Source organism: Calonectris borealis, chromosome 2 (genome assembly GCF_964195595.1).
Source record: "Calonectris borealis chromosome 2, bCalBor7.hap1.2, whole genome shotgun sequence".
NCBI classification, from domain to species: domain Eukaryota; kingdom Metazoa; phylum Chordata; class Aves; order Procellariiformes; family Procellariidae; genus Calonectris; species Calonectris borealis.
Genome location: NC_134313.1, coordinates 107025273 through 107147168, shown reverse-complemented (window position 1 = coordinate 107147168; position 121896 = coordinate 107025273). Strand labels below are relative to the sequence as shown.

Below are 121896 nucleotides of genomic sequence, written 5' to 3'. Positions count from 1 at the left end.
CTGTGGCCAACTTCCTTCATAATGGAGAGGTCATAGAGGATTTCTGGAGCTGCTGCTGGGTATTTCATATCCACAAAGCAGTGTGATTACACCACTGTGGTCTTGTTCAGCCTGCCTAAAAAGTACCTAAAAACTTGCATTGACTATGTTGGCAATGACTAATTTCATCAGGTTTTCATAGGCTTCCATTTCCATGTGCTCTGAATGCAAGATAGACACATAGTCTGACACTTCGCTTCAGGTGAGTCTTAATGATCACCACAGATATGAAAAGCTACCGCAGTATCTCTGCAGAAATGCCTTAGGCATGAGCACTTGGGCAATGGAAACTCTCTGGCTCTCACAAAGTTAGAGTCCATTGCGATGTGCTAACCTGAACTGTGTTCCAGATGACAGTGATAATAGACTGTAAGGAATCAGGTGATGGCAGGTTGTGATGCCCCTCTCCTCTCGTTGTGGAGAGATAAGTAGTCAATAAACTAAGTCTTAGAACAGTACCACTTGGTGTGGTGCACAGGACTCTGGGAAACACTTTTTTGTACACAGGAAATAAAAAGTACAGTGTAGCTGGCTTGCATTTTGGTCCAGTAAGAGACAGAAATATTTGAAGAGTCAGGAAGGTCTGGTAAAGGTCACTGAGAAGGTGTCACACTCAACTTGGGTTACACTGTATCCTTTTTGGAGTTACCACTTCCCAAGATAAATGTTCACTTCCTGCAGTCCTGATCCTCAGGTATATTTATGGCTGTATTATGATGACTCTGATTGATTATAATGAATCTGTTCGATTCAGATTACAAACATTTCCCCCCATTACTTATTATTGCAACCACTGTCACCCACAGACGTTACTAGAAAATCTAAATGGCTGATGGAAAAAGTGTCAGAGCAAATCCTAATCTTCCTTGCTCCGTGTCTTACGTTTCGTTACCTTTCTGCCTCTGTTATCACCTTGAGATCTGTCAAGAAGTGGTTTTGAAATATATGGAAGGTATATGGAGTTAATTCCATAGAAATTTCCAACCAAATTTCAGCTGGTACCAAATCAAATGCCTTGGCTATTTTCATGTGGGCTGTAACACTATAACAACTTTAACTGTTCAGACATGTTATCTTGTCCCCCAAAATTTATATATCACGATCATCTTTCCTCAAAACAAAATTACCATTGAGCCAGTTAGCTCAACTTTCCTGAGTCACTCTTCTTCCTTTTTTTAGGTGTTGATGACTCAATATTGATATGGACAATCATTCACTCTTTTGGAATTTTCCCAATTTTTCAAGATTTCTAAAAATTTAACATTCCTGAGTTCAAGAAGTCACTGGATAGCTTATTTTCAGTTTCATGCACATAAACTGCATTAGTCCCGATAACTTGAAAATGTGTAATTTTATTAAGATTTTTATTGTCAGTCACATAGAAGACAATGATCTGGATGTATAAAGCATTTTTCTTTCCTTCTTTGCTATTTCTGCTTTTACTTTTTTTTCCTGTGACAATAACTGTATATTTTTTTTATTTCTAGTGATTTATTTCTAATATCTAAATAACATCAAAGACAATACAAGTTTTGAAGGTATTGGTGTCTTAGTGACATCCTTAATTTCCTTAGGCACATGACTTGTTTTAAATCATAACATATTCATCATTAGCATTAATTTAATCCGTTTTCTATTCTCAGTATGTAAACTAGCTTCATTATACTTTCACATCTCTTCATGTGTTCTGGGGTTTTTTTGGAGGGGGGAGGTGGTTGAGCACTCAGTAGAATATTCACCCCACAAGTCCAGTTTTGTTAACAAGAGGAATGCCTTCTAAAGGTCTATCTGGATATATCAGTTTGAATTGGTGGTGTACCTGCTGCATTCCTATCTTGCCAAACAGAAGGATGGTGATGGTCCAGAGCTCTGTGTTTTCAGTAAACATCACAAACTGAAAGCTTTTGCTTTTTTTTTTTTTTTTTAGCAAAACACTCATGTAATGTTATGATTCCAGCATTGTGCTTTTTAGACACAGATCTACGTAATGTCTTAATCTTATTCTCCTTTTGCTCTTTTTTTATTGCTTATTCCTAGAAGGGTACCATCAGAGTAGCCTGTTGTTAACCGTGACATGTATCACAGCACTACTTATCTGATGCTATTTGAAGGGAAATGACAATAAATCAACGTAAGAAGTGTGTTACTTTTCCCAGTCCCAGGTCCTCATTGTGCAAAAAATTTTAAGAGGCTCACAAATCACAGCTCTTAGATTACAGGATGTCCCTGTAATGGGGGACAACCCACAACCCTGTATGAACTTACCATCCTTGCTCCACAGAACTGCACCTATTTTTTGTCAGATGGCTCTCCATGGTTATGACAGAGGAAGCAGAAGAGAGTTGGAAGAAGAAGTGCTGCCTTTATTCATTCAGAAGTTTTTTGGTCCAAAGCTTCTCTTTCTTTGGCTCTTAGCTATTTTAGACGGAAAATTTGTAACAGGTTGAAGTAAAATTGAAGGCTGCAGTCCTAATTTCTCCCCATTCAATCTTTTGTGCATGCAGTATGATACTGTATGATACAGTTTTCATCTTTATAGTACCTGAGTTTCTTTCCATAGACTCCTCAAGGCACCAGATGGATTGTACTTAAAAAATGATCAGTTATTTAAAATTTTCTTCTCAATGCTCATATGTGATCCCATGCCTTACTATACATTGCATGCTCTTCAGTCCTTCTTTTGAGGAGGGAATTGTTATTTCTTATATATGTCTTAAAATTACATTTACTATTCTAATTCATCATTGTATCTAGTTCCTTAGTACCATTAATTTTGATAACAGTCTGTACCATGACAAAATGAGCTTTAACATTAAAAGTGCCCCAAAATATCCTTGCTTCTGCAGGTAACATCATTAACATACTGGAAATCTGCTATCACTAGCAGAGACACCATTCCAGTCGCTTTCTTGAGCTTGGAAAAAGACAAGCGGAGGATGAAGAGACACATCCCCTACACAGAAACTCCTTTTTCATGCAGCCACAATTCTCGTTACTGTAGTTACACCATGGTTTGAATGGGATGGAACTGGAAGCCCATCCCAGATATCAAAATGTTATCATGCCTCTCTCCCTCTCCTTTTCCTGCTGCCCTACCGTCTCCACATCTGCCACTTTACTGCCACCTCTGATCGCCAGAATCATTTTCCCCACCCTCTTCTTTGAAGGCCTCTATGCTGTGGGACAGACTATAGTGTTAGGTAGACAACTTCCATCCCACTGAGGCATGGGACCCACAAACCCACCAGCGTCCCCTTCCAAAAGGCATAAATACCGACGGACATGAATATAGAGTCTTTCTGCTCTATTCTAGCACTTTGCTGGGAAGGCAGAATAGCAGGAGACAAGAAAAAGGCCTGTGGCTTCCAAGTCTGTTTTCTCTACTTTTGGAGTGGAGATGCTACAACCTCCTCTGGGAAGGAAGTTTAAAGTAACCAAGAGCTACGGCTCATCACCAGTGCTATATCATTAATATTTAATTTGATACACCGCCCATTCACTGATTCATTGATTCTGCTTCACTTCAGGTCAGAGCTTACACGCTGACTCCAACCTGAATCACAGGGCCTTCAGCTGTCCCCTGCAACCCATGGCTGCTGTGCAGGAGAGCAGATTTCTGGGAACCACCTTAATCTCCTGATAGTCCCAAGGTACACAGTGGACTTTCTCCTCCACTTGTCCAAAAGGTGACCCACAAAGCTCCTGCTTGGGTCTTCTGGATGCTGCCATCCTTTTAGAGACCTGGAGAATCAGGGCCCTACAGTCTGGCTCTGGTTTCCTTTGGAAGACAGTTTCTGTCTGTTGGGATCTGAGGACTAGCAGCCTGGTGGTCCTAGTGCTGCAAGGATATCTGAGAAAGAGAGGAAGCATTTTTTGTGCCTAACAGCCATAGCTGAAACCCAATAAAACCGGGGCGGCTCTCACACATTCAGACACACGTGCACACCCTTCTTGGGCTGTTTCCCCAGTGGCACTAGCTCGACTCACGGCAGCGGCTCCTCCCCGCCAACGCCCCGGCGCTCCTCTCACCCTCCGCGGAAGAGCAAAACCTCCCACCGACCTGCCTCGGTTCCGATCTGGGAAGTTGCGTGTATGTAAATCAGAGCTAGTCATAGCACCCCCTTCCTCCTCCTTCTCGCCCCCGGGGAGGCCGCGGCCCGGGCCCCTGCCTCTCACTTCAGCGCTGCGGCCGCAGCGCCGTCAGTCAGGTGGTGAGGGGGCGGGGGCGGGAGGGGGCGGTGGGCGGCACCGAGCCACCGCCCCCTGCTGCGTGAGGAAATGGCTCTCACGTGAGGGAGGCGGCAGCGCCGCGCTTACCCTGCCCGCTGCCCTGGGAGGAGGCGCCAGTGGGTCCCGGGGCCATCTGCGCCATGCCGACCAGCTTCACGGTGGTGCCGGTGGAGGCGCAGGGTGAGGAGCGGGGGCCGGCGGAGCGGGATGGGCAGCGGCAGGAGGAGGAGGAGGAAGAAGAAGACGACGAGAGGGACCGGGGCTCCGGTGAGAGAGGGGGGAGCGGGGAGGTGCCGGGGGGGCAGCGCCTGAGGACAGCACCGGCGCTTTGTGTGCGGGGGAGCGCGGCTGCCGCGTGGGGCGGGCCAGCTCGCCGCCGGAGGGCCCCTGTAGCCTGTGGAGAGGCCGCATCGCCTCTCCGCAGCGGGCGGTGCTGGGGCTACCTGTCCAGGTGGAGAAGTGCGCCTCGGGAGAGGGCGAAAGTCCGGCGCCTGGGGTGGCTGAGAACTTGTTTCTCTTTGTTTCCTTAAGCCGTCGCCGCCGGCCGAAAGGAGGAAATGCGCACGGGCGGCTCCGGCTGGGGGAGCGCAGCAGCCCGGGGGTGGGCGCAGTGCCCGCCCGGGGCGGCGTGGGGCGGTCAGTCTGCCTCCCGCTTGCAAGGGGGAGCGGGAGTAACCAGTGCCGCAGGCAGTTCAACAGGCAGGCGTAAAAGCTCTGTTTAAAAGCCAAGTCCTGCTGGAGCTCACTGGAGAGAGAGGTAGGAGGGGAGACAGACTTTGGAGAAGAGCACAGTCTTAACCTGGCTTGCTCCAGGTGTTTGTCCAGCCATGGGCTTTTGCACCAGCGACCGTGTCATGGGTTAAGTAGATGTTCGCTAGCTGATGGTGTGGTGGTAGGAGCCTTGCCTCCTGCTAGGCCTTGCCCCTGAAGCCGCCTGGGGGAGCAGAATCAAGCCTGAGGTGAAGCTCGGGCATCGCCAGTGAGGGTCTGGTCAGGGCAGCCTCTTCTGCAGCGGGATGAGTATTTGTCTACAAGTGGTGGTGGGGAAATAAGTGCTTTTCTCACTCGGATGATAAAGTACTGCTAGGGAAGCAGTAAGTCTTTATTCCTTTGGCTCAGAAACCCTTAACGCTTCCTCTTTCTGAAGCGTGTTGCAGCGGCAATACCAAGTATGGTGCTTGAATCACTGCTAGCACTATGAGAGCTAGTTGGATCTTGCACATTATTTTGGACACGGTGTTTTCTTAAGGTTTGGTGGTTTTTTTTTTTTTTTCAATGTTAGATGATCACAGGTGAAAAGATGGGTTTTTGTAAAAGGCAATTCCTCGTAATGGCAGCTCCTTTTTGTGGTATAGATCAGATAAATAAGGCTAATATCATGTGATGTGGGATGTGAATGTAAAGAGATGAAAACAGGTATTTGAAAAACTTAATATATTTACATTATATATACTACATGTAGTTGCATTTCCTTTGGTATATTCAAGTGATGAGCAAGTGTTCTAATAACTGCCACTTTTTTTTATTCCAAACTAAATGGAATAGAAAAACTAAAGTAGTATAAACTGTGGCAACGGTTTGTTTCCTGTACTGGATGGATGACAGCAGTACAGCATTAATCTGTCTGGGCAATTTTCCTTATGGTAGAAGAGCTAGTCAGAAAGGCATGGAGTGTGGTGTTTGGTCAGATGGCTTCTCATAATACTCAATACAGGCATAGTTAGACAGGAGTTGTTAGACCATGCATATATATGAAGCATCTGGAAGGCTTGGAACATTTGGAAATCTTGGGAGGGCAAGGAGAAGAGTGGAACTAGCACAACCTTTAGGGTTGTGATTAAAACAAAAAAAAGAATAATTCTTCATGCAATTAAGTAGAATTTGTGTGGAGTAGCAATTACATTTGCAAACTATGTTTAAATTATCTACTGTTCTGGATCTATATCGCCTGAGCAGATGAATTTGTGTATGACTGTCCTGTTAATGTGCCTGTAAAATAGGGAGTAGAGAAGAAAACACTGAAAAGAGAAGGCATTGACTTGTAAACACGGTATAGTCGGAGAGCTCTGACTTCATTAAGAGATCAAATGCTATACTTGGATACAGAGATTTGGGAAGTGAATGATATACTTAATGTTGCCTTAGGTATTACATGGATGTTTGTGGTCCTTAAACCAGTAATAAATAAAATTGTTAAATTAATGCTGTGTAATCAAATAATTCTCCTTGACTTATTCTTCTGAAAACTAAAGAATTCTAAAATACTAGTACAGCTAAAAGCTGTTGTAATTAAGCCTATCTAAAAGTCTGCTGCTCAGAGGAGTGCTTGCCTTTCTGCATGCTCCAGCCTTGAGGAAAAGGCTAGGGAGTAAAACATTTCCTTCCCTGCCCTCTTCCACATCCCTGGGTTCCCTTCCTTTTTCCTGCATTTGACCTTGGTGCTCATCAGACACTTCACTGGCCTGGTTCAACATGCTAAACTGGCAGAAAACTAAACTCCTGCAGAGGGGAAAAACACGCTTCCCCTGTTTTGGAATTGAGGTGAGTGAGTGCTGCAAAAAGTCTGAGAATGGCTAAAGTTGCGTTAAGGTGGGAGAGGGGTAAAGCTGAGAGTGGAGATGGAAGTAAAAAAAGAGGGAGCATGGGAACTTCCCTTTTGGCTCACCCTTAGCCTGTATAGCTCAGCATATAATTTTGTTCCAATTGTTCAGGAATCTAGAATTTTATCGGTTTTGATTGAATTGTCTGGCTTAAAAACCAAGTAGTTATTCTGGAATTTCCTTGACTGTACTAGTACCTTGTTTAAAAAAACAAAAAACCCAAACAAACAAAAAACCCCAAAACAACCAAAAAAACCCAACCAAACAAAAAAAAACCAACAAAAAAATCTCCACCAAACCCATGATGCTGTTTTTTGGAGGGAAGCAGGCTGTATGCTGCTTAGTCATTAGATCACCAGTAAAGTAGTTCTGGTATCTTATTTGCAAGACACTTATCAATTATTCTGTGCCTTTATCCCCTTTCACACATTCTTCTCTGATACTCATCTTTGTAATAATGGAGTAAGCTGGGATGTTATTATTCTATGCTCTTCACTCCTTCATAATTGAGCTATTTGGCTCACTATTGTAGCACTGACCAAAGTAGTACTTGGGAAAAGTAGGGAGGCAGAGTGGAAATTAATGATTGGATTGAACAATATAGTTGAGGATCGGAGCCTGCTGACTCAAATATGCACAAAGTAGCAGAAAGCATATGTACCTGTGTCTTTTAATGTGTTTATAATACACTACATGGAAAGGGTAGTCAGGAAGTAGTAACTGGTTGAAGAATGGAAGGAAACAGGAGCCTGTTGTAGGCAGTAATGGATGAAGTTTTATGAGAAATTCTGGGTTTGAGTGTTGCGCTTTTTGTTTGTTTTCTTCACACATATCAGTAGTGACTGTCTGTTAGATAGACCTGTCAAAACTTTGTAAAGTTAACCAAATCTCTATTTCATTAGCAGCTCTGCATGTCAGGTGTTTCAAAGCATAACTAGTATTTTTAGCATCCTATAGTATAATTTACCTAGCCACAGCAGTGTCTTATTTAGAAACCAATATGAGAACTAACTCCTACAAAATCTTTTTAAATTGAAGACCCTCAAATACAAGGAATATCAATGGCAAACCTGGTCATCTGCCAAGAAGTCATCATATAACTAATGAAACACGAATGCTGTGAATTTCTGTAAAATGCTAATTCCTGGAAAACTAGGAAGTAGTTGAGGCAGGTGTATGCATATATATATATATATATATGCATGCAATGGAGGGCAGACAGGCTAATATCACTGAGATGTCTAGTATATTTTCAGTCAGCTTCTGCTTAAACACAGAACCAGTCTGTATTTCAGAACTTACTATACAGAAAAATACATTATTACATGTTCCCCTTCATCCCATGGGAGTTTGTGCAGTTTTCTGTACCCTGAAAAAATGCGAACTGATGTCTTCACTATTTTTTTTCATCTCAACAGGTTAGTTACCACTCTCTGCCCTGTTCATGTTCTTAGCCAGTAGTGCACACAGTGTTTCCAGTAGTGGCTAAAGGCTCAGGTCTAGGCATATGCATGGGAGCATGGGCTGGCAAATATGGTACTGTTTTCCACATGCTCTTCCAGGCTCCAACAGCTTGTGGGCCAGAAAAAGGTGAGCCTTCTATGAAACTGGATTAGCTTCTCTTTTTTTGGTGAGTTTAGTTTTTTAGGTTAAGTTCTAAATTTGTTTGTATTCTAAATACACTCAGCAAATTCCTCTTCCGTTCTCTTACGCAGCCAGGAATTAATGTATGTTTTTGGCACCTCAGAAACTGTGGCAGTAAGATCTCCTGCTCAAAGGCAAATTACCTCTTGTTTGTTTCTCTTCTGATCCAGTCATCAGATTAAAGGCATCAAATCACGCCTAATACTTGTCAGGTCCCTTTCCAGATCACTCAATTTTATAAACCTTGTCCCTGTCAGCTTTTTTCCAAACTGAAGACTCTTACTTAGTCATTCTTTACATGGAAACTATTCCATACTTACTGTTCTACTTTCTGTCTTTCTCTGAACTTTTTCCACTTCTGTTCATTTTGAAATGGGGGAAGTTCCAGAATTGCACATGATAATCGAGTTGCGAACAAACAGTGATTTTTTTTTTTTTAATACCTTTGTCTAACATCGCCTTTTTTCCCTTTTCATTTCCTTTTTGAAAAGCGATTATTGAACTGGTATTTTTATGAAACAATCATAACCAAAATATCTCATTCATGAGAGGTAATGATCAGTTGGAGTCCAGCTGGTTTAGGATTGTTTTCCTTTGTGTATGTGTATATCTACTCTTAAATTTCTACATTGAATTTTGCTTGTTGGTTTAATGTTCATTTAATCTCGGAGATCTGCAGCTCTCCACAGTTGGCCTGTGCCTTGACTATCCTAAATAACTTGAAACAGTTTCAAACTGTCACATCTCTGGTCACCTCATGTTTTTTGTTTTTGCTGCTGTTTTTTATTAGCGTGTGGAACAGCATGTGTCCCAGCAGAACTTCAATGACCATCTCCATCTCTGAAAGTAGACTCTATTTGTCTTCTATTTTCTTACTCAGTTATTTACCTATGGCTTATCTAATACTTTCTCTTTTATTCTATGGCTGCTTTATTTCCTTAAGTATGTTCAGAGGAGGATTTCATCAAAAGTCTGTTGGAAATCTTGGCAGACTGTATAAATTAGGTTTCCATTATCCATGTGCTTGTTGATTCTTTCTCTTTTAGGCATGTGAGACAGAATCTCCCTTTACAGAAGCCGTCTTGGTTGTCCTCCTCCGCCACCCCAATATGTCATATTGTATTATACAATGTTGGAATGGAATATATTATTCCTGTTGCAGATAAACATATATCTGACATTTGATATCAGGTGTGGGAGTTACACACAGAGTTTTTCTTTGCTCTGAGGGGCATTCGCTGTCCAGGTCAACTCCTGATGTATGTCCAGCTCTGCCAAGGTGCTCTAATTGATCCTTTCATGGTTTAATATAGGTACATGTATCATTGTGAATATAAATGTTTCTGTTAGCTATTGATAGCTCCAAGGGAAATGGGGGCAAATAAAGGAGGCAGAGTTAAGGATAATAAACGTAAATAACTTCACTGTGGGGCAAGTGGTCACTTAGCATTTTGTAACTGTTTAAACATTTCTTTTATACCGTTGCAGTTTTGACCTTTTTTGTGAAGAGGGGATCTTAATGCTTGAAATGGACAGCAAATTATTATTTTTACTCTATTGTGTTAATTTCATGTGAATGAAATTCTAATGTTCTCTTACTGTACTTATTGCCTAAGAGCTAAATGTAAATAATTCTAGTCATAAAACATCTTAAAGTAGAATATTCCAGGACAAAGTAACATCAAATATGGTGATATCGATGCTCATAATTTTAACTTCTCTGATCCTGAAATGAAAATATTATTACTGAGATTTTTTGATCTTATTGCTGATTTTTCTTTTGGTGATAATACTTTTGCCACTATCAGAATATGGTGAGTAAAGGTCTTCTGGTGTAACTGGTTTTTACAATTTTTCATAACGGAACTTTGCTTGTAATGTTTTGTTGTCTTATAATTTAACATAATAACAGTCATCTTAAAAAGCTCACAGGTAAGCATTGTAAAGGCTGCCTTTGCTAAGGGATATGGTTTGTTACTGCATCGCAGATCTTATTAGCTGCTGCTGGCAAAAAAAAAGTGTTTCTGTTCTCTCCAGTGCTACTGCTTGTGAACTGATTTAGGGAGCCAAATCGGCAGGAAACTAGCTATGACAGGAAAAGAGTTTGGTTTTTTTTTTTAAAAAAAGTTGTTTTAAGAGGCTTTATTTCCTTGAATCAGCTCATTGCAGATCAACAGTGGTGTTCCACCCCCCACACCAACACAGAAAACCACCCCTTTTGGCAGCACTAACTTGATTAATCTTTCCTGCATCTTTGAACTATGTTGTTGCTTTACATAAAAATAGTTACTAAAGCCTGGGGAATGAAACAATTAGCGCTATATTTATTTGCTCTCTAGACTAACGAACTATAGAATGTTATCACAGGGGACTTATTTCCTGAATCTGAGTAGAAATATTACTGAGTAGAAATTAAAGCTTGAGGGTTCCCCCTTTTAACAAAATGTATTGCTTGGTTTAAATTAATTCTCCTACCAGTTTTTTTTTTTCTACACAATCCTTTTGTGGCTTATGTGGTATTTTTTGCATAATCCAATAGTATTTCTTTTCCTACTTGATTCGACGTACCAGTTGAAAAAGGAGCATTTCTGATATACACTATAGTTTGTATGACTGCAATTATTTGTATGCCATGGCTTTGTGAACTGACCAGACAGTAGCTAGCGAAATTTTAATTCTGCTAATAGTGTAGCTTATCCTGCCAGGTTTCAATTTACCTTCCGCTACCCCAAGCTAATAAGAGTACTTCAGGTTTGGAATACGTTTTCCTTGGCTTTTTGCACCTTTGACACAGTGGTGACAGCAAAGACATATTTGGTGGAGGTGTCATTGCTCTCGGCAGTGGTTGTGAACATTTTTTCCTTCCCTGCTAAAAGAAAAATACATGGTGAAGTGCATTGGGTTTACGTGGCAAGGTTTTGGTAGCGAAGGGTCTGCAGGGGTGGCTTCTTGAGAGGATGCCAGAAGCTGCCCCCGTGTCAGACATAGCTGATTCCAGCCAGCTCCAAGATGAGCCAGCTCCAAGACGGACCCGCCACTGGCCAAAGCTGAGCCTATCAGTGATATTGGTAAGAAAGGGTAAAAAGAAAAAGCTGCACAAGAGCAGCTAAGAGAGAGGAATGAGAATATGTGAGAGAAACAACTATGCAGACACCAAGGTCAGTGAAGAAGGAGGGGGAGGAGGTGCTGCAGGTGCTGGAGCAGAGATTCCACTGCAGCTTGTGATGAAGACCATGGGATGCAAGTTGTCCCCCTGCAGCCCATGGAGCAGATATCCACACTGCAGCTTGTGGAGGACCCCACACCAAAGCAGGTGGATGTGCCCTGAAGGGAGCTGTAACCCATGGAGAGCCCACACTGGAGCAGGCTCTGGGCAGGAACTGTTGCATGTGGAGAGGAGTCCATATTGGAGCAGGTTTTCTGGCAGGACCTGTGACCCCATGAGGAGACCCATGCTGGCGCAGTCTGTTCCTGAAAGCCTGGTGACCCAATGGAAAGGACCCATGCTGGAGCAGTTCTTGAAGGATTGCATGCCATAGGAAGGACCCTATATTGGAGAAGGTCATGAAGGACTGTCTCCCGAGGATGGGACCCCATGCTGGAGCAGAAGAGTGTGAGGAGGAAGGAGCAGCAGAGACAGCACGTAATGAACCAAATGCAACCCCTGTTCCCCGACTCCCTGTGCTGCTCAGGCGGAGGAGGTAGAGAAGTTGGGAGTGAAGTTGAGCCTGGGAAGAAGGGAGGGGTGGGGGGAAGGTGTTTCTAGATTTGTTCTCATTATCCTACTCTCCTATTAATTGACAGTAAATTAAATTAATTTCCCCAAGTCAAGTCTGTTTTGCCCATGATGGTAATTGCTGAGTGATCTCCCTGTCCTTTTCTCTACCCATAAGCTTTTTAATCTTATTTTCTCCCACTGTTGTGTTGAGGAAGGGGAGTGATAGAGCAGCTTGGTGGGCACCTGGTGGCTAGCCAATGTCAACCTGCCACATGAAGTCTATGAAAACTGCAGTCTTTCTGATTTTATATGCAAATTTTCAAGTAGTTGCAAAATTGGACAAAGTTTTGATGCACTAGGTTGTGCAACCTTAGGTTCTTGCTATGCTGCCCTGACCCTGCTTTACAAGATGTATAACTTTTTCTTTGGCAGGTTTGCAATCCTCAAAATTGCAATTCCTGAGTTTTAGGGCATCAAAAGTGTTATCTACCTGTTTTTAAAGGTCTGACAGTAATCTTCAGAAGCAGATTCGTATTAGCAGTGTACAAACTTAAAGATGGTCCCTGAATAACTTTGCTCTTGAATCACAGCTATAGGAAAGAATGGCTTAATAATGTCTGTGTCAGTTAGACAGTATTTATTATCTGCTTGCTGATTTCAACAGTTATCATTCTTAATTAGGTACCATAATTAGCTGTATCCTTTAGCTAATTCATAGCAACAAAAAATAAGCATTCAACCTGTTTAAGCAATCATTTTGGGAACCTTTGGGAGGTGAGACGTTGAGTGGTAACTGCTTTGCAAAAATGGATTTTTTTTTAAACTCATGCCTGTCTTCTGAAAAAAAAAATTCTATCTTTCTGGGAGAAAAAAATGAAAAACTTGTTCTGTTTCTTGCCTTCTGACAAGGGGCACGCAAATTTGAAACTTTTTAAAATTAAAAGCATTTTCCTACAAGCTTATTTTTTGAAGAGAATAAAACCTTTTAGCAGATTTATTCCAATCTTGAAGAATGGGAAGCTTGCATATTTTTCTTCTAGCTTCAGAAAGGAAAGTTTAGAACATCCTTGAAAATATGTCAGAACTTTGCTTTGTTACCTGTAGAACTGTCCTGATAGAAACTTACTGGGACATAAACAACCTAATAGCTTGCTGCCATTGATTAGTGACCAATCCTATCTCTATCACTCTACTGGCCTTTTTTGCTTTGTGGAACATCTGCTGAGGACTTGCACAAGCTGCTTTATTTTGCTAGTGAGGAACAAGAAGCAGTCCCTGGGGGAAAAAAAAATCAACATGGGGAGGTACAGGACGCAGGCTTTTTGCAGCACTAGTGAGTTAAAGCAACTCTTTTAGGGGCCTAGTAAGCACCAGAGCTGGTTCTAGGAAAGAGGAATTTTGGGAAATTGGCTTGGAAGGAGTCTTCAACCCTTTTGCCTTTCCACAGCTGACCATGCTTGTGGCATAGGTGTTAGGATCACAGAGGAAAAGTAGATTTCGGATGTGATTCAAAGATTTGACCACAGCAATAACATCCATTTAATAGAATTGAAACAGTTTGTATGAAGTTGTTTAAGGCTAGTATAGAATGTGTGAAATAGATTAATGCATAAACTAGAAAACAGTGATGTATCTAATTTGAAAGAGAATTAACAAATTATGCAGCCAGTCTAAAAGAGGACTCCTTTATAACTTCAAAATACTTTTTTTTAAAAAAGAGTGCTTGCAAAGTTACTGGAATTACATTTTAAAGTGTTTTTTATCTGCTACATCTTAAGTACCATTAATGCAAGCTCTTTCTACATAAAATCAATGTTTAGCAGCTATACTTATGGTTAACTTGCTTAAGATCTGCTAATATGTACTTGATGCATAAAATTATCTTTTTTAATATAGATAGATCTTTGGAATAGGTTAATACTACCTGTTGCTAACGTATACTGATCTGCTTAGTGGAAGTATCTTAAAGTGGATTTATTTGATCAAAAGGAAACTTTATATTTATTTATTAGGTAAAGATGTGGGATGTTTTAGTAACTTGATCCTGCCCATTTCACTAAGCATGGTGTTTATGGCTGACAGAAATCCTCCAGCTTAATTCTCTTTAGAGAGTTCTGTGACTGTCCTGTAGTTTGGCTGTGTCATGTGCATGCTTCACACTGCATGAAGCCTTAATGACTTGTTTCAGGATTAATCCAATACTAGTGAGAAATAGGATTTGAGGTCTTACACAAAGCTGGGAGGAAGTAATTGTCAGTTTCCTGTTTCAATTCTTGATATGTGAAGAATCAGCAGAAGGGAATGACTTGATTTTCCTTAATGATGAGTGAACAAGATTATGAAGAAAGTGGACCAAATCCAAGTGAGTCTCTTTAAAAGACTGGTTCTAATGACTCTTTTACTGAAACGGCAGGTTCTGTACTTCCAGCTATATTATAAAGAATTTGTAAACAGCTTTTGCAGTGTGTTTTCATTAGAAGTAGGCTGTGCTTGATTATAATAGTAGCCTAAGTAAAGAAAAACTAAAATTTAGTGATGTTGATAAAGTGATGGATGTAGTATTAGAATCCTCCATTATGTAAAGGGGTTTACAAGGAGCTTAAGTACACCTTGTTCTGCTTTTCAAGATAACTTACATAAATTGTGCTAGTCATTGAGAAAAATGTAAGAAATCGGTGATATAGTAAATATATTTAGACATTTCTTTACTAAAAAAAGCAATAACCTGCAACTTTGAAGTAGCTTGCACTGAATTCTTAAACTCATCTGATGCAAAAATTCAGAGGTAAGATATGTTCAAACAAGGTTATTGATGCCTTTTCGTAATTTGAATTAAAGCAAGGTAGTGGCTTTTGAAAACTTGAGTTTGTTAGAGCTCTAAAGAATACTTTATACATTTTTTGATTAGGAGTGGTAAGAATTGAAACTTTAAGATAGTCTGAGTTCTCTTTAGTTGCCTGCCAATCAAAAATTTCGACATACAGAAAGTAACTATGCATGATAGAGAAGATAGAATTACAGTTTTTGCCACAGGCAGCTTTCTTGGACACTATATATCAGTTTTAGTGACTTTTAAACTTTATATATTTTTACCTTAAAGTTTATCTACATTAACAGTAAATGTTTGTTTACCCTTGTGCAAACAGGATCTTATCTTCATATTCTGAGTTTGTAGTGCTTTGTTCTTTATGTGACCAAATACTAACTTAATGAAAATGTTACCATAGTTTTTATTAAAAACTGTTATTTTTCACCTGGAACCTAATTCAAGGTATGTGGACTGGATGTGCACTTTGGATACTGTGAAAGGTTAGGACTTTTCTGTGAAGTATTATTCTTCAACTACATTCTGCTTTAGGCAGCAACATATAAAGTTAGAAATTTCTGGTGGGAAGCAAAACTTCTTAGTTTTACACATATACTTGTTTAAAGAACAGGTATACCTTATCATAACCAAGCTATCTTATTTGAGGCCATGTGGTTCAAAAGTTTTAGATCATTCTCACTTTGACCACCACCTGTATTCTTTTGCCATATAAAAAGAATCTACTTTTATTTTTCAGATAGATATTAAACTCTTACAGCATGCCAGGAGACATAGATGCTTGCTTTTTTGGACAAAATGTGTTTGAATACAAAGGCAAATGTGAACATTTCTTGAATGTGAATAATAATGACACACATAGTGTGGCATAGTGAGGAAGCAGTGAATCTGGAAAGGATTTAGGGGTCAGACTGGAATAGAATAGCATGAGATTGGTTTAATGCTGTGGTAAAGAGGGCTAGCCTGATCCTTGGAGTAGGGAGGTGATGATTATACTTCCGTAAATAGCATGATTGAGACTGGTGTTAGAAGGCTGTATTTGATTTTTAAAGTTTGAATTTTTTTTTGTATAACTTAAAAACTGGAGAGAATGTTGCCACAAAAATTATTAAAGGTTAAGAGTATGTTTTATGAACTTAACTATTTCAGTTTTTCAAAAGGAAGCTTGAGATGATTTGATAAGTATAGTTACCTTCACAGATAGAAAATAATAAATGCGAGTGGTTAAATTTGGAAGGTGTACTAGGATGTTGCAGCTAGAAGTTTGAAAAGAGACAAATTTAAATAGAAAAAAGGAACATTTTTTTGAGATTTTTCCGGTAATTAAAAAAACCTTAATCTTTATAAAGATAAATTGATAAGCTTTTTTCTTATTTCAGCTCTGAAAACATGAAGAGATACACTGGTCAAATCTCAGTATGTTTTTTCAAAGTTAGAGAGCCTAATGCAGAAATGAAATTCTGCAACCTGTGGAAAGACAGGAAATAAGATTAGATGGTCTAATATTTTTGTCCTTAATCTCTTGAACAGGCATCCTAGTGCAAATTTAGGATCACTTAAATGATCATTTCCTCCTCCTACTCCAAGTCCTGCTCTGCCACTTTCCCTAAGGCAAGACACCTGTAACACCTTTTTTTATAATCTACCTCTTTTGATTCAGGTGGGGAAGGGGGAAAACCAACTACTGTAGTTCTATGATTTAGTAATATTGGCATCAAAGCTAAGGAAGTGGTTTTGCTTACGCTGATTGCTTATTCCTACACTGATGGTGTCTCCAGTGACATTACAAGCATTTGTGTAGTGAACACAAACTCATCTGAATTAAAAGTAGCAGCAAGAATAAAAACAAAAGCAAAACAACTCTTTCCCAATTCAGCATTAAGCACATACCACTGTTGCATTTATAATAAATAGTTCTGTTTGTGTGAGGAACAGTGTGATATAATAGTAGTAGTAAGTGTGAGAGGGGAATGAGAGGGTCACCTCTTTGGTGGCAAAGGTGGCTTCTGCCTGTTTAAGCTATACTGTTGGGTTATGTCTTACACTGTGTAAAATGGACCAGTTTGGATCAGCTTAGAAATTTTTAACTGGTAACATACCTTAAAGTATTCTGCCTGTCAATGTTTGAGGAGCACTGCTCTGAAACTTCTGAGAAATATGAATTTGAACAAAGTGCCTCTTTGACGAACACTTTGAATTGTGATATGCAGACATATTTCTAACATAAGTTCTATTTGGTGAGTGGAAATATTAATGAGAAATCATCTGATGGCATTGGCAGTTCTAAAATTGAGGCTAGCACAACTCTGGGATGGTTTGTGATAACTTGTGTGGGTTACACTGCATCAGCAATTGGGGGGCTGGGATGTATGGCAGTGCACATTGTGATCATCTTCATGAACACTCTGAATAAATATTACCTCCCAAACTTGAGACATGTCTCCTACCTTCTCTGCTTGCAGCTGTATATCTCAGGTAGAAAAGAAAATGTAATTTGTTGCAGCTAATTTCTATGTAAATATAGCTAAACCCATCACAGTGCTTGACTATCTGTAGAAATCAAGAGATGGAATTTTTACATGTCCCGTCAACACAGAAAATGCCAGACAGGCTTCTAGGAAAGGTACGTTAGTTATGGCTTTGGTTTGTCTACTGGTCCATCAGTAAGCACAGAGTTGTGCTATGGTATGTGAACATTCCATAGCAGATTAAAAACAGTAATAATAAAATTTTAAAAGTATATATTTGAGGGGGGGAAACAGATTTATTTCTAGAGCTTAGACTTTGATAACCTTATGTTCGGTGGAATGGGGTGTCACATAAACAGGTGGGTTTTTGTGTGTCATAAGACAGAGGAAACATTATACCATAATCAAGCCCATAGAATATTTCTTTTGTTGTTGTTTTATTTTACCTTTCTTATGGATCTTTTAATACCTGTGGTGGTCCAAGATGAAATACTGGCTCAGATGGACTACTAATCTAGTCCAGATTTAAGATTTTTGCCTGTAAATCCTCATAACTTGAATTACTTTCAGAAATCAAGCAACAGTAAGTATAGATTTTTGGAGTGCTTTAATTGCAGAAGCTTTAATTGGATTCCAGAAGATGTGCAGCTTAGAGGAATGTCTAAAACTACATTGGAAGTTACCATTTTTATTGTATGTTTAACTCGCCTCCACACCTGAGAAGAGATTGAGTTGATGTAATTTCAGAGAAGACTGAGGGAAGGTGGTTTGCTTGTCAAGCATTGGAACAGGCTGCCCAGGGAAGTGGTTGAGTGACCATCTGTGGAGGTATTTAAAAGATGTGTAGATGTGGTGCTTAGGGACATGGTTTAGTGGTGAACTTGGTAGTGTTAGGTTAACAAAAATAATGTGGACATTTCAAGGAATGGAGCTAAAAGAAAAACAATGATCCAAAAATCTTGGGAAGAAAGTGCAATGTCTTAACTAAGAAGTTCTAGTACTTGTATGCTTTAGCAAGATGATGAGAGGAATCAGCAAGTATTTGCTTGGGGACAGAGTTGCTTTTTGTTGTCTATGGAAAAGCTAACTGAACATTTATCTAAGTGCGACGGAGCTGATTAAAGAATAAATGCCAATTTCTCAGACAGTCTTGTGCCAAACCAGCGTGTTCCATGCACTGTGAAACATCTCAAGGTGCTGGTCCATGAGGGAGATACTTTTGTGTTCACGATACTCCTTCTGTTGTGCTTGCATTAAGCATTGTTGGAGGAGGGGGACCTAGCCAGGCTGTAGGACTTGAAGCAATGGGGGACCAATTATAAACTGTAAAGAAACAGAAAAATGAAAGCTGGAGGATATGGATAGAAGGAGATACATTAGATAAGAACAGTAGTTGTGGATGAATTTATCAACAGTTCTTCTCTGGGTCATGGAATTAATTCTAGAGCCCTAATGGACAATAGATATCTTCTAAGTCTCTTATGATAGTATGCGGCTTCTGTGTCATAATACCAATAAGTATAGTGATGCTATGGAGAGTCTACTGGACCAGGGAGCTATGGAGAGTGGTAGGAAGTCCATCAGGGATGTAGTTAGTCATCTGTTTGAGGGACTGATTTCTATTTCTGTCTTTATTTACAACCGAGATAATACTTTGTGCTGAGACTGGTGTCCATGTTTGCAAGAGCTTTGTTCTGGGACTTCATGTGGGGAGAAGTGTCCTGGAGGGGGCAGAGTGGAGGACACAGGGAAAAGAGTATAACTTGTTCTCCAGTGGTTCCTTAATTCTGTAGTGAAGAGACTGTATAGGTGCTATTGCTGTAACTTGTGAATATAAGGGCAAAAGCGCAGACAGGCAAAGTGGCATAGACAAGGACTTGAGACTCTTTGGAAATGCTGTGACAGTATCTGCATGTAATAGCTTTTGTATTGTGTGGGCTGGAAGGCAGTGACAGTGATGCTATATTTTTTGAGGGGTGTGCCAGAGGAGGTCAGGGCTGCTACAGCTTAATGAGATTGATATTTCATTAAGGAATAGAATAAATATAGCATGTCATGAAAGAGTCCCCCCAACCTTTACAAAATAATTCCTTTTACATTGTTTTTTTCATAAATTCCTGCCTCAACTACTGGAGGTTTTTTGAGGGAATCAGTAAAGTGATGACAAGGTAGGTTGGGTTTTTTTGTTGTTGCTCAGAGGGTTTATGTGAAGTTCTATTATCAAGTGTTTTAAGTAAACTGCAAAGATGGGGCAAGGGAGAAGGGACTGTTCTTTAGTATCTGTACTAAAGAATAATAAGTAATAGTTAAGAGGCAAAACACTATGCAAAGATAGACTATTAAAGTAAGCTTAATTTCCTTAAATGTGGACATTGAGTCCACATGTCTGGGATGAAGACGCAGTGTTTGGTAGCCACCTCCAGTGGTTCTTAGACCAGCATCTTCTGACTATTCCTTTTACAGTATACCTTGTCTTTTCTTTTTTCCTTTTGTTTCTAATTGTTGTACTTTTCCACCAGGGGATGGGATTGCCAGGGAAAGTAGTCCATTTATTAACAGTGCAGAGATGGACAGAGGAAACATGTATGAAGGAAAGAATATGGCTCTCTTTGAGGTAAGTTAAATACCCCAAAAACGTATTTCATCTTCGATTGAGGCTCTGGTAGTAAGATGAAAACAAGCAAACCTCTGTTTTCTTTCTCTCTTGAAATTTAGTGGGGGGGGAAATCAATTTTGATAACTTTTCACTAGCTTGGTTCCTGCTAACATTCCATTTCAGTGGATTTGAATGATGTAATAAAAAAAAGTGCTAAGATTTTTTTTTTTCTCCTTCTATATTTTACTTTATCTGTATAGGCAAGAACAGTAAATTTTGGTACACATTGATGTGAAGATATGAAATAAGCCTTCTTGCATTTAAAATTTTTGGGCTAGGATCTAGAAAATGTTGTTAGAGAAAGACGCTGAAAGTTAAATCTAGTGGTTTTAACAAAACAGTATCCAGTTTTAAAAGGATTAGCAAATATATCATGTTGAATACGGGAACTTCTTTAAGACTTCTCTTAAAGCAGCAAAATTATAAAACAAACTGTGATAGGCCATAACCTAGTTATATTGTCCAGTTACAGTGTAAAGCATACCATAGCTATTTCTACTTTCTAATATAAACATCTACTTTATAATGCAAGTTTAATACCCGTTTAATTCACTGAACGATTGCAATCATTTACAGAAAAAAAAGGATATTGATATGGTACATTTAAGTGCCACTTCTGCAATGAAATAGTACTTTTAGTAAAGTTTAACCTAAGTTCTGCTCTAGCAGTATCAACTGGTCTTGCTTTGATGGTTGCTGTTAACAATAAACAAGGTCCTTTCAACATTGTTTGCTTAGCCATCTTGCTGTTGCATTCTATCTACTATTTTCTTGTCGTCTTCTTATGCTCCTCTCTTCTCCCTTTCAAATATCTTTGCACAGAGGAATGATCTTTCGGTTTTCTCTTTCTGCATGACCAAATAATGTATTTTTACTATTTTTCACTGAGTCTTAGAGAAGATTGTGCTGAGGATCAAAGTAATGTTGGTCATTAATTTTGTCTCTGTCATGTATGGAATTTCTTACTATTTTTTTGACAGAAACCATGGTAGTGGAGTTTTGTCACTGAATTTCTCTCCTTCAAGCTCTATTCCATAAAGCAATGTCCAAAACTTCCTGTTGTTCAAATTAGCTGTTGTATACCTCAGTGTTGATAAATTGGCCATAGCTGCTTTTTGTCCCTACTCTCCTTTGAATATATGCTTGCATCAGTTATTTTGAATAGTGACTGGCATTAAATCCTCAGCTGATGGTGTAATGATGACTATCTTTTACATATCTCAGATTATAGACCATGCTGTTACAGTGTTGCCTTGAAAGCCTTCTGGTGACTTCATCACCAGGCTGTTATAGCGGCGAATCTCTTTTGGTAGTATATATGTTTCATAGTATGTTTCTTACAATCTTATTATTCTCATGTTTTCAGCTGACTTGTGTTTTGAATTTTTATATAAACTGTTACAAAGAAATTTGACCATGATTATCATGACCTAATGCCTCAGGCAGAGATGCTTTAGTTCTTGTCTTTCTGTTTGCAATCCTGATCTCTTGTCTTCCTTCCAATATTTGATCTTGCTTACTTGATCGAATTCTCTGGTTCTGCTTTTCTTGCAATCCTTTTGTTGTATATGCTTCTGTATTTTATTATTTGTTTTAGCATGGTTTTGTTTTGTAGCAGATATTTGGCTAAAGAAAGATGGGCTGACTTCTGTGTCAAGTAATATTACATATGATATGCATATGTGCCTGTATTTTCAACAAATGAATACTTTGGAAGTAGCATGTATGGTTTAAGATAAAATATGTAAGCCTGCAACAGTAGGCTTGAGAATGATCCTTAAGTATCTTGGTGCTTGAGGGAATCATTTGAGGCTACTCTCTAGACACAAGCAAGATCCTGGAAAAACACCCTAATGACTCAACCCTGCCAGTACAATCCCCTAAAAACTGTATTGTGATAGGAATAGATTTTTATAATTAAAAATGGCCCTTCTCTAAATTTCCCTTATATTCCATCTGTACAAGCTACATATTATAAGATAGTGTAAAAAAGTTAAAGAAATATTGCAAGATAGCCACATAGTGTTAAACTTCTAGAAAGATTTAGAATTCTTGTTGGTTGAAAGCTGACTGGTATCTTGTCATGCTAATTTTTGGATTTGGGTGAATTGGGGCTGACCTGTTGAGTATGTGCTTGAAGTAGTACCATAAAATCATTACTTTAAAAAAAACTATTTAATGAATGCAGTATTCTTAAAATCCCAACAGGAGGAAATGGATAGTAATCCCATGGTGTCATCTCTTCTTAATAAACTAGCAAACTACACTAATCTGACTCAAGGTGTGGTGGAACATGAAGCCGATGAAGACAGCAAGCGAAAGGAAGTCAAGGTATTTAAACTTCTAATAACTTATTGAGACAAAGCTAGCCACAAAGAGGAACTTTTTTCAACCTAAAAGAAAATATTTGGATGCCTAAAAACAGGAGTGAGATTTGTAATACTGTATTTAAAATTGAAGCGTTTGCAGTAGGACTTGTATTAATTCAGTGTTCTTGTTAGCATGTTTTACAAGACCTTGCTGTAAAAGCCCTAGATAAAATGCGTGCAAAGCTGGGACCTGAAACATGCACCCAGTTTCCTCTTCCTTTCTTCTTCCTTCTGTCCTTTTATGAGCATCAGTACCTTTTGTCTACCTTTAGTGAGGATACAGTATGATGGGGGTTTTTTTGGCTAGTTTATTAACACATTTTAATTGGCTGGGTTTTTACCTAAAGTTGAAATTTAAGGAAAACTTCAGATGAAACAGGTCACTCTTTCAAATCCATAAGCATATTTGCTGCTGTTAACACGGTAGCAGTTTTTCTGAGTAGCTCTCTTGTTTCTGTGAGTTGCAGTAAGTATTTTTAAAACTTAATGGACACATCCCAAGGAAACATTTTGTTGCATACCTCAAAAAGCAACTGAATTCTTCAGGGGTTATCTACTGGATACCCAAGGCCTCTGTAGAAACGGAACATATGCAACAGTCAGAGTTTGCAGTGAGACCTCGGATTGATCCCTCTGTGAGCAGGGAGCTGTTTCAGAAGGAGAAAGCTTGGATCAAAAACATGTGACCAGACAAAGTACAAAAACGCCCAGGCAAGGAGGGATGATGAGCTGGAACTGGTTAAGCATGGTGACTGAAACTAAGAAATTTAGGGTAGGTACTGGGAAAAGGAGAGTACTGGTAGTCACTTGTCTTTGTGTAGGAGAAGGGGTGCTGCTACTGAGTTTGCTGAGCTATGGAGAAAGGAGGAGAAGCACATAAGAATGAATAAAAGGAAATGAGCATATAGCAGAAGAGACAGATATGAAAAGGTGCTTGAAAGTAAGGTTAGAACTGGAGCTCATTTGACTGGAAGAGAGATTTATGGTATGGTACCTGAATATTTGCAATGTTTGCATTAGGACTTGACTAGTGTGGGAAGTTGGTACCAGGACAATCGGCAAGGCCAAGCAATAAAGTCCAGCTGTTTGTTTTAGCTTTTTGCTTATCCTGCATTTGTTTGTGTGGGGGGTTTCTTTTTGTTTTTCTTGTTGTGCTTGTTCTGTGTTTTGTTTCTTCTCATCTGAAGATACAGCTTGAGATATGAGAAAACACTGATCAAATCACACTTTCCTTAGTGTGATCCCTGTCCTCCGTTCAGCTGCTGTGCAGAGGTTTTTGTTAATGCAGCGTGGTGTTAGTCTCTCTGGAACTGACTAGCCAAATGAACACCGTGTCCTCACTTGCACTTAATCTCGTTTGAGCACCATCTGGTGGCCTGAAAACATGCTTTCTGTGCATGTGTCTTCTTTCACTTCCATGACTGAAATTAAGTGATGGTTAAGTAGTAGCCTGGCAGAGTAGCATTTTTAATGGCATAATTGAGACAGTAGTGCTGATGTTGCACATGGATATTGCCCAAGATGCTAAAAAAAAAGATTATAGTCTAAATGGCATTCCATGATTTCTTATAAGTACTTGGAAACTTAGTGTTTTCTTAATAATTTTGTTAACTTATAAAGCACCAATGCTTACTTATTTATTTAAATAGATTGCCTTTTTTCACAGCCTGAGTTGTGATTTAAGAAGAGTTTCTCTATCTGGAAACCTACTATGTATAACTATTGCTTCTAAGTTGAGTATTTCAAGGTCTGATTTCTTCGTTAAGTGTAGAAGGCTGGAACTTTAATGATGAAGCCTGAATGTTTTAACCCATCATGAACACACCAGTAAATAAAAAGTACAAACAAATATACTATGTTGTGGCAGGTTTTTTAACTTCTGCAAAAACAAGCTGTAGTCAGCTCTGCATTTTTTCTGGCCTTGTCATAATACCTTGTCTTGTCTTTTTTTAAAAATGGAAAACACTTACTGTTGAATATCATTTTGTGGGCCAGCTGCAGGGCAATTGGTTATCAACTTTTTGCAGAATATATTTGGTATTTTGATTATGGAAGTAACTTCAATGGTAGTCTGTAACTAGTATTTCAGAAGAAAGTGTAAAGCTTTGTAATCAACAGATAAAGGGGCATCTTACCCCATCAAGGTTTCATCCTAATGCCTATGGAACAATAGGGTTTGCTATCACAAATAGTTTTCTGTCTTTTCAGGAATCTTTCTGCATAAGTAGCTTATGAATACTTGTGAAGCTGGACACTCTGAAGCTACCATTCAATTTCACTTGGCGTTCGTTCATGGAGCATTTGTAATAAGTGTTTGTAGAAGAGAGTCCTTATGGACTTACATTGTTTAGTACAAAGGAATTAAAGTTCTGACTTCATTTCCAGGTTCCACGTATGGGCACTTTTATTGGTGTGTACCTGCCCTGCTTGCAAAACATCTTGGGAGTCATCCTTTTCCTACGTTTAACATGGATTGTGGGAACAGCTGGAGTTCTCGAGTCTTTCATCATCGTGTTCATGTGTTGTGCTTGTGTAAGTTAACCTTTTTCTTTGTTATTGGCCAAATCTTCTGTTATAAGAGTACTGCTGCCTTCTAATATATGAGTAGCCAAGAAAGATTTCTCCATAATAGTTAAGTATCAGTGCAATTGAGAGACATGGGATATATATGCACTGACGGTTATATGTCATTCTAGCTTGTATGGAGTTTCTTTGGAGTTGATCACAGTAAGCTTTTGTTTGAAATCCCTTATATGGATTTTATTATATCAGCTTTTAGCAAATATTTTATGATTTACATTGAGATCTGAACTGTTCTGCTTTTCACAACTTCAGAATAAACTGAAGCATAAACTAAAAATCAATCCTCAGCATTATGTCCATGAATTAATATTTTGGAATGTGAGACCACTAGTAGATGATGTTGTCATAACAGTGACACTTGATCCCTTTGTCACTAGTATTTAATTGGAATAACAAACATCTGGTGGTTACAGTGGTCTGTGTTCTTCCAGTTCTTTTTAAAGACTGTCTCAAACATCTAAATTAACTGAATCTTCTACTGAAAAATTTAGTACTTAATTTACATGGATATCCCTAACCAAAGGTATTATTTTTGGTTACTGTAACATCTTACTAAAAAAAAAAAAATCCTAGTTTCATTTGATCACTTTGTCTTGCCCCATTTTTCAAAAAACTTTCAGTATTTTAAATTTCCTCTATTTCATTTTCCACAGACTATGCTAACTGCCATTTCAATGAGTGCAATAGCAACAAATGGTGTAGTTCCAGGTAATGAAGAATTTTATCTTAAATGTGAATGGTCAAATGATGGAAGTTTAAAGCTGGGATAAGAAATTACTGTAGTCTGAGATATCAGAAGTAATGCTTTTGTGTCAAGTGCATATTTTTTAAACTGATTTATAAATGAGTTTTTAAGGTGAGATACAGTCTTTTAACTGGACCTTCTGGGAATTATGAACTGTAGCATATTGTCATCAATCATTTGATTCTGTTTGAGGATAAGATGTTATGATTTGAAGTAATGGAGACTTGTCTTCATGCAAAGATTTCTTTACAAATTTACAAATAAGGCTGCTTTTTTTTTTGCCTGAATTTGCCTAGACTCCATTTCTAAACACTGGAGCCTAGTTATGTTGTTTTCTGTAAGAATAACAGCCAGTCTGCTGGCAGAAATCTTTTTCTATATAAGCACTCTAGGTTATGCTTATCTTAAATTTTCAGGATGAATAGATGAACTTGTTCCTCTTCAATTATGAAACCGATTTTTTTTTTAAGATGCAAAATCAGTTAGCCTTTGAAGCTTTTACCCTTTTCATTTTCTCAACACATTAATTGGTAATACCGGTGTTCAGACATTGTTATGAACTCTGAACAGTTTACATAATGAAGTTAAAATAATTCCTCACTTGCAGAGCTTCTCCAGCTTAGTAAGGGGTTCCAGAACTGATGTGTAAGTTGTTGGGCAAAAGTAAACACTGCAACTTGTGCAGGGTGTAGAATAATATCATTTCATGGATACAGTACCATGTATGAAATATAAATAGAATAGAAAATTTTGTTTCAAATACTTATATTTTATAATGAAATGTAGTTATTCTAACCAGTGTTCAGATAACTAAAATGTTCTGCTCTTTTCTCCCTCATATTTTTGAAGTTCATTGTAAAGGTTTTGCTTAACATCTGAGTGTCACAGAAATCTTTGAAGTTGGCAGTTCTTACACTAGACAGGTCTTCATTTTCACTTTTTTTTGTTGGTGCCAGTTTCTTAGAGAAGTGCTGCTTCTGCTGGAATATATGGAGGAGGCAGAAAGCACAGATAGGAACCTAGGATTGAAAGAGACCCTCTGAGCAGCAGAATCTTGTCTCTTGCCATTACATACAACAGCATTGTATTTAGTAAAAGGATTGGTGATGCATCATAAACTTTCTTGTTAGTTTCTCATTTGTTCATTTTGAAAAGCAGTTTCAGACTCTGTGCTTTGATTATAAGTATATTTCTTATTTGCGGACTAATTTTATACAAGACTGGTGTATGTTTATTTAAAATAAAGCACTTTCTTCCTCTGTCTCCTCTTTCTTCCTCAGTTGTCATGAGTGGGACAAACATCATGAATTTAAGAGAAGATGGAGAGGGAACCAGAAAGGAGCATGCCTTGAGGGGGTTGGGGGGAAGTCGAGATAAAGAGCTTGAAACTTAGAGCCTTACTGAAAGGGAAATAGTATAGTGCAAATGGTGGGGGAGTAAGCTTATGACTTAAAGAAAGATGATGCATGTATATGGGAAATATGAGTGAGAAGAATTGAGAAATTCAGGGACGAAGTGATTACTATATGAGTAGACAAGAAAAAGCAATCCCTACCTAACACTTTTAAATGGTACTGAAAAAAATACCTGTAGTGGTTTCATGTACAGAAAAGAAAAAGAATGCATATTAGTGAGACAAATTCTATTTTGTCCTTATGTCATAAAGAAATTATTCTGGAAGTTTATTGTTTGATAGTGAACAGCTTGAGGTTAAAAACTAAAGATTGATTCACATCTATTTATACTTGTATATCCTTTTCTTAGTTTACTTTTAGATTGTTTAGCTTGTGGATTTTTTCCGTTTTTTCCTTGGTGTTTATTTTCTGTTCCCCAGAAAATGCGCATGGGGATATTCACTTTGAAATGTACATTCGTACTGCCTAGTTTATACCAACTGAATACAGTTTTGGTATAAACATTTCAATGGAGATGCATGTAGTAGTTATCTTGATTATGCTGATTGAACAATTCATATTTTTGTTCTCTACTGCTGTCCTTAATCGGAAGGGCTGGAGTCTTTTTCTTTTTTTTTTTGTTAAATTCACAGCTGGAGGCTCTTACTACATGATTTCAAGATCTTTAGGGCCAGAGTTTGGTGGAGCAGTGGGACTTTGTTTCTACTTGGGTACAACCTTTGCAGGAGCAATGTACATTCTTGGTACCATTGAAATTTTATTGGTAAGTACTAATTTCTCTTAAGACTAAATATATTTGGGCTGTTTTGGGAGATTGCTGAGGAATGCACTTGGCCTAAAATGCATTCTAGTTTGGTGATTTTTTAATCTTTTGATACTGTATTTCCAGTATGTCAATATTTATTCTTACTCGTGATTATTTGAAAAATATAAAAGAATTCTGATCAGCAATACAAAAATAAATTAAAGGCTGTTTGATGTAAGTTTGTTCTACTTAAAGTAGGAACTAAACAGAATTCGGTAACTGACACTTCCTAATTTGTACCAGATGCAATATGTCTGTTGTCACCTTTTCATAACATGTTCCAAATACCAGATGTCCCATAAATTATGCCTGTGCTACTGTACACCTACAGAGTTGCAAGGAAAACTATATTAATTTTAGTAAGACATACCTAAAATTCCAAAACTAAAGGTATAGGACCAAACTGGAGATATAAACTGGACATGAAAAATAGATAGGAAATATTTCAGTAGATTTTGCAGAAAAGAACATCAGATCAACAGGTAGACTTTGGAGACATATTAAGATTTAATTCAGTGATTTTTGTACCAATTTAAAACTACAACTTTTGTATCAAAAATGACCAAAAAATGCCACAAGAAACAGTGCAGTCCTTAGTGAAATGTCACATTAGATTGCAGATTAAATCATAGTTGACAATGCCTATTTTTAGGGGCTCTGAAATGTCATTTGGATTTAGTGATGCTAAGTCAGTTATTTTAGTTTTAAAAAATAGTTTATTTACAGATGTGAAGGAATTAATTTCTTCTTTAAATGTTTGTCTGCATATGTTCATGGTGCACCACAGCAAACTTGCAAAAAGTTTGATCCATATATTACACTGCTTTTGTGTGTATGTCCTCCTCTCCTTTTCCAAACAAAAACGCGCAGAGGCACATAGCACTTCCTTTAGGTCATCTTAGACTTGGAACTGAAAAGCTAAAGATTCCATCCGGAGAGTCAGTTTATCTTTTTTGCTTTGGAGTCTCCCTTTTCAACTCTGAATGAAGTCTTACTCATCTAACACAAGAAGGTTTTGGTTGCTTTACTTGTGACTCTCTCGAGTTTTAACAAGGATGTGGATTTCATGGTATTACTCATCCTTTGTCTTTTCAACATCTTTTTTTTTTTGTCTTCTTGCTGTAACTTCTCAATATATATCTTGTTTCATTTTTCCCAGGCTGTATGCCTTTGAGCCCTGAATCCTTTAGTGAGCTCTTCAGGGGAGCTTCCACTTACTTTGTATCTACTGGAATTAATTTTCCATTTTACTGTTCTAGTTTGAGATCATGACTATAAGATTTTAAATCTGGCAACTACTTTATAGTAAGCAGTCAACACACCTAGGGGCTCTACATTTCTGTTGGAAGAGCTGCTTATTCTAGGTAAGTATGGCATAAGTCTTTTTAAGCCATGTTTTCTTAAGGTCTAGGAGGACTCCTCTCCTTCTTGCTAATGAAAGTCTGTGGGCTTCGCATCAGACGAGCATTCCCAGGATAATTCACAGAAACTTTTCGGCTTCTACAATGCTTGGCACTGCCACGTGCACTGGGGAAAGCTGCTGCCCAATGAAGGGTTACAGAGGACGTGAAGGGCGTATCTCCTGTGAGGCAGGAATTAAGAATCTATCCCACTTCCTCCTTTTCAGACTACTGGCTTTGAAATTTCTTATTCCTGTAAAGATGCTGTGGAAGACTGTCTGTGTGGCAGTGGCCCAACTATTGTGGCTTTGCTTCATCCAGGAGGGGCTAGACAGTTACTGGTCATCATATCAGAGACTGTGCAGATATGCACAGGAGGTACTTCAGAATTCCTCTTTCTTGTTACTTACTATGACCCATGTCACAAATTCAAAAAAGCCTGGATTTGAAATCGGAGATAGTCCTCACTCATTACTGCTAGCTTGTGCGATCTGATTTATGTTAACAACACTACCACCATGTCACATTTGGTGCACTGTTCTCCCTGCTTAAGAGTCATGCTGGTTTCATGTATTGCTAATAAACATGTATGGGGTTCAGCTGTGGAATTCAAAGTAAAAAGCCTCCCAGGATGTCATATCTGGCAGAAGACCTCAGAACAGACCCCCGTCATAGCCACAAGGCACAAGTATTGATTTCCTCCCCCCCCCCTCCCCCCCTCCACTGGGACATGGATTATTTGGAGGGGCAGAAATCAGTCGTCTGCCTGTGGCTTTTCCCAGCAAAGACTGTGAACAGCAGGGCAACAAAGCACACAAGAAGACTTTTTGGAGTACTTCCATACAAAGCCTGATACTTCTGCAACATCACAACGTAGGATTTTCTAATAACGATATGTAAATACTGTAATCAGTTTTTCATTTTGCTTTTTTGTTTTTTCATACTGATATGACAATTTTCATCTCTTCTAGCATTCTAGTAAATATTAATTTACTAGATTTAAATTTAATATAAAATTAATTTAATTAAAATTAAAGAAAATACTAGTAAAAAATTGCCTATGTCTGTTTTTGGATTTTGGTTCTGAACACATCAGGATAGTCTCCTGCTCAAAGTTTATTCCTGCCTTTACTAGTTAATTATTTAAGGATAGTCAGTTTAGCAGTTGTTTTGAAGGAGTGGAGTTGCCTCAAGCCCCAATACTCCCCTAATAGCTGAGCAGAGATTTTTTTGTAAAGGTGTTAGAAGAAGGAATAAAGATATCTTTATCATGTAGTGTAGTACACAAATGTCTCATAACTGCAGATCAGAGTTTGTCTTTTCATTTGCATTTATCAGTATAAGTCCTATAAGCTGTGCTTCCAACTTCTTTTCAGGTAGAACCCAAAACAAAATTATATGAAATTGAGATCTGTAAGAGAATCCTGTTTGAAATTACAGTAGTTTAATTGTCTGTTTTAGCACAGGACTAAGCTTTGTCACACTAATCTTAAATTGTGCTGTTGCAACTTCAGATTAAAAATTAAGGTAAACTCACAATAAGACATTTTTCAAGGTATGATGTTTTAGGTATCTTTGTTCAAATTTTATGAAAAGCAGTGCAGAGGCTATAGTACTGAAAACATTTTTAGTTTTTTATTATGCTTTTGTTTGACTCTTCATATTTTGTTTCAATCAATAGAATTATTAATCAGCAAATGCTTCAAATGAATCTGAGGATATAAGTGATTTGAGTTGAGTGTTTGAGCTAGTTTTTGGTTTTGTTTTTTTCTTTTAATTTTTGTCAATAGTGCACGCGCGCACACACACAGGCCCAGGTCCTTAGTGGTTTTTCCTGTCTGGCAGAGACATGAGTTTGAGAAGCGGAAACTCTTTAAGAGGAGCGAAGAAGCTGGATCAAAAGCAGTACCTCATTCTCAAAACTCGTTTTTCGTCATCCCTGCCTCCCCCTTCCTTTTACCTCTACACTTTCTAAATGCCCATGTCATCTGGTTGAACTGGTTTATGAAAGGATAAAACTGATATTGTAATAGAAGTTTAGATTTTGAAATTTAAGTAAATGATTTCATAATAAAACGTTTGTTATTACATGTGTGATAGTTTGCCATATCTCTTGCAGACCTACATTTCTCCAAGCGCTGCTATATTTAAAGCGGAAGAGGTTGGTGAAGAAACAGAAGCTATGCTGAACAACATGAGAGTTTATGGAACATGTATTATCATTCTGATGGCCATAGTAGTTTTTGTGGGAGTAAAGTATGTCAACAAACTTGCACTGGTCTTCCTTGCCTGTGTGATTCTTTCCATCATTGCCATATATGCTGGAGTTATTAAGACTGCTTTTGACCCACCTGACTTTCCGTAAGTGCAATATCTTTAGGTAGTGTGGGTTTTTTTTTTTAAAAAAAAAGTCAGAGGAGGGAATAGCTACATTTCATGTTTTAAGCTAAACTTCAAAATACAAGCACATTGGCTTCAATCGTAGGTTTTATGTGTTTTAGGCAGTTATGTGCTCGTTTGTTATTCTGAGTTACCTATCTGAATCTTTCTCTCATCGTTCATAAGACATGATAATCTGGAAAATATTCTTTGGTACTTAAAGTTATTGGCTGTTTTTCCATCAACACCTAAAGAACAGGAAGGTGTTTTTTTGCTGACAGTAATCATAGCTGCTTTATCTGAAGAATTCAACTAAAAACCTATAGAATAAAGTAAAAAATTCAAGAAAGCATTGTAGCTATGTACCATAGTTATGAAAGAAACATACTTTCACACTTTCTTTGTCATGAGGAAATTTTTGAAACTTCCACTACTCCCTACTTAAAATGGAGACATTGCAGTGTTAAATTCACTTGTGTTTGTGGAGGCTTTCTACCTTCTTGTTAATAAAATCAAATGTTGTTGTCACACATGGCATATTGCTTCTGAACACCTTTAACTTGTACCTCTCTTAGCTCACTAAGAATTATTTCTTTTGTCCAGTTACTAGTATGTGAGTTGCTTTTTTGTGCATCTTTTTCTGTGTGGAGAGACAGCCAAATGATACTGCTTAACACATTAGCAGAATAGCCTGGTAACTTTTGTTATGAAGTGCCATCTGTTATGCAGGACTGAAGTTATCCTTTGCTGTATGATAGTTACAGATTCCATAATATTTTGAAATGTTGATGGTTGCAAATTGAGCATTAAATTGCCAGTATTTGTGGACTGTATTGTAAAATGATATCAAGTCTTCTATTGAAAAAATAAGTGTGTTCAAAATTGACATTTTTCGAAGAAAACTTGAATTTCTAAAAACTGTAGCTTCCAGTAGGGAAATACTTAAATCTTTTAGTCACCTATATAGGTAAAAGAGGGTTTATCTGGATATGTAGCATAGGTAAGACTTATTACCGAGTTCCTGGAAACCTTAACTGTGGCTGCTACTGTGATATATTATTGTTGGGGGGAGAGGGGGAGAATAAAGAAGGATTATCTTCCAATAAATATAATTGTTCATATTTTGGCCAGCTTGCCTCAAAATGAAAAACTCAAGTGTGGTTTTATATTATAGTAAATCTAATGTGGTGGTGAGCTGATCTCCAGAAAGACCAGCTTCCACTTAGCTGGTTAGATTGGCATCACTAACCTCTGTTAGGTTTGGCCATTGTATAGATAGTAAAAATAGTTTACCTCATGATCTCCCAGTTGAATCAAACTGGAAGAAGTTTCCATGGGTTGAATCAACTCACCCTTCTGCTATAGGGTCACCAGATCAATAGTAATTAAAAAGAAAAATGAGCAAGGCAAGTGGCAAGATGATCTCTTTAGCAGTAGCTTTCTGTTAAATCTGCTCAACTTCCATGTGATGCCATTTCCTGAAGCTTTACTGGTGTCCTGTACTCTTCTCGAGGCATCTACACTTAATTGCTATCAGAAACAAGATATTGCACTAGGTCAATATTCTGCTTGGCTTAGTATACTTGTTCTAATGCTAAGTGGTATGTTTTTACTGTTTGTTATCAGCTTCTTAACTGAGCTCCTTCAGAAGTATTAGATGTGTACTATGTGTCCTTTGACTTACCTGCTGAACATGAATGTTTTATTTGATGTTCCTTCTTTCATCTTCATAGATATTATATATGACTTCATTATTAAGCAAGCCTGGAATACATATCTCCTAAACATCTTTCGTGTAGCTTAACAAAGAAATGTTCCTAGATCCTTAACATTGTTTGCTGTTAGGAATTTGCTTTTTGCAAACTGTTCTGAGTTTTCTAATTTTCTTTCATTTCTGAGTGTTTTAATTGCTCTCCGCTATGTGATTCTTTAATTTGTACTCCTATCAATGTTTTTAAATTTTGCTGTTTCCTACCTTTTGGATTTTAATATTTTTGAGGGCTGTCTGAAATATTTATTTGCTAGAAAAGGGCATGACATACTTGCTTAATCTTAGGTTTGTATTTTCCTGGTCAGGCTCATTGTTATTTTAAGTATCACTTAATTTCACTTCTTTCTTGTAGGACAGAATGAGTCATGATCTCTGTTATTTAGTGGCCAAGCTGCTTGAGTTGATTGTATTTTCCAAAGAATAAATCAGAAGGCAAAGTAGCTATTAATACCTTAAAGTAGAAATGTTTGATTGGCGTTTTAAAGATTATTGATGATAGTTTTATATGCAGAGACCATATACTGTTTTAGTGGCTGTAGTATAGGCCATAAGATAGGTACTATAAATAACAGGTTTCTGAAGAAGTGTAATGGACAAAAAATGGTTTAATGCACAACACTATATTGAAGGATCACTGCTTTTATTTTTTTATTTATAGTATCTGTCTCCTTGGAAACCGTACATTGTCAAAACGCAGCTTTGATGTCTGTGCCAAATTTACTGAAAGCAATAATGAAACAAAGACTACAACTTTGTGGCGCCTATTCTGTGATAGTTCTTTGCTTAATGCTACATGTGATGACTACTTTAGTCTTAATAACGTAACAGAAATTCAAGGGATTCCTGGAATAATGAGTGGAGTTCTAACTGGTAAGTTGGAAAGCACTGTGATTTAACAATTTTTGGACATTATTAATTTGGCCTGTAGCTGTTCAGTAATGTAGTGGTCTAGCCTGTCCCTACTTCTTTAGCTCTAATCTGTTTGTATGAAAGATTGCTACCTGGAGCATGCTTCTTCCTGTGAGGTTTCCATCTGGTTTTAGAAGCTTAGTATAAAATGCTTTAATTTAGGGGTCATTGGAGTTTTATAGGCACTCTTTCAAAAGCCATTGTTCTATCAAAAAAATGAAGTAGGAAAGTGTTTATCACAGCTAATTTTTTTTAAAGTGTTTAGCTCTTTTGTATGCCAAATACACTTATTTCAATAAGATTTTCATTAATACATTCTCAAACTCTCCTGAGGGAGAACTTGTTTCCAATTTACAGGTGGTGCACTGAGGAATGAAGTCCTGTGGCTTGTCCAATGTGATACAGCAAGTTAGTGATGGGTTTGGAGAAAAGCAGTCTTTCTAGCTTCTAGTCTAGCATTTGGACAGGAGATGTTCTACAAAGTGTATAGACTTTCTTGTGTTTACATTCCTGTACAGTTCTGGCAGCTTGGGATTCCAGTTGCACTGGGTCATAAGATTCATTCACATGTAATGGATTGTATTGTATACAAACAAAGAATGTTTCTGGGGATGAAATGGGTGTTCTGATACCTCTCCCCTGCTTCCCCTTAAAATAAGGTTTGATTTGTATAAGTATGCAACTCTACATAGGGACACTAGGCAATCATACTGCCAGGGTAATTCAGTTTAAAATATCAAATATAAAGTGTACAAATGCATAAAAAGATACTAAATGAAGCATAGGCTTCTCTGAATCTAAATTTGTATGTTGAAAAAAATCACTCAATTTCCTCAATGAAAAATGAAATTCTTTTCAATTGAAATGTTTGTTACAAGAAATGTGACTTAGGGTTTGTTCTATGCATCTTATAATTTACCACACTCATATCTACAGTTTTTACTGAATATTTTTTAAATTTCCTGCGTCAGCTCAGAAGACAACTGTATGTTCTAATTTTTTTGCTACAGTGTAAGCTTTAAACTGCTGTTTTGCTTTTGGAGGTTTCAAGCTGAGTACTAATTTTTCTGCTCTTGGAAAAATGTGCTTTGGTTCTGTTCACTGATTTAACATTTCTTTGAACTAGCACTACTGTATAAAAGTGCATTTCACTATTCTACTGTCACATAAATCTAAGATCTCCAACAACCATTGAGAGTCTGCTGAAAGATCAACATGAGGGATACACCTTCCAATCTTCATTTTTTGATGCTTACCTATAGTGAATTTCATCAACTGCATTCTGTTCAGTCACTGAGTCTGATATGGTTTTTCTGTAGTATTTCATAGTTGGTTTTGCTTCTACACCTTTGAATAACAGTATTACCAGAGAGCTTTTTCATCTTGTTACTAGCTCCTTTTTTCAGGCTGTTTGAGTGTTCTGGAAAGCACTGGTTACATCCTGCTACTGATCCTTGTGGAAGCTTACTGGTGTCTTTCCTGCATTACAAAACTGTATTTACACTTGCTCTTACCTGTTGTTTTCTGTCTTTGAACCATTTTTTATCCATGTGAGGAGTTTTTCTCTTATCTCATGGCTACTATAGATTCCTTGGGTAAGGAATCTTTCAAAAATGTGGGAAATCCAGGTGGACTGAATTAAGTGGATCGCCTTCATTTATGTTTCCCCCATGGAACTTTAATATTTCTGACAACTTTCTTTTACAAAAGCTATGCTAAGACTTCCCCAATTCCTCAAAACTCAAGAAAAAACTGTGAATAGATGCTGGTTTTGTCAGAACTCAAAGATGACACCCATGTGTTTACTGCTCTATCTGTTGCTATTGTTGCTATCAACTGTTCATGTGCAGATGCTACTTGTGAGCCTTTAGTTTTCAGATCTCTCTGAAACTCTCTTAAAAAGTTGGCATTATGTTTGTCATTTTTCAGTCCTGGGGTAGCAAGATTTCAGGTAAACTCATAGTTAGCACCTCAGGTCTTTCAGTATTCTTGGAGGTTTCAGGCTGAGTACTAATTTTTCTGCTTTTGAAAAAATGTGCTCTGGTTCTGTTCACTGATCAACATTTCTTTGAACTAGCACTACTGCATAAAAGTGCATTTCACTATCCTAGTGTCTCGTAATGCTAAGACTAAATTAAATGGATCACCTGTCCTGATTACTGAGTGTGAGCACACATTCTGATACCTAATGTAAGCTTGAACTTGACTGGCAAAGATTTCTCAAGGAGGGTTTTCCTCCACTGGTGGCATGTGTTCTGCTCTGTGTGAAGACTTTGCAGCTGCGGACTCTGCACATTTAAGTTTCTTGAGTTGTGAATACTCAGATATCATGCCTGGGTGTCTCACACCATTTACTGTGCACTTGTATACAGTAAGTATGCATCTCTTGTACACCTTCCATGAATGTTGTCCTAACAATAATAAATCATTCTACAAATAGCTGACAAAACATGCCCATGATTGTGGCCCTAACAATAATGAAATAAGTCTGGAAATAGCTTTCATCAACATCATCCTGCTTCATGGTAGCATGTTTTTGGGTTAAATACATGGTACCAGGTCTTGTTTATGTGTCCCTAAATGTTGCTAGAGGAGCCTCAGCAACCCATGAATGGTCCTAGAAGGGAAACCTATCTCCGCACAAATGTCTGGACTCTTCTGAAAAGTGACCCTTTTTCCTCACCCTAACTTTCAAGTCCACTTGGATTATCACTTTTGGGAAAATGAGCATAGGAAATCAGTGTAACAAAGTGCTGTGTGACGTCTTATGAAAGAGGAAAGTGATTTCTGTTTTACAAAATCTCCAAGCTGATTTTACCCACTCGTGCTGGCATGCACACTTCCACAATTAAATGCATTGGAGTGCTCAGGCCATTGTCAATTCTGTGTCATACTGAATAAAGGACACAGGCTGTTGAGTTCTCATTAAGTATTTAGTGCTTTTGATTGGCAATGACAACCTGATTTTTGGACTTTCTTTTTATGCTCCATAGGGGGTGGATGCTAATTTGGAGATCTTGTCTTGTTTTATGTCACTCAAATCTTTGCTAAAATTCCTGAAGTTTACAATTCTCTTGTTTCCTTAACTCTTCTTTTTATGGCTTCGGTCTTATCTCTAGATCAGCTTGTTATTCTTCATTTGAATGAACTAACACAGGTAGCATCTTTCCTTTTAATCTTTGTTCTGCTGTCTCTTACATTTCTCATGCATGCTTCCATATATGCTTACCAATTGTAAGATTTCTGTTACAAATCTGGATATGAGTACCCTATCTTTGGCCACTTACGGAGATTCAGAGTCAATTTCCTATTGTGCTCAAGTTAACCTTTTGCTATTATGAAGGCTTAGAATACTTAATACTTAAGAATTCTCATAATTTGTACTGGACAGCTGAAAATTCGCTATCGGATCCATCATCCTGGCAGTCCATGGGAATTGTTCACTTCTGTGGTGTAGAATCCTTTGACTCTTTGACAGGGAGGGAGAGTATCTACTTTGTTTCCTCACATGTGATAGGACAACTTGTCTCATTTTAAAATAAGTAAAATAAGAATCGGTGTTGGATGTTCTCACCATCTTGTTAAGGGGCACAACCAGTGTTTCCACAAATGTAAGCTCTCAAAAGCTACTGGTTCTTTGACCTGTCAATCTTCATCAAAGAAGTATCCTTAGTTTGTTGGGGAATTTGAGCCATGTTTTGCTGACTTTTGCTTGCTTTGGGTTTTTTTTGCTTATCAGTTGTCTTCTGAAGTCTGGTTACTCTGCTTTTGTCACTGTGTGGAATACCTTCATCATGAACAGCTGAATCCTGAACTGTTGTTCTAGGGTTATTCTGTACAGCAGGTCTCAAAGAACTCACATTACTGCTAACTAGCATTTCTTTTTTGACCTACTCCTCAAAATATAAGAACAAGAAATACAAATATGTGCTAAGATTGCTTGAACCTGGAGATAATAGTTTCCTTATGTTTTCACAATTCCTGATAATACATCCATACCTCCATGCAATGTAAGTGGACATTCTACAAATATATTGGAATTTAATTCTATCACTAGATCTTTCTTTAACGGAAGAGAAAATCTTGTGTGACGCATCCCATACACTACTGCGTTTCTACTGGCATAGAGGGGGAATGTCCAACAGTTACAATTGGTATTGATTGTATTGCTGCTGCATTCTTGGCTTTATAAGGAAATGTTGGGAGACGTCATAATTTTTGTGTAAGAAAAAGTGATCTGATTCATAAGATTATTGCATTCTTATTGCTTAATGTCCTGAAACAGAGAGATGATACTGGCTCTTGGTTTTTTTTCCCCCTCGTAGATAATCTGTGGAGTACCTATTCAGAAAAAGGATCAATAGTTGAGAAAAAAGATCAACCATCAGTTGCTGGATCAGAAGAGACAAAAATGGGTGGAGTCCCTTATGTATTTACAGACATCATGACCTACTTCACAATGCTTGTAGGGATTTATTTCCCGTCTGTGACAGGTAGATACAACTATTTTTCTTGAGTGAGCATGTGTACTTACATCTGAAAAAAGATTATTTTGTGTGTGTGAATGTTTATTGATGACACATAATATTGCTAGTCTGTGTGTCCAAGTTTTATGTACCTAAAACTTTCTGGTGCTAGAGAGACATAGCTGGTGGCTCGTTATTTTAGGGGTTTATAGGACTTAAACAAGCAATCCGTTTAAGTGCCATTTTCTATGTCTGGAAAGAAAATAAAAGCTCTGTGTGTTACTAAATGCTTATTCAAAATACGATGCATACCTTTATAATATTTTAATCCTCAAATGAATGAGAGAACAGTTGAGTATTAAGATAATTGTTTCAGGTATTTAAGCCATAAACTGCCTGTGACTTGTTTAAATGTCCATTTTTTTTTTGCAACTGTAACTAGTAGAGACTTTTTTATCAAGCTTGATGGTTAGCTTAGTAGTATATCATTTTCCTCAGGTCACATTTGACTGAAATAACCTGAGATATTTTTCTTCAAAAGTCCCAGCTCAAGCAATTGTAGTATCAAGTAACAAAATAGAACTGTGATACGAAGTTGCAGCAGTGTTTGCTAGTAGAACACCAGGCGGAGGTGTCCCTTCGTATTCTTGTCCCACATTATTCCCATTTCTCGACTTCAGGCTCTTTTATCAACATCTCATCATGTCTGAGCCTGTGGGTAGGGTTTCGCTGCATGGAGTTTGACAATGCTTTTGCTCTGGAACATCTTGATATTAGCTTCCATGGTTTTGCTTCCAACACTGGTCAGGGTAATTCTAGGAAAGATCGCAGAATTAGTCAGTTATTGTATGATTTTTCCCTCCTGTCACAATATGTGCTAGAAAATTATTTTTGTTCCCTTGTTAGATTCGAACAGATATGTGTACATGTGATTTCCTAACCATTCTTCTTGTACTTCCTGCCTGCTCCTTTCTTTTTTGTTTCTATATTTTTATTGTTTAGTTTATTGATTTGCTTGCATATCTTATTTTGTATGGCCTGTTTAGTAGAAAGTTAGTGCATTTGGTCACACTGGCTAAAATTGCTAAATCCCCGTTAGTTTATAACATCCATCCCCAACATTTTGCTACTTCTTTATATTTCCCCATTTTAAAAACAATTCTGAAGTTATATTTGAAAAATAATTTTTTCATATGTCTCTTTCCTGAGCTGTCTGGAATTTGTTCAGTCAACAATGGGTGGTAACACAAATCTCTGAACAAAATGAAGGTATAAATTGAGAATTTGTGCAGGATTATGATACATTCTGCTCTATTGGTAATGATGTGTTGAATCAGGCTTAAAGTTAAATGTTCCTATTCTATTAGTTATTTACATGGAGTTAGTATTAATTGTTTTTATGACATACAAATTTGGTCTCTTTTTAAGGTATTATGGCAGGTTCAAACAGATCTGGAGATCTTAAGGATGCTCAGAAATCTATTCCTACTGGAACAATTTTGGCTATTTCAACTACGTCTTTTATTTGTATCCTTTATGCTTTGACTTTTTTTCTAGTGTGCATTCTGTAGGTATAACAGTATAGTTTTTTCATTGAAAATTCATTAGTTGTCTGAGTATAAAATGAATGAAATCTAAACTGAAAAGAAATACTTTATATTTGTCTAAAACATAAATATTATTTATAAATATATCAAATTTTATTTGTATATGTAAATATTTATATATATATTCTACTAGTGCTTCAAATTCCACGTTATAATTGATGATTTTAGTTACGTTTTTAGTGTCACGCTTCAGTTGGCAGATTGCTTTGTTGTTATACCTGGTATAACCAGTGAAAATCTTAAAGCAAACTACCAGCAATAGAAATTGTTAGTCCTTCAATACCTAGAAGACACAAACGCTTATTTGTATGAGAAAATACCTGTTCTGTTGCATGATGCATGAACTGGCTGCTTCTAATACTTCACAAATCAACTGTGCATCAAATGCAGTCGTAGAGAACATAAACTATAAAGTTGTAGCAGGGAAGAATTAAAAAACAAAATAAAACAAAAAACCACAAAACAAAAAAAAACCCCCACACAAAACAACCAGAACAAAAAACAACTGGAACAAACAAAAAAACAAAAAATCCTCACTTCATTATCATGGACACTTTCATTTCATCCCTAGGTGAAAAATGGTGTTTTTTCTCTCTCTATGTATATGATTATTTATAGTGTAATCTTCCTTCAGTCTCAGTAATAGATCTCTCCTGTATAGTTTTGTTTGGTGCCTGTATAGAAGGTGTGATATTAAGAGATAAGTAAGTTGAATACAACTTCTAATTTTACAGGGAGTATGTATGATCATGGGTTATGTTGCAAGCTGCAAGTCCAGGTGATCTGTCACTAGAGCAGGATGCATTGTAACAAGAGCATTGAATCCATATTCTTTCATTTACATTGCTGTCAGTTCTTGTTTGGCTGAAATCCGGTGTAACAGTAAAATGTATGGATTTTGGTCTGGTTTAAAGGCTAGGTTTGCGTTTTTTTTTCATTATGGATTGTTATATCTGCCATGGGGAAAAGCAGGTTGTACATCTTTCAATGTTTGTCTGTCTTTTCAAGTTGTTCCTACCCCTTGTTTAATTAAAACACAGGCTCTAGAATTTGAATCAAGAATGAATATGCAGCTGTATAAATGTCATCATAGAAGCATAATGGCTTTTCTCCTATATTTTTAAAGAGTGTAGTTTCCCCTTTTTCCATCTGCTGAAAATAGTACGTAGCCATGCATCCATGCTTGGGCATATGCAAGAATTTGAACACTGGCTTATTATATTAACCTGATTGCTATGTTTCCTGACCCTGTTTTAAGAGCAGGTCTGAAAAGAGATAAAGCATTTAATTTTTCTTAGTCTGTAGCCTTTTCTTTTCTCTGGTGTTTGTTTTGAAAAACCTGAAAACATTGAAAACAGAAATTATGCTATCACAGTGTAGTTAGTCTTAAAATTGATTTTGACTGCTTCCTAACAAAACTAAGATGAACTACAAGAAGTTTACTTGATTTTAAAACAAAAACATCAGTTTGGGGGGTTGGGGCGGTGGGAAAGAATCTTTTCATAGTTTACCCAAGATGTCCATAAATTACTATAAAGTTAATTATCTAAAAAAAACCCCAAACAAACAAAAGAAACAACCCAACCCCACCTCCACCTCCCCCCAAAAAACCCCAAACAAACAAAAAAAACCCACAAAACCAAAAAACCCCACAAAACCAAAACAACAGCGGCATTGGATGGGACACTCAAGACTGTAATGAAAGCACCTCTTCCTGACTTCCACCCACTGGTTTGCCATAAAAATTGCATCGGGTAGCATGACAGTCAGAAGGCATGTGGATAACTTGAGATAGTTGTGTCTGGTAGTTGCTCTGTTTACTTGTCCATATCTCAGTGTCACACTATTAAAAGGAAAGGCTAATACTTTGTTTTGTGAATCTTCTGGTTATGCCCCAGGGTATATCTGTATTATTTGTAGAACAGACTTCCGCAATCTAGTTCCTAGAAGTCACAAGGATTTAAAAGATGCATATGTAAATACTTCTGCTGTTGCTGTTAATTCTGTAAAGTTTACCAAGATACCTGATAATTGCTGCATGTTTGCTTACAGGCAACACTTACAATGAATCAATTATAGTATGTTTTCTCAATCAATTTATAGTATGTTTATTGTTGAAAAGTAATGTTGTCCAAAAAGATTGAAATGTGGGTGTTGAATCTATAGTAAAAGTTATTTTAATGCGTACTGATTTCCCCCCCCCCCCCGCCCCATGCCTCTTCCCTAAGGTTTGGAGAAGCAGTAAATGGAAATCTAGTGGTTGGTACACTGGCATGGCCTTCTCCATGGGTTATTGTGATTGGTTCATTCTTTTCAACATGTGGCGCTGGTCTCCAGAGTCTCACTGGTGCACCCCGACTGTTGCAGGCCATTGCAAGAGATGGCATTGTACCGTTTATTCAAGTGAGATTTTTTTTTTTCTTTACAATACTTCAAATATGGCTTATATTTTGACAAAAAAAAAGAGGCATTATTTCTGCTATTCATGTAGACCTGTGAGGAAAAGATTTGGAGCACAGTTCTAATTGTGTACAATAGTAGATCAAGCTATTGTAGGACAGAGTTTGATCTTGGATATTTCTGTGCAAAGCAATTTAATTATTTTTGTTGTTACACATAAAACTTAGTGGTTCAAAATTGGGAACATAAGTCTTCTATAAATGGAAATAAATGAACTAAGAAGCAATTAACAACTGAACTTCATGACTCCAGGCTGTGTTTACAACTTGTATTTGTGAATTGATCTAATCTCGCTATGGAACTGCATGATACTTCTCGTATCATAGAGATACAATTCTAGTTTTTATTCATTTGTGTAAACTAAATGAAGTCAACAAAGATGTAACAATAGAATCTATCCCATGACTCCAAACATTAATATTGTCCTGACATCCCCATGCATGTTTTAAAAATAAATAAATCAAATTTTTCTCAAAGGAAGTGAGTAAGAGAGCTGGCAAACAGAAGAACATAACAGAACTCTTGCTGGAAGATATTTAACACAATTGCTGGGCTGCATCTGCAAAAACTAAACAACTAGAATTGAGTTAAAAATAAATAAATAAAATGTGCTAGAGAGCAAAGCTGTGATTTCTGTAGTGAAGTTTGGAGTTTGAAAGCTTACTTCCAAATTGCCAAGAACAGCCAATAGTTGCACAGCAGAATGATAACCTACCAAGAACAAGTTGAAGTATAAAAAAACAGGAGTATGCCTGAGTAACTATGAATACTTTGGGAACAGAGTTAGGGGACAGTTGTCAAATTTAGCACAGAGAAAGAAATTGCAGATAGCACAGGCACTGAAGGTAGCTAGGGCTGAATTTAGGAGAATAGGCTGTTCTGTATGGAGAGAGTCCTGAGGATGACTTGGAGCACTTGTTTGTTTTTATAGATCTCTTTGGGAGGTTTATATGATTTTGATACCTAAGTTATGTGACCAAAGTTATGTTTGAGTATTCCCTACTTCACCCACATTTACTCTAGGTCACTGTCTCACATCTGCGGTCGGTGTAGTATGTTATGTTAAAAATGGGCTATTACTCTTGGTGAATAACTTAAGACTCTAATCAGAGATATCTATCATCTGTCTTCAGTGAGAGCTAGGTATAGAATAGCAGCAGCTTGTTTTGATTCCTGAGTTTGGGGAAAGCCTACAATGAGTCAACACATTGATGTGTGACTTGAGGAAGAAAATTCCTCAGGTAGGATGTGCCTAGGACTATTATGAATGGTGGGTTAGCTGGAGAATTTGAGTGGGGTTGGGGGGGGACATCTGAGGAGGAGGGAGACATGCAGATATGTGGGAATGGGAAAATAAGAGAGGAAAGGACTGTGAAGAGAGGGAAGGAGTGCACAGGGAATGGGTTAGAGGAGACGGTTGGAAAAGCTGAGAAGCAAAGCAAAAATGGAAGAGGTAATGCTAGTAGCTTTGAGGGGGGGTGGGTTTTCTTTTGTGTGTTGTGGGTGGGTTTTGATTTTGTTTGGTTTGGTTTTGTTGTTTTGTTTTAAAGGCAGATCATACTGCTGTTGCCAACTTTTTCTCAGTCTTTAATCACTTGGTTCCATTCTGCTGCTGCTACTTCCCTGGTCTGTCTGGCTAGTCTCAGTAGGGCTATATTCTTGATATTTTCTCTTGGGTGCTTCTCTTCTCTTGGGCTGGAGAGTAGAATGGTTACTGGAAATGTAGACTAGTATTGCTGCTGAGAGCAGGAGCCAGAAGGGTTAATGAATCAAGAAGTAAACAAGTTAAAAAGACAGCAGCTGCTGCTTCTGCAACCCCTCTGCTGCCTGAAATGTTCTGCTAGCAGCACTTGCAGTAGTGCTGCTGCTAGCAGGAAATGCAACTGCTGTGCCTCTGATTCTGCTGGCTTGAGCTGCTCTGCACCTACAGTATTGGCAACTTGTTCGTTGAGAAAGTTACATCACCGTTCCCTTGGTTTAGGAGCATCTTTTCTACCAAGGGTGGAGAAAGATGATGAGGATGTGCAAGAATGTCAAACATGCTGCTGCTTTATTTCACAGTTGAGAGCAGTGGTGTGTTCCCTGACTTGCAAGATCTGTATCTGTAACTGGAAGTAAATATACTAAGTATGCTGGGGTGGGGTACAGAATCGTCATGGAGTTTGACTTGTGAGCGGGAAGCGGTTGTGATGCAATAAATTGTAAATGTTGTGTTGCATTGAGAGAGACAAACAAAAAATTTCACTTTTGTCTGAAGTAAAAATTTGGTACTTGGTGGGAGGGTGACAGTATGATTCTGTCTTATCAGGGTTAGATTTGAAAGGAGTGAAGAATCGGAAGGAAAAAATTTACATGGTTTGGGAAGTGAGGGAAAGGGAATCCAGGAGAAGCAGGATGTTTGAAGAGGGATTTGAGACTTGAAAAGTGCTTGCAGTTTTGGAGTGATATAGCTGCTGCATGGACAATCAAGGAAATTAATGCAAGGATTCATTCAAGAATTAATATAGGGGCAAGAGTATGACATGAAAAAAAAAAAACAAAATACTTGAAACATGAGCAGAAAAAATGGCATTTTAATATAAGGTAAGGAAGATTGATGGATGACAGGAAGCTAAGGGAAGAAGGCAGTATGGAGAAGGAGTGAGAAGAACTTAAACATTTGGAAAGGAAGCCACTATGGAAAATGAGAGTGAGCGTTTAGTCTTTCTAATTGTATGGAGGAATATGGAGGAGAACAAATATGGCTGGAACTACAGCTGAGGCATTTTGCCATCTATCACCAGCACAGCTGGATAGAATACGCCCCAAAGGAAATTACCACATGCAAAATGGTTTTTGGTAAGGCTCTGTGCAGGATCATAGGCTTACCCAAGTCATCTTTAAAGATAAATATTTATGTTCATAAGTACTGAGTTGATGCCTATTTTGTATGTTACAAAAAATACTGCCCTCAACTACATTAGCTTTTCATAGACTAAGCATAAATCTCTGCATGTGGATTTTAAGTTACTTAAGATTATTTCAACAGCAACTGCAATAGTACTTTAATGTGATGTAGTCATCACTTACGTTAGTAAACATTTTTCATACTGGAAATGTGTGGTTTTGCAATTTTTTGTGGCTTTTTATAGTATAGATCGCTTCATTTTCTTTTGTAACTAATGAATATTTTTGGTTCCAGTTAAGAGTTAGTTCATGATCTGAACCATATTTCATAACTGTATAATGAAGAGCTTTCACTAATCTTATTGTTTACTTGAATTGAACTAGGTATTTGGTCATGGAAAAGCAAATGGAGAACCAACTTGGGCTCTGCTCCTCACTGCTGGTATTTGTGAAATAGGAATTTTGATAGCCTCATTGGACAGTGTAGCACCAATTCTTTCAATGTAAGTATGAATGTGGTGTTTTGTGTTCTTAAATTAAATAGTATTTTATTTTTAAATTAACTAGGTAATGGTTTTTCTTTTTGAAATCATACATGCTAGACTTTGTCCTCTAACAAGTTATATTCCTATTTGAGCCTGGAAATAATATGAAACAACAAAATGTTTTGGCAGGAATTAATTTCTAGGCACAAAAAACTTTTTCCATGACAGAGTTCTTGAAGGCTAGTAAAAATATGTTCAACTTCTAAAAACTTGGATTTTAAAATAAAAATTCCTCCTATTTTAGCTCAAGTGCATATAATAGAGACAGACAAAACAATTTAATGTTTCAGGGTATGAACTGAACAGTATTATACTGATTTTGTCTTGGAAGTTCATCCCATGTCTTTATGGGTTGACTCTGGCAGGCAGCTCAGCCCCACACATCTCCTCGCTCACACCCCCCAGTGTGATGGGGGACAGAATCAGAAGGGTAAAAGTGAGAAAACTCATGGATTGAGATAAAGACAGTTTAATAGGTAAGGCAGAAGCTTCATGCACAAGCAAAGCAAAATAAGTAATTCATTCACAATTGATAGGCAGATGTTTAGCCATTTCCAGGAAAGCAGAGCTTCACCATGTGTAACTGTTACTTGGGAAAACAAACACCATTAAGTCCAAATGTCCCCCCTTCTTCCTCCTTTCCCTGAGCTCTTACTGCTGAGCATGATGTCGTACAGTATTGAATATCCTTTTGGTCAGTTGTAGTCAGCTGTACCAGCTGTGTTCCCTCCCCAAGTCTATTTGCTGGTGGGGCAGCAAGAAAAACAGAGAAGGCCTTGATGCTGTGTAAGCACTGCTCAGCAACAGCTAAAACATTCCTGTGTTATCAACACTGTTTTTGTTACAAATCCAGAACATAGCACCATATGAGCTAATATGAGGAAAACTAACTCTATCCCAGCCAAAACCAATACACCATTGTCAGTTGTTTGCTATGTTTTCTCTGAAATCTTTGAGGCTCTATATTAGGCCTCAAAACATGGTATTAGCATAATATTCTACAAATATTAATTTAATCTACGTTTTGTGTTCTATTGGCCACTGTGAACACAGCGTACAAGTTCCTACCCTTTTTTGGATTGTGTTCAGCCTTTTAATGCAAATCTGTCTAGTTAATTTCCTATTGGAAAATGCTTTTTCTTTTTTTTTCTTAACAGGTTTTTCCTTATGTGCTATATGTTTGTAAATCTAGCTTGTGCAGTTCAGACGCTTTTACGGACTCCCAACTGGAGACCTCGTTTCAAGTATTACCATTGGTAGGGAATATTCCTTCATTCAGAAGAGTTAAAACTAATTACGCAGCCCTAAATTGTTGATTTTCTTGTAATAATAAACCAAAATCTCCTTTCTGACTTAAATGAGTTATAAGATGATTCATGCACTGAATACTCTAACAGCAACATTTGTTTTCATGTGTTTGGAATAGGGCTAGTAATAGCTGTGATCATGACAACGTGGTTAATGCAGAGGGTTTGGGAAGGGGCTACAGGATGACATTTAATATTGCTTATAAGCCAAGAGATCTTCTGAATATGTGAAAATGAAGGTGAAAAAAAATATAATCTGTCTTTTATATATAGATAAGGAGAACTGGTAAAAATGTTCAGGAAAGATGATATGATTTTCATTTTTGTTATGCAAAAAAATATACAAAACAAACTTGTACAGAAAAAATCTCATTTAATATATATCAGTTGGCTCTTTAATGATATGATCAGATTTCAAAATATGCTTTGGACATTGCATTTGATAAATGAAGTAGACAAGTGGATGCTTGACAAAGTCAGTAAAGGTCAATTACACAAAAAGTGTGGGTGTGTTTTTTGTTTAGTTTTTTTTAATGGCTTAAGAGTTCAAATATTTCAAACTAAGATTGGGAAACTTTTTGACTTTTTTTACCGAATGTTAAAAATACATCTAATTGAATTAACAGTAATACTATTGAGAAATTTTAGTGCTGAAATGTCTTGAAGACTACAGCCTTTAGGAGATAAGCTGGCCTGATTCTAGGATGTAAGAGTTGCTTATTATTTTTCCTTTTAAAGAATTGAGTGAAAATGAAATGTTGCGGTTTTAGCCCTGAAAAATGTTTTTTGAATATGCTCAGTAGGCACGTAACTAGTTTGGCACCTAAGCCTCCAAATACATCAGTGCCTGTCTCCCAGTCTATCACCGGAAACACCTAGGAGTATTTGCAACATCAAGAAGGAAAATGGGAGATTGCTGTCTGTCTGGATTTTTTTGTTCCACCTCCTCTGAATAATCTGATTGTGGAAGAAGTATAGTAGGAAGTACAAAGTAGCTTAAAAGCTAAGGCAGGTGGAATAAGATGGAGAGTAGCAAGAGGTACAGGATGGACCATGGTGAGGAAGAAAAAGCAAAGGGTTGTGACAAAGCAGCAGCATAGTTTGTAACCATAGTTTTCCCAGAACAATCAGTGAGCCAACTGACTCACTGTGTGATAATGTAGTCACTTCTAGCCAAAGCAGGTGTTGGAATGCTTGGCCAGAATTGGGATGGGACTTTATTTTTTCAGTGCAAGTAGAGTCTTAGGTTTGGCTAAGTCAAGCATGAAAGAGCAGCTGTTGTTCTTTTAGACAAACTACATTTAGACTGATGTCCTCAGAACAGGGAGAAAGCATTTCTTCTGTTTAAAACTGGATGTGTTTGCACTCGATACTTGCATGGTACTAAAGAAGCAAACTAAGGTACCAAACAAAAGTTGGGTCTGCCGACGCTCTTTGTCAATACAGTGAAAGCTAGCTCTAAATTTGGAAATCGGGCGAAAAGAAATCTAGGGTGTCATATGTGACTAGAAGTATTCACAAAACTGCCCAGTTCTGAGCTGACTTACATCTGTCTTGAATAACAGTGTGGGCAAACCAGGCATATAAACTTGAATCTGGAAATGCTTCTGTAACTTTTTCAGCTCGCAGTCATTCTTTCGTTACAGCCTTTGAAAGATTGTTTTCTGTATTCTCTCCTACTGTCCTGTGTTCTTGCGTAAGAGACGGGTCACAACGGAAGTGGAGAATATAACTGATGAGTCAAAAACTTTAAATTTAAACTGATCAACTATTTTTGCTGGAAGTAACACGATGTTGTTTAGTATTGTTTGAGAATTTTTTTTAGCTTAAATTCAAATCAACAGTAAGTGATAGCAATGTGTTTTGAAACTGACCTTGTTTGGAGGTACTGATAGAGTTTCAGAACTGTCAAATGTAGTAAATCTGTTGTTATATCTAGTTCAGTTGTATTATTTATGTCACACAAAGGTTCAGAATGTAATTTTTCTTTATAAGCTAAAATTGGGACAAATGTATTTTCATTTGTATAGTAGCTATGAAATGGCCTTTGAAGAAGAAAGGCCTTTCTGGAAGTTAAATAAGAAATTGTCTTTGTAGAACATTTGCATGCCTATTTAAAAAAATGGAAAAAAATGGTTTCTTTTAGGACTCTGTCATTCCTGGGGATGAGTTTATGTCTTGCCTTGATGTTCATTTGCTCTTGGTACTATGCTTTGATTGCCATGCTAATCGCAGGATGTATATACAAATACATAGAATATAGAGGGTAAGACCATATATCTTATTTATTCTATATTTAATATCTTTAACGTTCAGCAAAAAGCACTTTTCTATAAAATAGATACAACTGAAGTAATAGAATTAAGAGTATTCCTTGAAACAAGGTAAGATCCCATCTCTGTTAAGGGTGTAAGTTTTCAGGTTCTAATTTCTCTGGAAGCTCTGTTCCAAACTTCTTGACAGCTAGAACTAATCAAAATAAGAACCAATAAGGCTGGGAAATTTTCATTTGAGCAGAGATTATGGTGTAAAGTTTTGGTACTTCAGGAACATCACCTTTTAGCACCAAGCAGCAACTATTACAAAACTGTTACCTTCTTATTAACTTGTGCTAAAGCCCAAAAAACTCTACTCTTTTGTGTGGACTTTAGCACTTTTTAGAATGGATTGTTCAGTACGGTTCAGAGCACCCACTGAAAATTATCTGTTTTCTGAAGGCTTAGATAATCTTTAAATTGCAACATATTTTGCATTGTATGCATTTGACAAGGGACACAGCCAGAGCCACACCTGTAAAAAATGCTATGCAAGTAGGAGACTTAAAAGGCATGCCGAGTTCGTTTAAAAAAAAAAAAAACACCACATACACAAAAAACCCAACCAACAGACAAAAAAAACAACCAACCAAACAAAAAAAAATCCCACAAACCAAAAAAACAACTAAAAAAAAAATCCAACTAAACAACACATCCAAACACTAGAGGCGATTATGATCGGTAATGTGTGTGCTTTCCCTTTCTAAGGAAAGATACCCAATGCTGAAAGATTCTAGTCAAGAAAAATAGTAAAATCTTGGAGCAGGAAATTGAAGTGAGGCCAGTTGTTTTGATGAGTGATTAAGCACAAGTCTTAAGTGAATCAGCTGGTATAAACTGCTCCACCTTGTGGGTTCTCCATCTTTTAATATCTCCATTTCCAGGTGAGATGTTTTCCTGGATTGTAACAGCTCCATTTACTGGGTTAATTATAAGGAAATTAATTTGCCTATTTTAGCCAGGAAGTCAGATCAGATGATAAGAGTTCTGCTCGTGTGTGCGTATGTAAGTATGCACATACATAAAAGTATACGTCCATCCAAATTCGTATACAGGGTCTACAAATGTTGCCACATAGCCAGCACATCTACCCTGCAGAAAGAGATTCTTTTTTGCAGAAACTTAACTTCTGTTCTCCCTGCCTTTACAAATGCAGAGGCTGATTTGGCGGCAGGGAGAAACTCACTCTGAAATGTTCTAAAAACTGCTATCTGAAGAAAACCTCCGTTTTTATTTTAATTTTTTGGCTAAGTAAAAGAAACTTACATGATTGTGCTGTCTGTCAGGGTACATTTTAATTGCCACGTTGTTCTTTAATAGCTTTTGAATTCAGTTTGGCTTATTTCATCTAATTTCAAAAGAAGGCTAGAGGTAACAAAGTTCAGTGAGAATTCATTAATAGAAATGAGAGGAAGGGAGGGCAAGGGAGATGGACCCCTTGCCATAGCAGAATCCCCACAAAGGAAAATAATGTGTTAGCCTAACAGTTCTTTCTTATTTGGTTGGCCACCTGGCGCATAAGATAGCTTTGTATTGGGAGAAAGAGGAGTGGAAAATGTAGGGAGATTGAAAGCAATCAGGAGGATGGATAAAGCTTTAGGCTCATCTGGGAGAGAAGCTGGGAAGGAAAGGAAGTGGAGAAAGCTGTAGTGGTGGTGTTGGGGGAAAGATAGAACACTCTAATCCATACAAAGTCAAGTTTCACTTACTCATTCTGCTGCTTTAAAACAATTCCTTTTAAGTAGCCCTCACTTATTCATTCTAGTGCTTAAAAGCAACTTAAGTAGCTCTCATGATTAAAAAAAGCTTTTGAAGTATCAATAAAATAGACCATAATAAATATTAATGAATACTTAACAAATAGTTCTCTTGAAGGGACCTGAGACTGCTTCATCTTGGTTAGTCTTCATTCTTGATTTAAATCTGCAAGATGAGTTTTCCATGCATTTGTGCAAAAAAGAGTGTTTGGGTTTTTTTATGCCCACTATCCGTCATATGAGAAAATGTACTTAATTTGTATAAAATAAATGGGACCCTGTTAATTGAATCTCTTCTGCATCCCGAAGAGCGGAAAAAGAATGGGGTGATGGAATCCGAGGACTGTCTCTGAATGCAGCTCGCTATGCTTTGCTTCGTGTTGAAGATGGTCCTCCTCACACCAAGAACTGGAGGTAAGTCCTGCGCCTTCCAAGGTCACATAATTCTTGAAATATGTAAATCTATTGGGAATACTGCTGGTAAAGCTAATGGCCAAAGTGAAATTCACCATTAAAATAATGTTTTAACTTGGGCATGGCAATGATGTAATTGCAATAGTATTATTTTACTGCAATAGAATGCGACTTATGGTCAGCACGTAATCAACCTTGCTGGTAATATGGGCAAACTAACTCGAACTTAAATCCATGTGATGTTGACATAGTTCCAATTCCATAAGTGGGGTTTTTTTTTGCTTCTATATATGTTTCCTCTGAAATACACTGTATAAATATACAGAGGATCCATTATTTGTTTAAATTTCATTTTTTGTGGCAATCTTTTTTATATAGCTTCGTTTAATAATAACACTTTCTAAACTGCTTTGATATCATTAAAACAAAATCTCAGGTTTGCTGTCCATTTGTATGTAGTGGGGTTAGATATCCACTACTGTTTTCGCAATATATTCGTTTTACTTCTTAAACTATCAATTTTCTCAAAGCCAACACAAAAAATTACTTAGCATTTAAAAAGAAAAGGACGTTTGCACATTGTCACTTCTGATGAATGTAATGCAAATCAGAAGAATTCTGACCAGTGAAACACACAAAAAAGAAATTGTCACTAAATGTGATACTTTAATTATAGTCACTGCTCTGTGATAGTATCCCTGGGTGCATGCACATGCAATGTTCTGTTGCCCTTCAAGTGTAATGGCATTATTTTACCATTTGTCATGGGACTGATGCACATAAGCAGTTACCACAGAATACATGAGCCGCTGTCTTTATCTGTGTCTGAATTTGGCATCTCAGAGGTACCAATGTAATGTAGTGTTGACTAAGAGCATTCCTGTTAAATGTCTGGCATTGCTTCAGTTCCAGATGAGTTATCCTTCTATTGTGTCGAAGTAATTGCTAGAACTGAACCTTCTTGTTACAATTTAAATTGTGCTGGTTTTGAGGAGGGAGGTACGCTCCAACTCTTCGTCGTTCTTTTGAATTCGTAGTAATGACAGGAAAATTATAAAATCTTGGTTTGGGAAAAGTAAGCAGGTTGGATATTGATTAAAGGAAACAGAATGCATCCTCATCAAGCATGCAGTTGAAACTGAACTTGGGGGTGCTATCAGTACGGTTAAGGGTATGACTGTCCTTTTGGAAGGACCTATGCAGGGAGAGGAATGGGTCGACAAGAACATCACGAATATCCAGAAGGGCAAGTGCAAAGTCCAGTACCTGGGACAGACTTGTCCAGTGCTATGGTACTCTGCTCTGGGGAAAAGGACCTGTGGTTCGGAGTAGTTAGTAAGCCAGCAGTGTGCCTTAGCAGTGACATGTGCTGCATCAACAGGACCATAGCTAGTATATTGAGAAGTAAATCTATTGGGAAATAATATTCCTCTTTGCTCAGCACTCACTAGAGTACATCTAGAATATTTCAAATGGTTTTAGGCACCCTAGCGTAGGAAAGACATCACTAAGCTGGAGTGAGTTCAGCAGAGGACCACTGAGATGATGGTTGGGGTACAGGAGCATATCTCCTGTGGGGAGAGGCTGAGGGAGCTATGCTTATTCAGCTTGGAGGAGGCTTGAGGGGAGCCTAAAAGCTGATATAACTAACTAGTAAACATCCAATACCTAAAAGAAGGTTACTGAGAAGATGGAGTCAAACTCCTTACAGCAGTATATGATAGGAGAATGAAAGAACATGATAAAATGGAGAAAGAAAAGAAATAAAAATTGAGATGACGATAATTAAGCACTGAAGAGGTGATAATATCTCTGTTTCTGGAGGTTTTCAAAATCTAGCTGGATGGAGCTGTGAACAATCTGGTGTGCATTCAATGTTTAACCACTTCAAGCAGCAGGTTGCACTAGATGACCTTGGAAGGGTGATAATTCTGATTCAATAATTTTCTTGGTAAAACTGTTCTTTAAGGTAGCTTTTCAGAATGATGGCTCATGTAGGTATTCTGTACCTGTTGTTGCTATTGCAAGTTATGACTGCCTTACTTGATAGTTGAATGTTTTCCATTGAATTAAGCACTTAATCTGCATTTTATTAATTGTTAGTTTTAATTTTCCAATTCTTTCTTTCTTTTATATATATATACATATATGTGTGTTTGTGTGTTTAACTTTTCTTTTTTTTTTTGGCAGACCTCAACTTTTGGTCTTGTTAAACTTGGATGGTGAGCAGTTGGTGAAACATCCTAGACTGCTTTCTTTCACCTCTCAGTTGAAGGCTGGTAAAGGACTGACTATCGTGGGCTCTGTGCTTCAGGGAATCTTCTTGGATAAATGTACAGAAACTCAGAAAGCTGAAGAGGTATTTGAAAGACAGCTTACGAACACTTGAAACTTCCGTTAGTATTTAAATGTTGAATATGGATAACTCATATCTTGAATTAGAACAGAACTGTTGTAAAGTATTGAAGAAACCATCAATTTTTTACTATCAGCACAATCAATGATTATATATAAAGAATAGGGGTTTGTGCGTAGCAAAATGTTTTATAAAACTTCCCAATAGGATAAGGCAATGCTGATACTTCTTAGATTTTTATTTTCTTGAATATTGAAAGCCCTGGGCTCACAATCAAATTACATTCTTGAAAAAGCCAAGTGATAGAATTTTTTTTTTTAACAAATTACCTTATACAGAAAACAGATTTATTTAACAAAAACTTAACATTTATCTAACAAATGCAGATGTGTTTGGCATAATTTCATCCTCTGGATGTATACATGATACTATTTTCTACATTGTCCTAGAAATAAATAGCAGAGCTAGGGTTAGGAGCAGTCTTTGCTGGAATTCTACTCTGTTGCTTAACTGTAAACAGCATCCTTCTTGAGATCCTTTACTTTCTCTTTTTTTTTTCTTTCCTATCTATCCCATATCTCCAGAGAAGGTAGGATGAGGTAGGAAAAAAATAGTAAGTTATCATGTAATTTAAGATGACCTCTAACTGTGCTTACAAATACAAGTGAATCTAATTTGGATGTTTGTCTTTTTTCCTGACAACTTGTCAGTATTTGACTGTGCTACCCAATTGGAAATACACAGACATTTTTGTGGGAAGCCCTTGAAAATACCCAGACTTAATTTTAAATTTTCCCCTGAAGGAAAAAGGGGAGTTAACTGAGCTTCTGAAGATCTATTGTTCATACAGCTTGGACTTTCAGTGCAAAGCACGTTTCTCTTTTTGTTTGGTCTTAAGCAACTCGTGTACTTCTTTGTTTAATCCAGTATTGGGGTAACTCGGTATAGATAATTATATTTGCTTACCTACACAAACTCTCCTACTCCTAACTTTATAGCGCAGGGAAACATTTTTAGAAAATACCATGTTTCATGTATTTGATTGAATACTATTGAAAAATCTATTGCTTTTAGAAAACTACTATAACATCTACTCCAAAAGTAGGCTTTGATTGCCATTATATCTTCAGTGTTGTTGAAAAGAGTATCTTGTGTACTATTTTGATCCAAGTCTTCACAGCTCTGTAAAAATGCCTGTGACTTATTCAGACCTGGTATCTCTAAAATAGATGAGCATTTATGATGTTGAAATGGACTTAACAAAGCTAACTGCCCTTTTTCTCCCAGCTTTCTTTTTTCTCCCTCTTGGTATTCAGACTTGTCCCTAGTGGTTTTTAAAATAACAAAGCGTGAAGCCAGATGGCCTACCTGATATCACATGAAAAGGCTCCAAGAGAGCAATTAGCTTGAAAACATGGTGGAAAAAGTCTAGCAATGATATATTGTGAAAGTAATTATTATTAAGCTGTTGTTGTTATTAACACGTAGGAGTAGAAAACAAGACCAAGAATACAATCAGGCCTCTGAAATAAAACAGAGAAAACCTTTAAACAGAAACTGTTTACCCATGAGGATTTGAAATGTTACCTGTAGTTGGCTTAACTTGAAGTCAGCTACATTTTTGAGAGAGAGAACAGGAATGAATTTAAGGGGGACCTAATCCCTGGGTTCTCTAGAAAGTCCGACCTGGTGTTAAGATCGAGGAAACTATTGCTTTTAAAATGGAAATGAAGATGAATTGTAAAAGTTTGAGTGCCTGGAGGCCTCACTGGTTTTGGAAAATTTCAACTAGAAAATGTTTCTAGAAGATTTGTAGGAAATGAAGATTTCTCCTGTCTGTCTTTTAAAAAGAAAAAAGCATCTATTTAAACTGATATGCCCTCGCAGATACTGTTTGCGCAGACAGACTTGTTAGCTTTGCTACCAAATTCTCTGAAGACTTTTTTTCTCTACTAACCAGAATTTCCGATGTGAAGCCACACTGAGCCAGTGCCAGGCATTCTATGATCAAATCTGTTCCTGATGGTTTCTAACAGGAATTTTGATGCTTCCAAAATTCCAAATTTTGATGTGCTGGTTCTTCCTTCTGAAACCATGCTGATCTCCCACACAAGGCATTGATGATGATGGGATTTTTAAAGTCGTGCCATGAAAAGATAGTAAATGCCAAAGCTGATGTTTCCTAGTCAACCTTGATACCATTTTGAATGCTACTTTTAAATTACTTGGTTATGTGTCTGTGTGTTTATCAGTGTTTAAATGAAGGGGAGACGTTGAAATCAAAGGGGTGTGGGAGACTTAATCTAGTCAGTTCATCTTGTCATTATTCAACCAGTGATTCCAATTGTCTCCTGCACATCTATTTTTTCCGTGTTGGGAGCTGATAAATAAAGAATCATCTCTTAATGTCAAAGTTGTTTAAGGAGCTTTGGCAGCCTCTTCTTCTAAAGTCCTTGGCATCACGTTTTCCCAAACCCTTCCAATTCCAAAAGAAAGGACTTGTCATTCCAAACATACGGTGCTTTGTCAGTCAGCAGTTTTGACTTTACCTGAAGCAGTGTTACTTCATTTATGTATGTGGTTTTATTTGTGTCTTGTTCATTCTTCTTTGGAAATAAAAGGCTGAATAATTAAAGTAATGAAAAACCTGTGTGTGGTGTCTTTTGGGGAGGTGGGTGTTTTGGGTTTTAGTTGTCATAGAATCATGTTCCCACTTTTGGAACTAGCGGTTTCTTAATGTTGATTGTACACTGTAGCTAATGTTTTGCTCTTATTTAGTGATGTTACTCCTTATGGTGTTTTTTACCAGTGTTGATGACTGCATTTCCCCATGTGTAATCTTCCTTTTGCAGAATGTTAAGGCCTTAATGGGAGTAGAAAAGACTAAAGGATTTTGCCAGATTGTCGTATCTCCCAATTTCAGAGATGGAATATCCTATTTGATTCAGTCAGCTGGTCTAGGAGGGATGAAGCACAACACAGTCCTGATGGCGTGGCCACAGTCGTGGAAGCAGGCAGAAAATCGTTTCTCATGGAAAAATTTTGTTGGTATGTGTTTATTGACTTTCTCCTATGTGTTTGTAATACAACTGTGTAACTAATGTATTTGCTGTGTGGAGAAAATGTGATGCTGAACATTCAGTGGACAATTGAGTATTTCCCCACATCTGATTTCACGTGGGTTTTCTCAGCCCTCAGCCTCTTCAACCATGGCTTCTCTTGTTCTTCTCCTAAGCAGGTGAGTCAGTAAACCCAGGATTTTGCCTCAGCAGAATCTGGGAAGATTTAAGCTTTTGAATTTAAAACAAAAACAAAAGCTGTGAATGAAAACTAGACATTCTTGATCAAATGTCTTGCTTTCCCTTGCAGACACCGTACGAGAAACAACAGCAGCTCAGCAAGCACTCTTGGTGGCTAAAAACATTGACTTATTTCCAACAAATCAAGAACGTTTTACTGAAGGCAACATAGATGTGTGGTGGATTGTTCATGATGGTGGTATGCTGATGTTACTGCCTTTTCTCCTTCGACAGCACAAGGCAAGGACACAGAAAATGGCTGGGATTTCATTTTCTAGCAATGAGTAGTTCTAAGGGTTCCTAATGAAATACTCTTTCACCTTGATAGAATAATGCGTGGTGATAGCAATCGCTGTGTTACGAATTGTTATAATGTATCTTTTTGATAGGTTTGGAGAAAATGTAAAATGCGTATCTTCACCGTCGCTCAAATGGATGATAATAGCATTCAAATGAAGAAGGATCTTCAGATGTTCTTATATCACCTTAGACTGAATGCTGAAGTGGAAGTTGTTGAAATGGTACGTTACTGCATTTTTTTTTTTAGGTGCAACTGAGACTAAACTTGGGATTTAGCATTTTTGACACTAAGATGTTAGCCCGAATATAAAAAGGGAAAGATCGCAGTCCCACCAAGAACAAGAAGGTTTTTTAAAGCAACAGTATCTTACCATGTCACAATGCTAGTGTATGTGATAGTGAGTTTAATGGTTTTGTCAAGTAGAGTTGAGCCATTTTGATGTGTTAAAGCCTACTTTATTTATGAGGACTAGTCCATAGAGATAGCTCGCTCAGGAAGGAAAAAGCTTGAATTTTTAGCAGGCAGTGAAATGGAAGGCTGAATGTGCTTAATCTAATAATCCATGGCATCCAGCATGAGAGAGGATGAACACATCTGTCTCTCCAACTGCTGTGTGAATATCTCTCTAGAAAAAGGAATCCCTGGGCCCCCGTGAGAGTATGTCGGTTGTTTTTGGCATTGCCAGCCTCTTTGGCACTGAACAGCAAGACAATATAGTAGAGATTCACAAGCCAAATGGTGGCAAAATGAATTTTGCAACTTTTTTCCCTTTTTAAATACTGGTCGTAAATGGCTAAAGAGAAAGGACTAAAGCTGTATTCTGTCTAGACCTGCTTTTTTTAGGCAACTAAAGAAAAACTTCATTTCAGCACTCAAAGGTGACGAGCATAATGTCCAAAGACCAAAAAAAAAACCACCAACACCCCCCCCCCCCAAAAAAAAAAAAACCCAAAAAACAAAAAACACCAACAACACCTTTTAAACTCATTCTGAAGTGAGGTGAAGGAGATGGGTCAACTGGTTCAAAACTTCTACCATGACCAGTTCCTGGAAAGAACAAAACCTATCAAAAAGATTTATCATGCTAATCGGCCATAAAGCAAATTCTAACAATCGTTTAAATTACTTATAAAAAAAAAAAAAAGGCTTATGAAAAAATTGGTTAGTATTTTGAACTAGGAAGTAAGAGAAATCCTTTTATTTTTTTTTCTAATTTATTTTTGTTTTGTTTAGAGTCCTGAATATAAAAGGCTAAAATGCTGTGGCATGTGCAGTTGAAAGAAGACAGAGTGCCATAAAAAAGGCTCAGCCTTGGCTGGATTTTGAGCAGAAGATAATATAGGAAACATAATTTATTCTTTTCTTATGTGGGTCATATTTAACCCTGATAATCTTCCAAAAGATAAGAGGCACATTACGAGTCAGTGACAACACAGATAATGCTATAGATTTTTACGTTGTATTTTAGCTTTGAGCTGATGTGAGAATATATGCCAAGTTTCTTCATAAATGCTTCCGTTTGTGCACATTTCTCACTGGTGAAAGGACAATGTGTTATTTTGTGGGTCTAGACAGTTTTTAAGCGCACACGTGCTCAGGAAGCAGCAATGCAGACCCAGTTTAAATAAGCGCTTTCAACCCTTTCTCTTTTCTGCAGCCTAGTTGGAACAGAACAATGGAAACTCTGTCCCAAGTACCTCAAATTTAGATAAAAATCACATTGATATTGGTATAATAGGATATTTCAATGTACGAGATTGCTGTTTGAAGATGAAGTTTTAAGAATGATGGATCAATTATATGCTTGGGATTACGCTGATGCCATAAATACATCCAGGACAGAATGAATGCAGGAATGAATGTGGTACACTGTCTAAACGTTGTTCTTTTGAGCAGTACTTTTTCTTCTGATGTTTCTAATGCCAATCTCTTTGCAGTTTGAAAACGATATTTCTGCGTTCACATATGAGAAGACACTTATGATGGAACAGCGATCTCAGATGCTAAAACAGATGCAGCTATCAAAGAACGAAAGGGAAAGAGAGGTAGGGGCTTCGGCTTGGCAAGATGCTCTGTGAAAAATCTGAAAGTAGTATTTCTTCTTAGAAGTGGCTTCTAATTAGTTTCTAACTAGTCAAAAGCTTTTATGACTGCATTCTATGTTAGTTTCTCTACAGCGGGTTTCACTTGCAAGGTTAAAATAATGGGGGGGGAAGGAAATCCTCTTTTATTTGAACAGTTGTTTAGAGTTTTCCTGTTCTTTTTAAGATTAGTGCAAGTATTTACTAGCAAAACATTTGAGCGTCAGTGTGGAATATATCCAGAGCATTTCCAAACTTGACATATATCAGTAGCTAAGGTTCATGATCATTCAGCTGGACTGATTAGCTTTGTTTGTAACTTGGTCTTGTTCAATTCACACAGACTATTTTTTAGTTTCTGCATTATTTTAAATGTTTTATGTATTAACTACTTGTTGTTTCTGGAGCCAAAATTAGGCTGACTAACCTATAATCCTATGATATCCAGATGGGAATGCTATGTTTACTGCTCCCCTACCCTTACTAGTCCCTGGTGGTATTTTGCACGTTGTGGAGACAAGCTTCATGCAGCTGCATTTTTGTGCATATTTGTACCTTTTAAATCTTTTTCTTTTTTTCTTTTGGCTTATCCTTCTACCCCCTCATTTATTCTGTTAACTATCCCATTATTATCAACACTTCCTAGTGATGTAAAAGGTATTAAATGCTTTGGCTTTGCTGTCACTTACAGTGATTTCTCTCCCATGCCAAATCAGAGATCTCTGCTGTGTCTAACTGCTCATTTGTAAAAAAACTAGAATTTTTTTTTCTTGTGGCTTTTTTGTCTACTGATAATTGTAACTCATTTTATACCTAAGCCTTTTTGGTGTTAATCCTACAAGTCCGTGCAGTTGTGGGTTTTGGTTTTTTTTTTAATCTCTCCTTATTTATTCTTTTTTTCCCATTTCACAGGATTTTTTTTAAGGTTCCTAAAGGTGCCTTGTATCGCTACGACAATGTGCTGCTGTAAATCCTCTTTTTTCTCATCTGCATCATGGTAGTTTTCTTTTGATCCGAGCCTGCCTAACATCTTTTCAGTAAAAAACAAGCTCTCCTGTACTCCTTACTCAGTGTTTTTAAATTTTTCTCATTTCTTTATTGAACACTAGTATTTTTCCAGTGGAGTTTGAGCGATTAATCAATCTACAGTGGACTTTTAAGGATCTAACTTCCTCATGAATGCTTTGCAAGTAGCCCAAGCACGTAAGGCTCTGTAGTCTATAGCATATGAATTGTAGTGGAGGCAAAAGAATTTCTCCTCAGCTCTGTGAGTTGGTTGGAATCTGCACTACTTCAGCGTGTTGTTTGCTTGGAAGTTTTAATTTCTTTCTTCTCCCTCCCCCCTCATGTTTGTTTGATGGTTTTTTTATTACTCACTTTCATCTGAATGTAGCCATCATCATTATAGCTTCAGTTTGTTCCTTCATATCAGGTAGGGTAAAATCTGAGATGTTCAAAATACCATAGAATTGATTTCATGGTCTGAAGTAAAATCCTTGATAATTCCAAGAACATCTAGTACTTATTTCCTGCCTTGTCCAAAAATAAAAGCCATATCCATCTGTTGTTTCTGATTAGCATACCTTAATCTACCTTGTTCTTTTGTATTTTCATCAGAAAATGTTGTTTAGTTATGCCTTCACTTCCTCTGGAGTTACAAGTTGAGTATATGCACTCAGTGTGCCAGGCCCTCCCTTAATCTGATTGTCTTGTCTTAAATGAGCTGAGCCATCCCCTCCAGTTTTATGATTACCTCCAAAACATTTCTCTCATTGGTATTGCTAGTTAAAATTAGTATTGCTTTTGTTTTCATTATCTGTCTCCAGACATTCAAATATAACCCTGATATTCCAACTTTGAATGATGCTTGTAGTATTGAATGGTGCTTGTAGTATTGTTCCCTGTTACCACCAAGATTAGTATTTTAATCTCATTTTTGTGCTTCAAATGAGGTTCAGACCTTCATGAGGAGGAGAATTTGTTTTTGTACAGCATTCTTTTGCTGTTTCCCTCACAGGCATGCTCTTATCCCGAAGGAATCACCCTCCCTGTGCCCTCTTCTGTTACTTTTTTAAATGGAACTTTATTTGATCTTGCCCCGGGTTTTCTTGTGGAACTGGGGCATGGGGACTCATGGGATTTTTGTTTCCTTTTTCGAGAAACTTGGTTGATTTGCTTCTATTCAAGTGTAAATATAATATATGCCAGCAAAGGGTAAGATTTGCAGACTTAAGTGCAACTGCAAAACATTTATTTATTTGACTTTGACAATAGTGCTGCAAAGATGAAAGAAAATGTAGAGCCTCGTTCACTTCCTTGCTGCGCTTCCTAGTGGTTGTTGACTTCCTTCTCTGGTTAGTCCCAACTAATGACTGTTGGACCAGGCAGTGATATTGTTGGAACTGTGAGGAGGCAGTCATCCATCCCACCACTACTTTGTGTTGGGTTGCGCAGTGCAAGTGCTGTTGTGCAGATTGCTGCTGCTAGGTAAGATTGGCAGAAATGTGGGTGCACGTAGGTGAGAAGCACAACAATAGCTTGTAAATCACTGGGAAATAAAGCAGTGTTTGGATTCAGAAAGCAGCTTTCTCAGCTGGTTAATTCTTATTTTTTCATACTTTTGACTGTAACTGAATAAAATCAATTCATCTGAATCATCACATATATGAAGGGATGTGACCCTTGCAAACAAGTGACTATTTGAGGTTCCCATATACACTAAAGGATTCAATCCACTTCATGTTTTCACAAATCTCTGTAAAGAGACTTCATAACTAACTGCTAAACACTTCAAAAAGAGCCCCATAGTATATATAAACAAATGGCATGTTTGTTAAAACAAACCAAGTTTATAACAAGCTACGATACCAAATCTCATCTATTTAAATGAAGACAATTTTTGTGTTGAATAATATGATCATCTGCTTTTTTCTATAGACTGTTTTTTTTGTCATTGGTAACCTTTTTGTCCCAGATTCAGAGCATCACTGATGAGTCTCGAGGCTCAATCAGAAGAAAAAGCTACTCCAGTCCACAGTCCATTGGCCAAGATGCGCAGGCACTGCTGACTAGTGATTATCGAGAGGAGGAGGTAGTTGGACATAGTACTGGCTAGATATATTTTTCCATTGCAACACTTGAAGTGCCACTATTGCAAACTGAACTACAAATGAACAACTTGATTATTCATTGATATAGAACAGTTCTTCATAAGTTTTAATTTTACTATTTTTCTAAATTCATTCTTATCCTATATTTTTTCTCTAGATGATGCTTCTGTGACATGAACTACATCCTATTTTTCTCACACTTATTTTCCATAAAAGAAACACTTATGATTCTGAGAGTGCCTGTTTTTCTTAAGAGCCAGAAGCAAAGATATTTCTGTTTTCTATCTCTTAAGAAGTCTTAATAGTGGGTGTTTCATTAATAAGCATATTTCATGCTTTAACAAAGCATTGCCTTCCTTTATAGTTCCTATATTGAAGTACTGAAGCTTCTCAGAGACCATATAGATATACTAGGGCTTTTAAGGATTTCTATACTGATTGACAAGCCATTATTAACCCATAAATGTCGTTACTACTTTCTGCATGGTGAGTTTAAAAGGAAATGAACTAATGTAATAAATGGTTTTAGTGTGCACTTGAAGTGTTGCTCATATCTAAAGATGTGTAGCCTAGTTTGTAGAAATGCTTATATACCTTTGTTTCCCTTTCTTCATGAAGTATGAGAAGAATGTGTTGCATTCCATGTCATTAATCTGGTATCAAAATAGCACTAACAAAAATGCTTTTGTTGTCTTTGCATTTTTATAAACACGTGCTGTAGGTCAGAATTTCTCTTGGCCTCACTGTCTTTCTAAAAATGGCAAAATTTCTTCCATTGAAGCATGGTTGTACTGAACTCATCCTACAGTCATTAGTTTGAAACTTTAGTTCGTTAGATACTGCTGTATGGCACGTATAGTATCTGGATGTATTTGTTAGCTTTTTCTATTCTCATGATAGAACTATATTCACAGTAACTTCTGATTCGTAGTCTTGACTTGTGATTTAATCTTCTGGGGAAATATGGAGACTGTCAAACAAATAGATATTTATGTGAACCTCAGAATTGAACTCTAGGATTTGGGAATCCTCAAGGATAGGAACTAAAGAAATAATTTAGGAAAAATACAGAAGCTCTTAGGCGTTTAAAAACAGCTGCAATTACAGTTTGTGAACAATTAGGGGAATCGCTGTTCAGAGATGGAAAGTAGTTTTCTCATCTGCTTTGATTTTATTCATGCTTTTGATTGCAACTTGAATTAAATTGATTCTTCTGAATCATCACATATGTGGAGGGATGTGACCATCGCTAACGTGAATAATTGAGGTTCCCAAATGGAGCAGGTACTTCAACTCATGATTTTAACAAGTGTCTGAACAGACTTTGTGACTGCTAAAGATCCTTAAAAAACAAACAAAACTAAAGCAAAATAAAGAAGCCCCCAGAACCTCCACACACCAAAAAAAAAAAACCCCACCATCCCAAAACAGAACACCCAAAACCACAAAAACAATCCTCCCCCCATACCAATTCACTTATGATTTTAAGAGTCTAAGGTACTGTATTTGTGTGTCTTTTGATGGAAATACAGAAGCTATGGACAAAGTATTATGAGGGTAAGTAATAAATAACGTGTTAAATATTTCTTCCTTCTTTCCTCAAGAGGAGCAAGGGGAATGGGAAACGGAGAACACAGAAGTGTGTACACATATGGGAACAACAATATTGTGTTCTTGAAGTTGTGATTTGAGTTTCTGCTATTATAAGGGAAGAGAAGGCTCTTTCATGGTTAGATTGATTGGCTTTTGTTATGTAATATGCACTTGCATGCATAAGTAATCTAATGGAACATAGCTAGCCTTCAATTCAGCCAGTCCAATGATGTGTTGCTGGGATCATGAGTCATGCTGGTAGTTCAGCTAAAGGCATGTGAAATGGACAGTGTTTGCGACAGTATCTGAGAAAATAACAATGTATCTGTCTGGTATTTGTTCACAAAGTAAGGTGCATTTTTCTGTATCTTCTTTTGTTCCACTGCTGTGAAATTTCTTTTCAGAATTTTAATAATGCGTAATCTAAAAATGCACTTTTTGGCTGAATCTTGGGATGATTGTTTTGTGGCCAGGCTCAGCTGATCCATGACAGAAACACTGCCTCGCACTCAGCTCCAGCGGTCAAAGCAAGTGTGGCTGCTGCTGTGCCGGAAAAGGTGCAAATGACCTGGACTAAAGAAAAGTTTGTAGCTGAAAAGCATAAAAACAAAGATTCGAATGTGTCTGGCTTTAAAGATATTTTCAACATGAAGCCGTAAGTATACATGTGGTGTTTGGAGTTTTGTATTTGATTGTGTGTATTTTAGCATGTGGTTTTTTGGTCGTGGTGGTTGGTGTGGGGTTTGTTTTTTAAGAGATTGTGGCTTATTTAAAGTTAAGCACAAACATGATCTTTCATGCACTTCACTTAAATGCCATCCTTATGAAAGTAGCATGGACCTGGGTGGAACAATAATGACTATAAAGAATCATTCACAAGAATGTTGTGAATGAAGCTTAAATATGACAGACTTCAAGCTGTCACTTCAACTTCTGTACCAGAAAGCATATATGTTTAAATGCTTAATGATAACTTTTGTTTTTCTCTCTTGCTGTGGGTAACAAATTACTGTATATCACTTCCCAATCTCATTGTGTTTCATTGGGGTGGAGGGAGTACCAAAGAAGCAGATAGATTCTTTCAAGACATTTAGCTTATGTTTTGGTTTTTGTGTGGAGTTCTTGTGGGTTTGGTTTTTTAAACAGATATTCATCCCTCATCCTGTAAATTAAAGCAATATAAAATTTGTGCTTCTATGTATGTCTTGTTATATTAAGTATTTCCTGTTGAAATATTCCTTAATATCTTTTTTTTAAATAGAAGTCACTTAATATATAAGAGCTACAGCCTGTGTCAAGCCTGGTGTAGTAGACACAAAACCAATGACAGAAAGATATCAGCTTATTTGCTTCCTCATGTTGCGATTCAAGGACACACGTGCATTTTTTAATTTCTGGAAGAATGCAGTTATAAACATGGCTAGACTATTTTCTGCACATGCCCAAAGCAAAACTGTGGATGTCAAGAGAAATTTTAATATCTGAAGAAAACATGTCTTAAATCTAGGACTTGTAGACAAGGTACATTTAGAATCAGCACCTTAAAATCCTAGGTTGTTTTGTGGATTTACTCTCAGCTCTTTAGAAACAATTTGCCTTCTGCAAATTCCAGACATCATCTTGCTCACCCTCTAAAGCACTGTTTTTGTTCTGGGCTGCATTGGACTCTAATTCTTAGGGTGTTTTTTTGTTAATATCTTGGAAATATTTCCTATTACTTCTTTATAATTGTGCAAGATGCAGACTTCCGATATTATTATTTTAAAACTACTGTATGTGGTTGGGGTGGAAATTACAGTTCAAACTTGGTGTGCCTGTACAATATATTAATAATGTTGAATTAGAAGTGTACCTGATAGCATAAATATTTTTTCTGTGCATTTGCTTCCCTTCCATGTAGAGAATGGGGAAATCTGTAAGTCTAAACTTCGTTTCACTTAAGCAATGTAGGCTGTGTTCCCTGGTTCTTGTGGTCTTGTACATTGTGTGTGTGTTTCCTAAATCATGATTTGCAATGTGTGTATTCTTTTGTACCTTGTTTTATATACTATGATTTAGCGTTTATCACTAAAAAATATTCTTTATCGTGATTTGTTAATGTTTTCTTCTAAATATTATCAACTTATCAAGGTAAGTCACAGAATGTGTATTTTGGTTTCTGTAAGAATGTAAAACTTGACAGTACTTCTCTGCACCAGCATAATATTTAGCTTTCTAATTAACTACATTAAACAGTGAATATATTTTTGTTCTGGAAAAATAGCCTCCATTGTGCTATAACTACTTGGACAATCGGGATGAATTTGTTCACAAAGGGAACTTAAACGTTTCATCAAATGCCAGTTCTTGCCTTCCTTCTACCAACCCATTCATGTGTAGAAATAACACAAGTTCAGATATACATTGGGTATGACAGCATACAAAAATGAGACACTAAATCTCTATTTGTTCTTGGGTAGAACTGAATTGTGACTGCTCTGCTTTTTTCAGAGCCCAGTGTCTTCTTCATCTTGGCTGTTTAACAAATTGAGCTTCTTATGAAAACTCAGAAAGCTTACTTTGTGTATTATGTACGATTTCAGTTCTACCAGTGCTTGAAGGCTAAATGAAGTTAGTCAGCCTCAGTTCACATTGTACACAATTCGCCTTTAGTCAATTTCAGCTGTTATTTCAGTGCTGAATTCTTGCCCAGTCCATCACAAATTTACATCCTCCATATTTCCTCTGCATTTTATCTTTAGTTTAACAATGTTTGTACTTCAGTATTTGTACACCTCTTCAGTTACACACTCTTGCCTCTCTCTTCTTCATAGTTGTTCTTTGGTCTTCTCAAGCTGCTGTTCTGCTTCTGAAAAACTGAGCTTCAAATATTCTTTTGTTCCATATATGGTTTTTGTACAGTTGGTTCTTAGGACAGATGGCTGCTGTGACAGAAGATCTCCCAGGAGGGACTGATAAACTCAGTTTTGGAAATGTCATTGTCTTGCGGGAAAATGTTGGGGGGGGGGACTCAAAATGAAATTGATGGGGCTGGTCTCCGCTGGCCACTAAACTTCAGGCCAAATGTCTTTTTCTTTCTAATTGCCCCTGCAAAATCAAGGATGAAAATACAACATGAGACATGCTACTTCTAATAGTATCCTGTTAACGGCTTTTCCCTTCATAGTAAAAAAAACGGGGCTTAGCAGAACACATGTATGCTCCCAGCATTCTTCATCTTTCTTGGTCCCCTGTGTTTGAATGAATCTGTATCTGGCTGCTGTTCTCAACTCTACACTTGTTTATATAATCTGAGGGTGGCCTCGTGTTGCTAGAAGATTCTAGGAGTAAGTGTTAGTGTAGTCCCCTGAAATGACCTCTGGTAGTAGAACAAAGTTGTGCGTTTCCTTTTATAAATTTTGGCCTTCTAAACGTTCTTCTTTTGGGAGAAGAGATATCATTAATTTCTGTTTACTTGAGCTGAAACAGTGCTGGGGTTTGTGCTGTAATTTTGATTATTGTTAGTGGAATTCAAAAGATGCCAGACTTGATCAGGCACTTCAGAGGATGTCTTATGTCCTGCTGCTACTAACCTGCCAGTCATCTCTCTGCAGTATGTGAGCCCAGCTGAGCAGGGTACAGTTGTGCTTTTTCTGTGAGACCACCAGTTACAGTGCTAAGAAAATTGCACAGGATGGAGTGATATAAGTGTCTTATATCAGCATACCAGTATCTCAGTTCTTGAGATGTGCTGTCACTCTGTGTTTCCAGGGTTCCCTTTGAAGTGACTCATTTCACTTGTAAAGAATCTACTTTTGGGCAGCGGATCTTTTGGATAAATGGGCTTAGGTAGAGTTGGGATATTTCTGTTGCACTGTAGTGTATGGTTCATTTCCAGTCTTGGCTAGTTTTACACAGATGGCAGTTTCTCAGGAACTATAAGAAAACTGTTCTTTTGTTTTGCAGCTAACAAGGGTAGATCCTAAAATATCTGAAGTCCTAGCAGTTTTGTCCGCTGGCCCACAAATTTACAACAATTATATTTGTGGACACAACAAGCAAAGCATTAGTTAATATTGTTAACGTAAGGGGAGAAGTTCCATTTCGGTTCATTGCTTACTGCCTTACTCTTATGACATGAGAAACTAATAATTTTTTCATGAAATCTATGCTGTTTCTGAATTCTCTTCACCAGGCTTATAGTAATCTTGTGATGTTTCCAAAGGAGCATGAGTGAAATCTTGTACTATACAACATAAATACTGTAATCTTTCCATTGCATTCCTGTAATTCCTTTTTTTGGAATTTCTTGTACAAATCTAGTTACTTTTTTATATAATTTTTATAATTCAATAAACTGGATTCTCGGTGGTTTTGACTAAACTTAATTTCTATTGAAATTAAGTTTTTGCTTTATCTTTGTAAAAGAACTGGTAGTTGGAAGACTTGTGCATTTTGGCAATCTGCTTAGAATTGCTAGAATTTCAGAGTTAAATGTTCTTTTCAAAGGAGAAAAACATGTTTTAAACCTAGGTATTGCATTTTTCTCAAATTTATCTTCAATGTGTACCAATACTGCTGTCCATGAAAATAGCTTATCCTACGTGCATAAGGATTAAATTTATAAATTCAAATACCTAACATATAAATCAAATACATAAGTATTGTGACAATACTTAAAAATGTTTGTTTGCATGCTAGGAATCAGTCAAACGTGAGAAGAATGCACACTGCTGTGAAGCTCAATGGAGTAGTGCTTAATAAATCACAGCATGCTCAGCTAGTTCTTCTGAATATGCCTGGACCTCCTAAAAACAGAAAAGGGGATGAAAACTGTATCCTCTACTATATTGCTTCCATATTTCTTGAAATCAGGAGTGTGGTTTTTGTGATTGTGTCATGGTCTATTTGTTGGGGTAACCATTAGTAACCATGGGTAAGCATAAGCTTGCCTTTAAGAAAACAACTTTTGATTCCACAGGGTTTTAAGAAGTGTTGATAGTGGTGGGGTTTTTTAATTGAATGGATGTAAAGCATTCCTCAATTTTGAACTTATTTTTAAAACCTCTGTTTTTATCTTTTCTGCAGGTGAGTAGGGCAGAACTAGAAATTTTCCCCAAATTAGGCCTCGCTTCCACTTGAGCAAGCAGGTGGATTACATAATGGGACAGTAAAGGGCAACACAGGAAAACTCCTTGATGAAATTGTTGAACTTGATTTTTGCATTATATGTCAGACTTTCTGAGAGATTAGTGGCTATTTTTTCTTTTCTGAATAAATTCCTTGACTTAATGATATTTCAGACATGGAGTTTTTGGAAGTTCTGACAGAAGGTCTGGATAGAGCTCTTCTGGTCCGAGGCAGTGGACGTGAAGTGATCACCATTTATTCTTAACCTGTTTGTACATTTTGTTCAAACCCCACCCCACCCCCACAAAAAAAAAGATGAAACAAAGTTATTTGCCATAATTTGAGCAGCTTCATTAAGAGTTCTAGTTGAAAATTACCTGCAATCTGATGATGTGTTCTGTTTTTTCTATTAAAAAGTTGTATCTAAATTATATTTTAAGAAGATAGATTTATGTAGAATATATTTCTGTAGTGATTAATAAATGGTGGATGGGTTAGGATATTTATATGTAGCATATTCTGACACATTAAACTGTGGTGAAACACAAGAGAAGAGATGGTAATGCAATGGTGTCTTTAAACATACAGAAATGTTAAGCAACTTTTGATGATTTTAATCTTCATTCTGCATCTAAATAAAAGGGAAAGGTTTTAGGAAAGGTTGGCTTCTTCCCTTACCAAAATGCTGCTATGTTGCTTCTGTTGGGATTAGTCCTGCTTCAGGAAACTTCATTCAGAAACGTGTACAACTACTCAAATTTGTATATTATGTGCATAAAGTGTTTCTCCGAAGTTCATGATTTGCCACACTTGTTTTAAATAACATTTCTCTATTTAAAATACTTAGCCAGGTAGCTGAAGCCTTCAGGTGACAGTAATAAATTGTCAAGTTGTGTGGGTTTTCTTATGAGCCACTACCAGTTATAGATTATTGCACAATTATACCAGTGAAATCTAAGAGCATCCAACTCATAGAAAGGCTATGATGCAGTAAGTCCACCTCATTGCAAATATAATTGTAACAATTGATAAACCACAGCAAGTTGGTTAATGAAGTGCAGTCTCTTGTTTTCAAATATGTATATTTTGAAAATGTTGTATGTATGTGCTGCTGTTTAAAATAAAATCTGCTTTTCTGAACTGAACGAGCTCTTAAGTGTTTTTCATTTGAACTTGTTGAACAATTTAGTTTAGGTGCTCAATGGAAACTTTTTGCCTCTGTCAGAATTCTGCCCCTTTTCAGACACTGTTTAGTTTTGTAAATGTTGTTTAAGACCTAAAGTGTGTGTTGGATATCAGAAGATTGTTCTACTCTAAAAAGAATGGTTTTATTTAAACATATATAAACTATTCTTTTATAGTACAATCAACATCTCTGTTGCTCAGATAGGGACAGCAGTGATGCAGGGCTCAAATACCTGACTAGGCTTAAGGTCAGTGCTTTTATCATACCTCTCAGGCAAAGCAAAACAAATTTATAAACAGCAAAAGCTGAAAGCAGCCATTACCAATTCCTGTAGACTGATGTGAAAGGTAATCAGATGACCCAGTGAACTTCAGATGGCTCACAAACACTGCTGGGGCTGTTGTGGTTTAACCCTAGCCAGCAACTAGCTGCTTGCTTACCCGGCCCAGTATGGTGGGATAGGGGAGAGAATTGGGAGGGCACATGTAGGAAAACTGGCGCGCTGAGATAAAAACAGTTTAATAATTGAAATAAACCAAAGCAGAAGAGTAATAATAATAATGGTGACAACAACAATAACAATATACAAAGGAGGCGATGCACAATGTAACTGCATACTACCCACAGACCCATGCCCCTGCATGTCCCAAGTGCCAGAGCCCCCCCTTCCTGGACCATGCCTCCTAATAATATACAGAGCATGATGTCACATGGTACGGAATACCCCATTGGCTAGCTGGGTCAGCTGCTATGCTTCCCCCCCAGCTTCCCATGCACCTGACAGAGCATGGGAAGCCAAAAAGTCCATGGTACAAGTGCTGCGTGGCAACAAACAAATGTTCCTCTCCTACAAAACCCAAAACACAGCACACCCCCAGCTACTGGGAAGAAAGTTAACTCTGTCCCAACCGCAACCAGGACAGCATCCACCCCTTACTCTGTACCATCTATGTCATGCCCAGGTCTCACATTTTCCAATACATTCCAATTAATCGTCGCCACATTTCCTGCCTTTTGATATATACACACAGATATCATTCCTTAGTCTATGGACTAAATATGTCCCTCTAGAATGTCTGTTGAGTTAATTTAGTCCATGACTTTGGGCTCCATATGTCGTGACAGTCTTTCAGGGCAAGAGAGATGGTGTGTGGTGATGGATTATTGCATCCTGAAGCCAGTTCTGGTTCCATTATCGCTGTGCTCCTCCAGTGCTATCATCGTTGCACTTTGCTCTGTTTCATCAAACGTTGGCTAAGTCAAGCATGCAAGAGCAGGGTTATTTATTTGTTGACCCTCCTAACCTCTACATATCCCTTAACCTCAATGGAGCCAAGCTCCGAAGCGGCCACACACTACATGCGGCTCAGGCACAGAGGGAGCCAGAATTCAAGGCTGATGCTGGCACTGCCTCTCGCTTGGCAGCTCCTGCTCTGCCCCAGCAATACCGGGGCTTTGTGCTCTCTCACCTAGCCTCAACCTATCCCTTATCCTCAATGGAGCCAAGCTCCGATGCGGCCCCTCACATCATGGGGCACAGGCACAGAAGTAGTCAGGACTGAAAGCTGATGCTGGCCCTCACCTTCCCTCCTCAGCCCCACCAGCACCAGGGCTCTGAGTTCTCTCACCTAACATCAACCTATCCTTTACACTCATCAGAGCCAAGCTCCGAAGCGGCCACTCACATCATGGGGCTCAGGCACAGAAGTAGCGAGGACTCAAGGCTGATGCTGGCCCTCACCTTCCCTTGCCAGCCCCTCTTCAGCCCCGCCAATGCCGGGGCTCTATGTTCACCCTCCTAACCTCTACCTATCCCTTACCCTCAATGGAGCCAAGCTCCGAAGCGGCCACCCCCTACATGCGGCTCAGGCACAGAGGGAACCAGAATTCAAGGCTGATGCTGGCACTGCCTCTCGCTTGCCACCTCCTGCTCTGCCCCAGCAATACCGGGGCTTTGTGCTCTCTCCTAGCCTCAGCCTGGCCCACATCATGGGGAAGAGGCACAGAAGTAGTCAGGACTGAAAGCTGATGCTGGCCCTCACCTTCCCTCCTCAGTCCCACCAGCACCAGGGCTCTGAGTTCTCTCACCAAACCTCAACCTATCTTAAACACTCATCAGAGCCAAGCTCTGAAGCGGCCACCCACTACATGCGGCTCAGGCACAGAGGGAACCAGAATTCAAGGCTGATGCTGGCATGGACGCTCGCTTGCCACCTCCTGCTCTGCCCCAGCAATACCGGGGCTCTGTGTCTGTTCTACCACCTAACCTAAGCTATACCGTCCCTTAACAGATCCAAGCTCTGAAGCGGCCGCCCGCTGCATAGAGCTCTGGCACAAGAAGTAGCCAGAAGTGACGACTGATGTTGGCCCTCACCTTCCCTTGGCAGCCCCTCCTCAGAAGCACCAACACCGGGGCTCAGTGTCTGTTCTCACACAAAACATTTCCATAGCCCTTATTGTCATCAGAGCCAGGCTCCAAAGCAGCCACCCACCACATGGAGCTCAGGCACAGAAGTAGCGAGGACTCAAGGCTGATGCTGGCCCTCACCTGCACTCCTCAGTCCCACCAGCACCAGGGCTCTAAGTTCTCTCACCTAACCTCAACCTCTCTTGAACACTCATCACAGCCATGCTCCGAAGGGGCCACTCACATCATGGGGCACAGCCACAGAAGTAGTCAGGACGGAAAGCCGATGCTGGCCCTTACCTACCCTCCTAAGCCCCACCACCACGAGGACTCCTTATTTGTTCACCCTCCTAAGCTCTACCTATCCCTTATACGCAAGGGAGCCAAGCTCCGAAGCGGCCACTCACATCATGAGGCACAGGCAAGAAATAGTCCGGATTGAAAGCTGATGCTGGCCCTCACCTTCCCTCCTCAGTCCCACCAGCACCAGGGCTCTGAGTTCTCTCACCTAACCTCAACCTATCCTTTACAATCATCAGAGCCAAGGTACGAAGCGTCTACTCACATCATGGGGCTCAGGCACAGAAGTAGTCAGGACTCAAGGCTGATGCTGGTCCTCACCTTCCCTTGCCAGCCCCTCTTCACCCCGCCAAGGCCAGGGCTCTGTGTTCACCCTCCTAACCTCTACCTATCCCTTACCCTCAATGGAGCCAAGCTCCGAAGCGGCCACCCACTACATGCGGCTCAGGCACACAGGGAGCCAGAATTTAATGCTGATGTGGCACTGACGCTCTCTTGCCACCTCCTGCTCTGCCCCAGCAATATCGGGGCTTTGTGCTCTCTCTCCTAGCCTCAACCTATCCCTACACCATCAATGGAGCCAAGCTCAGAAGCCTCCCCTCACATCAGGGGCACAGGCGCAGAAGTAGCGAGGACTCAAGGCTGATGCTGGCCCTCACCTGCACTCCTCAGCCCCACCACTACCAGGGTTATTTATTTGTTCATCCTCCTAACCTCTACCTATCCCTTAAAGTCAAGGGAGCCAAGCTCCGATGCGGCCCCTCACATCATGGGGCACAGGCACAGAAGTAGTCAGGACTGAAAGCTGATGCTGGCCCCCACCTTCCCTCCTCAATCCCACCAGAACCAGGGCTCTGAGTTCTCTCAACTAACATCAACTTCTCTTTAACACTCATCAGAGCCATGCTCCGAAGCGGTCACTCACATCATGGGGCACAGGCACAGAAGTAGTCAGGACTGAAAGCTGATGCTGGCCCTCACCTGCCCTCCTAAGCCCCAACACCACCAGGGCTCCTTATTTGTTCACCCTCCTAACCTCTACCTATCCCTTACCCTCAATGGAGCCAAGCTCCGTAGCGGCCACCTACTACCTACTGTTCAGGCACAGAGGGAGCCAGAATTCAAGGCTGATGCTGGCACTGACGCTCGCTTGCCACCTCCTGCTCTACCCCATCAATACCTGGGCTCTGTGTCTGTTCTACCACCTAACCTCAAGCTATACCGTCCCTTAACAGATCGAAGCGGCCACCCGCTGCAGAGAGCTCAGCCACAAGAAGTAGCCAAAAGTGACGACTGATGTTGGCCCTCACCAGCCCCTCTTCACCCCGCCAAGGCCGGGGCTCTGTGTTCACCCTCCTAACCATTACCTATCCCTTATACGCAATGGAGCCAAGCTCCGAAGCGGCCACCCACTACATGCGGCTCAGGCACACAGGGAGCCAGAATTCAAGGCTGATGCTGGCACTGCCCCTCGCTTGGCAGCTCCTGCTCTGCCCCAGCAATACCAGGGCTTTGTGCTCTCTCACCTAGCCTCAACCTATACCTTACCATCAATGGAGCTAAGCTCAGAAGCGTCCCCTCACATCATGGGGCACAGGCACAGAAGTAGTCAGGACTGAAAGCTGATGCTGGCCCTCCCTGCCCTCCTAAGCCCCAACACCACCAGGGCTCCTTATTTGTTCAGCCTCCTAACCTCTACCTATCCCTTAACCTCAACGGAGCCAAGCTCCGAAGCGGCCACCCACTACATGCGGCTCAGGCACAGAGGGAGCCAGAATTCAAGGCTGATGCTGGCACTGACGCTCGCTTGCCACCTCCTGCTCTGCCCCAGCCTGTACATGGGCTTTGTGTTCACCCTCCTAAACTCAACCTCTCCCTTATCCTCAATGGAGCCAAGCTCCGAAACGGCCACTCACATCATGGGGCACAGGCACAGAAGTAGTCAGGACTGAAAGCTGATTCTGGCATCACCTTTCCTCCTCAGTCCCACCAGCACCAGGGCTCTGAGTTCTCTCACCTAACCTCAACCTATCTTAAACACTCATCGGAGCCAACCTCCGAAGCGGCCACTCACATCATGGGGCTCAGGCACAGAGGGAGGCAGAATTCAAGGCTGATGCTGGCACTGACTCTCGCTTGCCACCTCCTGCTCTGCCCCAGCAATACCGGGGCTTTGTGCTCTCTCTCCTAGCCTCAACCTATCCCTACACCATCAATGGAGCCAAGCTCAGAAGCGTCCCCTCACATCAGGGGAACAGGCACAGAAGTAGCGAGGACTCAAGGCTGATGCTGGCCCTCACCTGCACTCCTCAGCCCCACCACTACCAGGGTTATTTATTTGTTCATCCTCCTAACCTCTACCTATCCCTTAACGTCAATGGAGCCAAGCTCCGATGCGGCCCCTCACATCATGGGGCACAGGCACAGAAGTAGTCAGGACTGAAAGCTGATGCTGGCCCCCACCTTCCCTCCTCAATCCCACCAGAACCAGGGCTCTGAGTTCTCTCAATCAACTATCATCAACCTCTCTTTAACACTCATCAGAGCCATGCTCCGAAGCGGCCACCCACTACATGCGGCTCAGGCACACAGGGAGCCAGAATTCAAGGCTGATGCTGGCACAGCCTCTCGCTTAGCAGCTCGTGCTCTGCCCCAGCTATACCGGGGCTTTGTGCTTTCTCACCTAGCCTCAACCTATCCCTACACCATCAATGGAGCCAAGCTCAGAAGCGTCCCCTCACATCATGGGGCACAGGCACAGAAGTAGTCAGGACTGAAAGCTGATTCTGGCATCACCTTTCCTCCTCAGTCCCACCAGCACCAGGGCTCTGAGTTCTCTCACCTAACCTTAACCTATCTTAAACACTCATCAGAGCCAAGATCCGAAGCGGCCCCTCACATCATGGGGCTCAGGCACAGAACTAGCGAGGACTCAAGGCTGATGCTGGCCCTCACCTGCACTCCTCAGCCCCACCACTACCAGGGTTATTTATTTATTCACCCTCCTAACCTCTAGCTATCCCTTACCCTCAATGGAGCCAAGCTCCGTATCGGCCACCCCCTACGTGCGGCTCAGGCACAGAGGGAACAAGAATTCAAGGCTGATGCTGGCACTGAGGCTCGCTTGCCACCTCCTGCTCTGCCCCAGCAATACCGGGGCTTTGTGCTCTCTCTCCTAGCCTCAACCTATCCCTACACCATCAATGGAGCCAAGCTCAGAAGCGTCCTCTCACATCAAGGGCACAGGCACAGAAGTAGCGAGGACTAAGGCTGATGCTGGCCCTCACCTGCCCTCCTAAGCCCCAACACCACCAGGGCTCCTTATTTGTTCAGCCTCCTAACCTCTACCTATCCCTTACCCTCAATGCAGCCAAGCTCCGAAGCGGCCACCCCCTACATGCGGCTCAGGCACAGAGGGAACCAGAATTCAAGGCTGATGCTGGCACTGACGCTCGCTTGCCACCTCCTGCTCTGCCCCAGCAATACCGGGCCTCTGTGTCTGTTCTACCACCTAACCTCAAGCTATACCGTCCCTTAACAGATCCAAGCTCCGAAGCGGCCACCCGCTGCAGAGAGCTCAGGCACAAGAAGTAGCCAGAAGTGACGACAGATGTTGGCCCTCACCTTCCCTTGGCAGCCCCTCCTCAGAAGCACCAACACCGGGGTCAGTGTCTGTTCTCGCACTTAACAACATTTCCATAGCCCTTACTGTCATCAGAGCCAGGCTCCAAAGCAGCCACGCACCACATGCGGCTCAGGCACAGAAGTAGCGAGGGCTCAAGGCTGATGCTGGCCCTCACCAGCCTCTCTTTACCCCGCCAAGGCCGGGGCTCTGTGTTCACCCTCCTAACCTCTACCTATCCCTTACCCTCAAGGTAGCCAAGCTCCGAAGCGGCCACCCCCTACATGCGGCTCAGGCACAGAGGGAACCAGTATTCAAGGCTGATGCTGGCACTGACTCTCGCTTAGCAGCTCCTGCTCTGCCCCAGCAATACCGGGGCTTTTTGCTTTCTCACCTAGTCTCAACCTATCCCTACACCATCAATGGAGCCAAGCTCAGAAGCGTCCCCTCACATCATAGGCCACAGGCACAGAAGTAGTCCGGACTGAAAGCTGATGCTGGCCGTCACCTTCACTCCTCAGTCCCACCACTACCAAGGTTATTTATTTGTTCATCCTCCTAACCTCTACCTATCCCTTACCCTCAATGCAGCCAAGCTCCGATGCGGCTCCTCACATCATGGGGCACAGGTAAAGAAGTAGTCAGGACTGAAAGCTGATGCTGGCCCCCACCTTCCCTCCTCAATCCCACCAGAACCAGGGCTCTGAGTTCTCTCTGCTAACATCAACCTCTCTTTAACACTCATCAGAGCCATGCTCCGAAGCGGTCACTCACATCATGGGGCACAGGCACAGAAGTAGTCAGGACTGAAAGCTGATGCTGGCTTTTACCTGCCCTCCTAAGCCCCACCACCACGAGGGCTCCTTATTTGTTCACCCTCCTAACCTCTACCTATCCCTTATACGCAATGGAGCCAAGCTCTGAAGCGGCCACCCACTACATGCGGCTCAGGCACAGAGGGAGCCAGAATTCAAGGCTGATGCTGGCACTGACTCTCGCTTAGCAGCTCCTGCTCTGCCCCAGCAATACCGGGGCTTTGTGCTTTCTCACCTAGCCTCAACCTATCCCTACACCATCAATGGAGCCAAGCTCAGAAGCGTCCCCTCACATCATGGGGCAGAGGAACAGAAGTAGTCAGGACTGAAAGCTGATGCTGGCATCACCTTTCCTCCTCAGTCCCACCAGCACCAGGGCTCTGAGTTCTCTCACCTAACCTCAACCTACCTTAAACACTCATCAGAGCCAAGCTCCGAAGCGGCCACTCACATCATAGGGCTCAGGCACAGAAGTAGCGAGGACTCAAGGCTGATACTGGCCCTCACCTGCACTCCTCAGCCCCACCACTACCAGGGTTATTTATTTATTCTCCCTCCTAACCTCTAGCTATCCCTTACCCTCAATGGAGCCAAGCTCCGTATCGGCCACCCCCTACGTGCGGCTCAGGCACAGAGGGAACCAGAGTTCAAGGCTGATGCTAGCACTGACTCTCGCTTGGCAGCTCCTGCTCTGCCCCAGCAATACCGGGGCTTTGTGCTCTCTCTCCTACCTTCAACCTATCCCTACACCATCAATGGAACCAAGCTCAGAAGCGTCCTCTCACATCATGGGGCACAGGCACAGAAGTAGCGAGGACTAAGGCTGATGCTGGCCCTCACCTGCCCTCCTAAGCCCCAACACCACCAGGGCTCCTTATTTGTTCAGCCTCCTAACCTCTACCTATCCCTTACCCTCAACGGAGCTAAGCTCCGAAGCGGCCACCCCCTACATGCGGCTCAGGCACAGAGGGAACCAGAATTCAAGGCTGATGCTGGCACTGACGCTCGCTTGCCACCTCCTGCTCTGCCCCAGCCTGTACACGGGCTTTGTGCTCTCTCACCTAGCCTCAACCTATACCTTACCATCAATGGAGCTAAGCTCTGAAGAGTCCCCTCACATCATGGGGCACAGGCACAGAAGTAGTCAGGACTGAAAGCTGATGCTGGCCGTCACCTTCACTCCTCAGCCCCACCACTACCAAGGTTATTTATTTGTTCATCCTCCTAACCTCTACCTATCCCTTACCCTCAATGCAGCCAAGCTCCGATGCGGCCCCTCACATCATGGGGCACAGGCAAAGAAGTAGTCAGGACTGAAAGCTGATGCTGGCCCTCACCTTTCCTCCTCAATCCCACCAGAACCAGGGCTCTGAGTTCTCTCAGCTAACATCAACCTCTCTTTAACACTCATCAGAGCCATGCTCCGAAGCGGTCACTCACATCATGGGGCACAGGCACAGAAGTAGTCCGGACTGAAAGCTGATGCTGGCCCTCACCTTTCCTCCTCAATCCCACCAGAACCAGGGCTCTGAGTTCTCTCACCTAACCTCAACCTACCTTAAACACTCATCAGAGCCAAGCTCCGAAGCGGCCACTCACATCATAGGGCTCAGGCACAGAAGTAGCGAGGACTCAAGGCTGATACTGGCCCTCACCTGCACTCCTCAGCCCCACCACTACCAGGGTTATTTATTTATTCTCCCTCCTAACCTCTAGCTATCCCTTACCCTCAATGGAGCCAAGCTCCGTATCGGCCACCCCCTACATGCGGCTCAGGCACAGAGGGAGCCAGAATTCAAGGGTGATGCTGGCACTGACGCTCCTTTGCCACCTTCTGCCACCCCAGCAATACCGGGGCTTTGTGCTCTCTCTCCTAGCCTCAACCTATACCTTACCATCAATGGAGCTAAGCTCTGAAGAGTCCCCTCACATCATGGGGCACAGGCACAGAAGTAGTCCGGACTGAAAGCTGATGCTGGCCCTCACCTGCCCTCCTAAGCCCCAACACCACCAGGGCTCCTTATTTGTTCAGCCTCCTAACCTCTACCTATCCCTTAGCCTCAAGGCAGCCAAGCTCCGAAGCGGCCACCCCCTACATGCGGCTCAGGCACAGAGGGAACCAGAATTCAAGGCTGATGCTGGCACTGACGCTCGCTTGCCACTTCCTGCTCTGCCCCAGCAATACCGGGCCTCTGTGTCTGTTCTACCACCTAACCTCAAGCTATACCGTCCCTTAACAGATCCAAGCTCCGAAGCGGCCACCCGCTGCAGAGAGCTCAGGCACAAGAAGTAGCCAGAAGTGACGACAGATGTTGGCCCTCACCTTCCCTTGGCAGCCCCTCCTCAGAAGCACCAACACCGGGGTCAGTGTCTGTTCTCGCACTTAACAACATTTCCATAGCCCTTACTGTCATCAGAGCCAGGCTCCAAAGCAGCCACGCACCACATGCGGCTCAGGCACAGAAGTAGCGAGGGCTCAAGGCTGATGCTGGCCCTCGCCAGCCCCTCTTTACCCCGCCAAGGCCGGGGCTCTGTGTTCACCCTCCTAACCTCTACCTATCCCTTACCCTCAACGGAGCCAAGCTCCGAAGCGGCCACCCTCTACATGCGGCTCAGGCACAGAGGGAGCCAGTATTCAAGGCTGATGCTGGCACTGACTCTCGCTTAGCAGCTCCTGCTCTGCCCCAGCAATACCGGGGCTTTTTGCTTTCTCACCTAGTCTCAACCTATCCCTACACCATCAATGGAGCCAAGCTCAGAAGCGTCCCCTCACATCATAGGCCACAGGCACAGAAGTAGTCCGGACTGAAAGCTGATGCTGGCCGTCACCTTCACTCCTCAGTCCCACCACTACCAAGGTTATTTATTTGTTCATCCTCCTAACCTCTACCTATCCCTTACCCTCAATGCAGCCAAGCTCCGATGCGGCCCCTCACATCATGGGGCACAGGCAAAGAAGTAGTCAGGACTGAAAGCTGATGCTGGCCCCCACCTTCCCTCCTCAATCCCACCAGAACCAGGGCTCTGAGTTCTCTCAGCTAACATCAACCTCTCTTTAACACTCATCAGAGCCATGCTCCGAAGCGGTCACTCACATCATGGGGCACAGGCACAGAAGTAGTCAGGACTGAAAGCTGATGCTGGCTTTTACCTGCCCTCCTAAGCCCCACCACCACGAGGGCTCCTTATTTGTTCACCCTCCTAACCTCTACCTATCCCTTATACGCAATGGAGCCAAGCTCTGAAGCGGCCACCCACTACATGCGGCTCAGGCACACAGGGAGCCAGAATTCAAGGCTGATGCTGGCACTGACTCTCGCTTAGCAGCTCCTGCTCTGCCCCAGCAATACCGGGGCTTTGTGCTTTCTCACCTAGCCTCAACCTATCCCTACACCATCAATGGAGCCAAGCTCAGAAGCGTCCCCTCGCATCATGGGGCAGAGGAACAGAAGTAGTCAGGACTGAAAGCTGATTCTGGCATCACCTTTCCTCCTCAGTCCCACCAGCACCAGGGCTCTGAGTTCTCTCACCTAACCTCAACCTACCTTAAACACTCATCAGAGCCAACCTCCGAAGCGGCCACTCACATCATAGGGCTCAGGCACAGAAGTAGCGAGGACTCAAGGCTGATACTGGCCCTCACCTGCACTCCTCAGCCCCACCACTACCAGGGTTATTTATTTATTCTCCCTCCTAACCTCTAGCTATCCCTTACCCTCAATGGAGCCAAGCTCCGTATCGGCCACCCCCTACGTGCGGCTCAGGCACAGAGGGAACAAGAATTCAAGGCTGATGCTGGCACTGAGGCTCGCTTGGCAGCTCCTGCTCTGCCCCAGCAATACCGGGGGTTTGTGCTCTCTCTCCTAGCTTCAACCTATCCCTACACCATCAATGGAGCCAAGCTCAGAAGCGTCCTCTCACATCAAGGGCACAGGCACAGAAGTAGCGAGGACTAAGGCTGATGCTGGCCCTCACCTGCCCTCCTAAGCCCCAACACCACCAGGGCTCCTTATTTGTTCAGCCTCCTAACCTCTACCTATCCCTTACCCTCAATGCAGCCAAGCTCCGAAGCGGCCACCCCCTACATGCGGCTCAGGCACAGAGGGAACCAGAATTCAAGGCTGATGCTGGCACTGACGCTCGCTTGCCACCTCCTGCTCTGCCCCAGCAATACCGGGGCTCTGTGTCTGTTCTCCCACCTAACCTCAAGCTATACCATCCCTTAACAGATCCAAGCTCCGAAGCGGCCACCCGCTGCAGAGAGCTCAGGCACAAGAAGTAGCCAGAAGTGACGACAGATGTTGGCCCTCACCTTCCCTTGGCAGCCCCTCCTCAGAAGCACCAACACCGGGGTCAGTGTCTGTTCTCGCACTTAACAACATTTCCATAGCCCTTACTGTCATCAGAGCCAGGCTCCAAAGCAGCCACGCACCACATGCGGCTCAGGCACAGAAGTAGCGAGGGCTCAAGGCTGATGCTGGCCCTCGCCAGCCCCTCTTTACCCCGCCAAGGCCGGGGCTCTGTGTTCACCCTCCTAACCTCTACCTATCCCTTACCCTCAACGGAGCCAAGCTCCGAAGCAGCCACCCACTACATGCGGCTCAGGCACAGAGGGAGCCAGAATTCAAGGCTGATGCTGGCACTGACTCTCGCTTAGCAGCTCCTGCTCTGCCCCAGCAATACCGGGGCTTTGTGCTCTCTCTCCTAGCTTCAGCCTATCCCAACACCATCAATGGAACCAAGCTCAGAAGCGTCCCCTCACATCATGGGCCACAGGCACAGAAGTAGTCCGGACTGAAAGCTGATGCTGGCCGTCACCTTCACTCCTCAGCCCCACCACTACCAAGGTTATTTATTTGTTCATCCTCCTAACCTCTACCTATCCTTTACCCTCAATGCAGCCAAGCTCCGATGCGGCTCCTCACATCATGGGGCACAGGCACAGAAGTAGTCAGGACTGAAAGCTGATGCTGGCCCCCACCTTCCCTCGTCAATCCCACCAGAACCAGGGCTCTGAGTTCTCTCAGCTAACATCAACCTCTCTTTAACACTCATCAGAGCCATGCTCCGAAGTGGTCACTCACATCATGGGGCACAGGCACATAGTAGTCAGGACTGAAAGCTGATGCTGGCTTTTACCTGCCCTCCTAAGCCCCACCACCACGAGGGCTCCTTATTTGTTCACCCTCCTAACCTCTACCTATCCCTTATACGCAATGGAGCCAAGCTCTGAAGCGGCCACCCACTACATGCGGCTCAGGCACACAGGGAGCCAGAATTCAAGGCTGATGCTGGCACTAACGCTCGCTTGGCAGCTCCTGCTCTGCCCCAGCAATACCGGGGCTTTGTGCTTTCTCACCTAGCCTCAACCTATCCCTACACCATCAATGGAGCCAAGCTCAGAAGCGTCCCCTCACATCATGGGGCAGAGGAACAGAAGTAGTCAGGACTGAAAGCTGATGCTGGCATCACCTTTCCTCCTCAGTCCCACCAGCACCAGGGCTCTGAGTTCTCTCACCTAACCTCAACCTACCTTAAACACTCATCAGAGCCAAGCTCCGAAGCGGCCACTCACACCATAGGGCTCAGGCACAGAAGTAGCGAGGACTCAAGGCTGATACTGGCCCTCACCTGCACTCCTCAGCCCCACCACTACCAGGGTTATTTATTTATTCTCCCTGCTAACCTCTAGCTACCCCTTACCCTCAATGGAGCCAAGCTCCGTATCGGCCACCCCCTACATGCGGCTCAGGCACAGAGGGAGCCAGAATTCAAGGCTGATGCTGGCACTGACGCTCGCTCACCACCTCCTGCTCTGCCCCAGCAATACCGGGGCTCTGTGTCTCTTCTACCACCTAACCTCAAGCTATACCGTCCCTTAACAGATCCAAGCTCCGAAGCGGCCACCCGCTGCAGAGAGCTCAGGCACAAGAAGTAGCCAGAAGTGACGACAGATGTTGGCCCTCACCTTCCCTTGGCAGCCCCTCCTCAGAAGCACCAATACCGGGGTCAGTGTCTGTTCTCGCACTTAACAACATTTCCATAGCCCTTACTGTCATCAGAGCCAGGCTCCAAAGCAGCCACGCACCACATGCGGCTCAGGCACAGAAGTAGCGAGGGCTCAAGGCTGATGCTGGCCCTCGCCAGCCCCTCTTCACCCCGCCAAGGCCAGGGCTCTGTGTTCACCCTCCTAACCTCTACCTATCCCTTACCCTCAATGGAGCCAAGCTCAGAAGCGGCCACCCACTACATGAGGCTCAGGCACAGAGGGAGCCAGAATTCAAGGCTGATGCTGGCACTGATGCTCGCTTGGCAGCTCCTGCTCTGCCCCAGCAATACCGGGGCTTTGTGCTCTCTCTCCTAGCTTCAGCCTATCCCTACACCATCAATGGAACCAAGCTCCGAAGCGTCCTCTCACATCAGGGGCACAGGCACAGAAGTAGCGAGGACTCAAGGCTGATGCTGGCCCTCAGCTGCCCTCCTAAGCCCCAACACCACCAGGGCTCCTTATTTGTTCACCCTCCTAACCTCTACCTATCCCTTATAAGCAATGGAGCCGAGCTCTGAAGCGGCCACCCCCTACATGCGGCTCAGGCACAGAGGGAACCAGAATTCAAGGCTGATGCTGGCACTGACGCTCGCTTGCCACCTCCTGCTCTGCCCCAGCCTGTACACGGGCTTTGTGCTCTCTCACCTAGCCTCAACCTATACCTTACCATCAATGGAGCTAAGCTCTGAAGAGTCCCCTCACATCATGGGGCACAGGCACAGAAGTAGTCAGGACTGAAAGCTGATGCTGGCCCTCACCTTTCCTCCTCAATCCCACCAGAACCAGGGCTCTGAGTTCTCTCAGCTAACATCAACCTCTCTTTAACACTCATCAGAGCCATGCTCCGAAGCGGTCACTCACATCATGGGGCACAGGCACAGAAGTAGTCCGGACTGAAAGCTGATGCTGGCTTTTACCTGCCCTTCTAAGCCCCACCACCACGAGGGCTCCTTATTTGTTCACCCTCCTAACCTCTACCTATCCCTTACCCTCAACGGAGCCAAGCTCCGAAGCGGCCAGCCCCTACATGCGGCTCAGGCACAGAGGGAGCCAGAATTCAAGGCTGATGCTGGCACTGACGCTCGCTTGCCACCTCCTGCTCTGCCCCAGTCTGTACACGGGCTTTGTGTTCACCCTCCTAAACTCAACCTCTCCCTTATCATCAATGGAGCCAAGCTCCGAAACGGCCACTCACATCATGGGGCACAGGCAAAGAAGTAGTCCGGACTGAAAGCTGATGCTGGCATCACCTTTCCTCCTCAGTCCCACCAGCACCAGGGCTCTGAGTTCTCTCACCTAACCTCAACCTACCTTAAACACTCATCAGAGCCAAGCTCCGAAGCGGCCACTCACATCATAGGGCTCAGGCACAGAAGTAGCGAGGACTCAAGGCTGATGCTGGCCCTCACCTGCACTCCTCAGCCCCACCACTACCAGGGTTATTTATTTATTCTCCCTCCTAACCTCTAGCTATCCCTTACCCTCAATGGAGCCAAGCTCCGTATCGGCCACCCCCTACGTGCGGCTCAGGCACAGAGGGAACCAGAGTTCAAGGCTGATGCTGGCACTGCCTCTCGCTTGGCAGCTCCTGCTCTGCCCCAGCAATACCGGGGCTTTGTGCTCTCTCTCCTAGCTTCAACCTATCCCTACACCATCAATGGAGCCAAGCTCCGAAGCGTCCTCTCACATCAGGGGCACAGGCACAGAAGTAGCGAGGACTAAGGCTGATGCTGGCCCTCACCTGCCCTCCTAAGCCCCAACACCACCAGGGCTCCTTATTTGTTCAGCCTCCTAACCTCTACCTATCCCTTACCCTCAACGGAGCTAAGCTCCGAAGCGGCCACCCCCTACATGCGGCTCAGGCACAGAGGGAACCAGAATTCAAGGCTGATGCTGGCACTGACGCTCGCTTGCCACCTCCTGCTCTGCCCCAGTCTGTACACGGGCTTTGTGCTCTCTCACCTAGCCTCAACCTATACCTTACCATCAATGGAGCTAAGCTCTGAAGAGTCCCCTCACATCATGGGGCACAGGCACAGAAGTAGTCAGGAGTGAAAGCTGATGCTGGCCGTCACCTTCACTCCTCAGCCCCACCACTACCAAGGTTATTTATTTGTTCATCCTCCTAACCTCTACCTATCCCTTACCCTCAACGGAGCCAAGCTCCGAAGCGGCCAGCCCCTACATGCGGCTCAGGCACACAGGGAGCCAGAATTCAAGGCTGATGCTGGCACTGACGCTCGCTTGCCACCTCCTGCTCTGACCCAGCAATACCGGGGCTTTGTGCTCTCTCTCCTAGCCTCAACCTATACCTTACCATCAATGGAGCTAAGCTCTGAAGAGTCCCCTCACATCATGGGGCACAGGCACAGAAGTAGTCCGGACTGAAAGCTGATGCTGGCCGTCACCTTCACTCCTCAGCCCCACCACTACCAAGGTTATTTATTTGTTCATCCTCCTAACCTCTACCTATCCCTTACCCTCAATGCAGCCAAGCTCCGATGCGGCCCCTCACATCATGGGGCACAGGCAAAGAAGTAGTCAGGACTGAAAGCTGATGCTGGCCCTCACCTTTCCTCCTCAATCCCACCAGAACCAGGGCTCTGAGTTCTCTCAGCTAACATCAACCTCTCTTTAACACTCATCAGAGCCATGCTCCGAAGCGGTCACTCACATCACGGGGCACAGGCACAGAAGTAGTCAGGACTGAAAGCTGATGCTGGCTTTTACCTGCTCTCCTAAGCCCCACCACCACGAGGGCTCCTTATTTGTTCACCCTCCTAACCTCTACCTATCCCTTACCCTCAACGGAGCTAAGCTCCGAAGCGGCCACCCACTACATGCGGCTCAGGCACACAGGGAGCCAGAATTCAAGGCTGATGCTGGCACTGACTCTCGCTTAGCAGCTCCTGCTCTGCCCCAGCAATACCGGGGCTTTGTGCTTTCTCACCTAGCCTCAACCTATTCCTACACCATCAATGGAGCCAAGCTCAGAAGCGTCCCCTCACATCATGGGGCAGAGGAACAGAAGTAGTCAGGACTGAAAGCTGATTCTGGCATCACCTTTCCTCCTCAGTCTCACCAGCACCAGGGCTCTGAGTTCTCTCACCTAACCTCAACCTACCTTAAACACTCATCAGAGCCAAGCTCCGAAGCGGCCACTCACATCATAGGGCTCAGGCACAGAAGTAGCGAGGACTCAAGGCTGATGCTGGCCCTCACCTGCACTCCTCAGCCCCACCACTACCAGGGTTATTTATTTATTCTCCCTCCTAACCTCTAGCTATCCCTTACCCTCAATGGAGCCAAGCTCCGTAGCGGCCACCCCCTACGTGCGGCTCAGGCACAGAGGGAACCAGAGTTCAAGGCTGATGCTGGCACTGAGGCTCGCTTGGCAGCTCCTGCTCTGCCCCAGCAATACCGGGGCTTTGTGCTCTCTCTCCTAGCTTCAACCTATCCCTACACCATCAATGGAGCCAAGCTCAGAAGCGTCCTCTCACATCAGGGGCACAGGCACAGAAGTAGCGAGGACTAAGGCTGATGCTGGCCCTCACCTGCCCTCCTAAGCCCCAACACCACCAGGGCTCCTTATTTGTTCAGCCTCCTAACCTCTACCTATCCCTTACCCTCAACGGAGCTAAGCTCCGAAGCGGCCACCCCCTACATGCGGCTCAGGCACAGAGGGAACCAGAATTCAAGGCTGATGCTGGCACTGACGCTCGCTTGCCACCTCCTGCTCTGCCCCAGCCTGTACACGGGCTTTGTGCTCTCTCACCTAGCCTCAACCTACACCTTACCATCAATGGAGCTAAGCTCTGAAGAGTCCCCTCACATCATGGGGCACAGGCACAGAAGTAGTCCGGACTGAAAGCTGATGCTGGCCGTCACCTTCACTCCTCAGCCCCACCACTACCAAGGTTATTTATTTGTTCATCCTCCTAACCTCTACCTATCCCTTACCCTCAATGCAGCCAAGCTCCGATGCGGCCCCTCACATCATGGGGCACAGGCAAAGAAGTAGTCAGGACTGAAAGCTGATGCTGGCCCTCACCTTTCCTCCTCAATCCCACCAGAACCAGGGCTCTGAGTTCTCTCAGCTAACATCAACCTCTCTTTAACACTCATCAGAGCCATGCTCCGAAGCGGTCACTCACATCATGGGGCACAGGCACAGAAGTAGTCAGGACTGAAAGCTGATGCTGCCTTTTACCTGCCCTTCTAAGCCCCACCACCACGAGGGCTCCTTATTTGTTCAGCGTCCTAACCTCTACCTATCCCTTACCCTCAAGGCAGCCAAGCTCCGAAGCGGCCAGCCCCTACATGCGGCTCAGGCACAGAGGGAGCCAGAATTCAAGGCTGATGCTGGCACTGACGCTCGCTTGCCACCTCCTGCTCTGCCCCAGTCTGTACACGGGCTTTGTGTTCACCCTCCCTAAACTCAACCTCTCCCTTATCCTCAATGGAGCCAAGCTCCGAAACGGCCACTCACATCATGGGGCACAGGCAAAGAAGTAGTCCGGACTGAAAGCTGATGCTGGCATCACCTTTCCTCCTCAGTCCCACCAGCACCAGGGCTCTGAGTTCTCTCACCTAACCTCAACCTACCTTAAACACTCATCAGAGCCAACCTCCGAAGCGGCCACTCACATCATAGGGCTCAGGCACAGAAGTAGCGAGGACTCAAGGCTGATACTGGCCCTCACCTGCACTCCTCAGCCCCACCACTACCAGGGTTATTTATTTGTTCATCCTCCTAACCTCTACCTATCCCTTAAAGTCAAGGGAGCCAAGCTCCGATGCGGCCCCTCACATCATGGGGCACAGGCACAGAAGTAGTCAGGACTGAAAGCTGATGCTGGCCCCCACCTTCCCTCCTCAATCCCACCAGAACCAGGGCTCTGAGTTCTCTCAACTAACATCAACTTCTCTTTAACACTCATCAGAGCCATGCTCCGAAGCGGTCACTCACATCATGGGGCACAGGCACAGAAGTAGTCAGGACTGAAAGCTGATGCTGGCCCTCACCTGCCCTCCTAAGCCCCAACACCACCAGGGCTCCTTATTTGTTCACCCTCCTAACCTCTACCTATCCCTTACCCTCAATGGAGCCAAGCTCCGTAGCGGCCACCTACTACCTACTGTTCAGGCACAGAGGGAGCCAGAATTCAAGGCTGATGCTGGCACTGACGCTCGCTTGCCACCTCCTGCTCTACCCCATCAATACCTGGGCTCTGTGTCTGTTCTACCACCTAACCTCAAGCTATACCGTCCCTTAACAGATCGAAGCGGCCACCCGCTGCAGAGAGCTCAGCCACAAGAAGTAGCCAAAAGTGACGACTGATGTTGGCCCTCACCAGCCCCTCTTCACCCCGCCAAGGCCGGGGCTCTGTGTTCACCCTCCTAACCATTACCTATCCCTTATACGCAATGGAGCCAAGCTCCGAAGCGGCCACCCACTACATGCGGCTCAGGCACACAGGGAGCCAGAATTCAAGGCTGATGCTGGCACTGCCCCTCGCTTGGCAGCTCCTGCTCTGCCCCAGCAATACCAGGGCTTTGTGCTCTCTCACCTAGCCTCAACCTATACCTTACCATCAATGGAGCTAAGCTCAGAAGCGTCCCCTCACATCATGGGGCACAGGCACAGAAGTAGTCAGGACTGAAAGCTGATGCTGGCCCTCCCTGCCCTCCTAAGCCCCAACACCACCAGGGCTCCTTATTTGTTCAGCCTCCTAACCTCTACCTATCCCTTAACCTCAACGGAGCCAAGCTCCGAAGCGGCCACCCACTACATGCGGCTCAGGCACAGAGGGAGCCAGAATTCAAGGCTGATGCTGGCACTGACGCTCGCTTGCCACCTCCTGCTCTGCCCCAGCCTGTACATGGGCTTTGTGTTCACCCTCCTAAACTCAACCTCTCCCTTATCCTCAATGGAGCCAAGCTCCGAAACGGCCACTCACATCATGGGGCACAGGCACAGAAGTAGTCAGGACTGAAAGCTGATTCTGGCATCACCTTTCCTCCTCAGTCCCACCAGCACCAGGGCTCTGAGTTCTCTCACCTAACCTCAACCTATCTTAAACACTCATCGGAGCCAACCTCCGAAGCGGCCACTCACATCATGGGGCTCAGGCACAGAGGGAGGCAGAATTCAAGGCTGATGCTGGCACTGACTCTCGCTTGCCACCTCCTGCTCTGCCCCAGCAATACCGGGGCTTTGTGCTCTCTCTCCTAGCCTCAACCTATCCCTACACCATCAATGGAGCCAAGCTCAGAAGCGTCCCCTCACATCAGGGGAACAGGCACAGAAGTAGCGAGGACTCAAGGCTGATGCTGGCCCTCACCTGCACTCCTCAGCCCCACCACTACCAGGGTTATTTATTTGTTCATCCTCCTAACCTCTACCTATCCCTTAACGTCAATGGAGCCAAGCTCCGATGCGGCCCCTCACATCATGGGGCACAGGCACAGAAGTAGTCAGGACTGAAAGCTGATGCTGGCCCCCACCTTCCCTCCTCAATCCCACCAGAACCAGGGCTCTGAGTTCTCTCAATCAACTATCATCAACCTCTCTTTAACACTCATCAGAGCCATGCTCCGAAGCGGCCACCCACTACATGCGGCTCAGGCACACAGGGAGCCAGAATTCAAGGCTGATGCTGGCACAGCCTCTCGCTTAGCAGCTCGTGCTCTGCCCCAGCTATACCGGGGCTTTGTGCTTTCTCACCTAGCCTCAACCTATCCCTACACCATCAATGGAGCCAAGCTCAGAAGCGTCCCCTCACATCATGGGGCACAGGCACAGAAGTAGTCAGGACTGAAAGCTGATTCTGGCATCACCTTTCCTCCTCAGTCCCACCAGCACCAGGGCTCTGAGTTCTCTCACCTAACCTTAACCTATCTTAAACACTCATCAGAGCCAAGATCCGAAGCGGCCCCTCACATCATGGGGCTCAGGCACAGAACTAGCGAGGACTCAAGGCTGATGCTGGCCCTCACCTGCACTCCTCAGCCCCACCACTACCAGGGTTATTTATTTATTCACCCTCCTAACCTCTAGCTATCCCTTACCCTCAATGGAGCCAAGCTCCGTATCGGCCACCCCCTACGTGCGGCTCAGGCACAGAGGGAACAAGAATTCAAGGCTGATGCTGGCACTGAGGCTCGCTTGCCACCTCCTGCTCTGCCCCAGCAATACCGGGGCTTTGTGCTCTCTCTCCTAGCCTCAACCTATCCCTACACCATCAATGGAGCCAAGCTCAGAAGCGTCCTCTCACATCAAGGGCACAGGCACAGAAGTAGCGAGGACTAAGGCTGATGCTGGCCCTCACCTGCCCTCCTAAGCCCCAACACCACCAGGGCTCCTTATTTGTTCAGCCTCCTAACCTCTACCTATCCCTTACCCTCAATGCAGCCAAGCTCCGAAGCGGCCACCCCCTACATGCGGCTCAGGCACAGAGGGAACCAGAATTCAAGGCTGATGCTGGCACTGACGCTCGCTTGCCACCTCCTGCTCTGCCCCAGCAATACCGGGCCTCTGTGTCTGTTCTACCACCTAACCTCAAGCTATACCGTCCCTTAACAGATCCAAGCTCCGAAGCGGCCACCCGCTGCAGAGAGCTCAGGCACAAGAAGTAGCCAGAAGTGACGACAGATGTTGGCCCTCACCTTCCCTTGGCAGCCCCTCCTCAGAAGCACCAACACCGGGGTCAGTGTCTGTTCTCGCACTTAACAACATTTCCATAGCCCTTACTGTCATCAGAGCCAGGCTCCAAAGCAGCCACGCACCACATGCGGCTCAGGCACAGAAGTAGCGAGGGCTCAAGGCTGATGCTGGCCCTCACCAGCCTCTCTTTACCCCGCCAAGGCCGGGGCTCTGTGTTCACCCTCCTAACCTCTACCTATCCCTTACCCTCAAGGTAGCCAAGCTCCGAAGCGGCCACCCCCTACATGCGGCTCAGGCACAGAGGGAACCAGTATTCAAGGCTGATGCTGGCACTGACTCTCGCTTAGCAGCTCCTGCTCTGCCCCAGCAATACCGGGGCTTTTTGCTTTCTCACCTAGTCTCAACCTATCCCTACACCATCAATGGAGCCAAGCTCAGAAGCGTCCCCTCACATCATAGGCCACAGGCACAGAAGTAGTCCGGACTGAAAGCTGATGCTGGCCGTCACCTTCACTCCTCAGTCCCACCACTACCAAGGTTATTTATTTGTTCATCCTCCTAACCTCTACCTATCCCTTACCGTCAATGCAGCCAAGCTCCGATGCGGCTCCTCACATCATGGGGCACAGGTAAAGAAGTAGTCAGGACTGAAAGCTGATGCTGGCCCCCACCTTCCCTCCTCAATCCCACCAGAACCAGGGCTCTGAGTTCTCTCTGCTAACATCAACCTCTCTTTAACACTCATCAGAGCCATGCTCCGAAGCGGTCACTCACATCATGGGGCACAGGCACAGAAGTAGTCAGGACTGAAAGCTGATGCTGGCTTTTACCTGCCCTCCTAAGCCCCACCACCACGAGGGCTCCTTATTTGTTCACCCTCCTAACCTCTACCTATCCCTTATACGCAATGGAGCCAAGCTCTGAAGCGGCCACCCACTACATGCGGCTCAGGCACAGAGGGAGCCAGAATTCAAGGCTGATGCTGGCACTGACTCTCGCTTAGCAGCTCCTGCTCTGCCCCAGCAATACCGGGGCTTTGTGCTTTCTCACCAAGCCTCAACCTATCCCTACACCATCAATGGAGCCAAGCTCAGAAGCGTCCCCTCACATCATGGGGCAGAGGAACAGAAGTAGTCAGGACTGAAAGCTGATGCTGGCATCACCTTTCCTCCTCAGTCCCACCAGCACCAGGGCTCTGAGTTCTCTCACCTAACCTCAACCTACCTTAAACACTCATCAGAGCCAAGCTCCGAAGCGGCCACTCACATCATAGGGCTCAGGCACAGAAGTAGCGAGGACTCAAGGCTGATACTGGCCCTCACCTGCACTCCTCAGCCCCACCACTACCAGGGTTATTTATTTATTCTCCCTCCTAACCTCTAGCTATCCCTTACCCTCAATGGAGCCAAGCTCCGTATCGGCCACCCCCTACGTGCGGCTCAGGCACAGAGGGAACCAGAGTTCAAGGCTGATGCTAGCACTGACTCTCGCTTGGCAGCTCCTGCTCTGCCCCAGCAATACCGGGGCTTTGTGCTCTCTCTCCTACCTTCAACCTATCCCTACACCATCAATGGAACCAAGCTCAGAAGCGTCCTCTCACATCATGGGGCACAGGCACAGAAGTAGCGAGGACTAAGGCTGATGCTGGCCCTCACCTGCCCTCCTAAGCCCCAACACCACCAGGGCTCCTTATTTGTTCAGCCTCCTAACCTCTACCTATCCCTTACCCTCAACGGAGCTAAGCTCCGAAGCGGCCACCCCCTACATGCGGCTCAGGCACAGAGGGAACCAGAATTCAAGGCTGATGCTGGCACTGACGCTCGCTTGCCACCTCCTGCTCTGCCCCAGCCTGTACACGGGCTTTGTGCTCTCTCACCTAGCCTCAACCTATACCTTACCATCAATGGAGCTAAGCTCTGAAGAGTCCCCTCACATCATGGGGCACAGGCACAGAAGTAGTCAGGACTGAAAGCTGATGCTGGCCGTCACCTTCACTCCTCAGCCCCACCACTACCAAGGTTATTTATTTGTTCATCCTCCTAACCTCTACCTATCCCTTACCGTCAATGCAGCCAAGCTCCGATGCGGCCCCTCACATCATGGGGCACAGGCAAAGAAGTAGTCAGGACTGAAAGCTGATGCTGGCCCTCACCTTTCCTCCTCAATCCCACCAGAACCAGGGCTCTGAGTTCTCTCAGCTAACATCAACCTCTCTTTAACACTCATCAGAGCCATGCTCCGAAGCGGTCACTCACATCATGGGGCACAGGCACAGAAGTAGTCCGGACTGAAAGCTGATGCTGGCCCTCACCTTTCCTCCTCAATCCCACCAGAACCAGGGCTCTGAGTTCTCTCACCTAACCTCAACCTACCTTAAACACTCATCAGAGCCAAGCTCCGAAGCGGCCACTCACATCATAGGGCTCAGGCACAGAAGTAGCGAGGACTCAAGGCTGATACTGGCCCTCACCTGCACTCCTCAGCCCCACCACTACCAGGGTTATTTATTTATTCTCCCTCCTAACCTCTAGCTATCCCTTACCCTCAATGGAGCCAAGCTCCGTATCGGCCACCCCCTACATGCGGCTCAGGCACAGAGGGAGCCAGAATTCAAGGGTGATGCTGGCACTGACGCTCCTTTGCCACCTTCTGCCACCCCAGCAATACCGGGGCTTTGTGCTCTCTCTCCTAGCCTCAACCTATACCTTACCATCAATGGAGCTAAGCTCTGAAGAGTCCCCTCACATCATGGGGCACAGGCACAGAAGTAGTCCGGACTGAAAGCTGATGCTGGCCCTCACCTGCCCTCCTAAGCCCCAACACCACCAGGGCTCCTTATTTGTTCAGCCTCCTAACCTCTACCTATCCCTTAGCCTCAAGGCAGCCAAGCTCCGAAGCGGCCACCCCCTACATGCGGCTCAGGCACAGAGGGAACCAGAATTCAAGGCTGATGCTGGCACTGACGCTCGCTTGCCACTTCCTGCTCTGCCCCAGCAATACCGGGCCTCTGTGTCTGTTCTACCACCTAACCTCAAGCTATACCGTCCCTTAACAGATCCAAGCTCCGAAGCGGCCACCCGCTGCAGAGAGCTCAGGCACAAGAAGTAGCCAGAAGTGACGACAGATGTTGGCCCTCACCTTCCCTTGGCAGCCCCTCCTCAGAAGCACCAACACCGGGGTCAGTGTCTGTTCTCGCACTTAACAACATTTCCATAGCCCTTACTGTCATCAGAGCCAGGCTCCAAAGCAGCCACGCACCACATGCGGCTCAGGCACAGAAGTAGCGAGGGCTCAAGGCTGATGCTGGCCCTCGCCAGCCCCTCTTTACCCCGCCAAGGCCGGGGCTCTGTGTTCACCCTCCTAACCTCTACCTATCCCTTACCCTCAACGGAGCCAAGCTCCGAAGCGGCCACCCTCTACATGCGGCTCAGGCACAGAGGGAGCCAGTATTCAAGGCTGATGCTGGCACTGACTCTCGCTTAGCAGCTCCTGCTCTGCCCCAGCAATACCGGGGCTTTTTGCTTTCTCACCTAGTCTCAACCTATCCCTACACCATCAATGGAGCCAAGCTCAGAAGCGTCCCCTCACATCATAGGCCACAGGCACAGAAGTAGTCCGGACTGAAAGCTGATGCTGGCCGTCACCTTCACTCCTCAGTCCCACCACTACCAAGGTTATTTATTTGTTCATCCTCCTAACCTCTACCTATCCCTTACCCTCAATGCAGCCAAGCTCCGATGCGGCCCCTCACATCATGGGGCACAGGCAAAGAAGTAGTCAGGACTGAAAGCTGATGCTGGCCCCCACCTTCCCTCCTCAATCCCACCAGAACCAGGGCTCTGAGTTCTCTCAGCTAACATCAACCTCTCTTTAACACTCATCAGAGCCATGCTCCGAAGCGGTCACTCACATCATGGGGCACAGGCACAGAAGTAGTCAGGACTGAAAGCTGATGCTGGCTTTTACCTGCCCTCCTAAGCCCCACCACCACGAGGGCTCCTTATTTGTTCACCCTCCTAACCTCTACCTATCCCTTATACGCAATGGAGCCAAGCTCTGAAGCGGCCACCCACTACATGCGGCTCAGGCACACAGGGAGCCAGAATTCAAGGCTGATGCTGGCACTGACTCTCGCTTAGCAGCTCCTGCTCTGCCCCAGCAATACCGGGGCTTTGTGCTTTCTCACCTAGCCTCAACCTATCCCTACACCATCAATGGAGCCAAGCTCAGAAGCGTCCCCTCGCATCATGGGGCAGAGGAACAGAAGTAGTCAGGACTGAAAGCTGATTCTGGCATCACCTTTCCTCCTCAGTCCCACCAGCACCAGGGCTCTGAGTTCTCTCACCTAACCTCAACCTACCTTAAACACTCATCAGAGCCAACCTCCGAAGCGGCCACTCACATCATAGGGCTCAGGCACAGAAGTAGCGAGGACTCAAGGCTGATACTGGCCCTCACCTGCACTCCTCAGCCCCACCACTACCAGGGTTATTTATTTATTCTCCCTCCTAACCTCTAGCTATCCCTTACCCTCAATGGAGCCAAGCTCCGTATCGGCCACCCCCTACGTGCGGCTCAGGCACAGAGGGAACAAGAATTCAAGGCTGATGCTGGCACTGAGGCTCGCTTGGCAGCTCCTGCTCTGCCCCAGCAATACCGGGGGTTTGTGCTCTCTCTCCTAGCTTCAACCTATCCCTACACCATCAATGGAGCCAAGCTCAGAAGCGTCCTCTCACATCAAGGGCACAGGCACAGAAGTAGCGAGGACTAAGGCTGATGCTGGCCCTCACCTGCCCTCCTAAGCCCCAACACCACCAGGGCTCCTTATTTGTTCAGCCTCCTAACCTCTACCTATCCCTTACCCTCAATGCAGCCAAGCTCCGAAGCGGCCACCCCCTACATGCGGCTCAGGCACAGAGGGAACCAGAATTCAAGGCTGATGCTGGCACTGACGCTCGCTTGCCACCTCCTGCTCTGCCCCAGCAATACCGGGCCTCTGTGTCTGTTCTACCACCTAACCTCAAGCTATACCATCCCTTAACAGATCCAAGCTCCGAAGCGGCCACCCGCTGCAGAGAGCTCAGGCACAAGAAGTAGCCAGAAGTGACGACAGATGTTGGCCCTCACCTTCCCTTGGCAGCCCCTCCTCAGAAGCACCAACACCGGGGTCAGTGTCTGTTCTCGCACTTAACAACATTTCCATAGCCCTTACTGTCATCAGAGCCAGGCTCCAAAGCAGCCACGCACCACATGCGGCTCAGGCACAGAAGTAGCGAGGGCTCAAGGCTGATGCTGGCCCTCGCCAGCCCCTCTTTACCCCGCCAAGGCCGGGGCTCTGTGTTCACCCTCCTAACCTCTACCTATCCCTTACCCTCAACGGAGCCAAGCTCCGAAGCAGCCACCCACTACATGCGGCTCAGGCACAGAGGGAGCCAGAATTCAAGGCTGATGCTGGCACTGACTCTCGCTTAGCAGCTCCTGCTCTGCCCCAGCAATACCGGGGCTTTGTGCTCTCTCTCCTAGCTTCAGCCTATCCCAACACCATCAATGGAACCAAGCTCAGAAGCGTCCCCTCACATCATGGGCCACAGGCACAGAAGTAGTCCGGACTGAAAGCTGATGCTGGCCGTCACCTTCACTCCTCAGCCCCACCACTACCAAGGTTATTTATTTGTTCATCCTCCTAACCTCTACCTATCCTTTACCCTCAATGCAGCCAAGCTCCGATGCGGCTCCTCACATCATGGGGCACAGGCAAAGAAGTAGTCAGGACTGAAAGCTGATGCTGGCCCCCACCTTCCCTCGTCAATCCCACCAGAACCAGGGCTCTGAGTTCTCTCAGCTAACATCAACCTCTCTTTAACACTCATCAGAGCCATGCTCCGAAGTGGTCACTCACATCATGGGGCACAGGCACATAGTAGTCAGGACTGAAAGCTGATGCTGGCTTTTACCTGCCCTCCTAAGCCCCACCACCACGAGGGCTCCTTATTTGTTCACCCTCCTAACCTCTACCTATCCCTTATACGCAATGGAGCCAAGCTCTGAAGCGGCCACCCACTACATGCGGCTCAGGCACACAGGGAGCCAGAATTCAAGGCTGATGCTGGCACTAACGCTCGCTTGGCAGCTCCTGCTCTGCCCCAGCAATACCGGGGCTTTGTGCTTTCTCACCTAGCCTCAACCTATCCCTACACCATCAATGGAGCCAAGCTCAGAAGCGTCCCCTCACATCATGGGGCAGAGGAACAGAAGTAGTCAGGACTGAAAGCTGATTCTGGCATCACCTTTCCTCCTCAGTCCCACCAGCACCAGGGCTCTGAGTTCTCTCACCTAACCTCAACCTACCTTAAACACTCATCAGAGCCAAGCTCCGAAGCGGCCACTCACATCATAGGGCTCAGGCACAGAAGTAGCGAGGACTCAAGGCTGATACTGGCCCTCACCTGCACTCCTCAGCCCCACCACTACCAGGGTTATTTATTTATTCTCCCTGCTAACCTCTAGCTACCCCTTACCCTCAATGGAGCCAAGCTCCGTATCGGCCACCCCCTACATGCGGCTCAGGCACAGAGGGAGCCAGAATTCAAGGCTGATGCTGGCACTGACGCTCGCTCACCACCTCCTGCTCTGCCCCAGCAATACCGGGGCTCTGTGTCTCTTCTACCACCTAACCTCAAGCTATACCGTCCCTTAACAGATCCAAGCTCCGAAGCGGCCACCCGCTGCAGAGAGCTCAGGCACAAGAAGTAGCCAGAAGTGACGACAGATGTTGGCCCTCACCTTCCCTTGGCAGCCCCTCCTCAGAAGCACCAACACCGGGGTCAGTGTCTGTTCTCGCACTTAACAACATTTCCATAGCCCTTACTGTCATCAGAGCCAGGCTCCAAAGCAGCCACGCACCACATGCGGCTCAGGCACAGAAGTAGCGAGGGCTCAAGGCTGATGCTGGCCCTCGCCAGCCCCTCTTCACCCCGCCAAGGCCAGGGCTCTGTGTTCACCCTCCTAACCTCTACCTATCCCTTACCCTCAATGGAGCCAAGCTCAGAAGCGGCCACCCACTACATGAGGCTCAGGCACAGAGGGAGCCAGAATTCAAGGCTGATGCTGGCACTGATGCTCGCTTGGCAGCTCCTGCTCTGCCCCAGCAATACCGGGGCTTTGTGCTCTCTCTCCTAGCTTCAGCCTATCCCTACACCATCAATGGAACCAAGCTCCGAAGCGTCCTCTCACATCAGGGGCACAGGCACAGAAGTAGCGAGGACTCAAGGCTGATGCTGGCCCTCAGCTGCCCTCCTAAGCCCCAACACCACCAGGGCTCCTTATTTGTTCACCCTCCTAACCTCTACCTATCCCTTATAAGCAATGGAGCCGAGCTCTGAAGCGGCCACCCCCTACATGCGGCTCAGGCACAGAGGGAACCAGAATTCAAGGCTGATGCTGGCACTGACGCTCGCTTGCCACCTCCTGCTCTGCCCCAGCCTGTACACGGGCTTTGTGCTCTCTCACCTAGCCTCAACCTATACCTTACCATCAATGGAGCTAAGCTCTGAAGAGTCCCCTCACATCATGGGGCACAGGCACAGAAGTAGTCAGGACTGAAAGCTGATGCTGGCCGTCACCTTCACTCCTCAGCCCCACCACTACCAAGGTTATTTATTTGTTCATCCTCCTAACCTCTACCTATCCCTTACCCTCAACGGAGCCAAGCTCCGAAGCGGCCAGCCCCTACATGCGGCTCAGGCACACAGGGAGCCAGAATTCAAGGCTGATGCTGGCACTGACGCTCGCTTGCCACCTCCTGCTCTGACCCAGCAATACCGGGGCTTTGTGCTCTCTCTCCTAGCCTCAACCTATACCTTACCATCAATGGAGCTAAGCTCTGAAGAGTCCCCTCACATCATGGGGCACAGGCACAGAAGTAGTCCGGACTGAAAGCTGATGCTGGCCGTCACCTTCACTCCTCAACCCCACCACTACCAAGGTTATGTATTTGTTCATCCTCCTAACCTCTACCTATCCCTTACCCTCAATGCAGCCAAGCTCCGATGCGGCCCCTCACATCATGGGGCACAGGCAAAGAAGTAGTCAGGACTGAAAGCTGATGCTGGCCCTCACCTTTCCTCCTCAATCCCACCAGAACCAGGGCTCTGAGTTCTCTCAGCTAACATCAACCTCTCTTTAACACTCATCAGAGCCATGCTCCGAAGCGGTCACTCACATCACGGGGCACAGGCACAGAAGTAGTCAGGACTGAAAGCTGATGCTGGCTTTTACCTGCTCTCCTAAGCCCCACCACCACGAGGGCTCCTTATTTGTTCACCCTCCTAACCTCTACCTATCCCTTACCCTCAACGGAGCTAAGCTCCGAAGCGGCCACCCACTACATGCGGCTCAGGCACACAGGGAGCCAGAATTCAAGGCTGATGCTGGCACTGACTCTCGCTTAGCAGCTCCTGCTCTGCCCCAGCAATACCGGGGCTTTGTGCTTTCTCACCTAGCCTCAACCTATTCCTACACCATCAATGGAGCCAAGCTCAGAAGCGTCCCCTCACATCATGGGGCAGAGGAACAGAAGTAGTCAGGACTGAAAGCTGATTCTGGCATCACCTTTCCTCCTCAGTCTCACCAGCACCAGGGCTCTGAGTTCTCTCACCTAACCTCAACCTACCTTAAACACTCATCAGAGCCAAGCTCCGAAGCGGCCACTCACATCATAGGGCTCAGGCACAGAAGTAGCGAGGACTCAAGGCTGATGCTGGCCCTCACCTGCACTCCTCAGCCCCACCACTACCAGGGTTATTTATTTATTCTCCCTCCTAACCTCTAGCTATCCCTTACCCTCAATGGAGCCAAGCTCCGTAGCGGCCACCCCCTACGTGCGGCTCAGGCACAGAGGGAACCAGAGTTCAAGGCTGATGCTGGCACTGAGGCTCGCTTGGCAGCTCCTGCTCTGCCCCAGCAATACCGGGGCTTTGTGCTCTCTCTCCTAGCTTCAACCTATCCCTACACCATCAATGGAGCCAAGCTCAGAAGCGTCCTCTCACATCAGGGGCACAGGCACAGAAGTAGCGAGGACTAAGGCTGATGCTGGCCCTCACCTGCCCTCCTAAGCCCCAACACCACCAGGGCTCCTTATTTGTTCAGCCTCCTAACCTCTACCTATCCCTTACCCTCAACGGAGCTAAGCTCCGAAGCGGCCACCCCCTACATGCGGCTCAGGCACAGAGGGAACCAGAATTCAAGGCTGATGCTGGCACTGACGCTCGCTTGCCACCTCCTGCTCTGCCCCAGCCTGTACACGGGCTTTGTGCTCTCTCACCTAGCCTCAACCTACACCTTACCATCAATGGAGCTAAGCTCTGAAGAGTCCCCTCACATCATGGGGCACAGGCACAGAAGTAGTCCGGACTGAAAGCTGATGCTGGCCGTCACCTTCACTCCTCAGCCCCACCACTACCAAGGTTATTTATTTGTTCATCCTCCTAACCTCTACCTATCCCTTACCCTCAATGCAGCCAAGCTCCGATGCGGCCCCTCACATCATGGGGCACAGGCAAAGAAGTAGTCAGGACTGAAAGCTGATGCTGGCCCTCACCTTTCCTCCTCAATCCCACCAGAACCAGGGCTCTGAGTTCTCTCAGCTAACATCAACCTCTCTTTAACACTCATCAGAGCCATGCTCCGAAGCGGTCACTCACATCATGGGGCACAGGCACAGAAGTAGTCAGGACTGAAAGCTGATGCTGCCTTTTACCTGCCCTTCTAAGCCCCACCACCACGAGGGCTCCTTATTTGTTCAGCGTCCTAACCTCTACCTATCCCTTACCCTCAAGGCAGCCAAGCTCCGAAGCGGCCAGCCCCTACATGCGGCTCAGGCACAGAGGGAGCCAGAATTCAAGGCTGATGCTGGCACTGACGCTCGCTTGCCACCTCCTGCTCTGCCCCAGTCTGTACACGGGCTTTGTGTTCACCCTCCCTAAACTCAACCTCTCCCTTATCCTCAATGGAGCCAAGCTCCGAAACGGCCACTCACATCATGGGGCACAGGCAAAGAAGTAGTCCGGACTGAAAGCTGATGCTGGCATCACCTTTCCTCCTCAGTCCCACCAGCACCAGGGCTCTGAGTTCTCTCACCTAACCTCAACCTACCTTAAACACTCATCAGAGCCAACCTCCGAAGCGGCCACTCACATCATAGGGCTCAGGCACAGAAGTAGCGAGGACTCAAGGCTGATACTGGCCCTCACCTGCACTCCTCAGCCCCACCACTACCAGGGTTATTTATTTATTCTCCCTCCTAACCTCTAGCTATCCCTTACCGTCAATGGAGTCAAGCTCCGTAGCGGCCACCCCCTACATGCGGCTCAGGCACAGAGGGAGCCAGAATTCAAGGCTGATGCTGGCACTGCCTCTCGCTTGGCAGCTCCTGCTCTGCCCCAGCAATACCGGGGCTTTGTGCTCTCTCTCCTAGCCTCAACCTATACCTTACCATCAATGGAGCTAAGCTCTGAAGAGTCCCCTCACATCATGGGGCACAGGCACAGAAGTAGTCAGGACTGAAAGCTGATGCTGGCCGTCACCTTCACTCCTCAACCCCACCACTACCAAGGTTATTTATTTGTTCATCCTCCTAACCTCTACCTATCCCTTACCGTCAATGCAGCCAAGCTCCGATGCGGCCCCTCACATCATGGGGCACAGGCAAAGTAGTCAGGACTGAAAGCTGATGCTGGCCCTCACCTTTCCTCCTCAATCCCACCAGAACCAGGGCTCTGAGTTCTCTCAGCTAACATCAACCTCTCTTTAACACTCATCAGAGCCATGCTCCGAAGCGGTCACTCACATCATGGGGCACAGGCACAGAAGTAGTCAGGACTGAAAGCTGATGCTGGCTTTTACCTGCCCTCCTAAGCCCCACCACCACGAGGGCTCCTTATTTGTTCACCCTCCTAACCTCTACCTATCCCTTACCCTCAACGGAGCTAAGCTCCGAAGCGGCCACCCACTACATGCGGCTCAGGCACACAGGGAGCCAGAATTCAAGGCTGATGCTGGCACTGACTCTCGCTTAGCAGCTCCTGCTCTGCCCCAGCAATACCGGGGCTTTGTGCTTTCTCACCTAGCCTCAACCTATCCCTACACCATCAATGGAGCCAAGCTCAGAAGCGTCCCCTCACATCATGGGGCAGAGGAACAGAAGTAGTCAGGACTGAAAGCTGATTCTGGCATCACCTTTCCTCCTCAGTCCCACCAGCACCAGGGCTCTGAGTTCTCTCACCTAACCTCAACCTACCTTAAACACTCATCAGAGCCAAGCTCCGAAGCGGCCACTCACATCATAGGGCTCAGGCACAGAAGTAGCGAGGACTCAAGGCTGATGCTGGCCCTCACCTGCACTCCTCAGCCCCACCACTACCAGGGTTATTTATTTATTCTCCCTCCTAACCTCTAGCTATCCCTTACCCTCAATGCAGCCAAGCTCCGATGCGGCCCCTCACATCATGGGGCACAGGCAAAGAAGTAGTCAGGACTGAAAGCTGATGCTGGCCCTCACCTTTCCTCCTCAATCCCACCAGAACCAGGGCTCTGAGTTCTCTCAGCTAACATCAACCTCTCTTTAACACTCATCAGAGCCATGCTCCGAAGCGGTCACTCACATCATGGGGCACAGGCACAGAAGTAGTCAGGACTGAAAGCTGATGCTGGCTTTTACCTGCCCTTCTAAGTCCCACCACCACGAGGGCTCCTTATTTGTTCAGCCTCCTAACCTCTACCTATCCCTTACCCTCAAGGCAGCCAAGCTCCGAAGCGGCCAGCCCCTACATGCGGCTCAGGCACAGAGGGAGCCAGAATTCAAGGCTGATGCTGGCACTGACGCTCGCTTGCCACCTCCTGCTCTGCCCCAGTCTGTACACGGGCTTTGTGTTCACCCTCCCTAAACTCAACCTCTCCCTTATCCTCAATGGAGCCAAGCTCCGAAACGGCCACTCACATCATGGGGCACAGGCAAAGAAGTAGTCCGGACTGAAAGCTGATTCTGGCATCACCTTTCCTCCTCAGTCCCACCAGCACCAGGGCTCTGAGTTCTCTCACCTAACCTCAACCTACCTTAAACACTCATCAGAGCCAAGCTCCGAAGCGGCCACTCACATCATAGGGCTCAGGCACAGAAGTAGCGAGGACTCAAGGCTGATACTGGCCCTCACCTGCACTCCTCAGCCCCACCACTAGCAGGGTTATTTATTTATTCTCCCTCCTAACCTCTAGCTATCCCTTACCGTCAATGGAGTCAAGCTCAGTATCGGCCAGCCCCTACATGCGGCTCAGGCACAGAGGGAGCCAGAATTCAAGGCTGATGCTGGCACTGCCTCTCGCTTGGCAGCTCCTGCTCTGCCCCAGCAATACCGGGGCTTTGTGCTCTCTCTCCTAGCCTCAACCTATACCTTACCATCAATGGAGCTAAGCTCTGAAGAGTCCCCTCACATCATGGGGCACAGGCACAGAAGTAGTCAGGACTGAAAGCTGATGCTGGCCGTCACCTTCACTCCTCAACCCCACCACTACCAAGGTTATTTATTTGTTCATCCTCCTAACCTCTACCTATCCCTTACCGTCAATGCAGCCAAGCTCCGATGCGGCCCCTCACATCATGGGGCACAGGCAAAGAAGTAGTCAGGACTGAAAGCTGATGCTGGCCCTCACCTTTCCTCCTCAATCCCACCAGAACCAGGGCTCTGAGTTCTCTCAGCTAACATCAACCTCTCTTTAACACTCATCAGAGCCATGCTCCGAAGCGGTCACTCACATCATGGGGCACAGGCACAGAAGTAGTCAGGACTGAAAGCTGATGCTGGCTTTTACCTGCCCTCCTAAGCCCCACCACCACGAGGGCTCCTTATTTGTTCACCCTCCTAACCTCTACCTATCCCTTACCCTCAACGGAGCTAAGCTCCGAAGCGGCCACCCACTACATGCGGCTCAGGCACACAGGGAGCCAGAATTCAAGGCTGATGCTGGCACTGACTCTCGCTTAGCAGCTCCTGCTCTGCCCCAGCAATACCGGGGCTTTGTGCTTTCTCACCTAGCCTCAACCTATCCCTACACCATCAATGGAGCCAAGCTCAGAAGCGTCCCCTCACATCATGGGGCAGAGGAACAGAAGTAGTCAGGACTGAAAGCTGATTCTGGCATCACCTTTCCTCCTCAGTCCCACCAGCACCAGGGCTCTGAGTTCTCTCACCTAACCTCAACCTACCTTAAACACTCATCAGAGCCAAGCTCCGAAGCGGCCACTCACATCATAGGGCTCAGGCACAGAAGTAGCGAGGACTCAAGGCTGATACTGGCCCTCACCTGCACTCCTCAGCCCCACCACTACCAGGGTTATTTATTTATTCTCCCTCCTAACCTCTAGCTATCCCTTACCGTCAATGGAGCCAAGTTCCGTATCGGCCACCCCCTACGTGCGGCTCAGGCACAGAGGGAACAAGAATTCAAGGCTGATGCTGGCACTGAGGCTCGCTTGGCAGCTCCTGCTCTGCCCCAGCAATACCGGGGCTTTGTGCTCTCTCTCCTAGCTTCAACCTATCCCTACACCATCAATGGAGCCAAGCTCAGAAGCGTCCTCTCACATCAGGGGCACAGGCACAGAAGTAGCGAGGACTAAGGCTGATGCTGGCCCTCACCTGCCCTCCTAAGCCCCAACACCACCAGGGCTCCTTATTTGTTCAGCCTCCTAACCTCTACCTATCCCTTACCCTCAACGGAGCTAAGCTCCGAAGCGGCCACCCCCTACATGCGGCTCAGGCACAGAGGGAACCAGAATTCAAGGCTGATGCTGGCACTGACGCTCGCTTGCCACCTCCTGCTCTGCCCCAGCCTGTACACGGGCTTTGTGCTCTCTCACCTAGCCTCAACCTACATCTTACCATCAATGGAGCTAAGCTCTGAAGAGTCCCCTCACATCATGGGGCACAGGCACAGAAGTAGTCAGGACTGAAAGCTGATGCTGGCCGTCACCTTCACTCCTCAGCCCCACCACTACCAAGGTTATTTATTTGTTCATCCTCCTAACCTCTACCTATCCCTTACCGTCAATGCAGCCAAGCTCCGATGCGGCCCCTCACATCATGGGGCACAGGCAAAGAAGTAGTCAGGACTGAAAGCTGATGCTGGCCCTCACCTTTCCTCCTCAATCCCACCAGAACCAGGGCTCTGAGTTCTCTCAGCTAACATCAACCTCTCTTTAACACTCATCAGAGCCATGCTCCGAAGCGGTCACTCACATCATGGGGCACAGGCACAGAAGTAGTCAGGACTGAAAGCTGATGCTGGCTTTTACCTGCCCTTCTAAGCCCCACCACCACGAGGGCTCCTTATTTGTTCACCCTCCTAACCTCTACCTATCCCTTATACGCAATGGAGCCAAGCTCTGAAGCGGCCACCCACTACATGCGGCTCAGGCACACAGGGAGCCAGAATTCAAGGCTGATGCTGGCACTGACTCTCGCTTAGCAGCTCCTGCTCTGCCCCAGCAATACCGGGGCTTTGTGCTTTCTCACCTAGCCTCAACCTATCCCTACACCATCAATGGAGCCAAGCTCAGAAGCGTCCCCTCACATCATGGGGCAGAGGAACAGAAGTAGTCAGGACTGAAAGCTGATTCTGGCATCACCTTTCCTCCTCAGTCCCACCAGCACCAGGGCTCTGAGTTCTCTCACCTAACCTCAACCTACCTTAAACACTCATCAGAGCCAAGCTCCGAAGCGGCCACTCACATCATAGGGCTCAGGCACAGAAGTAGCGAGGACTCAAGGCTGATGCTGGCCCTCACCTGCACTCCTCAGCCCCACCACTACCAGGGTTATTTATTTATTCTCCCTCCTAACCTCTAGCTATCCCTTACCGTCAATGGAGTCAAGCTCCGTAGCGGCCACCCCCTACATGCGGCTCAGGCACAGAGGGAGCCAGTATTCAAGGCTGATGCTGGCACTGACTCTCGCTTAGCAGCTCCTGCTCTGCCCCAGCAATACCGGGGCTTTTTGCTTTCTCACCTAGTCTCAACCTATCCCTACACCATCAATGGAGCCAAGCTCAGAAGCGTCCCCTCACATCATAGGCCACAGGCACAGAAGTAGTCCGGACTGAAAGCTGATACTGGCCGTCACCTTCACTCCTCAGTCCCACCACTACCAAGGTTATTTATTTGTTCATCCTCCTAACCTCTACCTATCCCTTACCCTCAATGCAGCCAATCTCCGATGCGGCTCCTCACATCATGGGGCACAGGCAAAGAAGTAGTCAGGACTGAAAGCTGATGCTGGCCCCCACCTTCCCTCCTCAATCCCACCAGAACCAGGGCTCTGAGTTCTCTCAGCTAACATCAACCTCTCTTTAACACTCATCAGAGCCATGCTCCGAAGCGGTCACTCACATCATGGGGCACAGGCACAGAAGTAGTAAGGACTGAAAGCTGATGCTGGCTTTTACCTGCCCTTCTAAGCCCCACCACCACGAGGGCTCCTTATTTGTTCACCCTCCTAACCTCTACCTATCCCTTATACGCAATGGAGCCAAGCTCTGAAGCGGCCACCCACTACATGCGGCTCAGGCACACAGGGAGCCAGAATTCAAGGCTGATGCTGGCACTGACTCTCGCTTAGCAGCTCCTGCTCTGCCCCAGCAATACCGGGGCTTTGTGCTTTCTCACCTAGCCTCAACCTATCCCTACACCATCAATGGAGCCAAGCTCAGAAGCGTCCCCTCACATCATGGGGCAGAGGAACAGAAGTAGTCAGGACTGAAAGCTGATTCTGGCATCACCTTTCCTCCTCAGTCCCACCAGCACCAGGGCTCTGAGTTCTCTCACCTAACCTCAACCTACCTTAAACACTCATCAGAGCCAAGCTCCGAAGCGGCCACTCACATCATAGGGCTCAGGCACAGAAGTAGCGAGGACTCAAGGCTGATGCTGGCCCTCACCTGCACTCCTCAGCCCCACCACTACCAGGGTTATTTATTTATTCTCCCTCCTAACCTCTAGCTATCCCTTACCCTCAATGGAGCCAAGCTCCGTATCGGCCACCCCCTACGTGCGCCTAGGCACAGAGGGAACAAGAATTCAAGGCTGATGCTGGCACTGAGGCTCGCTTGGCAGCTCCTGCTCTGCCCCAGCAATACCGGGGCTTTGTGCTCTCTCTCCTAGCTTCAACCTATCCCTACACCATCAATGGAGCCAAGCTCAGAAGCGTCCTCTCACATCAGGGGCACAGGCACAGAAGTAGCGAGGACTAAGGCTGATGCTGGCCCTCACCTGCCCTCCTAAGCCCCAACACCACCAGGGCTCCTTATTTGTTCAGCCTCCTAACCTCTACCTATCCCTTACCCTCAACGGAGCTAAGCTCCGAAGCGGCCACCCCCTACATGCGGCTCAGGCACAGAGGGAACCAGAATTCAAGGCTGATGCTGGCACTGACGCTCGCTTGCCACCTCCTGCTCTGCCCCAGCCTGTACACGGGCTTTGTGCTCTCTCACCTAGCCTCAACCTATACCTTACCATCAATGGAGCTAAGCTCTGAAGAGTCCCCTCACATCATGGGGCACAGGCACAGAAGTAGTCCGGACTGAAAGCTGATGCTGGCCGTCACCTTCACTCCTCAGCCCCACCACTACCAAGGTTATTTATTTGTTCATCCTCCTAACCTCTACCTATCCCTTACCCTCAATGCAGCCAAGCTCCGATGCGGCCCCTCACATCATGGGGCACAGGCAAAGAAGTAGTCAGGACTGAAAGCTGATGCTGGCCCTCACCTTTCCTCCTCAATCCCACCAGAACCAGGGCTCTGAGTTCTCTCAGCTAACATCAACCTCTCTTTAACACTCATCAGAGCCATGCTCCGAAGCGGTCACTCACATCATGGGGCACAGGCACAGAAGTAGTCAGGACTGAAAGCTGATGCTGGCCCTCACCTTTCCTCCTCAGTCCCACCAGCACCAGGGCTCCTTATTTGTTCAGCCTCCTAACCTCTACCTATCCCTTACCCTCAACGGAGCCAAGCTCCGAAGCGGCCAGCCCCTACATGGGGCTCAGGCACACAGGGAGCCAGAATTCAAGGCTGATGCTGGCACTGACGCTCGCTTGCCACCTCCTGCTCTGCCCCAGTCTGTACACGGGCTTTGTGTTCACCCTCCTAAACTCAACCTCTCCCTTATCCTCAATGGAGCCAAGCTCCGAAACGGCCACTCACATCATGGGGCACAGGCAAAGAAGTAGTCCGGACTGAAAGCTGATGCTGGCATCACCTTTCCTCCTCAGTCCCACCAGCACCAGGGCTCTGAGTTCTCTCACCTAACCTCAACCTACCTTAAACACTCATCAGAGCCAACCTCCGAAGCGGCCACTCACATCATAGGGCTCAGGCACAGAAGTAGCGAGGACTCAAGGCTGATGCTGGCCCTCACCTGCACTCCTCAGCCCCACCACTAGCAGGGTTATTTATTTATTCTCCCTCCTAACCTCTAGCTATCCCTTACCGTCAATGGAGTCAAGCTCCGTATCGGCCACCCCCTACATGCGGCTCAGGCACAGAGGGAGCCAGAATTCAAGGCTGATGCTGGCACTGCCTCTCGCTTGGCAGCTCCTGCTCTGCCCCAGCAATACCGGGGCTTTGTGCTCTCTCTCCTAGCCTCAACCTATACCTTACCATCAATGGAGCTAAGCTCTGAAGAGTCCCCTCACATCATGGGGCACAGGCACAGAAGTAGTCAGGACTGAAAGCTGATGCTGGCCCTCACCTTTCCTCCTCAATCCCACCAGAACCAGGGCTCTGAGTTCTCTCAGCTAACATCAACCTCTCTTTAACACTCATCAGAGCCATGCTCCGAAGCGGTCACTCACATCATGGGGCACAGGCACAGAAGTAGTCAGGACTGAAAGCTGATGCTGGCTTTTACCTGCCCTCCTAAGCCCCACCACCACGAGGGCTCCTTATTTGTTCACCCTCCTAACCTCTACCTATCCCTTACCCTCAACGGAGCTAAGCTCCGAAGCGGCCACCCACTACATGCGGCTCAGGCACACAGGGAGCCAGAATTCAAGGCTGATGCTGGCACTGACTCTCGCTTAGCAGCTCCTGCTCTGCCCCAGCAATACCGGGGCTTTGTGCTTTCTCACCTAGCCTCAACCTATCCCTACACCATCAATGGAGCCAAGCTCAGAAGCGTCCCCTCACATCATGGGGCAGAGGAACAGAAGTAGTCAGGACTGAAAGCTGATTCTGGCATCACCTTTCCTCCTCAGTCCCACCAGCACCAGGGCTCTGAGTTCTCTCACCTAACCTCAACCTACCTTAAACACTCATCAGAGCCAAGCTCCGAAGCGGCCACTCACATCATAGGGCTCAGGCACAGAAGTAGCGAGGACTCAAGGCTGATACTGGCCCTCACCTGCACTCCTCAGCCCCACCACTACCAGGGTTATTTATTTATTCTCCCTCCTAACCTCTAGCTATCCCTTACCGTCAATGGAGCCAAGTTCCGTATCGGCCACCCCCTACGTGCGGCTCAGGCACAGAGGGAACAAGAATTCAAGGCTGATGCTGGCACTGAGGCTCGCTTGGCAGCTCCTGCTCTGCCCCAGCAATACCGGGGCTTTGTGCTCTCTCTCCTAGCTTCAACCTATCCCTACACCATCAATGGAGCCAAGCTCAGAAGCGTCCTCTCACATCAGGGGCACAGGCACAGAAGTAGCGAGGACTAAGGCTGATGCTGGCCCTCACCTGCCCTCCTAAGCCCCAACACCACCAGGGCTCCTTATTTGTTCAGCCTCCTAACCTCTACCTATCCCTTACCCTCAACGGAGCTAAGCTCCGAAGCGGCCACCCCCTACATGCGGCTCAGGCACAGAGGGAACCAGAATTCAAGGCTGATGCTGGCACTGACGCTCGCTTGCCACCTCCTGCTCTGCCCCAGCCTGTACACGGGCTTTGTGCTCTCTCACCTAGCCTCAACCTACATCTTACCATCAATGGAGCTAAGCTCTGAAGAGTCCCCTCACATCATGGGGCACAGGCACAGAAGTAGTCAGGACTGAAAGCTGATGCTGGCCGTCACCTTCACTCCTCAGCCCCACCACTACCAAGGTTATTTATTTGTTCATCCTCCTAACCTCTACCTATCCCTTACCGTCAATGCAGCCAAGCTCCGATGCGGCCCCTCACATCATGGGGCACAGGCAAAGAAGTAGTCAGGACTGAAAGCTGATGCTGGCCCTCACCTTTCCTCCTCAATCCCACCAGAACCAGGGCTCTGAGTTCTCTCAGCTAACATCAACCTCTCTTTAACACTCATCAGAGCCATGCTCCGAAGCGGTCACTCACATCATGGGGCACAGGCACAGAAGTAGTCAGGACTGAAAGCTGATGCTGGCTTTTACCTGCCCTTCTAAGCCCCACCACCACGAGGGCTCCTTATTTGTTCACCCTCCTAACCTCTACCTATCCCTTATACGCAATGGAGCCAAGCTCTGAAGCGGCCACCCACTACATGCGGCTCAGGCACACAGGGAGCCAGAATTCAAGGCTGATGCTGGCACTGACTCTCGCTTAGCAGCTCCTGCTCTGCCCCAGCAATACCGGGGCTTTGTGCTTTCTCACCTAGCCTCAACCTATCCCTACACCATCAATGGAGCCAAGCTCAGAAGCGTCCCCTCACATCATGGGGCAGAGGAACAGAAGTAGTCAGGACTGAAAGCTGATTCTGGCATCACCTTTCCTCCTCAGTCCCACCAGCACCAGGGCTCTGAGTTCTCTCACCTAACCTCAACCTACCTTAAACACTCATCAGAGCCAAGCTCCGAAGCGGCCACTCACATCATAGGGCTCAGGCACAGAAGTAGCGAGGACTCAAGGCTGATGCTGGCCCTCACCTGCACTCCTCAGCCCCACCACTACCAGGGTTATTTATTTATTCTCCCTCCTAACCTCTAGCTATCCCTTACCGTCAATGGAGTCAAGCTCCGTAGCGGCCACCCCCTACATGCGGCTCAGGCACAGAGGGAGCCAGTATTCAAGGCTGATGCTGGCACTGACTCTCGCTTAGCAGCTCCTGCTCTGCCCCAGCAATACCGGGGCTTTTTGCTTTCTCACCTAGTCTCAACCTATCCCTACACCATCAATGGAGCCAAGCTCAGAAGCGTCCCCTCACATCATAGGCCACAGGCACAGAAGTAGTCCGGACTGAAAGCTGATACTGGCCGTCACCTTCACTCCTCAGTCCCACCACTACCAAGGTTATTTATTTGTTCATCCTCCTAACCTCTACCTATCCCTTACCCTCAATGCAGCCAATCTCCGATGCGGCTCCTCACATCATGGGGCACAGGCAAAGAAGTAGTCAGGACTGAAAGCTGATGCTGGCCCCCACCTTCCCTCCTCAATCCCACCAGAACCAGGGCTCTGAGTTCTCTCAGCTAACATCAACCTCTCTTTAACACTCATCAGAGCCATGCTCCGAAGCGGTCACTCACATCATGGGGCACAGGCACAGAAGTAGTAAGGACTGAAAGCTGATGCTGGCTTTTACCTGCCCTTCTAAGCCCCACCACCACGAGGGCTCCTTATTTGTTCACCCTCCTAACCTCTACCTATCCCTTATACGCAATGGAGCCAAGCTCTGAAGCGGCCACCCACTACATGCGGCTCAGGCACACAGGGAGCCAGAATTCAAGGCTGATGCTGGCACTGACTCTCGCTTAGCAGCTCCTGCTCTGCCCCAGCAATACCGGGGCTTTGTGCTTTCTCACCTAGCCTCAACCTATCCCTACACCATCAATGGAGCCAAGCTCAGAAGCGTCCCCTCACATCATGGGGCAGAGGAACAGAAGTAGTCAGGACTGAAAGCTGATTCTGGCATCACCTTTCCTCCTCAGTCCCACCAGCACCAGGGCTCTGAGTTCTCTCACCTAACCTCAACCTACCTTAAACACTCATCAGAGCCAAGCTCCGAAGCGGCCACTCACATCATAGGGCTCAGGCACAGAAGTAGCGAGGACTCAAGGCTGATGCTGGCCCTCACCTGCACTCCTCAGCCCCACCACTACCAGGGTTATTTATTTATTCTCCCTCCTAACCTCTAGCTATCCCTTACCCTCAATGGAGCCAAGCTCCGTATCGGCCACCCCCTACGTGCGCCTAGGCACAGAGGGAACAAGAATTCAAGGCTGATGCTGGCACTGAGGCTCGCTTGGCAGCTCCTGCTCTGCCCCAGCAATACCGGGGCTTTGTGCTCTCTCTCCTAGCTTCAACCTATCCCTACACCATCAATGGAGCCAAGCTCAGAAGCGTCCTCTCACATCAGGGGCACAGGCACAGAAGTAGCGAGGACTAAGGCTGATGCTGGCCCTCACCTGCCCTCCTAAGCCCCAACACCACCAGGGCTCCTTATTTGTTCAGCCTCCTAACCTCTACCTATCCCTTACCCTCAACGGAGCTAAGCTCCGAAGCGGCCACCCCCTACATGCGGCTCAGGCACAGAGGGAACCAGAATTCAAGGCTGATGCTGGCACTGACGCTCGCTTGCCACCTCCTGCTCTGCCCCAGCCTGTACACGGGCTTTGTGCTCTCTCACCTAGCCTCAACCTATACCTTACCATCAATGGAGCTAAGCTCTGAAGAGTCCCCTCACATCATGGGGCACAGGCACAGAAGTAGTCCGGACTGAAAGCTGATGCTGGCCGTCACCTTCACTCCTCAGCCCCACCACTACCAAGGTTATTTATTTGTTCATCCTCCTAACCTCTACCTATCCCTTACCCTCAATGCAGCCAAGCTCCGATGCGGCCCCTCACATCATGGGGCACAGGCAAAGAAGTAGTCAGGACTGAAAGCTGATGCTGGCCCTCACCTTTCCTCCTCAATCCCACCAGAACCAGGGCTCTGAGTTCTCTCAGCTAACATCAACCTCTCTTTAACACTCATCAGAGCCATGCTCCGAAGCGGTCACTCACATCATGGGGCACAGGCACAGAAGTAGTCAGGACTGAAAGCTGATGCTGGCCCTCACCTTTCCTCCTCAGTCCCACCAGCACCAGGGCTCCTTATTTGTTCAGCCTCCTAACCTCTACCTATCCCTTACCCTCAACGGAGCCAAGCTCCGAAGCGGCCAGCCCCTACATGGGGCTCAGGCACACAGGGAGCCAGAATTCAAGGCTGATGCTGGCACTGACGCTCGCTTGCCACCTCCTGCTCTGCCCCAGTCTGTACACGGGCTTTGTGTTCACCCTCCTAAACTCAACCTCTCCCTTATCCTCAATGGAGCCAAGCTCCGAAACGGCCACTCACATCATGGGGCACAGGCAAAGAAGTAGTCCGGACTGAAAGCTGATGCTGGCATCACCTTTCCTCCTCAGTCCCACCAGCACCAGGGCTCTGAGTTCTCTCACCTAACCTCAACCTACCTTAAACACTCATCAGAGCCAACCTCCGAAGCGGCCACTCACATCATAGGGCTCAGGCACAGAAGTAGCGAGGACTCAAGGCTGATGCTGGCCCTCACCTGCACTCCTCAGCCCCACCACTAGCAGGGTTATTTATTTATTCTCCCTCCTAACCTCTAGCTATCCCTTACCGTCAATGGAGTCAAGCTCCGTATCGGCCACCCCCTACATGCGGCTCAGGCACAGAGGGAGCCAGAATTCAAGGCTGATGCTGGCACTGCCTCTCGCTTGGCAGCTCCTGCTCTGCCCCAGCAATACCGGGGCTTTGTGCTCTCTCTCCTAGCCTCAACCTATACCTTACCATCAATGGAGCTAAGCTCTGAAGAGTCCCCTCACATCATGGGGCACAGGCACAGAAGTAGTCAGGACTGAAAGCTGATGCTGGCCCTCACCTTTCCTCCTCAATCCCACCAGAACCAGGGCTCTGAGTTCTCTCAGCTAACATCAACCTCTCTTTAACACTCATCAGAGCCATGCTCCGAAGCGGTCACTCACATCATGGGGCACAGGCACAGAAGTAGTCAGGACTGAAAGCTGATGCTGGCTTTTACCTGCCCTTCTAAGTCCCACCACCACGAGGGCTCCTTATTTGTTCAGCCTCCTAACCTCTACCTATCCCTTACCCTCAAGGCAGCCAAGCTCCGAAGCGGCCAGCCCCTACATGCGGCTCAGGCACAGAGGGAGCCAGAATTCAAGGCTGATGCTGGCACTGACGCTCGCTTGCCACCTCCTGCTCTGCCCCAGTCTGTACACGGGCTTTGTGTTCACCCTCCCTAAACTCAACCTCTCCCTTATCCTCAATGGAGCCAAGCTCCGAAACGGCCACTCACATCATGGGGCACAGGCAAAGAAGTAGTCCGGACTGAAAGCTGATTCTGGCATCACCTTTCCTCCTCAGTCCCACCAGCACCAGGGCTCTGAGTTCTCTCACCTAACCTCAACCTACCTTAAACACTCATCAGAGCCAAGCTCCGAAGCGGCCACTCACATCATAGGGCTCAGGCACAGAAGTAGCGAGGACTCAAGGCTGATACTGGCCCTCACCTGCACTCCTCAGCCCCACCACTAGCAGGGTTATTTATTTATTCTCCCTCCTAACCTCTAGCTATCCCTTACCGTCAATGGAGTCAAGCTCAGTATCGGCCAGCCCCTACATGCGGCTCAGGCACAGAGGGAGCCAGAATTCAAGGCTGATGCTGGCACTGCCTCTCGCTTGGCAGCTCCTGCTCTGCCCCAGCAATACCGGGGCTTTGTGCTCTCTCTCCTAGCCTCAACCTATACCTTACCATCAATGGAGCTAAGCTCTGAAGAGTCCCCTCACATCATGGGGCACAGGCACAGAAGTAGTCAGGACTGAAAGCTGATGCTGGCCGTCACCTTCACTCCTCAACCCCACCACTACCAAGGTTATTTATTTGTTCATCCTCCTAACCTCTACCTATCCCTTACCGTCAATGCAGCCAAGCTCCGATGCGGCCCCTCACATCATGGGGCACAGGCAAAGAAGTAGTCAGGACTGAAAGCTGATGCTGGCCCTCACCTTTCCTCCTCAATCCCACCAGAACCAGGGCTCTGAGTTCTCTCAGCTAACATCAACCTCTCTTTAACACTCATCAGAGCCATGCTCCGAAGCGGTCACTCACATCATGGGGCACAGGCACAGAAGTAGTCAGGACTGAAAGCTGATGCTGGCTTTTACCTGCCCTCCTAAGCCCCACCACCACGAGGGCTCCTTATTTGTTCACCCTCCTAACCTCTACCTATCCCTTACCCTCAACGGAGCTAAGCTCCGAAGCGGCCACCCACTACATGCGGCTCAGGCACACAGGGAGCCAGAATTCAAGGCTGATGCTGGCACTGACTCTCGCTTAGCAGCTCCTGCTCTGCCCCAGCAATACCGGGGCTTTGTGCTTTCTCACCTAGCCTCAACCTATCCCTACACCATCAATGGAGCCAAGCTCAGAAGCGTCCCCTCACATCATGGGGCAGAGGAACAGAAGTAGTCAGGACTGAAAGCTGATTCTGGCATCACCTTTCCTCCTCAGTCCCACCAGCACCAGGGCTCTGAGTTCTCTCACCTAACCTCAACCTACCTTAAACACTCATCAGAGCCAAGCTCCGAAGCGGCCACTCACATCATAGGGCTCAGGCACAGAAGTAGCGAGGACTCAAGGCTGATACTGGCCCTCACCTGCACTCCTCAGCCCCACCACTACCAGGGTTATTTATTTATTCTCCCTCCTAACCTCTAGCTATCCCTTACCGTCAATGGAGCCAAGTTCCGTATCGGCCACCCCCTACGTGCGGCTCAGGCACAGAGGGAACAAGAATTCAAGGCTGATGCTGGCACTGAGGCTCGCTTGGCAGCTCCTGCTCTGCCCCAGCAATACCGGGGCTTTGTGCTCTCTCTCCTAGCTTCAACCTATCCCTACACCATCAATGGAGCCAAGCTCAGAAGCGTCCTCTCACATCAGGGGCACAGGCACAGAAGTAGCGAGGACTAAGGCTGATGCTGGCCCTCACCTGCCCTCCTAAGCCCCAACACCACCAGGGCTCCTTATTTGTTCAGCCTCCTAACCTCTACCTATCCCTTACCCTCAACGGAGCTAAGCTCCGAAGCGGCCACCCCCTACATGCGGCTCAGGCACAGAGGGAACCAGAATTCAAGGCTGATGCTGGCACTGACGCTCGCTTGCCACCTCCTGCTCTGCCCCAGCCTGTACACGGGCTTTGTGCTCTCTCACCTAGCCTCAACCTACATCTTACCATCAATGGAGCTAAGCTCTGAAGAGTCCCCTCACATCATGGGGCACAGGCACAGAAGTAGTCAGGACTGAAAGCTGATGCTGGCCGTCACCTTCACTCCTCAGCCCCACCACTACCAAGGTTATTTATTTGTTCATCCTCCTAACCTCTACCTATCCCTTACCGTCAATGCAGCCAAGCTCCGATGCGGCCCCTCACATCATGGGGCACAGGCAAAGAAGTAGTCAGGACTGAAAGCTGATGCTGGCCCTCACCTTTCCTCCTCAATCCCACCAGAACCAGGGCTCTGAGTTCTCTCAGCTAACATCAACCTCTCTTTAACACTCATCAGAGCCATGCTCCGAAGCGGTCACTCACATCATGGGGCACAGGCACAGAAGTAGTCAGGACTGAAAGCTGATGCTGGCTTTTACCTGCCCTTCTAAGCCCCACCACCACGAGGGCTCCTTATTTGTTCACCCTCCTAACCTCTACCTATCCCTTATACGCAATGGAGCCAAGCTCTGAAGCGGCCACCCACTACATGCGGCTCAGGCACACAGGGAGCCAGAATTCAAGGCTGATGCTGGCACTGACTCTCGCTTAGCAGCTCCTGCTCTGCCCCAGCAATACCGGGGCTTTGTGCTTTCTCACCTAGCCTCAACCTATCCCTACACCATCAATGGAGCCAAGCTCAGAAGCGTCCCCTCACATCATGGGGCAGAGGAACAGAAGTAGTCAGGACTGAAAGCTGATTCTGGCATCACCTTTCCTCCTCAGTCCCACCAGCACCAGGGCTCTGAGTTCTCTCACCTAACCTCAACCTACCTTAAACACTCATCAGAGCCAAGCTCCGAAGCGGCCACTCACATCATAGGGCTCAGGCACAGAAGTAGCGAGGACTCAAGGCTGATGCTGGCCCTCACCTGCACTCCTCAGCCCCACCACTACCAGGGTTATTTATTTATTCTCCCTCCTAACCTCTAGCTATCCCTTACCGTCAATGGAGTCAAGCTCCGTAGCGGCCACCCCCTACATGCGGCTCAGGCACAGAGGGAGCCAGTATTCAAGGCTGATGCTGGCACTGACTCTCGCTTAGCAGCTCCTGCTCTGCCCCAGCAATACCGGGGCTTTTTGCTTTCTCACCTAGTCTCAACCTATCCCTACACCATCAATGGAGCCAAGCTCAGAAGCGTCCCCTCACATCATAGGCCACAGGCACAGAAGTAGTCCGGACTGAAAGCTGATACTGGCCGTCACCTTCACTCCTCAGTCCCACCACTACCAAGGTTATTTATTTGTTCATCCTCCTAACCTCTACCTATCCCTTACCCTCAATGCAGCCAATCTCCGATGCGGCTCCTCACATCATGGGGCACAGGCAAAGAAGTAGTCAGGACTGAAAGCTGATGCTGGCCCCCACCTTCCCTCCTCAATCCCACCAGAACCAGGGCTCTGAGTTCTCTCAGCTAACATCAACCTCTCTTTAACACTCATCAGAGCCATGCTCCGAAGCGGTCACTCACATCATGGGGCACAGGCACAGAAGTAGTCAGGACTGAAAGCTGATGCTGGCTTTTACCTGCCCTTCTAAGCCCCACCACCACGAGGGCTCCTTATTTGTTCACCCTCCTAACCTCTACCTATCCCTTATACGCAATGGAGCCAAGCTCTGAAGCGGCCACCCACTACATGCGGCTCAGGCACACAGGGAGCCAGAATTCAAGGCTGATGCTGGCACTGACTCTCGCTTAGCAGCTCCTGCTCTGCCCCAGCAATACCGGGGCTTTGTGCTTTCTCACCTAGCCTCAACCTATCCCTACACCATCAATGGAGCCAAGCTCAGAAGCGTCCCCTCACATCATGGGGCAGAGGAACAGAAGTAGTCAGGACTGAAAGCTGATTCTGGCATCACCTTTCCTCCTCAGTCCCACCAGCACCAGGGCTCTGAGTTCTCTCACCTAACCTCAACCTACCTTAAACACTCATCAGAGCCAAGCTCCGAAGCGGCCACTCACATCATAGGGCTCAGGCACAGAAGTAGCGAGGACTCAAGGCTGATGCTGGCCCTCACCTGCACTCCTCAGCCCCACCACTACCAGGGTTATTTATTTATTCTCCCTCCTAACCTCTAGCTATCCCTTACCCTCAATGGAGCCAAGCTCCGTATCGGCCACCCCCTACGTGCGCCTAGGCACAGAGGGAACAAGAATTCAAGGCTGATGCTGGCACTGAGGCTCGCTTGGCAGCTCCTGCTCTGCCCCAGCAATACCGGGGCTTTGTGCTCTCTCTCCTAGCTTCAACCTATCCCTACACCATCAATGGAGCCAAGCTCAGAAGCGTCCTCTCACATCAGGGGCACAGGCACAGAAGTAGCGAGGACTAAGGCTGATGCTGGCCCTCACCTGCCCTCCTAAGCCCCAACACCACCAGGGCTCCTTATTTGTTCAGCCTCCTAACCTCTACCTATCCCTTACCCTCAACGGAGCTAAGCTCCGAAGCGGCCACCCCCTACATGCGGCTCAGGCACAGAGGGAACCAGAATTCAAGGCTGATGCTGGCACTGACGCTCGCTTGCCACCTCCTGCTCTGCCCCAGCCTGTACACGGGCTTTGTGCTCTCTCACCTAGCCTCAACCTATACCTTACCATCAATGGAGCTAAGCTCTGAAGAGTCCCCTCACATCATGGGGCACAGGCACAGAAGTAGTCCGGACTGAAAGCTGATGCTGGCCGTCACCTTCACTCCTCAGCCCCACCACTACCAAGGTTATTTATTTGTTCATCCTCCTAACCTCTACCTATCCCTTACCCTCAATGCAGCCAAGCTCCGATGCGGCCCCTCACATCATGGGGCACAGGCAAAGAAGTAGTCAGGACTGAAAGCTGATGCTGGCCCTCACCTTTCCTCCTCAATCCCACCAGAACCAGGGCTCTGAGTTCTCTCAGCTAACATCAACCTCTCTTTAACACTCATCAGAGCCATGCTCCGAAGCGGTCACTCACATCATGGGGCACAGGCACAGAAGTAGTCAGGACTGAAAGCTGATGCTGGCCCTCACCTTTCCTCCTCAGTCCCACCAGCACCAGGGCTCCTTATTTGTTCAGCCTCCTAACCTCTACCTATCCCTTACCCTCAACGGAGCCAAGCTCCGAAGCGGCCAGCCCCTACATGGGGCTCAGGCACACAGGGAGCCAGAATTCAAGGCTGATGCTGGCACTGACGCTCGCTTGCCACCTCCTGCTCTGCCCCAGTCTGTACACGGGCTTTGTGTTCACCCTCCTAAACTCAACCTCTCCCTTATCCTCAATGGAGCCAAGCTCCGAAACGGCCACTCACATCATGGGGCACAGGCAAAGAAGTAGTCCGGACTGAAAGCTGATGCTGGCATCACCTTTCCTCCTCAGTCCCACCAGCACCAGGGCTCTGAGTTCTCTCACCTAACCTCAACCTACCTTAAACACTCATCAGAGCCAACCTCCGAAGCGGCCACTCACATCATAGGGCTCAGGCACAGAAGTAGCGAGGACTCAAGGCTGATGCTGGCCCTCACCTGCACTCCTCAGCCCCACCACTAGCAGGGTTATTTATTTATTCTCCCTCCTAACCTCTAGCTATCCCTTACCGTCAATGGAGTCAAGCTCCGTATCGGCCACCCCCTACATGCGGCTCAGGCACAGAGGGAGCCAGAATTCAAGGCTGATGCTGGCACTGCCTCTCGCTTGGCAGCTCCTGCTCTGCCCCAGCAATACCGGGGCTTTGTGCTCTCTCTCCTAGCCTCAACCTATACCTTACCATCAATGGAGCTAAGCTCTGAAGAGTCCCCTCACATCATGGGGCACAGGCACAGAAGTAGTCAGGACTGAAAGCTGATGCTGGCCGTCACCTTCACTCCTCAACCCCACCACTACCAAGGTTATTTATTTGTTCATCCTCCTAACCTCTACCTATCCCTTACCGTCAATGCAGCCAAGCTCCGATGCGGCCCCTCACATCATGGGGCACAGGCAAAGAAGTAGTCAGGACTGAAAGCTGATGCTGGCCCTCACCTTTCCTCCTCAATCCCACCAGAACCAGGGCTCTGAGTTCTCTCAGCTAACATCAACCTCTCTTTAACACTCATCAGAGCCATGCTCCGAAGCGGTCACTCACATCATGGGGCACAGGCACAGAAGTAGTCAGGACTGAAAGCTGATGCTGGCTTTTACCTGCCCTCCTAAGCCCCACCACCACGAGGGCTCCTTATTTGTTCACCCTCCTAACCTCTACCTATCCCTTACCCTCAACGGAGCTAAGCTCCGAAGCGGCCACCCACTACATGCGGCTCAGGCACACAGGGAGCCAGAATTCAAGGCTGATGCTGGCACTGACTCTCGCTTAGCAGCTCCTGCTCTGCCCCAGCAATACCGGGGCTTTGTGCTTTCTCACCTAGCCTCAACCTATCCCTACA

General features: G+C 44.8%; 1 protein-coding gene across 2 annotated transcripts; it reads left to right on the top strand.

Annotated features, from left to right (window-relative positions):
- Nucleotides 1-4261: 4261 nt before the first annotated feature.
- Nucleotides 4262-71306, top strand: SLC12A7 (solute carrier family 12 member 7). Of its 2 annotated transcripts, XM_075142897.1 has the most exons (25): nt 4305-4536; nt 20043-20137; nt 22388-22510; nt 24934-25080; nt 25785-25839; nt 27924-28054; nt 31616-31857; nt 34305-34516; nt 38881-39048; nt 40450-40548; nt 41275-41332; nt 42857-43031; nt 46359-46477; nt 47677-47775; nt 49973-50092; nt 52208-52312; nt 54503-54671; nt 57521-57716; nt 58038-58207; nt 58357-58488; nt 60206-60313; nt 63324-63440; nt 65526-65707; nt 69733-69866; nt 70335-71301. In XM_075142897.1, exons 1-25 carry the CDS (start codon nt 4410-4412, stop codon nt 70424-70426), a joined length of 3375 nt encoding a protein of 1124 aa, XP_074998998.1. In that variant the 5' UTR covers nt 4305-4409; the 3' UTR covers nt 70427-71301. The 2 variants fall into 2 exon arrangements, with proteins under 2 accessions (XP_074998997.1, XP_074998998.1); XM_075142896.1 differs by lacking the exon at nt 63324-63440 and having other exon boundaries at nt 4262-4536; nt 70335-71306.
- Nucleotides 71307-121896: the final 50590 nt, after the last annotated feature.

Excerpts from the sequence above, each read along its gene's own strand:
- SLC12A7 (XM_075142897.1), top strand. The coding sequence starts at position 4,410 with ATGCCGACCAGCTTCACGGTGGTGCCGGTGGAGGCGCAGGGTGAGGAG. Across the intron at positions 4,537-20,042 it reads CGAGAGGGACCGGGGCTCCG|GGGATGGGATTGCCAGGGAA; the intron begins GTGAGAGAGGGG and ends CTTTTCCACCAG. Across the intron at positions 47,776-49,972 it reads CGTTTCAAGTATTACCATTG|GACTCTGTCATTCCTGGGGA; the intron begins GTAGGGAATATT and ends GGTTTCTTTTAG.